Here is a 129,943-nt window from a genome sequence, read left to right as displayed (position 1 = left end):
CAATAAGAAATATAGCCGATGATAGAATGACTATTATAGTCAGGTTATTGCTCAATCAATAAGGAAGATGTACATATATAGAAATAGTAGCACAGCAGATTAATGTAGAAACATTTATCAAAACAGTAGCAGAGCACAACTTGACTGATATAATCATGTAATTTTATTTATGATCTCAACATGAACCATTTACAAACAAGTATGTAATTGAAGGACTTGAATAATATCAACCAGTAATCTAAGTCCATCACAGATTTATCATAAGATATAATATCACTGCGGATTGAATTTATTACGACACTTGAAGAAAGACTTTTAAAAACTGTCCTAACTTACAGAATTGTAGAGACTGATATGAACATCATCTAACCCTATTATTAATGAGTCGTGTAAGCTTAATATGAAGTGTGGATGTAAAACATTAACGTATTCAATAAATCCTTAGACCTTATGTAATTCCCTTTGCTCAAAACATGGATCCTATAATCAATTTAGCATGAAACATGTTTCTGTTACAAAACTCTAATTCTCAAAACCCACTCAAACACAATGACTACCTTTATTAATTTAAATGAAGAAAACAAGAATAAATCCTCATGATACAAATGTAGATATATGGGTGTTAATATATGGTTATGCTAACATATAAAGAAAGCTGGTTCAAATACAGTGCAAAATTCACTTATTTAAACCATGCATGTACAACATCTGATTCATGTCTATACCTTTTCCTGATATAAAATTATAGAAGAGTATATTCAGATGAAAGTCCTTAATCAGTGAACAGAATGGTAGCAAAAGCTAGAAATAATATCTATTCATGAACTCACACCATCAGTTTCAACAATACCATCATGCACACAATCACTGATCTCTAAGCAAGAATAATAAAGGACAACTGCCATTTGCTCTGAAAGTTTATACCTTGATCCCTCTGTTAAAATTGGTTTCAGCTTTTTATGTGATTAGCCATGGTATCTCTTCTCCATAAAATGAACATAAGGTGATTTAAAACGGGTTTAACACAATAAGAAAATAAACCACTGGTTTTGATTTCAGGTTTTGGCTTCTGGTTTCAAGTCCTTAGTATAGTCCAAGCCTACTATTTAAACTCTGTACTTTTACCACAAGTAAATAGATGTTCCGAAAGATGCAAGTAAATTGAACACCCACAGACGCTCGATCGGTTGGGACCACTCATCCTAGCCTCACACATCCTTTTAAACTATCATCGAATAAAGCTACTCACAGACATATTTGAGGTAGCATCAGTCATGATACCTCCTCACTCATATTCTCATTTACATCTACCTACAGATGTATACACTCATACACATTGCCATACCCATTCATTGGCATATATATTTATACACACAGCTATGGCTGAGCTGAAAATAAAAATAAAACAAAATGGATTAACTGGTTTTGGTTCATTTTAACCTCTTTCCTTGCCAAGGATAAACTAGGTATATGTGCGTACTTGAAACAGGATTAAAAATATTAAGACTTTACAAAAATAAAGAGTAAATCTTCCACACCAGTAGCAGAATTTAAGGATGGGTAGAATCTATGAATGGACATTACCCATAATCACTTACCATCTAAACAGAATAACCATCAACCGGTTAGCATCATTCGAAATCAACAGGCATGCTAATATCCACTCATATGGGTCACAAAATCATAGTATTTTATCAATAGTTCAGTTCTGATCACACTCCTTCAACTGAAAAAAAATTAGTATGCCACTTGACAGAGTTAGTGAGCACAAAGTACAAAATAAACATGGGATTATATTGACAATGCAATAAATCATTACTACTAACACCCATTCAATAAACTTTCCAAGTATTAAAGATTTCCAACAATATATTCAACAATTAGAAATCCAGGGCCATCAAACTATGCTGTTATTACTGTAGGATGACATCAATAATAATTTTTCCTAGCTGCTATAAATCAATAATGACTTTCATCAGATGTTCTTGTGAATGCGAGACAGAACATCCAAAAATTATACCATCTTTGCAATAAAATAGTGTAAATATCATCTTATTGACAAGATTTGCAACCATATTTGTAGCAAAATATGCTCCCCTGTTTCCTAGATAATCAGTTTTCAACTTCAAAATCATGCTATGACTCAATTCTAGGGAACATAGCTAGTTTACGAATCAATTTATTCTTATTAAAGAGAACCATTATACAACTCACACGACAATAAACCTCAATCATGCTCTTCCATAAACACATAAAAAAATAAAAAATAAAAATAAATACAAAATGCATCTTAACTATAATTCGACAGACATATCACAGCTAATACACAGGACAGTAGCCATATTCTACATCTATCACTTCATGACCAACCATAAGCAATAAAAATAAGGCACATAGTGAACTCCTCCTAAAACATGTGAGTTAAATGGGTAGAACAGAATCTGCTGAGAAGTGAGCCTTTGTGGCTGTTCTCTCATACAAAATTCCCTAACAAATCCCTAATAATAAAAATGATAATATTTTAGGAGGTCTGCATAAGTTCAAACTGGAATTTTATTTTCACAATGCCTTGATAAGGTAAGAATAACACTAGTCTACACTCATGCCTAAAATCCAAGGTCCACAGATCTTTCAGAGGCATTTCAACATACACACAACATGCGATTTCAAAATTTACACTACATTACTCTAATGACCTTAATATTCACGACACAAACAGATATCTAGCAATCTTTCACACAAATGACTCTTTCATAATTTCCTAAATATTTGAGATCTTGCAAGCACTCAGGTTCTCAACATAAACACAGAGCCTTGAAATCAAGGCCAACACAACAAGTTCCAAATCGATTAACATATTATTATTCTAAAAAATAAAATAAAGTTAAAATTACCCTAACCTTGGATGATCGAAGTTGTATATTGATGAGGACTTCTTATTTCCCTTTCTTCTACAGATCCAAGCAAAATTGCTTGCAAAGGAATGTAAAATGCCTTAAGAACTCATCTAATATATCAGATCTGAGAAATTTGAAAGGACAAAGGAGGATGAAATGAAGTCAAAGCTCGGATCTGAGCAGAGGAGGAAATGGCCGGAATCCAGCAAGATCTTAGTCGGAGGAGACGAGAAAATCCGAAACTCTAGCTGTCCCTCCCTATTTCTCTCAAAAATCTCTTAATGAAAAATGAGATCTCAATATTCTTTCATAGATCTCTTAATTTCTTTGTATATCTCCTTGAATTTTCAAACGAAAATAGAAATTAAGGTTTTATCTAAAATGTATGAAATAAAGGTGAAGGAAAACACAGATCTGATGTTTAGAAGAAAAATACTCTTCAAAAGATCAAAGAATCGGCCGGAATCTCAATCGGAACTTGCCGGAGATCAGCCGGAAAAAATGAAGAAGAAAATTTTCAATCGGAGAAGAAAGGAAAAGAATTAGGGCTTTAAGATCTAAGAAATTATTACAAACAGAAATTTGAGATTAAAATGAAACAGAAGAAGAGAAGAAAAACAAAGAAATTGATCGGAGAGGTTCAGATCAGATGGACGGAGCTCTGGTGACCGGAAGTTGCAGGGGAAATTGATCGGATTTTACCGGGGAAGAAGAAAAAGGTTTCCAAGGTTTGATGGAGATGAGAAGCTTTGGAATATCGCCGGAGAAGAAGATCTGATCGGAGAAAAGAGAAAATGGGCTAGGATTTGGGAAATCTGGGTTCTCTCTCTCTCTCTCTCTCTCTCTCTCTCTCTCTCTCTCTCTCTCTCTCGGAATTTTCTCAACGAAAAATGAACAGTTCTCCCCCCTTTTTCTCTGATTTTTTTATATATATGTAAATGATGGCTGGGATATTGGCACTCCTATAAATGATAAACGTACAGAATTTAATGGGCGCACAAATATTTGATGAGCGCTCGAAATCGGCTCTGGTCTGGACGGGATTATGCACTCCCCTTTTACATATAACTGATATATTTACCTCTTTTTTTTCATTGGACAACCCTCTTTTCAGATGAATTCACTCCCCTTTTTGGTCTGTACTGCACACATTCTCTCGGCTCGTTCACTGAGCAAACGCGCTCTGATCTCGACGAAATTTTACGGAGACCTATGGGAGGCCTTAAGCTACCCCAGGGTTCAATTTGGGACCCCAACTCACTGATTTGACGAGGCTTCGCACAAGCGATGCGAACTCGGGTCCGATCAAAATGGAGTGTCTACACAACCAAATCCCCGACGAAATTTGCACCCAATCCCTGATCGACACAAGCTCACTCTCTCGCTTGGTCGATTCCATTGGCCCTGGCTCACTCGCTCACCTGGTCCCGAGATCGCAAGATACGCTGATCAATTAACACCCCTTGTAAAATCCGATTGTGGTGATCCCCTGTCGTCCTGCGTAAACACGGAAAAAAACAGGCTCCCACAGATATGTGAGATCATTGCCAGAGGTGGTGTGGCTATAATGCTTTAGCGGAAATTGTTATTGATCCAATGAAAAAGGCTTTCATGCAGAATGTGTTTAATAAAAATCTAAAGGGCATGGGTCCTAGATACATGCATAACTGACTTTGAGTACAAGAGGGAGATTGTTAGCATGTATGCCCTAAAAGCGAGTGATTGTGTGTTAAACTCACTGTTGTGAATAGATAATTTCATTTCGATGTGATTATTTACTTTAGACACATGTTACCTTCTTAGGCGGCACCGCAGGAGTGGTAATGCCCATGGATAAGATACTAAGAGGCAAGGAGATATGCCATTCCAATTCTTTGCAAACGTTAAGAGATCCTGGTTGGGGCTGAGACTGGACATCTCTTTGTGGACATAACCAGCATCAAACCTACTTCCATAATGAGTTGGGGAGACTTATCTTTGTCACTTGGGCTATTGACCCAAGTAGGTAGAATGGGTGCAATGAAGGGTTCATGCACTGAACCGGATCATTCACGGAATAACCCATGCATAAGGACATGGATAAGGCTATATTGTTAGTCAGGATTATGTTTGTATGTCCTCAAACTTGAGGGGTCGTATTAGTCTATGGGGCCGCCTTATAGTTTCGGTCTATCTCAAAGTAGTTCCCCATTGGGTTCACTTACGGGTAGTACTGAATACAAACCCTGAGGAGGTCAATAGGGATGCCCAATAAGGAATCCTCCACCAATTGCAAGAGAAAATTCATTCACAGTTTCAATCTCATCTAAGCCTATTAAATATGATTGGCTTTGATAAAGTAAGGTTCTTTTGATAAAACAACAGTTCTTCAAAAGGATTTCCAAATTCATTTGTGGGCCCAAGTTGATTGATTGAAAGGTACACTATATGGTGGGCCCAGGGGTAATTAGTGTCCAGCCCCTATAGGACCCAACCCGGTAAATGTTGGATTAGAGGTGGGATATGCTCACATTGAATGTGATTTTGGGTATGTTGATCTAATGGTCATCTGCAGGGTGTCCTGGTGAGGACCTCTGGCCTAATGCAACCGTAGTAGGACTACATTGCGTAAGGTTGCAATTGGGCATATTTTGGGGCTCTGTAAGATTGGCCATTGGATCCATGCATCGATCCCACTCTTAACTCGCTTGACCCGTTGTGGACCCCGGACCGGAGGAGGCAGCGAGGAACGAGTCCCCCGTCGGTCCATTGAATCTCCACATGAAGGAGAGCTCTACCAAGGAACTCTCGAAACAGGTGCCATCCTCATAGCATAGCACGAGTGGCGATAAAAATGAGATACCTCTTGATCCGGAGCCAAGACTCGAAACCAAGACGTACATAAAATAACTCAGAGTCGCCATCCAGGGAAGTCAGCCCTAGAACCCAAAAACAAATCCTCTGTGCAATGGATAATCAGAAATATATATGGGCTCATACCTGATTACGGATAAGGAAGGTCCGAAGAGCATCTCAATCCGCCCAATTATTGATTTTGAGTTCTTTGGAATTGTAAATCAACATCGGATCCAAGAAAACTCAAGATCAACCCAAAGATTATTATTTCTAATTCATATTAATCAAAGTTCTTGATTCTTTTCTCTTTTCAAACCCTTGGTTTAGGATTTCTAATTATCCAAATCATTCATAGTTCATAGATCTTACCTGGATTCGCGGTTTCGACTCCGAATTCGCGATCTCCTTGCTCTTCTCTTTCTCTTTCTCCAATTTCTTTCTGTAGGGCTTAAACAAAACGTTTAGGGTTTTGGTTAGCCACAAAAGATGAATTTATAGGCTAAATTAGGAAGCCCTAATCTGAGATAAACATGAAAAGACAAAAATGCCCCTCTTTTAAAGAGGGGGACAAAAATTTAAGTGAGGGGTATTTTGGGTATTTACAGCTACTAGACAAGTGAAGATGGTTCTAAGAATCTTGCATGGAGGACGGTTACGTGTCAGTTGTAGTATGGGAGCACTTGGTCTCTTATGCCATTTTAATTAATTTTGAATAAATTTGGGCCAAAATCATTTTAAATGGAAACATTATTGTTAGAATCCAGGGGCATCAAATAGGTGCGTAAATAAAACAAGGGCTCACACATCACTTTCATCCCTGCATATATCATCTTGTTTTGTGGTTACTTTCCTATTGTGGTTTGTTGTGGATATGTTATCAGATGACCTATTCGAGATACTATGAGTAGGAGCCCATGAGGGTTATACCCGCCTTCTAGTGCCACCGCACCAGTAGTATACTCGGCACTTGGACACTTCGTGTGTAAAACGGATATAGTTCGTATGCTGGGCGATAGTCACGGCATACAGGTAACTATGCATCCGGCTAGGTGGACCTCAGCCTTACCCCCTCAATATATTACATTGTCCTTTTGTTTGCATATAGGGATGAACATGTGTTGCTACATAAATCATAAAAGAAAAAAGTAAAAGCAGTACCATTATCCAAGGTGGTAGTGCAACTATCAGTCACCTAAAAGAGATGACCTTACCGCAATCCTATTTTTACCATAGCACCAACTCATCTTGTATCCATTATTATAATCACCAAATGAATCTTTCACAAACGCATAAAAATAATTAAAAAAATATGAGGGCAAAAGAAAACAGTACTCATTTATATCTGCCATAACATTCAGTCAATAATCTACAGCTATCACTAGGTTTATTAATTATACCATATATCTTTAAAATGCTTATCTATTTGATATCACTACACTCATATAGAGTGACAAATGAACTAGACAAACTATGTATGCAACAAGACATCTTTATCTTGATAAAAACATTAACACCTGAAACAAAATTATGGCTTTTATTAATTAGTGCCATACTCATGAGAAATTCACAGCCCAATCAATGACATGAGATACTACAAAAATCTCAGCAATAAAAATAAAATAAAATAAAATAATAATAATAAAATTTCAAAGCATCACAATACATATCACCTACCTATATATAATATAACAAGGAATTATTTGGACTGAAAAATAGAATATGATCTGACCTTTCTAAACAGTCAAGTTCATCTCTATGATTTTAAAATAAGCATTCTAAATAATTCAGCTGACAAAGGAAATGCAAAAATCACCATTTTAGAATTCTGATTCAAGGAACTACCTGTGACGAATAAATTTCCATAGCTCACATACCATAGTAGTTGTACTGTCATATGCTCCATAATCCAAAAGAGTTTATATACTTATTTACGCAAGATAACACTAAAAACAACACCCGAGATTTTCTTTCTCAATACTATTATGAAATAATCCTTATTATCATTATTATACCTTTGAAAGGTTATATACTGATCCTATGGATTACACATTGTATAAATGAGTACCATTTAACCCTTGTACATCTCTATAGAGGCATTAACCGAAACTACCATATCATGTTGATATCAGCATCATAACCAGTTGAAGAAATATGATCATGGGGACACTAAAATGCTAATGTTAAAAGAAATAAAACATCAAAGTTTGGCAATTTCATCATCATTTCTGAAGATTTAGGAAAAGAATTTTTAAATGCTTGTAAGTATGATTTAGAAGCTGAAGTTAACATGTGATGCATTTCTCTAAGTTGTCATAAGATTATGAGAGTAAAATGAAGGAGCATAACTTATCTCTCATGTGAGACTCAATGAAATATTATCATCAATTTTCACCCATTACAAGACATTAGGCCTAGGAAAAACTCCAACAATTTCCAACCTAATAAGTCTCTCTTATGTATAGAAGCCAATCATAAAATTTCACTCATTGCTTTGGTCATTGAATTCAATCAACTAAAGAAATGCAACAAACATAGTATCCAAAAGACTCCATAGAGAATCAATGGTCTTTAGCAAGCAAACAACAACTAATGAATGCTCTCTTATCAGTTATGCCATTAGGTTACTATCCTCATAAACTACTAGGTAATGTATTTCTTTTATCAAAAGATAGATATCACGAATAAACTATGTACCATAAGAGCAAACAGAATAACATTAGTCAGAAAAGAAAAAAATAAACTTTGTATCATAACCAACATTTTGCCCAAAATATGTCTGTTCATAAAAAAAATATAAACCAGACATCTTATTGCCTTTAAGACCAATGTATAGCTAAATTGCATGCATATGCCCACTTTCAAACACAATAGGATAATAGTAAAAGAAAATTACAATGAGGGATCTCATGCTGGATAGAACTTGCTACACATGTAAGCATTTGGGTTTTCTGAAGAATTGAAAGATGATTTGCTACAAGCAGTTTGGGGTTCTAAACTGTTAACATAACTTGTTCTACACAGCATACTCCTCTTTTTTTAAAAAAAAAAAAAACTATATGAAGGTGAAGACATATTGAAAAGTTGAGGTTTATCATGCCCTATCTTGATGACTAACTTCTACCGATTTTTCTTTTTCAAATTTCATTGAACCTGTTACTATTCACAACTAAAAACTTGGACACTTGATGCATTTAAATAATATGCCCAACGAGCTATGGTTATGCTAATGAAACCTGTGTGTTAACTGCTATGAACATTACTATATTTCAACAACAAAATGAAAGCTGCTATGGGCATCACTATGTTTACAAATCAAAATGAGGGCTAGTGTTAAAAAACAGGAGCTGAAACATGGAGTCATACTATCCCATCATTTCTAATTGTCACAATTACACCTCAATCCCCTGATGAACAATAACCCGAGAGAAGTCATTATAATCTAATGCAACATAGAAAGCCAACAATTAAGAAAAAAAGAAAAAAAAAACTGAACTATGCATACTAATGGTGTCAACAGTTAAAAGAAAACTAAACTATGCAATTGGTTATGCAAACCTTTAGAAGAAAATTGAACTATACAGTTAATGGTGCAAACATTTTTTAAAGAAAAACTGGACTATAACCACCTGTAGTGCGAAAATTTCAAAGGAAAACTGAATCATATAGCTAATAATAATATAATGAAAACGGAATTTTATAGCTAGTAATGTAAATATTTTAAAGAAAAATTGAACCTTATAGCTAAGGTGCAAATATTTAAAAAAAAAAAAACTGAATCATACAAGTGGTAATGTAAGTATTTTAGAAGAAGATTAAACATGTACAACTATTACTGCATGTAGTGTTGGCAATGAGCAAAGTCTAGCTGTACTTGTTACTTCTTATGTTCAGTTCAAAGAGCTAACACAATCTATTCATATACTATTTTTCATCATTCATAAAATCTAGTTTCCTATGTGAGAAGGCTTCTAGATTGATCTTGAAGGATCTCCATTGTGTAATTTAGTATTGCTTAGCTTGCAAGAAACAAGGTTTAGAAATAAGTTCAATATGAAAATCGAAGAATGAGAAAGTCAAAGCACAAATTGGAAACTAATTAAACGTAGGAGTCCTCACATTGGAAACTTCTAAATCCAATCTAACCCTAACTTTTTCTATAAAAACAAAGCAAGCACAACTTTTGGCTCTCTAAAAATTTTCATCCCTCTCTCTTTCCTCCGTCTTGCAATTCGTTTCATTGTTTTGTGTACTTTGGTATTCATCTCTATCACTTGGTTCTATACAAAGTGCTTTCATATATTCAACATATTCAACATTGGAAGCTATTTGGGATTTTCTTTGCGATTAAAAGGGTAAGTCAAAGCATATATCCAAGGATTACTTTTCCTAGAGACAAGGAGAGCTAGCAAGGTTGGTCTTCCAAAACCCTCTTTCATGTAGTTTAAACTAGAAGTATGCTATGATTGAATTTGTGATTTTCTTTGAAAAGCTATGAAGATGAAATTGTTTCTATGTGAAATTTTGAGAAGATGAGATCAGGTTTAGGTTATTCCATAATCTAAATTTTTTCCTGAAAAATCTATTTTCTAATATTAAAATCTAATTTTTGAAATTAAGAGGGTTTAAATGCACTTTACAAAGCAACTTTAATAAGCCTTTAAAATTTCTTGAATTTTTTAATCTCTAAGCCTTTTGTGTATTAAAGAGCATAAAAATTTGAAATTTTCAGAAATTTTGACTTCATTTTGACCACGATTTGACCTTTTGAACTTTACCCTCAAAGGGGTAAGATTCCAAAGATCGAATTTAAAAAGATGTCAAAACAGATCAAAAATCAATGAAAATTTAAAGATAATATAATTTTAAGGTTTTGGAACACTACGAATTTTTTGAAGAATTTTGGATTTAATTCAAGGGGCTTAAAAATTTATTTAATCCTAAGGGGTATTTTTGGGAAAAACTAATTTTTGAAAAATATATAGAGTTTCCAGAGATGAAATTTAGATGGGAAGTAACTAAGACTTAATCTAATCTCCTGTGAATTTTTCAAGATTTTTGGTTGCTGTTAGATACTTGTTTATGATTTTTTTAAGCCAACTCAAGCATGCCATATTAAATCGAAAAAAATAGTAAATTGCAATGAAAAATTCTGAAAATATTTTATTGAGTTACTGCTGGAATTACATTGTTTCATGAAGTGTGGATTGATTTGGATCAGATTTACTATGTGCTTCTTTGTAAATTCATAATCTGGATAGATACTTTTAAAATAAAAAATTGATAGTAAATCATCTTTAAAATTCATGAAAGTTTTACAACAATCCTCTTTGGTCTAGAGAAATATACTATAAAAATTGAAACTTATTTAGATTAGATTTACTAGTTACTGTGTAAATTTATAATCGGGACAGAACTCTTCAACCATGAAAAACTGATAGCAAAATATATTTATAATCCATGAAAATTTTACAGTAATCTTCTCTGGTCAAGAGAAAGTTACTGTAAAAATTTCAGCTTAATCCGAATAGATTTACTATAAGTTGATGTGTAAATCTCTAATCTGAACTGAATTTCTTTAAAATACTTAAGAAAATCAAAATAAATTCGAATTATTATGAAAATTTCCCAAAAAAATTCTAATGCTCTATCATATATTCAATCTTTAAACTATTGAAATAGAAACTTTAGGAGTCATTGATTTCTTTTGCTAATTTGTAATGCTATGATAGTTTAATCGTCAAGATTGTGTTCATAATCGTATCTTAATTGCGATCAATCCTTAATAATTTGTGCATTTAAATTATAGTATGTTGTTGGCTCAGAGGTTCACTGTCAAAGGAAAAATCCAGAGAAATATGCTAGGCAATAATATACTATAACTTACGTGTTAAATTATGCAAGGGTGGAAAGCACGATTCCCTTTTATGAATGCAACTCAAGGCTGAAATTCGTCAAGCCCTAGAGCCTTTGGTATTCCTTAGATGTTAGGAATCGAAAATCTTTGAAAAATTGAAAATTATTAACTTAAGAAATTAAGATCATTTGATCCATGCTTTTGGAACCGTTGGATAACGGTATCTCTTCGTAAGGACCTTTAGAACCAATTAAGAATACTTACGTCATGTTCTAGGTTTTAGGATGTCATAAAGTTAGGGAGTTCAGTCTCATCACGACCGATTGCTATTATTAGCAATTGAGTCATAGATCTAGTTACACTAGTTACCCCTTTTTTTCATAGGACAAGCCTAGTTACCTAGGATGTACGTTCACCTGCATTAGTCTAAGAGATGTCTTGCACTTACATAAGACCATATAGCATATTAGATGGAGTCCTAGGATAATAAAATCTACTCAACTTGAATTAAATAATCTCTTTAAAACTGTTAAAATAGTCAATCCAGTCTAGATCGGTGTCCTAAATGTCTTAGGCATATAGCTTAGTTCAGGCACCGAACTACGTTCGACTCCGATTCCAGTAGGGCTGCAACTCGGGTCGGGCGGGTCGGGTTTTGAAGAACCCAACCCAACCCAAGAAATATCTCGGGTCGGTTTTTTTTCCGGAAAACCCACGAGACCCAAACCCGGCCCTACCCATGATAAATCTCGGGTCGGGTCGAGTTTTTTCACGTTGACGCAATTTTTTAAAGAAAACTCTTGTTTGGCAAGGCAACTTCCTTTCTAGAATGGGCAAGCAATCATTTTCACCAAAAGAAATTAAAAATTAAACAAGTACTAATCAAGGAAGATGGGCATGTATGGAATTTTCTGCATGTCAACCCACATAGCATCCTACAATCACCCCACTTTCGGCATTCAAGGATTGAAATGAATAATACTGTGATAGATGCAGATGATGGACGGTACAACAACAAGCAAATGAATGGAAAGTCAAGAGATATCCACTGTGGGGAAAAGTTAACAACAAAGAACATTTACTAGCAAACAAGGAATAAGCTAGCAATCTATACACAAAATTCAATTGCGGCACTATAATCCAATCAAAGTCAATCATTAAAAACAAAACATTTTTCCTGTCTTATTTAAATTAAATTAAAAAAGAAACACGCTCAAAGTCCCGACAAAACGGTCAAAATTTTGATTCAAGTATCCAACAAAAATAGTTCAACACAGAGATGACCCACATATCTAAACAAAGCAACCATGAGTAACCCAGAAACATGAAAAAGAAATTCCCAAACCAAACTAATCAGATGTAGAGTAGAAATAAATAACAATTTCTTAAACAACTATATGCCGGAAACATCATAAAACCCATACAAATTCAGTTCTTTTTATCGTTTCTAAGGAAATTCAATCCAAAAATTCCAAATAGGAACATCATAAAACCAAGGAAACACAGTTATTAGCAGTTCTAAATACAATTATGCACAAAAAGAAAAATCAAATTCCCTTAGATAATCAGCAAGGCCCTGTTTGGATTGCAAGAATTTTCTAGAAAAGTTTCTATATGAAAAATAGGGCGATGATATTTTCACCCCCAGCAGTACGCATAGACGTCAAAAAGCGTTAAAGTCGCCCACTGTTCACGTGCTCCATGTGAATCAAAAGGAAAGAAATACACAGTTAAAACTTAAAAGACATTCTTTCATCACCTGCATAGTTCCAGAAGAGAGCTGATCATGCATATACAACACTATCACTGCAGTGCCACTGAAGCAAAAAATAAATAACAAAGATGATATTGAATGCCATATGAAGAAACTTATCAAAACATAATTATCATATTAAGCACAAAGTTGCTCAAAACCACTATAATGTATTATTCCAGCCCACTGCAAACCAAGTTGTCCCCAGAAACTAAAGAAATGTAAAACATTGGAAAAACGAAGTTACTCAAAATTAAGTGCAAAAAGACAACATATGCCTAATAGACTTAAAAGCTAATGTAGTTGATTCCATTGTTAATGCTTCCACAGAGGGCTTCCTGCACCAAAAAGAATTCCAATAGGTTTCTGCATAAAAAAAAACACACGAAGTATGAGTGAATTTTTGCATTACAAAAGTTGAGTAGTATCCAAAGGAATTTATAGACAGCCATTATATAAAAGAATTTATGTATGAAGTTTACCTCATCTATGGCATAGCTCAAGATTGTTATCATATTATGGAATTTGTCGAGAATCAATGAGACCTTCAAAAAGAAAAGAAAATACATTAGAATTTTTAAAACATATTTATAATTATCTAAGCAAATGTGTAGTTACATTACCTGATTCAATGATTTCAATATCATTATCATGTTGATAAACTTCGATTTCTTCATCATTATCACCATCACATCTAACAGCTCGTAGCCAATCTTGAGTGCAAACCAATGCTTGCACAACCCCAGGACTCATTGAACTTCTGTATTTGTCAAGAACTCTACCACCGGTACTGAAAGCCGACTCTGAAGTAACTGTAGATACCGGAATCGACAAGATATCACGAGCCATTTGAGAAAGTATAGGATACTTTGAGCTGTTAATTTTCCACCAGCTCAAAATGTCGAATTTAGGATCATCTACATGATTCTCTTCTTTCAAATATCGTTCCAGCTCTGATGTCGGCCCAACATCATTCTTTTCAGCACTCATCTTGAAAAATTGTTTTTGTAAACTAGAAATCCTCCTCTCACCAAGAGGAGAAGTTCTATCGTCAACCTCTGAAAATCTTTCCACCGACTGTAAAACTCGCCTTCGCCTTGAACTATAGGCAGATACATACTCATCATAAATCTTAAAGGCCTCATACTTAACAAGTAAAACTTGTGATTCAGCTTCATCCGTAGCATAGATAAGATGGTACATAAAACTCAAATATTTAAGCTTATACCTAGGATCAAGGACAACTGCAATAGCAAGCATCACATTGCACTCCCTCCAAAATTTATCAAACTTACTTTGCATCTTAGTAGCCATTTGGTTAATAGATACATCTTCGTGTATAGCCATCCCAAGCAAGTGTTCTTGAATCGCAAAAACCTCATGAGAATACAAATTTGCAGTTGTATATTTATGCCCAGAGAAAAGCTTTGTAGCATCATAAAAGACTTGTAATAATCGGCAAATGACTTTAGCATTCTTCCAATCAACAACAGTAGGGGCTTCTCTTGCAAAGATGGCATCTCGTGTTTGTAAGCGAGTGAAGGCACTCTCAAACTGTAATGCAGACTCTAGCATAAGAAAGGTGGAGTTCCATCTTGTAGCCACATCTATACATAAGCCTCTCTTACTTGAAAGCCTCTCTTGCAAAATACATTATTCAAACAACTGTTTTCTTGCTTGTGAACCCCGAACATATTTAACACTTTCTCGAATAACATCAACCGATTCTTTAATCTCATTTAGCCCATCTTACACTATGAGATTGATGACATGTGCAGCACAACGAAAGTGAAAAAATCGACCTTCTTGTAGTAACATGCCTTTCCTTGAAAGAACTGGAACAAGTGTCCTAACAGCAACGGTGTTATTTGAGGCATTATCTAGGGTAATGGTACTTAACTTGCTTATATTCCAATCAATCAAGCACAATTCAATTGCATTCGCAATAACATCTCCCCCATGTGGAGCTGGAACCATACAAAAATTCAGAATCTTCTTATGTAACTTCCAATTATCACCAATGAAATGTGCTGTAAGACATAAATAACCTAAAGTCTGATTAGATGTCCACATGTCGGCAATTAAAGAAACCCGATGACATACACCAATCAATCTTTTCAGTTTAAGTTTCTCCTCTCCATATATATTCAACAACTCTTTCCTTATAGTTGTGCGTGATATAACTTTGAGTCGAGGTTGGATAACCATCATAAAATCTCTAAAGGCATCCTTGTCAACTATGTTAAATGGAAGTTCGAGCTTAATTATAAAAATAGCCAACTCTCTTCGGGCTCGATCTTGGTCAAACATCCAAGGCATAACACCCGCCCCTTCCTCCACATCATCTCCATCTCTAACGGATTTAAAAGACAATAACTTCTGGCTCTTATCTCGTGAGGTATAAGGGATGCATGTCTTATCCAAATGTCGTTTAAGACTACTAGTGCCACTGCTACTTGGGCAAGCAAATAATTTCTTGCAATACTTACACTTAGCCCTCTCATCTATCCCATCAGGTCCTTTCTCTTTGGTAAAATGATTCCATACAACATATTTAGTTGGATATGCTCTTTTTTTAGATGTTTGTGTCGAGGAGTCCCCAGGAGTGCTAACAATATTAGTAGCATTTTCAGAAGAATCCAAGACCTAAACAAATATCCACAAATTATCATTTCTTAAGTTTGGTGGAAATAAAATACAAAGTAAATCTTACAAGAATGAAATGAATGCATTGTTATAATAAACAAATAAGAAGCAATTCTCACCGAAATATCGTAGTTCTCGTCAATATCATCCTCTATCATCATTTAATAAGGGGACTCACTTCAAAAGAGGTGTAGTGTAATCACTAATCAGACGGGATCTTTTGAGGCTTTCGAACAAACCTGCAAGGGAATTGAAAAAAGAAAAAGAAAAAAGGTAATGACAAATGAGGAGAATGAGAAAAAAAGGTAATGAATCTTAAGGCCTAGCTTACATACATTTTCAATCTTCAAGTTACATACCAGACCTATGCCTTTTCCCCTTTTTTTTAATGAAAACAGTTCACACATGTAAATTTAGTCATGTCTTTTATGAAATCAAGGATCCAAACAGATTTTAAATGAAAACCGTGGAAATGCTGGAAAAGAGTGCAATGCACATAGAAGAGTGGAAATCAAGGATCCAAACAGATTTTAAATGAAAACAATGGATGAGTCGTATAACCTACTCCCTGTTACAATGGTAGATAGCACATAGTCGAAGCAATCCCATGGAAATATTAAATCTTACAGGATTCGGAGAACCATAATGACTACAAAAAAAAAAAAAGAGGCTACAACTTTAAAAATATGCATAGAAACTGTACAATTAGGAATTAGGAATCATTTCAATAAAAAAAAATAAAAAAAAATTATGAACTAGGACTTGTAAAAACAGCCGATAATATCGAGCAATTGTGGAGTCTCCAGATTGTAGTAACAAGTAATTTAATGAAAAAAAAAGATAGAAACAAATAATTTAAATCATATAGACAATGATGTGGGATGATTCTTTATCATTGTTTTAGTACAGGAACGCATTTTTAAAAATAAAAATGAATAGTGCGAGAAAGAGGAACAATGTTGCCAAAGCTTGCAGATCACAGCCCTACACACAAAGGTAAAGTGGCTACTTGGTGTCCATGTTGAATACATGATTTTTTCCCCCATCTACAGTAACATCTAGGCCCTGTACGTTTCATTTAAAACCATGGAAATCAAGGATCCAAACAAAGAAGAGTGGAAATGACCCCAACCTCAAAGAAAAGGAGGAAAAATCTAAGCAGGAGTGGAGGCAGTAAAACAGTCAACTCTAACACTACAAGAAAAGGAACCAATTGCAACAATGAAGACAGAAAGATGGATAGCAAAATTGACCACCTGCTGTGAAATAACCAAGGTGAATCCCTTTCTGAAAAATCGTGTAGGACCTTTTCTCAAACCTTGAAACCCCAACTCTTCTCTCCTCAAACCCTAGAAAGAGAAGTTTTCTTGTTTTCTCTTTTTCCAAACCCTTTTCAAAAGAGCTCTTCTTCTCTCTCAGCCCAAATCAAGTGAGAAAGTAGAGATCCAGAGAAGGAGAGATGGAGAATAGATCAAAGATAGAAAATTAGAAATGAAATCAAAGACACTAGATCAATGGTGGAGAAAATAAAATCATTGAGAGAAAAGAGATCAGAAACAAGGTGAAAGAAGAGTGAGGCTCGAACGTGTGAGGCTCGATCCTTGGTTCTCTACTTCTCTTGAAACAATGAAACCCTAGTACCAAAGGGGGAAAAGATAAAACAAAGATGGAAAGAGGCCCTGTTTTGGAAAGAGTCCCTGTTTTTTGCTTTTACATATTATAAAGCTTAAGTATCTCGGGTCGGGTCGGGTCGGGCCCCTTCAAACCCGGCTCGACCCGAGATTCATGCGGGCTTTTTTATTCTAAACCCGGCTCAACCAAAGACCCAAGAAACATCAACCCGACCCAGGCTATTTTCGGGTCGGGTCGATGCGGGTCGGGTAAAACCCGGCTCAAGTTGCAGCCCTAGATTCTAGTGAGGCTTGAATACGTAAGCAGCTTTGGATGCTTTGAATGGCATACCGAGCACGAGTCGGCCCATCACAAATGGTGGGGTTTTGTATATTAGTTTTCTGCTAAATTTTTAACTAAATTAATTAAAATATATTTGATTTCCATTAAATTAGAATTTTAGGAAAACATTCACTTAGATTGAATCCAAACGAATTAAGAAAATCAAGATACACATTAGGAACCACATCAAAATTAGATTTTAGAATGCATGTCACATAGTTCGCACATTAATATAGAGTTAAATGAGCCATTTAAAAGAAATTCAAGGGAGTTAACTTTTGTAATTAAAAACCAGATTATCGGGCAAGAATGATGCATGTGGTGGTTACTCCCCATACCTTCCGTTCTCGTAATCAGGTAACAAATTTAGATTTTTGGTCAATTATGGGCCTTAGATCTCTCATCTAGGTGGCGACTCTGTCATTCTCTTTTGCGTGAAATTCGGATTGCTTTAGTGATCCCAAGTTCACGGAAAAGATGAATTAAATCAATAATAAAAAGCACATGCCATTCGCTTGGGTACGAGAGACCAAGAGAGAGGGTCTGGCGAGTCGTGCCAGGCCCTGCTCACGGGATCGGGTGCCACACAGTGCTGGGTGATTGTGCCAAAGACAACTTAATATGGGTAGGAAACAGAGTACCACTGGTCTAGCATTCTGCATATTGAAGAGTCGCAGAACCTTTTTCACATAACTATTCTGAGTCAACCAGATCTTCCTATCCTTTCTTTCTCTACGTACCTTCATTTCAAGAATTTGATTTACAGCACCCAAATCGTTCATATCAAACTCCCCAGCCAAAGGAGCTTTAAGTGTCGAAATATGCTTCTTGTTATTACCTGCAACTATCATGTCATCAACATATAATAACAAGATACAAAATAACCATCACCACAATCACATAACTAAGCGCAATGGTAAGCTTCACATCTGTGAAAACCCAAGCTCACAATGAAGGAATCAAACCTCTTGTACCAACACCTTGGCGCCTGTTTCGAGCCATAAAGCGATTTGTTCAACCGACAAACCAAATTACTTTTGTTCTTCTCAACAAAGCCTTCAGGTTGTGCCATATAAATTTATTCCTTGAGTTCACCATGCAAGAATGTCATCTTCACATCCAACTGCTCTAACTCTAAGTCCAGAACAACTGTCATAGCAAGAACAACTCTAATAGTTGTTAGACGAATAACTGGAGAGAAAATTTCATCAAAATCAATACCTACCTTCTGAGCATACCCTTTTACCACCGAGCGAGCTTTGTACCTTTTTCCACATTGCCCTCTAAGTCCTTCTTCAACTTGTAAACCCATCTGCAACCAATTGCCTTACGCCCCACTGGCAACTCTATGAGCTCCCAAGTTTTATTTTTATACAAGGATTCCATCTCCTCCTCCATAGCACGTCTCTAATAACTAGCATTAGCAGAATCACATGCCTCTTGATAAGAATTAGGCTCATACTCTTCCGCTAGGCATGCATAAGCACAAGCACTATTACCTTGAGACCTGTTAGGCACAACGTAGTCATTGAATCTAGTTGGAGGCTTGATAGTCCTCTTAGGCTTACTTGAACTGGCTTGGGCTTCAAGAACTGGAATCTCATCTTGGTGCAAATCATGAACTTCTTCATCTACATGCTCACTGTCATATTCTTGGTCTTGATCTATCTCTTGTTGATCTTCATAAATATCTGGCTGGCCCTGATCCCATGCTCAATCTCAACTATCTTTGGCTCTAGCTCTTTTACGTCACCTTGCAAAGACTCTCCATTGAAAACATCTCGGCTAATAATAACCTTGCGGGTAGTAGGATACCACAATCTGTACCCCTTTGTTCCAATTTCTAGCCAAGAAAAATGCACTTTTTGGAATTCAAGTCTAACTTGGTGCGCTTCTCCTTATGAACTCAAGCATAAGCATCATAACCAAACACATGAAGAAAATAGTAATCTGTGGGTTTGCCTGTCCAAACCTCTCCAGGAGTTCTCATGTCAAGAGAAATCGTGGGTGATCCAAATACATTGCAGTATTCACAGCTTCAACCCAAAAGTATTTCTCTAGTTTTGCAGTGCTCAACATACTACGGGCACGCTCCATAAGTATACGGTTCATCCTCTCAGCAACACCATTCTGTTGAGGTGTACCAGGAACCGTCAAGTGCCTATTAATACTATGTTCATTGCAAAATTTCTTGAACTCATTTAAACAAAGCTCTCCTCCATTATCAGTTCTTAGACACTTAATTTTCAAACCATTTTGGTTCTCCACCAGTGCTTTAAAAGATTTAAAATTTTCAAGGGCATCTGATTTCCTCTTAAGCATAAAAACCCACACTTTGCGAGAAAAATCATCAATGAAAATGACAAAATATGAGCAACCTCCTATTGACTTTGTAGGTGCTTCCCATGTGTCAGCATGAATCAATTCAAGAAAATTCTTACTCCTACCGGTGGATAAATAAAAAGACAATCTACGTTGTTTTCCTTAGAAGCAATCTTCACAGAAATTTTAAAAAGCAGACTTTAAACTGGAAAAGAGATTTCGTTCATAAAGTACCTGAAGTCCACGCTCATTCATGTGACCCAAACGTTTGTGCCACAGCATAGTGCACTCTGACTTGACACTTGCAACAACTACTTCTCCCACCAAAGTCTCTCCAATATGTCTGTATAAGTTGCCAACTAGCTCTTCCTTTGCCACCACCAATACGCCTTGTACCAGTTTCAACTAATTATTCGCACCTGTAAATTTCATACCATACTCATCAAACTTTCCTAATGATAGAAGACTTTTCCGAAGACCTGGAACATGCCTAACATTATTTATAGTCTAAATGCATCCATCAAACATCTTAATTCTTACATCTCCAACTCCCACTACCTGGCACTCGCTGCTATCTCCCATGTAGACAATGCCACCACTACAGGTATTGTATGTGTGGAACCACTCCCTATGGGGTGTCATATGGAATGACAGACCAAAATCAAGAATCCAATGCTGTAACATATCCGTCCTCTCTAATGCAGACAAGGCATCTCTAATATAAAAAACATCAGAGTTACTACCCTCTACCAAATTTTCCTGGGAATTATTAGAACCGGGTTTAGAATCCTCACCACCGTTCTTCGATCTGCAATCTTTCTTCATATGTCCTGACTTACCACAACCCCAACACTTCACCTTCTTTTTGCCCCCTTTGGACTTTGACCCGGACTTCCCTTTGTAACTGTGTTCCCTCTCAATGGATCTACCCCTCGCGACATTGCATCGCCGGAAGAACCTTGATTGGATTTTCTCCTTACTTCTTCAGTTAGAAGCGATGCTACAACCGGATCCATTTCAAGAGACTTAGACTGGCTCAAGTTCATGACCAAAGTGTCCCATGATTCCGCCATTGAACAAAGAAGAATGCTGGCTTTTCCTTCATCATCGATTTTAACATCAAGTGTCATTAACTTGCTGATAAAGGTGTCGAATTCGTTAATGTGTTCCTGCAAAGATGCACCATGTTTCATCCTCAAATTGTACAATTGTTGCCGCAAAAAGATTTTGTTCGCCAACGATTTACCCCCGTACATGTTTTACAACTTGTTCCACAACCCCTTAGCGGTTGTCTCAGTTTCAACACTGAACAAAACCTTGTCATCCAAAGCAAGAAGAAGATCCGCCATAGCCATCTCGTTTTTCTCCTGAAACTCTCATCTTTCATCCCTGCTGGCTTCTTGTCTTTCCCCATGAGTGCAACTGCACAACCGTCCTTCACTAACACTGCATTCATCTTTAATTTTCACAGTGTAAAATTAGTCTCATCAAACGAGGGATTTCAAATTTAGTTGTGCCTTTTCCAGCCATCACGGGCATTTTTTCTCACCAAGCACAACCTTTCTCTACATAGATCTCTCAAAAAACCCTTTGCTATGATACCAATTGTTAAGAAAATAGCGGCGTGGAGAGGCTAACCGTATAAAAATAATAAAGCAAATCGGAAAGTCAAGCAGAAAAATAAAGAAGAAAAGAAGTGGGGAGAAAAAATAAATAAGAACAAACACACCGGATTTATGTGGTTCGGCAAAGCCTACGTCCACGGGCGACAATCTCTTTTTCTTCCTTTAATAATCAATGGTTGTCAACAATACAATACAATATGAGTAGCAAAGCCTCAACCTTTTCTTGTTTTTGGGGTTTCTTGTGCAAGCCACCAAAAGTGACAAAAAGCCAAAAGAAGAATAGGTTCTCACGTTTTTTGAGGCTGTCCAATATGTGAGAAACATAAAAAGGCAACTTCCTTTTCATTATTACCTTGCTTCACATACAAGCAAGCTAATAAAAGAACTTACTATTCTTGGACATGGCTTCGCCGTTTCAACATTTGTCCCTTAGATTTGACACGATGAGGGACCTATTTTGATGTTCTTTGACTTAAAATGGTTTTGAAAGGGTGTTGTAAAAAATCCTTTGAAAAAAGCAAAACCATTTGAAATGTGCAAACCATTTGAAAAGAGATCTCCAATACAATCTAAAAATATAAAAAAAGAATGTCTTCCCTTGATTGCATTGGCTTCATTTGTCTTCTCTTAAATATTGGCGTGTGCTTGTGAACTCCTTGGCTTGATTTGTGCTTGTAACTCCACCATCTCTTGAAAGACTCTACTTTGAGTTGATGTGTGGATCACCATCACGAGTTCATTTACAAATTCTGCCTCTTGGGCTTTAGGTACTTGTGCAAGTTGTGATATCCAATTGATTTATCTGTATAAAACTCATCATTTTCAAAGCACATACTTAATTAATTTGTGTTTGAGAATCATCAAAACATAGATAGTATGGATCCCTTGGGATAACATTTCTTCTTCTTCATTTGTGTAAAACTCTAGCTGGAACATTTAGGTTACTAAAATAACATGAGAGAACTTGATAAATCCATAGAAGATAAATTTTTGTTTTTTAATTTCACTTTTTTGAAAGAATGATTAAAAAGGAACATAACAACATTCATGAAATAATGGAACATAAGAAATGAAAAATGAAAAATAATAGAATCATCGGTATACCGGCACTAAAGTGGAGGGTACTTTTACTGGAGGTGCAATCTTGCTTGAACCTCCTATCAGCAATTTTCACTTCTTGGATTTGATACTTTTGCTTATTTTATTTTATTTTTACCCGTATTTTTTCTCTTAAATTTCACATGCCAAAGATGAAGGCAAGATGTGAATCTTTAGCTCACATGGTAGATCACTTGGGAAATTGGGTATGACTAGAAGTTTCTCAAGAGGACGTTAGTTTAAGTCCACCAAGATCCTTTAATTTTTTTTTTAAAAAAAAATCCATTGACATTTACCTTCAATACCCAAAAAGCAAAAATATGAAATCGCTACAACAACTCGGAGGCACTTGGAGGGCCCACAAATGCACACTGGTATTTTGTTCTATTAAAGGTGCCCACAAATGCTCACTCGCATTTTGATTTATTGGTGGGACATACAGACCCTTGAGATAATTGTAAAAACTGATATTAAACCTATATAACATCAAAGATAACTAATGTGAAATTTCATTGTCTGCGTGACTTTGAAAGTCCCTAATGAAGTACCTGTATGATGAGAGTCCACACATTCAAAGTTCAAGTAGTCAAACAGTCATTGGAATTCGAAATCCCTAATCTCTGACTATGTACAACATAAGTTGGGCTTAGGACACTCAGGCGATCCTGTTCGAAATAGATCTTGAACCACACTAAAAAAAATATGATTCGAAAAACAAAATGAAAATAAGATCTGATTGAGAGACATCGAATCGGATCCTGACCAAGACAATGTGAATCAGATCTGAAATGGATCCATTGACACCTCTATTCAAACAATGTAAAATAAGCGCCAAACCAAATGATAACTGTTCAAATTGCTAATGAATATGGTAATTCGATGGGAAGTGACATGTTAGCCCCCTTTTCTCTCATATGCCACCCCTATAGTGTACTTACGAGTTATGACCAAGGTTTTAAATTTTGACCGAAATCCGATTCAACTCCGAAACCGACATTAGATATACTCGAAACGTTACAATATTTGGTTCGAAATTTCGAATCACTGCTTTCCCGAAGTTTTCGCCCCAAATTTCGGCCGAAATGTTCTATGTAATAAAGTATACATTTATCTGGTTTCGTGGATTTCGCCCGAAATTTCAGAATTTTGTCCGAAAATTTCGGTTTCAACCAGGACAGAAGCGCTATCCGAAACCGAAATTTAAAACCTTGCTTATGACTCCTCGTTTTTACACTAGAAGGGCTAGCCAGGGAAAGAATAGGGTGTGAATAACTGAATATATATCATTTCCCAATTCAATCCATTGAAATGTGGGTCCCACAACCGATTTGAAACACAGCCCCACCAACCCTTGTGAGTTGACTTGTGACTGTGCTACTGTTCGCGTCTCACTTTACCACATTACACACAACGGATAAGTAGATAAGGTTCCTGATATCTCTCTTCCAGACATAGAAAAACCCAACCATTCGATCTCTCATTTCTCTGCAAACCAAAAATCTCTCCTCTCTGCTTCAGTTCCAACCTTCTCTATACCTTCATATAAACAAAAGAACTATTTCTTTCCCTTCATTCCATGGTCTCTCTTCCCTGTAACTCCACCTTCACCCACCTCCCCAAATTCCCTCTTCTCTTCAAAACCAACCCTCCAAACCATTTCAAAATCCTCCCCAAACCCACATGGAAATTTCAGACCCACTCTGTAAAAGGACTGGTAACAAACTCCGGCGATTCAGCCCAACCTCGGCCGCCTAGGACTCTGTTCCCTGGCGGATTCAAACGGCCCGAAATTCAGGTACCTACACTAGTTCTCCAGGTGAGTTCTGATGAGGTTTTGAAGAGGGAAAATGTACTAAATGTGATTGATAAGGGTGTATCTAAATGGGTTGGGATTGTTATGCTTGATTGTGGGGAGGCAAGTGGGGGGCGGTTGTACGAGGCGGCACGGGTTTTGAAGTCTGTGATTAAGGATCGGGCTTATCTTGTTATTGGAGAGCGTGTTGATATTGCTGCTGCAGTTGGGGCTAGTGGGGTAGTCCTCTCAGATCAAGGTTGGTGGGTTTGTCTTTTTATTTGGTGGGTAATGGTTTTTTTTTTGTTCCTTTTTAGGTTTTAAGGTTTGGTAGTTGTTGTTTGTTTATGATGATTCTTATATAAATAAATGGGTTATGAATTCCCATGAAGATTTGATGTTAGAATTTTTTAGTCTTGTAGATGCTTGTTGGGAGGTGTTATAAGATTTTTATGATTACAATAACTGTTTGAGCATGAAGTTTAAGCATTTTGTTTGACAATTGAAGGATTCTTATTTATTTCTTATTTTTTAGGGGGGAAGGGGGCGAGGGAAATTCAAAATTTAAAATTAGGAGGGAAATCACTATGAATCAACATGAATTTCGACTTGGGGGGGGGGGGGGGGGGTGCTTTGTTGAGAAAATCTGCCGGGCAAGGCCGTGCTGTCGAATCTTCCTATTTACCAATTGTCATTATTTAGGTGCCCTGTTTCTATTGCAAAGAAAATCGAATTGATCCAGCGGAGGTTTTTGTGGGGAGGTTCAAAAGATAAAAAGAGTGTATCTTTGGTTTCCTGGGAAGATGTTTGCAAGCCGGTACTCGGCGGAGGTTTGGGGATTCGTAAGATCAAACAGGTTAATGACGCTCTCCTAGGGAAATGGCTGTGGAGGTTTGGCGAAGAACAGTCTCAGTTATGGGCGAAAGTGATTGGTGGTAAATATGGCACAGGCGTGGGAAATTGGAGTTCTCTTAATCGATTCAACAAACCTGGAGTGACACTGTGGCGGGATATTATGCGTTTGAGTCCATGTTTCGACCGCGGCATAAGATATAGAGTATACTCGGGGGATAGAATTTCTTTTTGGAATATGGTATGGTGTTCCGTCATACCTCTAAAAGACTTGTTCCCTGATTTATATGTGGTGGCCAGGGACAAACAAGCTGTAGTCAAAGATTGCTTTGAGTTTCGGGCCAATAAGGTGATATGGAAGCCGTTGTTCCGCAGAAATTTCTTCGACAGGGAATTGGTATCGTTGGTTTCTTTCTTTCAGATATTGGAGGACAACTACATTAGTCCATCTGGGACGGATAAAAGGATCTGGGTGTGGGACACATCGGGTTATTTTTCGGTAAAATCTTTCCACAAAGGCCTGTATCCGAGTGCGGCAAATCGGTCTGTGGCAAAAGTGTGGAAGATGAAGGTTCCTCCTAGTATATGTTTTTTCGGGTGGAAGGTGATTCAAGGACGTATTCAAACGGTAGATTTTTTGAGGGCTAGGCATATGATCATAGTCAATCATTGTGCTATGTGTCTCGAAGCAGAAGAATCGGCGGAGCATTTATTTATCCATTGCAAAGTCGCTCGAGTGGTATGGGGACGGGTTTTGGGGAGATTCGGCATCGAGTGGGTGTTCCCTTCCCAAGTTAAGGATCTATTTGAGGGGTGGGCGTTTAATCCATGGAGGTCAAAAGGTAAAGTGTTGTGGTCGATTTCATTACTGGCTACGCTGTGGGTTTTATGGTCGGAAAGAAACAATCGGATCTTCGAGGGGCGTGCATCTTCTTCCTATTGTCTATATATCAAAGTAGTTGTCTTATCGATTTCTTGGGCCAGGTCTTTGCCCTTGTTCAAATTTGTTTCGGCCTTCGACTTGTGGGCGGGATGGACAGTGGTCTGCAACAGTCAAATACCCACCCATAGAATCGCTCAGCAATGGGTCAATCCTCCAGTAGGTTTTTCTAAGCTGAATTATGACGGATCAAGCTTGGGTAACCCGGGTCCAGCTGGGATCGGGGGCGTATTAAGGAATTCAGAGGGGAATGTTGTGCAGGCTTTTTCCGGGCCGATAGGAGTCGCCGATTCTACTGAAGCTGAAGTCAGAGCCGCTTATCAAGGAATCCTAATGTTAGGAAGAGAGAGGGTTGCAAACACTATCGTGGAAGGAGACTCTGTAAATGTCATTCGGTGGCTTAAGGGTTCGGTAAATCCTCCTTGGAGATTCCTTCATTTATTCGATGAAATAAAGGATATGTCGGTCGGATGTTCGGTGGATTTCCTTCATATTAGGAGATCTGCCAATGCAATCGCTGATAGTTTGGCTAAAGCGGGCGTGATAAAGCAGTCTCTGGAGCTTTATGACTTTCTTCCCCCTTAATTGCTTTTTGTAATGTTTTCTGTTTTCTTTTTGCTTTTCCTGTATGTAGTTCTGGCCTAGTGGGGAGGCGGGAGGTTTCCTTTCGGTCCTTCCCCTTTTATATATATCAGTTACCATTAAAAAAATAAAATAAAATTGGGTCCAATTGTGCCCAAATTAATGGGAAAGTAAAATAGACACAACAAGCCACAAGATGAACACCGAGATTTACGTGGTTCGGCCAAGATGCCTACATTTACGGGCGAAAACACGTTTTTTCACTATGAGAAAAGAAAATATAAGGATTACAAACAAACCTGCAATCCTTTCCTTGCGGACCTTGCCCTCTAAACCAAGACCGTACATATGAGAGACTCAACTCAACTCAACTAAGACTTAAAAAGGCGGCCTAGTGCACAAGGCTCCCGCCATTGCACTGGGCATACGAGAGAAACCGAGAAAAAACCCGAGAGATAAACCTGGGAAAAATCCTAAAGAAAAAAACCCGAAGAAGACCTTTTCTCCTTCTTTCTCTCTCTCTCTCTCTCTCTCTCTCTTCCTTTCTCTCTCTCTCTCTCTCTCTCTCTCAAGCCCATGCCTCTTCTCTTGCCGCAACTCCCCTTACGCAAGAGTGGAGACTATATATCTTGGCTTTTTCCAAAAGCCTAAAAAAACCAATTTCTATTTTTGCCTTCCACAAATAGGCAACTCTTGGGAAACAAGGCAACTTTCCCAACAGACTCGATAAATTTTTTGATGAACTGGAAGAGAATTCCTGTATTTTGCAGCTTGGAGAGGAACTTGCTGATATGTTATGGAGGACTTTGATAGATGTTAGAGTTGAATTCCTAGATTGGTTAGATCTACTCGCCAAACCCTTTTCCATTACCTAAACTCAACTCCAAATTCCTTTATTTTTTCTTTTCTATATTTTTTTGGCCTCGATGACCTTTCTCTTGATCTCCAAGGTGCACACCAAGTGTTTGATGAAATGTCTAAGAGGGGTTTTGTGGCTTGAAAGTCTTCTTTTCTTTTCAAGTTGAAGGTATTCGGTAGGGCTGCAAATGAACTGAGCCAGCTCGCGAACATGTTTGGGTTCGACTCGTTAAAAGCTCGGCTCGGGGTCGTTCGTTTACTAAACGAGCCGAACCCGAGCCCAAAAATTAGGCTCGCCAAATAAACGAGCCGAACTTGAGCTTTGTATAGTTCGGCTCGGAAAAGCTCGCGAGCTTTTTAGGCTCGGTTCATAAACGAGCCGAGCTTTAAAGCTTGTATGATATTTTTGCTTTCTATATTTAAAATAAAAGAATGTGGGTTGTTTATCACAAATGAAAGTTTGGCCGAGTGGTTAAGGCGCTGGATTTAGAGGGGGCTTGGGTTCAAATCCTACAGATGTACGTTTTTATCGTTCTTGAGACGAGCCGAGCTTAAGCTCGGTTCGTTCCACTTAACGAGCCGAGCCGAGCTTTCTCGAATATTTCACGAGCCGAGCCGAGCTTTTTTGAAAACTAAACGAGCCGAGCCGAGCTTTTTTGAAAACTAAACGAGCCGAGCCGAACACGAGCCTTCATAAAAACTAAACGAGCCGAGCCCGAACACCCCAAAGCTCGGCTCGGCTCGGCTCATTTGCAACCTAGTACTAGTCGACCTTCAACTCGGGGGGGGGGGGGGGGAGTGTTGTCTACTGTTGACTTATATTCTTTTCTTGTTGTTTTGTTGTTATTGCCCTGGTTGTCTTCTCTTGTCTTCTTGTCTTCTCCGGGCTCATGTAGTCTCGCCCGAGGAAGAGTATTGGCGGTTGGTTGGTGTTGTCCTTCCTCGTATGCCTTGTCACTTAAAGGGAATTGATGTTGTTCACCCTTCTATGGCTTGTTTCTTCCTCACATTGTTCGTCATTCGCACTGCTAGTTGCATCGTCGTTCTTCGCATTGTTCATTCTTTCCTCTTCATGTTCTTGGCATAGTTTTATGCATTATTGTCTGGCTATATACCCGGTCGTTAGCGTTGCTTTCGGCCTTATCTGCCCCGGGCAACATGCTTTCCGCCCTCGTTGGTCGGTGTCGATGTCTTGCCGTCGACCTTATCTCTCCAGACGAGGTGTCCCTCGTTGTTGGTTGGTTCCGATCATCTTTCCAATAGTTCTTCTTCTTCTCCAGGCGACGATGTCATGTCGTCGACCTTATCTATCGATACGACGGTGTCCCCCGTCGTTGGTTGGTTCTGATCACCTTTCTGGTGGTTCTTCTTATATAGGCGACGATGTCCTGCCGTCGCCCTAATCTCTCCAAATGACGGTGTCCCCCATTGTTGGTTGGTTCCGATCACCTTTCCGGTGGTTGTTCTTCTTCTACAGACGATGTGTTGCTCTGCTAATGTCTCAGCTCGTGGTACTTCGCCGTTGCTCGTGTGCGCACCTTTGGTGTTCCTATTTTTGCTCATCGGATCGCTGCTATTTCCCTGCCGAGGTGCCAACGTTCGATCCTTCGTGGTTTGCAGATTTATTTGCTGGGCTCTCATTCAAGGGGAGGCCCTGTTCTTATCGCTCTAGCCGTCATGCTGATTTAGAGGGAGCTGCTCGTTTTGATGGTTATTGATCTCGTTGCTGTACTCTTGTGCCCGTTGCTTTTATTATTATGCTTTTCATAATGTATTCACCACACCTACTTGAGGAGGAGTGTTGTACCAAGCTGTCTGTTTATAAGATTATTGTCTTTTTTGTAGTATGGTTATTTTTTAGTTGTTTGTTGTAGTGTCTTTGAAGCAATATGGAGTTTCATAATATATACACTCCAGCATGAGGGGGAGTGTTGATTAATGTAAGGGTAGTTTAGGCATTATATGTAGTTTAGAGGGTATTATAGTCATTGTACCATGATTGCCCTAGTCAGGCCTATATATACATCATTTACATGAGGAGCTCCCTCGATTGAGACTCTATCTTTCTACTCCTCTTCTTCCTCTCTCTAACCCTAGTCTCCATTTCTAACAGTTTCAATAAAAATTCAGTTTCTATCCATTTGTTTCTGTTCTTGACCGTCTTTCTTGCTTTTTTCATCAATTCTCAGCTCAATTTCTGCAGTTACTATTCATACCCTGTTTTTTTTACAGTAATTTGCTATTTTGGGACTGTTTTTGACCAAATTTGTCATTCCATTGATGTTATAAAATGTTGATTAAATTTACTATTCATACACCTTTTTTTTTTGTATTGGCAATATATTGAAAAAAGAGAACCGAGATGGTCCTCAAGGATTACATAGGGAAAAACAAAAAATTACAACAAAACAACGAAAACAACAGAAAAACATCTCACGGAGGAAGAAAGTCAAATCACTCCAGCCTCACTTTTTGAACCCCTGATCTAGCAAGGGTGTCAGCTTCACCATTAGCTGATCTCCTAACATGATTAAACACCAGAGACGAATCCGAGATGAGGTCAGAGATTTCCTCGAAGAAACTAAGGAATCTCCACGGAGGAACCACTCTCCCACAACTAATAACATTGGAAGAATCACCTTCCACAATCACCCTATCATAAATCTCTCTATTCAGATGCTTTATCTCATGATAAGCTTCTCTAACTTCTGCTTCAGATGAGTCACTTCTACCAATTAAACTCGAGAAAGCCCAAGACACCATCCCTAGAGAGTCTCTACAAAGACCTCCTACCCCAGTTGGACCCGGGTTACCCAAACTGGAGCCATCAAAATTGATCGTAAAAAATCCTTCAGGAGGTGCTTCCCATTTCTGAACAATCTTTTCTCTACTGACACCTTCAAAACACACAATGCGCCACCCCTCCTAAAGATCATAGGCTGAAACAAATCTAAACAGAGGGAGACTCTTCACCCAAAAAATAACCAAAGCGATAATTTTCATAAATAACCAGTAAGAGGACTTTGCCACTCCCACAAAGACTCGAGTTTCTTTCTTTCCATATAACCCACCACAAAGCTAACAGGCAAAACCTCCATAGCACCTTCCCCTTCTTTTTCCAAGGAACACCTTTATACAACAATCCATCCTTCAAACTGAACTTAGTAAGTTGTCTCCTTTTGAGTTTTCCAGTTCTACTTCGAATTTTTTTTTGAATGCCTCCAATTCTACTATGAGATAGTCATTATCATTATATAATTCCACGTACTCTGTATGGCACAATGGCTGAATCCGTAGTGCAACCAACAAACTAGAAACAACATGCTGCAGGGGTCTAGATAACATGTTTGCCAACTTTTTTTTTGGTCTGAAATGATGTTTGCCAACTTGTTCTTGCCCCTTTATTGTACTTGATCACCAAGGCTATGTTTGGTTGCGCGGGGGTGGCTCGGAGAGTAGTAGAATAAGAAGTTAAAAGGGAGGATACAAGCATTTGATTTGTCTAGAAGAATAGTGGAATTTGCACGGCAGTTCTCTCAGAGAGTAGTGGAAAAAGTAGGGATGTCATTACCAAAAAAAGATAGTGAAGAGAGAGATAGGGAAGAGAGAGAAAGGAAAGGCAAGACATTTCCACTATTCTTCTACCAAAAAATTAACTTTTTGATAGAATTTGGTTGGAAGATGAGTAGAGGTGACACTAGTGCCACATGAGCGCCAAGTGTGCACAAAAGCAATAATGATGTCTGAACGTGTTGGGGAGTAAAATGGAACTTCAATGTAATATTGGCAACCAAACATATAATCGGCATTTGAAATTCCAATGAGTGCCGAGCATTTGTGCAACCAAAGAGGGCCCAAGTTAAATTGTGAAGGACATCCACCTCATGTGTTGGTCTTGCTATAACTTCGATTGTATCTAAAGGAACTTAAGGGGTTTATGTACGGTGTGAATAGCAACCTCCTTACATAGTAGGTATGATTGCCAATTCTTCGCCTCTCGATGAAGGGCAAACGGCTCCTTGTCTTAGGTGGATAATTCACTATTGTTCCTGTTAGAATAAGCTTATGTATCTGCCCCCCCCGCTCCACCTTGTTCGGCACGCTGAGACGAAGCAGCAGGGCTGCGCGGCCCAATGAAACGCGTTCCTTGCAGGAACTCCGATTCGCCCCACGCTGGAAATTTTTTTCCGGATTCTGGATCTGCACCCCCCCAATTTTTCCTGGAAAATATTTTCTCCCCAGGCCAGAAATTTTTTTCCTGGACCCTGGATTTGCACCCCCTGAATTTTTTCCTTGAAAATATTTTCTGACCCCCCCACACAAAATCACTTTCTTGGGAAATTTTTTTCTAGGCTTCTGTTCTGCCCCCCCTCGCATATTATTATTTTTCCCTGCCCCTAATCCCTGGGTTCCCAGGTAAGCCTCCACCGATTTTTATTTTTTATTTTTTATTATTTTAGATTTCGGAATTGCTCCTCCCCACGCAAGGGGATTTCTGTCCTTTCCTGCCGGCTCTCATAACTTCGATTTCGGGGTGATGACTTGAGCTTTGCCTCTATGTTTCGTTGTATTTCCACAAGTATTGGGCTTCGTGCTTGTTCTTTCGGCGTTCTTCCTCCACTAGTTGTTTGTGGTTTTTCCCTCTGATTGTGTCTCCGTGGTGATTTGCTTGCCTATATTAGGCGGCCCTTTCTTTGGGTGTCTGTGATTGTTGTGGTGTGTGTTGTTCGGTCTGCTTCACCGACATCCTCTTTGAGTTTTGGTGTTTATTATGGCCTTGCCATCAGCTTCTTCCACCGGTTCGGTTCCGTTCCCGGTGACCTCTATGACATCCATTAAATTGGATGGTGCTAATTACTCTGCTTGGAGTCGTTCTGTTTCTCTCTATCTGCGAGGTCAGGGCAAGTTACGTTTCATCACTACAGATCCTCCGAATCCGAAAGATGCTGGGTATGATAAGTGGAGTCAGGAGGATGCCCAGCTCCAGTCTCTTCTCTGTCAGAGTATGGAACCAAAGATTGCGAGCCACATGCTATTTCTGGATACATCACGGGCAGTCTGGTTGCGTGCTGAGACACTATATTCCGGCACAACAATCTCACTCGGATTACTGATGTTTACAGTGAGTTCTTTCGTATCTCGCGTGGAGATAAGACCGTCGCTGAGTACTACTCGGACTTTGTTGGCCTCTATGAGCGGATTGATATTTATCATCCACCGACCACTGACCTTAAGGTCTTGGCTCAACAGAAGAATGAGCTCTGTACTACTCGTTTTTTGGATGGCTTAGGGCCTGAGTTTGTCCCTCTTCAGCAGCAGATCCTTGACTTAGGCACGCTCCCATCGTTGGATGAGATCTTTTGTCGCATTCAGCGCGCTCTACGTATCGATCCGGCTAGCTCTGTTGCTGGCGACCAGTCCGCAGTCTGGTTCTTTTCGGGGCACTCGTGGTTGAGGTCGCGGTCGTAGCGGACAGGGCCGTTGCTTTGGCCGAGATTCAGGGGGAGGTCGTATTGGGGGTCGTGGCTCACGTTATTGCACTCATTGTGACATGGAGGGTCACACTATTGATTTCTGTTACGATTTACATCCTGAGCTGCGTCCCACTCTAGCCGCCCACTTCGCTTCTGAGACACCTGCTGCACCTACTCCTGCTACCTCAGACACTTTGGTCGTCTCTCGGACCGAGTATGAGTCACTTTTGCCCCTACGGGAGAAAGGGAAACAACCGGGTGCTCAACTTGTCACAGAAGGTAGCAATCCATCTTGCTCCCTTAGCCACTCCGATTCCTGGCTCATTGATTCTGGTGCCTCTCACCATATGACCGGTAACAATACACTTCTTAATTCCTTTACTTCTTGTGCTCCTACTGAGATGGTCACTTTGGCCAATGGGACTCGCTGTCGTCCTATTTCAGGCACTGGGACTGTTACAGCCACATCCCACCTATCTTTATCTTGCGTACTCTGTGTTCCTACTTTTCCCTGGAATCTGCTTTCTGTTAGTCAGCTTACTAACTGCCTTAACTATTCAGTAACATTTTTTTTTTTTTTGAGACGGTAAAAGTAGAATATATTAAAAGGCGAACCGAGCTGGTTCAAAGCAAAATACAGGAGTGAGAGAAAGAAAATACAAAATCAAGGAGGGAGATAATCAAACCGCTCCAAGCTAGGCCTAAATACACTACTCCTTGCTAGGGAGTCAGCCTCTGAATTAGCTGATCTCCTCACATGCCTAAAGGTTATAGACGATAGAAGAACTAAATCATCTAGTTCCTCGAAGAAAGATAAAAAACGCCACGGAGGAGAGGCCGCACCCAGAGGCCAGAGAATAATATTAGATGAGTCCCCTTCCACTATCACCTTATCTAACACAGACAGATCCAAAGACTTGATCCCACAATGAACTGCTCTCACTTCCCCTTCATTCGAGTCCGCCACTCCAATGGGGCCCGAGAAAGCCCATAGAACATACCCCTTGGAATCTCTTCATAAACCCCCAATCCCTGCATCGCCAGGATTGCCAAGAGAGGATCCATCGAAATTCAGCTTTATCATTCCCTCAGGAGGAGGGAGCCAGGGTTGAATAATTTTGACTTTGCTAATCCCCTCCTTGCAAATAGTCTGCCAGCCTTCCCAAAGATCATACGCTGAGACGAAATGAAACAGAGGAAGGCTTCTAGCCCAAGAAATAACCGCTGAAATGATCTTGATAAATATTCAGTAACATCTTTCCTTCTTATTGTGTTTTTCAGGACCTTGCGTCTGGGAAGAAGATTGGCTCGGGGCATGAGAAGGCTAGCCTCTACTACCTGGATGATGCTATCACTCCCACGACGTTTAGTACCTCAGCAGATTCCTTTCTGTGGCACTGCCGACTCGGTCATCCTTCTTCTGAGCGTCTGCAGCGTTCTTCAGTTGTTTCTGGTGTTCTTAGTCCTTTTCATTGTGAGTCCTGTCAGTATGGAAAACACCATCGTGTTTCCTACCCGCCTCGTTCTGTTAGTCGTGTCAGTAGTCCTTTTGAGTTAAAGATGTTTGGGGTCCATGTCGTATTCCTTCTATGTTTGGTGGGAAATACTTTGTTATTTTTGTAGATGATTTTTCCAGGATGACCTGGCTTTATATAATAAAGGATCGTTTTGAGATGTTTTCTTCATTTTGTTTATTTTATGCTGAAATTACAAATCAATACTCATGTTCCCTTAAATGTTTACGTACTGATAATGCCCGTGAGTATTTTTCTGATTGGCACGGTTTTCAGGAGTTTCTTTCTAGTCGTGGAATTATTCATCAGTCGTCTTGTGCCCACACTTCACAACATAATGATGTTGCCGAGCTGAAAATGCGGTATCTTGTAGATATAGCTCGCTCCATTCTGTATTAGATGCATGTTCCCAAACATTTTTGGGGTTGATGCTATGCTTACAGCCTGCTTTCTGGCTAATCGTATACCCTCTTCAGTTCTTAGCAATCGGTCCCCTTTTTCGGTGTTACACCCTTCTGGGGATCCGTTTCCATTACCTCCGAAGGTGTTTGGGTGTGTTTGCTTTGTTCAGGACCTCACCCTAGGACTTGATAAATTGGCCCCAAGGGCAATCAAGTGTGTTTTCCTGGGTTATTCACGAACCCAGAAGGGTAACCGATGCTACAATCCCCAGCTTCGCCGCACATTTATTAGTGCTGATGTCTCCTTTTTTGAGGATACTCCTTATTTTCCTGCTTCCTCTTCTTTATCGGTATCTCCTCCTCCGATGCCATTGCTGGTTCTGGTTACAAGTTTGCCACCAGATCAGGTTCCGGTTCCACGTTTGCCATCGGATCAGGTCCAGCGTCCCGTACGGGTATATACTCGTAAGCACTCTACTACTTCAGTTGAGCCTTCATGACCTGCCATCTTCTCTCAGCAAGCAGGTCGGTCTTTACCCTCATCCTCTGATGATGCTGCTCAGGTTGATGACTCTCCTGATGCTGCTCAGGTTGATGACTCTCCTGATGCCCCCATTGCGAACCGTACCCGTTCTCGTACCACTCATCACCCGATTTCTGATGCGGTAAGTTATACCCGGTTATCTCCTTCGTATACCGCATTTATCTCATCTTTGTCATCAAATTATATTCCTCGCTCTGCTCGAGAGGCTATGCTTGATTCAGGATGGCGGGCAGCTATGGAGGCTGAGATGGATGCCTTGGCTAAAAATCAGACATGGGCCACATGGCTGTTGGTTTCCCTTCCTCCTGGTGCTCAGGTAGTCGGATGTAAGTGGGTGTTTACCGTCAAATACCTACTTGATGGCTCGGTTGAGAGGTTAAAAGCCCGTCTTGTTGCAAAGGGCTTTACTCAAACTTATGGGATTGATTATGTTGAGACATTCTCTCTAATGGCAAAGATTCCGTCCATCTGTGTCTTGATTTCTTTGGCCCTGAATCAGTTTTGGCCACCATATTAGTTGGATATCAAGAATGCGTTCCTCCATGGTGATTTGCAGGAGGAGGTGTATATGGAGCAACCACTAGGGTTTGTTGCTCAGGGGGAGTTGCAGGATACCGTCTGTAAGCTTAGAAAGGCGATTTATGGTCTAAAACAGTCTCCTCGTGCTTGGTTTGGGAGATTCAGTGAGGCCATCCTACGATTTGCTATGAAACAATGTGCTGTAGACCATTATGTGTTCAGCTCTCGAAGCAAGGATGGTCTGATTCTCCTGGTTGTATATGTTGATGCCATTGTTATTACAGATTTACAGGGAATGACAAAGCAGGAATACAACGCCTCAAAGATTTCCTTCAGAATGAATTCAGCACAAAAGACCTTGGTGTTCTAAGATACTTCTTAGGCATTGAAGTGGCATATTAAAAAAAAGGGGCTATCTTTGTCCCAAAGGAAATATGTTCTTGATATTTTGGAAGAAACAGGTCTTATGGGGGCAAAACCTGCACAGACTCCTATGAATCCAAATGTCAAGCTTTCACCTGATCAGGGGGAGTCACTTGAAGATCCTGGTCGATACAGACGGTTAGTTGGGCGGTTGATCTATCTCACAGTCACTCGTCCGGACATTGCATATGCTGTTGGTGTGGTTAGCCAGTATATGAATGCGCCTCAGACATCGCATTTGTCAGCAGTGATTCAGATAGTGAAGTATCTGAAGAAAGCTCCCAGGAGGAAAGGTCTTCTCTTTCGGAAGCATAACCATTTGAGAATTGAGGGATACTCTGATGCAGACTGGGCCGGATCTCCTGCTGACCGGCGATCTACTAATGGCTATTGTACTTTCATAGGTGGAAATCTAGTATCTTAGAAAAGTAAGAAACATGAAGTTGTATCACGATCCAGTGCAGAAGCAGAATACAAGGCTATGGCTTACACAAGCTGTGAATTAATTTGGCGACGATCGTTTATGTCAGAGATTGGATTTTCATACTCCTCACCTGCGTCCATCTACTGTGACAACAAGTCAGCCATTCACATAGCTATGAATCCGGTATTTCACGAACGAACTAAGCATATAGAAGCGGATTGTCACTTTATTTGTCAGAGGATTCAGACAGGCCAAATTCAAACCGAGTTCACTTAAACAAATGATCAGATTGTAGACATGTTTACCAAGCCGTTGAATGGAGTTCGATTGAGTGACTTATGTGACAAGCTGGGCATGTATGACATTCATACTCCAGCTTGAGGGGGAGTGTTAGAATAAGCTTATGTAGCCTAAGGGCACTATAGTCTTTTCATATTATTTTCATAATAAATATATATGTATGTGTTAGGGCAAAGAAGCTAACACATAACATTTCATTATGAAATCTCTTTGTTAACAGTTCCATTGAACATATCTGAATGATAGGCTACCGGCTTCCGATGCTACGCCAATACATTACCCTTAACATAGCTGGATGCACCTTCTTCTATCTCCAATGGTCTCTGTAGACATGGTTTTAAATTTTGATATTTCCACCATTGTCATTTTGTCTTAATCATGGTACAAAATATCGTTAGGCTGATGTGATATTCACCAATATTTGGTGACTTACTAGATATCACAGGGTAATCGGTTAAATATCAGTCATGCTGTCTGATACGGACAGTGAATCGTCCATATCGGCGGATACGGACCGATCTTGTAGTGGGCTCCAATCACATTCGACTTCTTCTGTAACTAAGTTCATCACAAGATTCTAACTGCCCTTTCTCCTTCTCTCTCCCATGCCCCACCTCCCTCTCTGTCCAAATCTCTCCTGCAATCCCTTTTCCCTGATCCTCACATTTGTATTTCTGCTCGAACCCATTTCTTCTACTGGCCTCTCACATGCAAGAAAAGTCCCTCTTAATCAAACGCTCCATGGACAATCGAGTTCGGCGGTTCAATATTGCTAAGAGGATGTACCAGTGGCATTTCACTTCCCATTTGTCGTTGGCAAGAAAAGTCCCTCTTAATCAAACGTTCCATGGATATTATCTCTTCCTTGGGCCCTCCTTAACCATTTTCTCCGTGGCTTCTTTGAAAACTTCCCACCAACCTCTTTCTCTTGCAGTATGGAATTTGACATTGCAGTTGAAACAACAGCAGACGGCTTAAAATTTCAGCTCTCTTGCACTCTCTCTCCATGAGAAATTGATGCAAGGCTTGGCATCATTTTCTTTCTCATCTCTAGTGTGTGGGCCATCCATGGCTAGTTTAGCAAACTACTTTGCATTTTTTTTGTTTTTTGGAGAATAAGACAATTTAGTGGCTTAAAAGGGGCCATTGGGCAATTGTCAACAGCATATGGGTATTCTTGGCATGGAATTTCACTTGGAAGTGGCTATAAAAGCCATTTCCATTCATTTTTTCAGGAACTGACGATTGTATTTTGAAATTGGGGATCTGTGATTTTGTTCTTGGAGGGAAACTCCATTTTTGGAGAGAAGCTCCTCGTTGAATCCTTGGGAAAAGAGTTAATGAACTGGTTCTCCCTCAGTTCCTTCTCCATCTCCCCATTGATATACCTTGAATTAGCAAGGTTCCTTCATATAACAGAGTCTGTGTGCCTCTTCGCTCAGATTCATTACTCTTCATCTCAGATCTACGAGCAATAAAGGTGAAAATCCATTTCCTGGTTGATTCATGTGTGCTATGGATGAAACTGTATGAGGAATTATGAAAGAATCATGTTCTAGGTCTCAAACTAGGTAAGTACTTGGATCTTGGTTCGGATCTGTTGTTATTTTGTGAGTAAAATTGTCAGTGCACATCTCAGATCATCTGCATGTATAAAAAGCTTTGTTGTTTTTGAAAAAGCTTCTGATGATTTGAAGTATTAGATCTGATTGTCCGAGTGAATTTCCAATTTGTTTTAGTGCTTGTTCGGTTTTCTGCAATAAAGAGATTTGATTAGCAATTGAGCCTCCCGAAGGTTAGTACAAACCGAGACAATTAGTTGCAAAAGTTTGTGTGAATGTTTGTCCAGAAACAATTAAAAATCAGACAGTTCCTTTTGGTTGATTTGAAGTAGCATGCTTAGTGTTTGATGAAATGCCTGTGAGAGTTTTAGAACTCTAAGGAACAATAGAACTGCTGGTTATCACACAAGTTGGAAATACATTGCGTTCGTGCTTCGGCCGTTTTATTTTCCCTGCATCAGAAGTAAAGCACAAGAAGGCAGAAACCTGCCTGCATTGCTTTGTATTACTTTTTTTTATTTTTTATTTTTTATCATGGGCTCTGCATAAATCTTTTTGCATCTTTTTTTTACTTGCCTGTTTGTAATATGTGTAGTTATGAATGACTGATATGCCCCTACCTTTCTATGTTGGCAGATGGATACAATTCCTTTTTAAGATGGCGACACCTTTTTTTAATTATAGACTAATTTTTTACGTTATGCATGAAGATGCTAAAGAGATAGGGCTTCCTTATGCTCCTTAACAGACACTTATTGGGCCCTGCTTGTGCTTTGTGTATGAGATCAGATGGCGACCATAATTCCTGCCGAAGGCCTTTGAGAATACCGTGATTGGATGTTCCTAGGCCCTTGATCCATCACGGCTCATTTATGGTTCCACCAATAAAAGCTAAACTGTTGTTTTTTATCGTCCTGTGTCTTATGCCTGGGTTGTCTGTTCAAGATGGTCTATGGACCAATTCTATATGAGGTGCCTCATGATGTTCTGCAACATCAAGAATCTTGATTCCCATACATGCCCCCTTGCGGGACTCAAAATCAATATACCATTGATCCCGACAGCGATTGTCTACCTAGTCATTCTTTTTTATTTGTTTTTGAATAGAAAGTCATCCTTTTTTATGCAATACAACATTGGGTCAAGGAAGGAGTGAACCTAATCTGGGCCTATTCATTTGACTCATCATGATCCACACCTTTCATTTGGTAAACCCTATTTGGATATCTATAAAGTCACAATGATAGGGAAGCTATAGTTGGTGCAGTTAGGAAAAAATTTGCAAATTCTACAACGACCGGTTAGAAATGTTTGAATTTTCACCCTCAAGTTGAGGGAACCTTAGATGAAGGCTAGAACATGATAGCCGATCGAAATCCTCGTCATCGTAATTTAATACAATTCTAATTGGGAAATGTTATCAGCACAACCATGTTTTGATATTCGCACAAACACATCTTATCTTCTACTATTTAAAGAGCTGTCAAAGGTCATTACCATTTCCAAAAAGCTCTGACAAGCCAATTTAAAAAGAAAAGATATGGTGCATTTGTGCAATTATAAAAGCATGGTTTTGCTGACAACATTTCCCTTCTAAGTTTCATGTTTAGACACTGACGTTGGTCCTAATTCTAAACGTGGCAATACATGCCTCTCTACCTCTTTCTGTGGTGCTATTAATTTTTCTTTCCTTTTCACAAATTGATATTTGTTTTCTTCTCTGCTATTTTTTCTGAAACAGCTTCCACAAACAGTCTATTACTTGTTTGTGTCAATAGAATAGTTTACCAAAAATCTGTTATAACATCCATCTTTTTAATCAGGTCTTCCCGCCATTGTTGCAAGGAATATGATGATGGAGTCCAAATCCGATTCTAAGTTTCTCCCATTAGTTGCAAGAACTGTGCAAACTCCACATTCTGCTCTTAGTGCATCTGGCTCTGAAGGTGCCGATTTTCTAGTATTAGGTATCGATGGGGAAAAATGTGCCGAGGTACTGGTGAAGTCTGTATGCCAACAAGTCAAGGTACCAGTATTTGCAATGATTGACCTTCTAGGTGAGCTCACAGATTTTACTGCCGCATCAAATTTACTCCATTCAGGTGCAAGTGGGCTAGTTATACGATTGAAATCTATGAAGATGTTTAGTGATGATATTCTTAGCAAGTTGTTTTATACTGTATTTGTGATGAATAAAAGAGCACAAGGTGAATTTCAAACCTCCAAAGAACGTGGAATAATGGATCTGGACAAAGAATTTTATGTAAGAAATGGGGTCACCAGGCTTACTAAATTGGAGGATAAAGAAAAAAAGTTGATAGAAGCACAAAGAGTCTTTTTGCTTGATGCAATTGCTGTCATCCGCAAAGCAGCACCACTGGTGATCCTCTAATGTTTAACATTTGGTAGTTGAATATGCCCTTCATATGATATTAATTATTACTTTAATTATCTCCTCTCGTTTTGGATGCTGAATATGTAAATATTGGCTTTGGATGGCAGATGGATGAGGTCTCACTTCTCGTGGATGCAGTTTCTCGACTTGATGACCCATTTTTGCTGGTTATAGTGGTAATTGTGTGCTGAACTTCAGCAAACTCTGGTTGCACGGATTATGCATTGGTATTAGCTCTAAATTTCATTTGAGTTATTTTTATTAAATCTACTATAAATTTGGCTTTGGGTAACATAAGAAAGTTCTGATTTGTGTGTTTTATTGTCATACTATGTAAGAAACTACTCTATGAAACCGTATGAAATCTTGTTATTTTTATTGGCTCCTTCCATTATTATTGTTTTGCACGGTTTTCTCTATATTGTACCACTTACTCTAATACTTGTAGATGATAAGTAATCCAGATTTACTGGTCATATGGTTGGAGGCTCCAGGGTCAATCAGCCAACAGCTAGAACTGCTGAGAAAGTAGGATGGGATGCTACCTTCCTTGGCGAGAGTGGCCGTAGGATGTATGCCTTTCTCCTTGGACCGCAAGAATGCATCATATTCAGCTCGGGAAACAACCAAAGTGTCAACAGGAGCTAAGGAGGATCTCTCTGGGGCAGCAACAGAGACATGATGAGCATATCGAGTGGGCCGTCACTTGGGATGTAAGTCATAACAATAGTCGACAGAATGGCCCTCGAATTCACAGTGAGTGCAAAACCGGGTTCCACGGCCACCGGAAACACGGCTCCCCCTGAATCCCAACTAGTGCTATGACCACGATAGCCACGACCTCAGCCGCCACCACCACGGCCATAACCTGAATGCACTGCCAGAGCAGAGCGCTCGACGAATGAATCAACCTGTATCTCAACCCGCATAGAACGCTACACTCGAGAGTAAACCTTGTCTAGGGAGGGAAGAGAGCAAAGTCCCACAATCTGCTGACGAATGGGGAGAAACTCATGGCCTAAGGAGTCCAAGAAATGTACAACCGCAGATCCTCTGGCGCTTGGCTAACACTGTATCTCAACCTGTATCTCAACCCACATTGAACGCTACACTCGAGAGTAAACCTTGTCTAGGGAGGGAAGAGAGCAAAGTCCCACAATCTGCTGACGAATGGGGAGAAACTCATGGCCTAAGGAGTCCAAGAAATGTACAACCCGCAGATCCTCTGGCGCTTGGCTAACACTGTAGCATCCATGGTAAAAGGCATGTATATATCGTGTTGCTTACACAACGTCACAAACTTGTAGTGATGTTCTGAAACAGGCTTATCACCACAGTGTAGATGGAGAAGTCCCGAAGAAACACCGCAGATTCGTGTGAGGTTGTTTACACCAGAATAAAGTGTTTCCGCAAGTTAACAAACATCCTTGGAAGAGTGAAGAAACATCATCGGCCCCGCAATCTTCGGCTCCATGCTGTTCCATAAGAGAATCTGAATATGCGTGATGGGGGTAAAAATAACGGCCCATTCGCAGATTGACACGCGGCAAAGGGTATCCACATAATCTTACCCAATTTGGAAAGTTCTAGACCAAGCCCTTGCCCTACCACAAGGCGAAACTTGTCCAGGGGCATTAAGGTAACCTCACACCTAACCCCTTTTTGGCTTCCAACTATAAATAGCCTTCTAAGGCTCAAAGGTAAGGGTTCTGATCCCAAAAACTTACTATTAACGTGGCAAAGGGTATCTACATAATCTTACCCAATTTGGAAAGTTCTAGACCAAGCCCTTGCCCAATCATAAGGAGACATCCAGGGGCATTAAGGTAATCTCACGCCTAACCCCTCTTTGGCTTCCAACTATAAATTGCCTTCTAAGGCTCAAAGGTAAGGGTTCTGATCCCAAAAACTTACTATTCACGTGGCTAAGGGTATCCACGTATTCTTACCCAATTTGGAAAATTCTAGACCAAGCCCTTGGCCAATTGCTAGGCAACACTTGTCCAGGGGCATTAAAGTAATCTCACGCCTAACCCCTCTTTGGCTTCCAACTATAAATAGCCTTATAAGGCTCAAACGTAAGGGTTCTGATCCCAAAAACTTATTATTCTAGTCTATCTTTCCATCATCTGTTGCAGTCACTGACTTAAGCATCGGAGGATCTTCCTGGAGTCAAAAACTTCGGGTTGGCCTTCTAACTGTTTGCTACGTGCATAGGCGGTTCGTAGTTCTTCCGACGCCACATCAGCAGGTCACCGATTTTGGCTGCAACAGATTAGCGCCATCCATGGGACGAACAAAAAGTCGTTAGTAGATCTTAGCATGGCTACTCGGAAGAGCGCGCGCACGAACCCAACTCAGCGCGCGAAGTCTGCTCCTAGAAACGATCGTCAGGGCGACACAGCTTCTCAAGTCGTTGTTCCCCCTCTACCTGAGGAACAACAACCTGCTCCACCAGAGCCTCAAATACATATAGCTCCACCTTTCAGAGAGCAGTTCAACGTGTTGGTGCACCAAGTTGCGACTTTGACTGATCAGGTCAGATATCGTGAAGAGCACCACTCTGTAGGAGCTTGGCCCGAGGGCAGGTCAGCACAGCAAGAGAGAGTGGCGATAGAATAAATACACGCACGCATGCATCACGGGCGCCATCTCGTGTCATCCAACCGATATCCCCAACGTACCTATGAGCGACAGGCATCCCCTAGTTACTGCCCACACCATCATAGAGAACGCTCAAGGTCGAGGGATTGCCATTCACGCTCCCGAAGAGGTCATCCGAGCCTAAGAGAGCGCCATCATTGAAGGAGAAGCCCTGAAAGCTACTCAGACTCAGCCTCGAGCCAACATCTGGCACGAATGGTTAGGAGGGCAGCGGCTTAGAAACAAGAGAGAGTAGATAAAAAAGCTGCTCACATGGAGCGCAAGCTCGAAGAGATAGACCATCGCATTGGGCTACTTTTGAAGGGGGCACCCTCGCCGGACAACAACAGTTTTCAAGCAAACCTCCCTTTTGAAGGAAGGCGGTCAAGAATATAATTTTTGTTTCTCTTTTCACGCTTTGAGGCCACTCAATTTTCTTATGCATTAATCTTTTTTTTTTTTTTTGATAAAAAGTTTCTTGCTGTGATTATATCTGTATAGTGTAACTATTGTGCAAGAAACATTTTATTCAGACTTAAAATTGCATTCATTTAAACTTGTTTTACTTCTTTAGATCGTATTCTTGACCGCCTTCATGGTTGGACTATTTTGGAGGAATTTTTCCAATGATGTTGTTAACTTGCCAACTTCTCCAAAAGCTTAAGCTGTTGGAGAAAGGCGTTATTTATCTTTTATACTTTAATACTCCCCCGCACGTGTGGCCCACTTGGCAAACACGTGGCACATGTGGTCCCACTTTGGGCCGACCATCGCATGCGGATTTTTGCTATCCGGGAGGTTTGAACTCGAGACCTTTGGCTCTGATACCATTTTAACTTACCAACTTCTCCAAAAGCTTAAGCTGTTGGAGAAAGGCATTATTTATCTTTTAGACTTTACGAGATGTGATATGTTGAGTTATGGGAGCTCAGAATGGGGATTGTTTTGGGGCCTTGGATTCCCACTCTGTGACAATGCACTCAAGAAAATAAGTATCCTTAAGTAAATGTTGACGAAATAAACAATTACTTCGGCTTCGAAAAAATTGTGCAGCCAAGACATTTTTTTATAAAACAAGTCTGTCTCTTCTTGACCAAAATAAATGAATATTGAGTAATAAAACCACCTGCAATCCTAATAACACGAGTGTCCAACGTATAACAAAGAAAGCATCGTCTTTCATGTGCATATATATGAAATATAATAGATGAGTGGAGTTGAAGTATGTAGGTGTTAACTTACCAACTTCTTCAAAAGCTTAAGGTGTTGGAGAAAGGCGTTATTTATCTTTCATACTTTAACACTCCCCCGCATGTGTGGCTCACTTAGCAAACATGTGGCACATGTGGTCCCACTTGGGCCGACCATTGCATGTGGATTTTTGCTATTCGGGAGGATTGAACTTGAGACCTTTGGCTCTGATACCATGTTTACTTACCAACTTCTCCAAAAGCTTAAGCTGTTGGAGAAAGGCGTTATTTATCTTTTATACTTTAACAGTAGGAAATAAGGGTTATTTGTTGTATGGGAATTAGATTGTATTTGTGGGGTATTTATGTCCTTTTTATGTCATGTATGGTTTTATCATTAATATATAGTGTTAGAATAAGTAGTCATTATAAGGAGATAATCGTCCATGTACTTTATTTCTTCTTTAATATAAATACATAAGTGAGGGGGAGTTCTCCCTACTCACGATTCTCTTCTCTCATTCTTCTCAACATGGTATCAGACCCCTAGCGTCCTTGATCCCTAGGGACCACCATCGAGGGTGAGAGGCTAGGACTAGGGCTAGGGCTAGGCCCTCACCCAAGCCCTAGCCTCTCACCCTCGCCCTAGCGCCTCACCAAACCCCGGTCCAACCCGCGGCCTTCCCTGACCCTCGCCCCAACCCGCGGCCCAACCCTGACCCCCGCAACCATCCCAGATCCCCCCCTCCTCCCCGCGGCCACCCCTTCCCCGACCCCCCTGCCAAAACCCGACCCTCGTCTGCCCCTACCCTAGCCTCGCCTCCCTTTCCGGGGCCTCTTCCCCCCTTGTGGCTCAACTTTCAAACCTTAACCCTAACCTACAACAAAAACCCTAAAACCAAAAAAAAATACGACAAAAAAACCCTAACCCTAGCTTATGTCCTAGATCCTCTATCTTTGATCCTCTCTTCTTGTTTGCTGCTTCGGTCTTCGGCATTTATGGCCATCTCTTTGTGCCCCCTCGTCATCAGAGCCGCAATATGATATATATATATATATATATATATATATATATATATATATATATATATTTTACTAGTTGGTTTCTCTATTGGTTTCATTCTTTGTCTTCCCTTTTTTTCTTTTTCCGATTGTCGTGGGTGATCTTCTCTCTTAGTCTTTTGTTGTCGTCATGGATCCACCTGTCATTGTGGATCCCTCTACCGGTTCGGCCACCGAGGTCTGTGCCACACACCCACCTTCGGCTTCTTCGTCTTCTACATACTTGTCTCCTGTGGAGGGTTCATTCTCCCAGATGACCACTGCTGAGCTAGATGGAACCAACTATTTGTCATTGAAGGTTGCTATTGAGACATATCTCCTTGCTAGGGGCAAGGTTAGTCTTATTCGTAAGGATCCTCCCTCTACTACGGATCCTACTTATGCTCGTTGGGAGCAGGAGGATGCTTTGATTCGCACGCTTCTTTAGCAGAGTATGACCCAGTCTATTGCTGCAATGATGATGCTTCTTCCCACCTCGAAGTAGATCTGAGATCATACTGCACTGCTGTACTCAGGGGTTGATAACCTCACATGTATTTGTGCCATGTACTCTGAGTGGATATGCCTCCGTTGTGGTGATATGTCTTGCTGCACATTATGGCCATTTCGTCTCTCTTTGCCAGCAGCTAGATATTTTTATGCCTCTTACCTCCGATATTATAGTTCTTTGCCGTCAGTGGGACTAGCTTCGTGTGGTCCACTATCTTGACAGTCTGGGCCCTTAGTTCACCCATTTTCGTCATTAGATCATTGGCTCTGGCTCTATTCCGTCCCTTACTGAGGTCTATTCACGTGCCCAGCAGCGTGTTGGCGAGACTTCACCTGTCATCCCTTCTGACAATTCTGCTTTGGCCGCCTATGACGGTGGTAGTCGATCTGTTCGTGGCGGTAGTTCCTTTGGCCGAGGTCAAGGACGTGGCGGTGGCTATCCTTATTGTACTCATTGTCAGCAAGAGGGCCACCATATTGATACATGTTACACTCTTCATCCCAAGCTTCGCCAGTCTCGCTCAGCGCACCTGACTACAGCTACCCCGTTCGAGCCACCTCTCACTTCATCCACTACAACTATTGTACCAGCTGATGATACATTCACCTTCTCCTGTGCCGGGTAGAGGAGCTACAACGACTTCGCTTGAGTGCTCGCCCTCCCATGCGGGCTTTGCACAGCCAAGTAGTTCACCAATTACCCTACTCTCTAGCTCCCGGTCCTGGATTATTGACTCGGGAGCCTCGAACCACATGACTGGTGACCCTTCTCAGCTTACCTCTTTTCGCTCATTTCCATCTAATTCTGAGTCCATTACTCTTGCTGATGGGTCCACTACACCCATCACTTGTGTTGGCACTATTTGTCCCTGTTCTACTCTTCCACTGTCTTATGTTTTGTGTTCCTAAGTCACCTTTTAGTTTGCTTTCTGTTAGTCAGATTACGCAATCTCTGAATTTCTCCATCTCATTTTATCCTTCTTATTGTTTGTTTCAGGATCTCTCGACTGGGAAGGCAATTGAATCAGGTCGTGAGGTGGATGGGCTCTACTGTCTCCACCGTCGACCACCGCCCGCTGCCTTACATAATTTTGTGGATGCTTTTCAGTGGCATTGTCGCCTTGGCCACCCTTCTCTTCAGCGGCTCCAGCATACGTCTCTTGTCCCTGTCTCAATTTCTTCTTTTCAGTGCAAGTCCTGTGAACATTGGAAGCACCATCGTGTATCTTTTCCTTCCTGATTCGTTAGTCGAGTCTCTAGTCATTTTCCTTTAGTTCATTCCGATGTATGGGGATCCTCTAGGGTCGCGTCAACTGCTGGTTTCAAGTATTTAATTGTTTTTATTGATGATTAATCACGTATGATATGGGTGTATTTGCTTAAAGAACGCTCCGAGGTCTTATCTGTGTTTCACTCTTTCCATGTTGAAATTAAGACTCAATATAATTGCAATCTAAAGTGCTTACGCACCGATAATTCTCGCGAGTATTTCTCCGGCTCTTATGGTTATCTGTCGACTCATGGTATTCTTCATCAGTCTTCTTGTGCCTACACCTCTCAAAATGGTGTTGCAGAAAGAAAACTGTGTAACTTACTTGAGGTGGCTGACACCTTAATGTTTCAGATGTGAGTCCCAAAGTCATATTGGGGTGATACTATTTTGACTTCATGTTTTTTGGCTAATCGCCTTCCATCGTCTGTGCTTCGTGGTGATTCACCATTTCTGGTTTTACATCCTCAGCATGACCCATTTCCTCTTACTCCTTGAGTCTTTGGGTGTGTGTGTTTTGTTCACCACTTAGGCCCTGGACGCGATAAACTTGATCCTCGTTCTGAGCGCTGTGTATTCTTGGGCTACTCTCGTACCCAGAAGGGCTATTGTTGTTACAGTCCTCGTCTTCGTCGCCGGTTTGTGTTTGCGGATGTTATGTTCTTTGGGTCTGAGCCGTTCTTTTGCCCAATGTTCGAGTCTATCACTAAGGTTATCGAATCGGTGGTTTCGGTTCCTCTTTCAGGCCTACCAGACTCAGTTATGGTACCACATTCGTCACTACCTGAGCCTCTGACTGTCCCTGCCGTGGATTCTCCTCCTGTTCCTTCTTCGGCACCACAGGTTCCTCATTTTCCTATGAAGCAATATTAGCGACTTCGGCGCATTGATGGTCCACCACTCACGCCTCTCGAGCAATCACTTGCAACCAGAGTGTAACGACCCAGATTTTTGAAAAGGGTCATTACGAGCAAGAACAAAACCTGTCCCAAACTTACCACTTATAACTACAATCATAATCATCTACCAATCTTATTCCATGACTTAAAAGGAGAATCCTATTACAATTATTTAATTTCAATGTCTACAATAAAGGCATAACTAGAAGTCCAGCAAACAAAACGCTCCTCCACTAGTAACTTAAAATGCAGAGATTGACGTGGCTTGTCATCTCCACTCTTTATTTAACTCCATTTCCTGTCCCATGAACTAGACATCCTCATTCGCAAATGCGCCTCATACGTTCTCTGACCCTGAGATGAAAATTGAGAGAGAACAACATGATCATATGGCCAGTCTCAACAGGTATTGGAAATCAATAAAAAGAGACAGGTTAATGAGAAATATCAATTTAAAAGACAAGTGTGGTAAGGAAAATTTTATGGAAACATCGAAGATAATCGAAATGTAGAGCGTAATGTAACAAACAAGAAAAAAAAATCTTATGATCAACTTATTTTAAGTATCAAAATTACCCAAGGCACTCCAACTCCCATTTGCCTGTTATCTTGGCCTACACGGTCGGTTCCGTGCGGATTTGTTACGGTAGATCCTACCTCCTAGAGACTCATGGTCTTCAGAGGATTCTGCTATTAACAGGGGTTGTGCCTGACTCCCATGTTGTCTGGTCGTTTATCGGGGATAGCTCCTGGCTTCCCATCACTCTTATTCATTTACGATTTTCATTTCTTATGTCTGTTCTTAATTACATGTATTTTCATGGTTGAAACCATTCGTCTCATATCGTAATATCATAAAAGCATTTCTTTAATTAAAACATCATGATGGCAGAAAACAATAACTCTTAAAGTTTCAGAACAAAATGAAATTAAACTTGCAGTAAAGTAAAACAACAGATATTTATCACGTTCCAATCACTTCAATTCATAACCATACGAGATGAGTCTAGCTATTACCTGCCTTAACTTACGAATGGGGAAGAATGGACGGCTTCTGATAGGTAGTGGAGTGTGATAGTTCTGGAGTCAAGTGATAGAACATAACAATGTCAATTTTTTTCTTATGTATAAGTTTTCAAAAATATGTACAGGTACTACGTTGAGGCTCTGTCTTAGGTGAAACCCATGCACATAGACGTACCATTACTGTCTTGTCTTTGGACAGGAAGATACATGCCCGAAGAAGACACTTACTGCCCTATTTTTGGGCAGCAAGAAGACACATAAAGGACACTATTGCTGTCCTGTTCTGGGGCGTAAAACTCATGCACAGAAAAGCCTACTACTGCCCTGTTTGAGGGCATGAACTCACACACAGAAACCCATGCTCGCTGCCCTGCTTGAGGGCATAAACTCACACACAAAAACACATGACTGCTACCCTGTTTGAGGGCATAAAACTCACACACGCAGAAAAACATCATTGCTGCCCTGTTTGAGGGCATAAAACACGCACACAAAAACACATGACTGCTGCCCTGTTTGAGGGCATAAAACTTGCACACAATATAGAACACTGCTGTCCCTTTTTTTTTTTTGGACGCAATCATATACAAACATAGGACACTACTGTCCCGTTTTTAGTATATAAAATACGCATATGAATGACGTAGAACCTGTCCAGTTTTAGCACACGAAAACATGCATATATCTGACTCTAAATCTTTCAAGTTTTGATACATAGAAACACGCATATAACGGTCTTTAAATCTGTTCAGTTTTAATCTAAAAAAATGCATATAACTGACCTTAAATCTTTCTAGTTTTGATACGTAAAAACACTTACCAACCGTACACAAATCTGGTCCGTTTTGGGACCAAGGAAACACATATCAACAGGGTACAAATCTGGTCCGTTTTGGGACCTATAAAACATACATATTATGAGGGTGTAAATCTGGTCCGTTTTTGGACCAATAAAACATACATTAAAAATGCATAAATCTGGTCTGTTTCAGGACCTAGAAAACACACCAAAACAGTGTTAAACCTGGTCCGTTTTGGGACCGAGAACGCTAAATTTGGTCCATTTTGGGTCCAAGAAGAACACACAAAAGCAGTGTTAAATCTGGTCCGATTTGGGACCAAGGAAACTACTCATTATAGAGTTAAATCTGGTCCGTTTTGGGACCAAGAAAAACACAAAAATAGTGTTAAATCTGGTCCGTTCAAGGAAGGTAGTAAGTGTACTTGTTTAATGATGACAAAAGTTAGAGAAAGTCAAGCCTCCCTTTAGCCTTCCACTCCTTTCCCTTTCTCTTTCTTTTCTCTTCCCTCACTTTTTTTTGTATGTGTGAATGATTTCCTAAAGGGAAAGGCCAAGCATATATAATTCTCTTAGGATTTTCATGTTTGACTTTCTTTAATTAAGGGATTTTAATGGTTAAGGAATAAACACTTTATGGATGGTTGCCTTTTAGGTTTCCCTCCAAGAATTTGGTTGTTCAAAAATTAAATATTCTTTCATAAATTAAAACTTGATTTATATATTTGCTATTTACTATCCAAACTTTCCATGAGGTTTTTCCTTCATTTAATTCAAATTTTGGAAATCAAATCTCTTGCCTAGTTAAAAGATATGCAAGCTAATTTTTCCTTAAAGAAAAAGTCAACCAATCTAAGAAATTTGGAAAATCTAATTCAAATCTCATGAGTTGGCAAATTTTCCTACATTGGGAAAATTTGTCCCTTCCATGGGGGAAATTTCATGGAAAATCTCTTGGGACATGTATTTCTTTTAAATTTTTAGGGATTGAATGAAAGTCTAAAAAAAAGTTTTAAATCACAAATCCTGTATTTGACCCATACCTTAATGGTAAATAGGTCATAACTTCATCAAATCGCGTCCAAATTGCGTGATCTTGGGCCCATTGGATGGGTAATCGAAAAACCCATCTAACGGGACCAAAATCAAGTCAAACGGACAAGATTTGATGTCCCATAATCAAGCTATAAATAAAATGACGGGAACACACGATAGGCTGTCGATTTCTGACAATCTCTTGATCTCTTGAAGATCAAGGGGGATCGATACTCAAGTGATGTGATATGTCATCCATTTGAGCTTGATCGAACGTCCGAGGGGTTCGGTAATCGATCCAATGGTTTGAAAGGCTCCAAATCACAGTTCTAGACCATTGATCTTCGATGGGAAAAATCTACGGTTAAGATTGAGTCAAATTTTACCAACTCTACCGACCCTTGGTAAGGTCGGGCATTACACGGAGATCCCAGTTTCTACCACTCAGGTATCCTCTCTACCTACTGCCATTGAGCCTTCTGATTCTCCCATTGCTTTGCGCACTTGTTCTCATTCTACTGCGCATCCTATCTTTCATTTTATTTCTTATGATAAACTAACTCCTTTCAAAAGCTGTCTATGCTTTGTCTTCTTTTGCGTTACCAAAGTCTATGGTAGAGGCTATTGCTCACCCGGGATGGCGTGTTGCCATGGATCTAGAGATAGGTGCTCTTCATGCGAACCAGACTTGAGATCTTGTTCTTCTTCCGTCTGGTGCTCGGCCAGTGGGTGTTCACGATCAAGTACTTGCCTGGTGGTACTGTTGAGCCGTTGAAAGCGTGCATGGTAACTAAAGGGTATACACAGACTTTTGGAGTTGATTATACAACGACCTTCTCCCCAGTTGCCAAGATTCCCTCTGTTCATGTGCTCCTCTCTCGCAGTTAATCAGTGTTGGATACTTCATCAGTTAGATGTGAAGAATGCCTTTCTTCATGGCGACCTCACTGAGACTTAACCCGTGAAACTTTCGTTTCAAGGTTGAGGTGTATATGGAGCAACCTCCAGGGTACGTTGCTCAGGGGGAGATGTCCTCCCCTGTTTGTCACCTGAGGAAATTACTCTATGGTTTGAAGCAGTCTTCGTGAGCATGGTTTGGGAGGTTCAGTGAGGTTGTCATGCATTTTGGCATGAAATAGTGCGCTATAGATCATTCAGTATTCAGTCATCAGTCCTCAGCTGGTTGTATTTTGTTGATTGTGTATGTTGATGACATCATCATCACTGGCAGTGATTCAGGGGGTATACCAATGTTGAAGACCTTCTTATAGAAAGAATTCTCCCCCAAGGATTTGAGACGCCTCAGATAGTTTCTTTGGATAGAGGTAGCATATTCTTCTCGAGGTCTATCTTTATCACAAAGAAAGTATGTTATCACAAAGGAAGTATGTTTTGGATTTATTGGATGAGACAGGAAACCTTGGAGTGAAGCCTGCATATGTATTCATGGACCCTAATGTGAAACGTGCTCCAGAAGAAGGAGAATTGTTGAAAGACCCTAGTTGATACAGGAGACTGGTTGGAAGCTTGTATATCTTACGGTTACTCGCCTAGACATATCGTATGCTGTAAGGGTAGTCAGCCAGTACACGAGTTCACCACATACCTCACACTGGGCGATAGTAGTTCTGATTCTTAAGTATTTGAAGGGCGCACCAGGAAGGGGTCTGTTGTTCAAGAGACATGGTCATATGAGGATTGAAGGATTTTCTGATGCTGATTGGGTTGGATCTCCAGCAAATAGGAGATCGACCACTGGGTACTGTACCTTTGTAGGAGGTAATTTAGTGTCATGGAGAAGTAAGAAACAAGATGTCATTGCTAAGTCAAGTGCTGAAGTCGAATACAGAGCGATGGCACATACGAGTACAGAGCTCATTTGACTACGATCACTTTTGTCTGAGATTGGTATCGTCTCATCTTCACCTTCATAGTTGCATTGTGATAACAAGGCCGCCATACATATTGCAACCAATCTAGTTTTCCATGAGCACACAAAACACATCGAGGTTGATTGTCATTTTATTCGTCAGAGGATCCAGAAGGGAGAAATATGTACCGTATTCACTCGTTCTGCAGATCAGTTAGCTGATATGTTCACAAAGTCATTGGGAAAAGATAGGTTGAGTGATATTTGTAACAAGCTAGGAATGTATGATATATACATTCCAGCTTGAGGGGGAGTGTTAGAATAAGTAGTCATTATCAGGGTATAATCGTCCATGTACTTTATTTCTTCTTTAATATAAATAAATAAGTGAGGGGGAGTTCTCCCTACTCACGATTCTCTTCTCTCATTCTTCTTCTCAACATATAGGAATAGCCCATAGTGGAAACTATTTTATTCACACCATCTCTTCTCTCTTTCTCTCCTCTCCCTCTACCACTCCAGCGTCCAATAACTTCAACAAGTACTTACTTTTAAAAAAAAAATCAATTAACCATTTAATCTATATTTACTATTCATTTACTTGGTCAGAATCAAGTTTTATTATCTACTGAGCCTCATATATTTTCTGTAATTTAGTAAAAATATCACTATTCATTTACTTGGTCAGAATCAAGTTTGATTATCTACTGAGCCTCATATATTTTCTGTAATTTAGTAAAAATAGCCACCCATGAATTTATACTTCACTCGAGTCTCTCTCATTTATTGGAATTCTGATAACAAAATTGACATCATTTGAGTAGTGATATATCTAACAGCATGACAGTAAACTGAAACTTGAACATATTTCATATTTATTTGTCTGATCCTTCTTCAGGTTGCCATTAAGAAAACAGGAAAAAAAAAATCCTTTACCAGGTTCACATTTCAACATTATATATTTTTCTATAGCTAGGTATTGATTGGATCTGTTGGTCATTAGGATTTAATGCGACTTATGGTGATACTGTATGACCATCTTTAGTAGATGTTTTTCTCACTTATCACTCTGAATTTTTTGTCATTAGGATTTAATGCACTTGGTGATGCTGTATGACCATCATTAGTAGATGTTTTTTTTTTTTTTTTCACTTTTCATTCTGAATTTTTTGAAAATATTTTCCTCTTCTCATGTACCTTTTATTTGGGTATGATTAGGGTGAATTTAACTCCGGAAAATCTACTGTCATCAATACCCTCCTTGGAAAAAGGTATCTCAAGGAAGGAGTTGTTCCTACAACTAATGAGATCACCCTTTTATGCTATTCTGAGATGGGTGTTAATGAGCAACAGCGCTGCGAAAGACACCCAGATGGTCAATTTATATGCTACTTACCGGCACCAATTCTGAAAGAAGTTAGTTCATCTTTTTCTTTTTTTTTGAAGATTAAAGAAGTTAGTTCACCTAGACTCCATAATTTGTATATTTTTGAGTTGCTATATTTTATCATTTAGTAGGACTGTAGGTAACTATCCTGGCCAATCCATTTTATTATATCCAACATGCCCTATTGCATGATTGGGCGCAAATTTATCTTCTATCATGCCCTTTCTATTTTATCTGCTTTATGCCATTTATTTCATGTTCTTCTATTCCATGGTTGACCTTATCCTAGTTCTTCATCTGCACCTACATGTGGAATTACAATTTATCAACGCTTCCTAGATGAGACTATTATGTTTTTTCCCCCTATTTTCTCTATCCATTCTGTTCATGAGCCACTGAGCCTTTTGATTCTATTTTAGGTGCTCAATGGCTGGACGCTAACTTTGTGTCATTGAGCCTATAGTTACAGCTGTTTATGATCATGTATCTTGTTATGTGCATGGCGTCATTATTTTCATTGAATCTTCCTTTTTGATAAAAACGTAGTTATCTGCCTTATTTTCTATTATTGAAGATACCTCTAGTTAGGAATTCAGTTTGACTAAAATCTTGGTTTATAAGATCAATACGGCATACATAGGAGCTCATAGAGGATATCTCATGCTTCTTTTTTTGACCGTTGGGCTTTTCATCTATCAAATACCTCAGTGGCCTTTACACTTAATGGATCACTTGGTGCGTGATTAGTAGTGCTTCTAGTTGAGGTTAGAATTTTCGGAAGGTTCCTACTTCTTGATCCGTACCTGGCATGCATTGATTACAGATACTTTGTACTATTTTCAATGTACATTATATGCGTGCTTGCCATCATTTGGTTGAAATTTCAAGGGAAATAAGCGAAGTTTCCTCTAAATTGGTTTTGTGTAGAAGAAAGGGGTCCACTTGATCAGGTGGATTCATTTCAACAGCCAAGTCTGACAGAGGTTTGGGACCATGAGCTTTAGGTCGCCATGGAAACATAAACGTTTTAATTTGGCTGGAAATTTCTTGGAATTCCTGTAAAATCATGGAAACATATGCAAATGATAGAATTTCAAGATGAGACTTCAAAAAATGACAGAATAAGCACAAACAAACAATTAGAAACCATCACATACATAAGAGAACCATCCATAATGATTTAATAACATCGAGGGATTGACCCTCTAGCTGAGTGGTTAGGGCTTTGTTCTTCAATCTGGAGGTCTGAGGTTCAATGCCAGCTAACCTACCAAAAAAAAAAGTTTTAATAGTGAAACTCTCTTCTATTGTTGACGTAATCACTTTGCCGAATCATGTAAATCTTGTGTTTTTTTATGCCATAGGGTATCCCCACCCCAATTTTTAGGGCGGGACTATTCCCTACGGATGTGCGGAATCGCTTGCAAACCACGCGCATCAGGTAAGCCCGGAGGGATTCGAACTCGCATCAATGGGGAGTGTTAGGCCTAAAATCGGTAACAAATACGGCAATGACGTAAGAGCTGAGCTGGAGGACCCGAGGAGCCGAAGTGAAGGAGCTGAGTCCTGCACAGGAGCAAACGAGGTCAGAAGACCAACCCAGAGTCGTTACTTCGGACAGGCCCTTCGTCACTCAAGTCAGTATGAGCAGGAGTGTAGAGCTTGTTTTTAAGAGTGGTGGGTGAGAAGTTATTCCCCTTTTGATCTGAGCCTTGAGAGGCCGTTTATAGGAGGAAACCTGGGGTGGTTGGATTACCTACCCCAGGACAGGTGTCGTCCTCTTACGGGTTTAAGCTTACCTACTCTTAGGTAATTACCAGACTACTCCTGGGCCGACGCTGGATTTGCGGTGGGCTATCCTGGGGCCACGTGTCGACAGCTAATTGGCTGCTGTTTTTCATACCCCATCAGTTGCCCCCCAGTTCTCCAAGTCATTGTAGTGATTTGGGGAAGTGTGGTAGGTTACATTCCTGCCCGGCTAAGCCGCCTGTCCGGCCTGGATATGTTCGGAAATTCTGTCTGTCCGACCTGGAAATCAGTCAGGAAATTGTGTCTGTCCGGCCTGGAAATCAGTCCGGAAATTGTGTCTGTCCGGCCCGGAAATCAGTCCAGAAATTGTGTCTGTCCGGCTTGGAAATCAGTCCGGAAATTGTGTATGTCCGGCCTGGAAATCAGTCCGGAAATTGTGTCTGTTCGGCCTGGAAATCAGTCCGAAAATTGTGTCTGTCCGGCCAAGAAATCAGTCCGGAAATTCTGTCTGTCCGGCTTGGAAATCAGTCCTGAAATTCTGTCTGTCCGGCTTGAAAATCAGTCCGGAAATTGTGTCTGTCCGGCCTGAAAATCAGTCCAGAAATTCTGTCTGTCCGGCCTTGAAATCAGTTTGGAAATTTTGTCTGTCCGGCTTGGAAATCAGTCCGGAAATTCTGTCCGGCAAAGTCGTCTGTCCGGCCCGGAAAATCTGTTCGGCCAAGCCGTCTGTCCGGCCTGGGGAATCTGTTCGGCCAAGCCGTCTGTCCGGCCCAGAAAATCTGTTCGGCCAAGCTGTCTATCCGGCCCGGAAAATCTGTTCGGCCAAGCCGTCTGTCTGGCCCGGAAAATCTGTTTGGCCAAGCCGTTTGTCCTGCCTGGGGAATCTGTTCGAAAAATCTGTCCGCCTTAGGAAATTTGATTTTTGTCGTCTAGTGGACGCGTCATATTTTGTCCGGCTTGAGCCGGACTGATTTTTGTCATCTAGCGGACGCGTCATATTCTGTCCGGCCAGGAAAATCTGTTCGGCCGAGCCGTCTGTCCGGCCCAGAAAAGCTGTTGGGCCAAGCCGTCTGTCCGGCCTGGGGAATCTGATTTTTGTCGTCTCGTGGACGCGTCATATTCTGTCCGGCTTGGGCCGAACTGATTTTTGTCATCTAGCGGACGCGTCATATTCTGTCCGGCCAAGCCGTCTGTCCGGCCCGGAAAATCTGTTCGGCCAAGCCGTCTGTCCTGAAAATCTGTCCGGCTAAGCCGTCTGTCCGGCTAAGCCGTCTGTCCGGTCTGGGGAATCTGATTTTTGTCGTCTAGTGGACGCGTCATAGTCTGTCCGGCTTGAGATGACCAGATTTTTGTCCTGTAGCGCATTGCGCTATATCCTGGTTGGCTGGGGCCGGACTGAATTTTGTCTTTAGCGAATCAAGCTATATCCTGGTCGGCTTGAGATGACAAGATTTTTGTCCTGTAGCGCATTGCGCTATATCCTGGTCGGTTTGAGATGACCAGAATTTTGTCCTGTAGCGAATCACGCCTAGTCCTGGTCGGCTTCAGATGACCAGAGTTTTGTCCTGTAGCGCATTGCGCTATATCCTGGTCGGCTTGAGGAACGGATGAACTGGAAACTGATTCTGGTCAGCCATTTCAGGTCGTCCATCTGAGGTCGGCTGAAAAACAGATGAGCTACAACTTACCCTTCTTCAGGTTAAGTTTTACCCACGCGTTATATCCAGTCTGGCTGGAGATGTTCTGAACGGCTTAGGATGACCAAGTTTTATTGAACTTGGGTTTTTGCAAGGGTTTGGTGTTCTGCCTGGGCCCGTTCGTGACTAGGAATGCGCTCCCAGTCTTTGTGGAGACGAGCCGAGGCGAACCAAGCAGCGACTACCCAAGTTTTAGTGAACTGGGTTTCTGAGACGGTTTGGTTTTTTTGCGCGGGCCCATTCCCGACCAGGAGTGCGCTCCCGGTCTTTGTGGAGACGAGCCGGGGCGAACTAAGCAGCGAGTAGCCAAGTTTTAGTGAACTGGGTTTCTGAGATGGGTTGGTTTTTTTGCGCGGGCCCGTTCCCGACCAGGAGTGCGCTCCCGGTCTTTGTGGAGACGAGCCGGGGCGAACCAAGCAGCGAGTACCCAAGTTTTAGTGAACTGGGTTTCTGAGATGGTTTGGTTTTTCTGCGCGGGCCCGTTCCCGACCAGGAGTGCGCTCCCGGTCTTTGTGGAGACGAGCCGGGGCGAACCAAGCAGCGAGTACCCAAGTTTTAGTGAACTGGGTTTCTGAGATGGTTTGGTTTTTCTGCGTGGGCCCGTTCCCGACCAGGAGTGCGCTCCTGGTCTTTGTGGAGACGAGCCGGGGCGAACCAAGCAGCGAGTACCCAAGTTTTAGTGAACTGGGTTTCTGAGATGGTTTGGTTTTTTTGCGCGGGCCCGTTCCCGACCAGGAGTGCGCTCCCGGTCTTTGCGGAGACGAGCCGGGGCGAACCAAGCAGCGGCATGATCTGAGGAACTCGGAACTTTGCAAAGAAGCAGTAGCCTTTTTTCATTATCCACACAAGCGTAAATACAATGGCATCCGCTTTTGTGTCGGGCGGCAGGCTATTGATAGTATTTTCTGAGGTCTTCGGCGGGTTCAGTCACCCGGGCTTCGTCTCTCAGATCAAGTAGGTCAATCGGCATAACACTTCCTGGACTGTTGTTGATCTCCTCTGACCTCTCCCATGCCGTTTGGCGTCATGAACTTCATTTTCTGGTGATACGCTGAAGCGACTGCGCGGATTAAGTTCTGGCCGGGTCGTCCCAAGATAGCGTTATAGACCGAAGTGGCCCTCACTACCAGGAAGTTGACCATTGTGAAAGCTTGACAGGGCGGCTTTCCGACGAGGACTTGAAGTTCAATATGCCGTTCCACTTTCACGATCTCCCCTGAGAAACCGAACAGATCGGAGTTTGCCGGCCTCAAACTGTCGTCACCTATCATCATTTTCTGGAAAGCATGATAGTACAGGATATCTGCTGAGCTCCCGTTGTCGACAAGGATTTTCTTTTCTTCCCAGTTTGCGACGAGCATAGTTAGGACCATGGCGTCGTCGTGTGGCAGTATCAGGTTGTCGAGGTCCGCAACTGAAAATGAGATCTCATTCTCCGTCTTCATCTTTTTGCTGCATGTGTGCATGACGTTGACTCGACGTGCATATGCTTTTCGAGCAGCAGATGATGTGCCCCCAGCGGCCGGTCCGCCCATAATCGTGCTGATGACCCCCTTTGGCTGGGATCGGCACGCCTCTGGCTATGAATTGGGTGGCAGAGGAGATTGATCCCGGCCCTGGGGACTCTTCTCTCTGCGCTGTCTTGTGTGGCCGTCACTTCGGACATACTTTTTCAAGTAGCCCCGGCCAATCAGCAGCTCGATTTCTTCCTTGAGCTGCCAGCATTCGTCGGTGTCGTGACCGTGGTCCCTGTGGAACTGACAGTATTTCGACTTGTCTCTCTTATTTCCCTTGGAGATCATTCTGGTCGGCCACCTTACGAACTCTTCTCCTCTGATAGCGGCAAGTATGTGTCTCCGGGAGGTGTTGAGAGGGGTGAAGTTCTCTTCCCTCCTCTGGGAGAACTTCTCTCTTCTGGGGGCCTTATCGTCCCTACGCTGCTTGGTAGGGTTTTTGTCCTCAGAGGTTCTCCTCCGATTCAAGTCTAGGGCCGCGAGTGTCTCTTCAACTGCTATATATTCCTCCGCTCCGGCCATCAGATCTGCCAGTGAGTGTGGATTTTGGCGAGCCACTGACCGGCGGAAATCATTAGATCTAGCGCCTGCGAGGAGCGCGTTCATGGCTGCTGAGGGATCCAGATTTGGCACTTGGAGTGCCTCCCTATTGAAACGGCTGACGAACACCTTTAGAGGCTCGTTGTCCTCCTGTCGCAAGGCCATCAAGGATGCTGTTGTTTTCCTTGGCCTACGGCTGCTCATGAAATGGCGGACCAGATCGTCCCCGAAGTCTTTGAAGTTGCTGATGGAGTTCGGTTTGATCTTGGAGTACCACTCCCGGGCCGCACCAGTCAGTGTGGTCGGGAATGCTCTGCAGAGGAAGCCATCGGACGCGCCGTGGAGGAGCATCATCGTTCTGAACGTTTCCAGGTGGTCCACAGGGTCAGAGGTCCCATCATATTGCGTGACGGTTGGCATTTTAAACTCCCTAGGTGCTGGGGCGTTCATAACATCGTCGGTGAACGACGTTCTGCTTGAGAACGCCCGCGGAGCAGGCCGGCTCTGATCTTTTGCCAGCTCTTCTATGCGGTGGTCCATTACCTCTATCCTTCGTAGCATCGGATCAGCTCTACGGTCTGGTCGGTTCAGCGACCTGTTTCTCTCCACTGACGGGCTCGCCGCAGAGCCGGACTGACTTTCCGGACTCATTCGACGAGGCCGGGATTTTTCTTGCGGTGCGTGGTCTTCATGGGCTCGGTGCTTTCATGCAGAGCGAGACCGCGACCTCCGGCGGTGGTGAGGCTCTGTATGGGCATGCCTGGCTCTGGAGTGATGGACTCGCCTTGAGTGGTGAGTCCGGTCTTCACCGTGGCGCGCTGACTCTCCCCTCTGGATATTCGACCTTTCCTGTACAGATCGTGGAGCTTCTGGAGGATGTTAGGGAGGATCTTGGAGTAGCTGTTGGTATTGACCGACAAGAGCCGTCATCTGTTGGAAAAGAGCTTGAACTTGATCCGGAGTGGGTGTGGGATTGAGGTGCTCCGAACGAGCTGGGCTCTGTTCTGCTGAAGCAGAAGTAGCCACCACCTGTGAGGCGATTCGCTCACTCCGGGTTCTGCGAGGTAGCACGGCTCGAGTAGTCCGTGCAGTTGGTACCCGAGCATTCCTCCGTCCTGCCATTTTGTAAGGGGATTTGAACAGCTTTTAGTTCGTGGTCTCACGGATGGCGCCAATCTGTTAGGCCTAAAATCGGTAACAGATACGACAGTGACGTAAGAGCTGAGTTGGAGGACCTGAGGAGCCGAAGTGAAGGAGCTGAGTCCTGCACAGGAGCAAACGAGGTCAGAAGACCAACCCGGAGTCGTTACTCCGGACAGGCCCTTCGACACTCAAGTCAGTATGAGCAGGAGTGCAGAGCTTGTTTTTAAGAGTGGTGGGTGAGAAGTTATTCCCCTTTTGATCTGACCCTTGAGAGGCCTTTTATAGGAGGAAACTTGGGGTGGTTGGATTACCTGCCCCAGGACAGGTGTCGGCCTCTTACGGGTTTAAGCTTACCTACTCTTAGGTAATTACTAGACTACCCCTAGGCCGACGCTGGATTTCCGGTGGGCCATCCTGGGGCCATGTGTCGACAGCTAATTGGCTGCTGTTTTTCATATCCCATCAGGGAGCATACCCATGACTTTAAGCCAATGAGCCACACCCGTACGGGTTTAAATCTTGTGTTTCTTCCATGTCATCTTGTTGTTGGTTACATATCGAGTGAGAGATTAGAGATCTCTCAGTTTTCAATACAATAAAGCTTGAGAATAGCTATTGGGAGGGGACTGAAGCAATTGATTTCCGTTGTCCTACATCCAATCAGTTATTCTGTTTCTTTGCATTTATTTGTGTTACATATAAATAATTCCTAGCTAAATGATCTTCAATCTATTTTTATTTTATATTTCTTCTCAGTCAGATATGCAATAATTGATTTCTATATCATGTATCATGACACTTTCATGGTAACTATGATGAGAAGCAGTACCACGACTTTTGTATTTCCCCTTCTGATCTTTATGGGATATTTCATTGTATTTTATTTAGATCTTGTTTTCGTGTTGCATTCTTACCTTCCCAAAAAGGACATTTTTTTTCAGGTTAAGAAAATTGAATCATACGTTAACCTTTTGAGTAAAAGAGTAAATGAATTATTCTAAATATGTGGAATTTCTTCAAATTTCTTATCTCATGCCATCAATCTACTTAAATACATGAATTGTACTTCATTTTGCCTGTACTTGCCAACATCATTTTTTGTTCTAAAACTTGATCATAATGTAACCCTCTTTTGATAATTTCTTCATTATGGTATTAAGTTATATACCATGTCTGGGTGAAACAGATGAACATTGTCGACACACCTGGAACCAATGTGATTCTCCAAAGGCAACAACGCCTCACTGAAGAGTTTGTGCCACGTGCAGATTTGCTTATTTTTGTTATTTCTGCAGATAGGCCATTAACTGAGAGCGAGGTATGATCAATTTCACTCTTGCACTCCTCAAAATGTCATATTATGTTATCCACTGCTGCTGTATTTATCAGTTTTGATTTTTTGGCAATTATTGCTTCTTTATTAATGAACGTGGCAATATAACTACGTTACCTTTAACCATCAATTTTTTAAGGATCTGCTCTCTAGAGATATTTGTTCCTCATTGCTCCTACGATGGGGTCCGTGATGGCATGCATCTCCTAGTGTATTAGCTCTTGTTTTGCCTGGTAACCAGAATGGTCTTTGCCTACTGGGCGGAATATGGAGTGTATATCATTAAGGCTGCCAAATATGATAGTCTGAATGTCTTTATGGTGATTTCTTTTTTAAAAATGGTAACCAAATATATTAATAAAAGAACCGAGATGGTCAAGGTACACTGAAAAATAGAAAGAACAGCAACAATAAAACATAAACAAAAGAAAAAGTAATGGCGGGAGAGTCAAAAAGCGCTAGAGAGTCTTTGGAAACTCCTTCTCTAGCCAAACGATCCACAACCTGATTAGCAGACCGACGAACATGATTGAACACAACCTCCAGGGGCCTGATCCAATCAAACATCTCATTGAAAAACCTATCAAATCTCCATGGAGGTTTATGAGACCCTTTTAGCCAACTGATGACATTAGAGGAATCTCCTTCAATCACTATATTATCAAGATTGTTCTTCTTCACCAACTCCAAACCTTGATAAGCTGCACAGTAGGCAGGTTTACGAGACCCTCAGCTTCCGAAGAGTCAGCCATCCCAATAGGCCCAGCAAAGGCCCAAAGCACATTTCCAGAGTCGGATCTGAAAACTCCCCCAATTCCTGCAGGACCAGGATTCCCCAAACTAGAACCATCAAAGTAAAGTATTAAGAAATCCGGAGGGGGCTTCCACTCTTGAAGAGGTTTCTGAATCCTTTCCTCACTGGAACAAATGTCCCCCCACCTTTCCCATAAGTCGTAGGCAGGCACAAATTTGAATAAGGGGAGCAATTTTACCCAAGAAATAGTTAAGGCAATCACTTTAATGAATAGATATGACGTGCTTTTGGATTTTCATTTGAACACCCTAGCATTGCTTTCCTTCCAAATGACCCATAAAGTAGCAAAGAAAGATACCAAAGAATTTTGCCTCTTTCTTTCCACCGGTTAAGCGTCCACATAGACAACAAATCAAGGAGAGTTTCATGAAAAGCCCCAGAAATACCAAATCTTATGAACAACTTTCACCAAATGTCTCTAGCGAACTTGCAATGAAGAAAAATGGTTAACGGATTCCACCCGCCTCTATACAAAGAGCGCTATGATCGATGGATTAACAAATCATGGAATGTCCTTCTCGTTGGAACTTTGTAAAATCACAGTGAGAGAATAATACCTTTGAAATTTCACCTTTATTTGGAAAAACTAACTGCCTGCTTTACCATTTCGAAAAAAATTAACTGTTTGCTTTTTGTTGAATAAATACACGTGTAAGGGCATATTAGTCATATATAACATAATATATATATTAGTCGTGCGTGTGGGAGAACCAATTTTTCTCTCTCTCTACTGATTCTCTCTCTCACCCTCTATCTCTTTTGTATCTCTCTCCCTTCCCACCGAAGTTAATATACCATGTAACTTTACATGGTATCAGAGCCATGGGTGAAGAAAGGTAGGTTTTCCTTCTTCTTTCCCTAAACCATAACCCTTCTTCTGAGTTGTGTTCGTTTCTTTTCTTCACCCACATCCTTCTGAGTTGTGTTCGTTCCTTTTCTCCACTCCCCACCCAACCTTCTTCTGTGTCGTGTTCGTTTCTTTTCTCCATCCACACCCTTCTGAGTTGTGTTCGTTCCTTTTCTCCACTCCCCAAAACTATAGCCGCACCTCCCCAACACACAAAACCCTAGCCGCAACCCCTATTCAAAACCCAAACCCTAGCCACACCTGTTCACACCCAAAACCCTAACTGCACCCTCTATTCCAACCTATACACTTTTCGGAGCCCTTCACCCTTCACCCAAACCCTATCCTCTCGTAATGTGAGTTGTTCCCTTCTAGTAGTTTATGTTATTGTTGATTCCGTCGCATATGGATTTTGTTGGTTGGTGCGTTGTTGGTTTCTTCTATGGGTTATCGTCGTTCGTTATTGGTGGTTGTTGTTGAAGGGGGTCGTTTGGTGATTCCTAGATGTTTTCTTTAGTGACTTTATACAGTTCATTGTTCGTTGTGGTAATTGTAGTGGTTGTGGGATTTGATTTATTCCCTAAGGTGTTGGTTGTTGTCTTTTTTGGTGATTGGTAGTGCTTTTTATGGCTTCTGAGGATCAAACCTCCCACTAAACTGCTGCCCCCCGACTTGATGAGGCCCATTCTTCGGTTTCTACGGGCCAATCAAGTTATTCGCATGTGGAGCCCCCCCTTCAGATGACATCCATCAAGTTAGATGTGACGAATTATCCACCGTGGAAGATGGCCGTATATACTTATCTCCTTGGACGTAGAAAAATCCGTTTTCTAGAATGTGTACCACGAGCTACTACTGATCTGCAGTATGATCAGTGGCGCGAAGATGATGCCGTTGTTAGATCATTTCTCTGGGGTTGTATGGAACCCCTATAGCCGCCTCCTTGATGTATCTTCAGTCGTCGAAGGAGGTTTGGGAGCAAACAACCACAATGTATTCTGGGGCAGATAATCTTACGCGTATTTGTGATCGTTTATCAGAATGGTTTAGCTTTCAGAGGGGAGACAAGTCGGTGAGTAGCCACTAACCACTACATGGACTATCTCGCACTCTGTCAGGAACTTGATCTATTGTAGCTGTTTACAACTGATCGAGTCGTTCTCAAGAAACGACAGGAGGAGTTGCGTGTTGTCCGTTTTCTTTACTTGTTGGGGCCTGACTATCTTCAACTCCGACAGCAAATTGTGACTTCCCCACCCATTCCCACCCTGGTAGATGTTTTTTCGAGGGTTCAGCGTATGCGGGTGACTCAGCATCCTGACCCAATAGTTGATGGTTCTGCTCATGTCACATATGTTGGAGATGACCGTAGCTGTGAGGGTGGCCGTGTTGGGTGAGGTCGCGAGGGTGGTGGTCGTGGCCATGACCGTGAGTCATGGGGAGGCCGAGATGGTGGAGGAAGGGGATGTGGGTCTCGCTATTGCACTCATTGCCGTATGGACGGCCACAACATTGACTACTGTTATGATTTGCATCCCGGGTTTCCTCCGTACAGACAAGCGAATGCCTCCGCTGCTGTTTATGAGAGTTCTTCATCCACTCATCCTCCATCTGTGACCTCTGACACTCTGTGGTCTCTCGTGCAGAATATGATGATCTCATCCGTCTACGGGACAAAGGAAAACAACCGTCTGCCACGTTTGCCCAACAAGGTAGCCCATCCTGTTTTTTGTCTGGTTCTTCTTGATCATGGCTCTTTGATTCTGGAGCATCTCACCATATGACTGGTAATCCTGCCCTACTTTCTTCTTTCCAATCCTTTTCATCTGAGGGCCCTAGTTCTATTACTTTAGCTGATGGGACTACAGTTTTTGTCTCTGGGGTTGGTGCAGTCACCACATCGACAGGCCTTCGTTTATCCTCTGTTCTTTTTGCCCCATCTTTTCCTGTTAGTTTGTTATCTGTCACCCGATTAACTAAGTCTCTTAATTGTTCTGTCTCATTTTTCCCAACTTATTGTGTCTTTCAGGATCTGAAGACTGGGACGAGGATTGGCTTGGGCCGTGAGATTGATGGCCTCTACTACTTAGATAATGTTGCTGCTGGTGTTGCTCTTCGTACCTCTGTGGATGCCTATCAATGGCACTGTCGTCTGGGTCACCCACCTATTGATAAGCTTAGGAAATCTTCTTTTCTGTCTAGTCCTATTCCCTCTTTTCAGTGTGAGTCTTGTGAGTTGGGGAAACACCATCGTGTGTCTTTCCCACCTCGTGTTAGTAATCGTGTCTCAAGGCCTTTTGAACTTGTTCACTCTGATGTATGGGGCCCCTCTAGAACTCCTTCATTACATGGCTTTAGATATTTTATCATCTTCGTGGATGATTATTCACGTACTACTTGGTTGTATTTGCGTAAAGATAGATCTGAAGTGTTTAATGCGTTTTAGAAATTTTATTTTGAGGTGGTTAATCAGTTTCAGTGTTCTATTAGTTGTTTGCGTACTGATAAGGCTAAGGAGTATTTTTCTGTGCCTAGTGGTTTTAATTCTTTCCTTGAATCTGATGGTATAATTCATCAATCGTCTTGTTCATATACGTCGCAGTAAAATGGAGTTGCGAAGAGGAAGCCTCAATACTTGCTTGATGACTCGCACGCTAATGTTTGAAATGAAAGTACCTAAAATATATTGGGGACCGCACACTGTGTGCTTCCTCAGAAATCATCTCCCATCGTTGGTTCTGTCTATCTCCCATCGTTGGTTTTGTCTGGGGAAACACCGTTTTCTATTCTCTACCCCGTTGGTAATCCATTTCCATTGTTACCTCGTGTTTTTGGGTGTATCTGTTTCGTTTGGAAATTAGGTCCCGGTCTGGACAAGCTAGATCCTAGATCAGAGAATTGTATCTTTTTGGGATACTCACGTACCCAAAAAGGTTACCAGTGTTATAGTCCGCGTATGCAGAAACTGTTTATCTCTGCAGATGTCACATTCTTTGAGGACGGACCGTTTCATTCCGATCCTCCACCCTTGTCGGCAGACATACCCACTTCGTCGTTGCCTGTTCTGGTTAGCCGTCCTCTACTAGCACCTGTCTCAACTCCAGATGTTCCCTTAGGACCCACTTGAGTTAGTAGTGAATCTGTGCCACTGACATATCTTCGGGGACCTAGGCAGGTTGTTTACCCCACCACCGAGGCATCATCTCAACCAGCTGACCCTTCTCCACAGTCGGACGACCCTCATTCAGGTAATTCTGATTCACTTGTTTCTGATTCGCTTGTTTCTGATTCTCCCATTGCGACACGTACTAGATCTCGTACTTCTGCTGACCCCATTTCATCGTTTGTTTGTTATGAGCATCTTTCACCAAAGTTTCGCTCGTTTGTTTCGAGCTTGTCGTCGATTACTCTACCTAAGTCGGTTGCAGAAGCTCTTAGTAATCCTGGATGGCATGCAGCCATGGACGCTGAAATAGCTGCGCTTCATTCCAATCAAACGTGGCAGTTGGTTCCTCTTCCATCTAGAGCTTGGACAATTGGATGTCGTTGGGTATTTGCTATAAAGTATTTTCCAGATGGAACAATTGAACGCCTAAAGGCCCGCCTTGTTGCAAAGGGGTATACACAGACTTTTGGTGTCGATTATCAGGAGACATTTTTTTGGTTTTTCCCAATGCCTCCAGCTCTGTCGTTTTGATAAACGAGCCCCCTTTATCGTGTGGAGATCAAGCGAGTGGGCCAAAAGCACTTCAAACAAATTTCTCTCCTCCAGCCTTTTCCCTTGGGCCTTCGTGCTGGGCTGACACGGAAGTCGATTTGGGCCCTGGCTGTCAGCCCCCCTTCCCATTAAGTTCTGAGGGGCTTTTTAACAAGTCTATCCCTTTCTATTTTGAGTGGAAATTGTTAGGTTGTTCTCCTGGACAACTCTCCATTCTCGAAATCTCAGGAAGTGTCAACCATGGATTCCTCTCTGCGTCCTTATGCAGCTACTCTCACTCTCAGGTAAGCTATCGCGATAAGATACTTGCGTGCGGGATCAGTGCCCGCTTGGTTTTTGAACAGGACCGGGCAAAGGAGAAGGTTTTTGAGGATGCTGAAGGGTTAAATGGTGCAAATTTGGTGAAAGGGGACTGGAAAGAAGTTTTGACTGAACAAGGAGATGCAGAGGAAATCGGTTCTTTGATTTCTAAGAAAGAATATTGTCTACCTTGGATCTGTGGTCGGAAGATTTTTTTGCTTGACCTCAGTGGGATGAGTGGCTTGGGGAATCGTTTTTTTAGCCTTCAAAGGGAGTCTCCTTTTCGATTCTTAGTTAAGTTTTCTGCTTCAGGAGCCAACTTTGAATTCAACCCAAGCTTCCGTTGGAGTTTCGACTCATCTTCTCTGGTGAGAATATCCTCATACTTTGAAGAGAATTGTGGGATGATCCCTGTGATGAATATTCGAAACGATCTGGTTGAGTATATGGTTGACCACACCTTGACCATTAGTAAGAAATTGGGTTTGGTCTATGCGGGCCCTGAGGATCAGTACCGAGATGCAATTCAGGTAGCAGAACAAAGGGATGAAGGTAGAAATCCTGTCTCTAACGGGTCTACAGTTTTCAGTTCGAGTCGATTGAAAAGGGAATTACTTCGCTTAAAGTCGAATATTAATTATGAATCGGGTTCTAGTGGGAAGAGCTTTCTCTCGAAGAAGAAAGGTAGAAATTCAGATGCTCGATTGGGGAAGATGCCTTCTATTTAAGTGATATTATGAAGATTCTATCTTGGAATATTAATGGTTTGGGATCCCAGGAGAAACGATTTCAGGTTAAAGAACTGCTAAAAGTGTGGAAGCCAGACGTAGTCTGCATTCAGGAAACTAAAGTGATCTCCCTTAGTCGTTTAGATTTCAAAAGGCTGGGTTTTAATAAGGAGTGGGATTTTGTTTTTTTAGCTTCTAAAGGGGCATCGGGAGGTTTACTGTTAGCATGGGATAGCATCTCTTGGTCTAGTCAGGAGGTGTGGTATGGAGACTTTTCCATTTCAGTTTCTCTCCAAAAGAAAGTGGATAAGTCTGATTGGCTCTTCTCTGGAGTCTATGGTCCATTCACATCTACCGAAAAAGGTCTTTTTTGGGAAGAATTGGTAAAGGTTAGAGAATGTTGCTCTCACCCATGGTGCATTGGGGGTGATTTCAATGAAATCCAGGCAGTAGGGGAGAGGTTGGGGTGTACTAGAATCACTAATAACATGAAGGTATTCTCCGATTTTATAGCAGATAATGAGTTAGTTGATCTTCCCTTGAGTGGTGCTTCTTTCTCTTGGGCCAGAGGGCAGTGTAGAAGTAGACTGGACAGATTCTTGATTTCTGGGAAATGGTTAGAACTCGTTCCCGAGGTTTCTCAGAAAGCGCTTCCTCATTTGGTGTCGGATCATTGTCCAATTCTTTTAGATCCTCGAATGGAATCATGGGGTCCATCTCCTTTTAGGTTTGAAATTGCTTGGTTGGAATTTCCCCAGATGGTGGAGAGGTTAGGGGGCTGGTGGTCTTCTTGTAAGATGGCAGGCCCGGCTGACAAAGTTATTGGAAACAAACTGAGAGTTGTTAAGGCAAACTTGAAGGAGTGGGTTAAGGAGAGAAAGCTATGTGATCACGGGCGAAAGCGGTGGCTGGAGAATAGAATGGTGGAATTAAATGCACTGGGGGAGTGTGGTCTTGATTCGGAAAAAGAGAGGGAGGAGCTGGGCAGGGTTAGTATCGAGCATAATCGTTTGCTGCTTCAGGAAGAAATAACCTGGCGTCAAAAATCTAGAGTTAAGTGGATCGTGGAGGGTGACAAAAACACTGCCTATTTCCACGCAATGGCTAGTGTTCATAGGAGAAAGAATAGAATTGAATCTTTGATTGTGGAGAGGGAAAGAGTTTCTAACAAAGAGGTGATTACAGAAGAAATTCTCAGATTCTTCAAGGATCTGTATTCTTCTGATGGTATCCTCCGCCCTATCCCGCAAGAGGTGCAGTTTGACAGCTTATGTTTGGGGGAAGCTGCATCTTTGGAAGTTCCTTTTACTGAAGAAGAAGTAAAGAAATGTTTATTTTCCTTGGCGAAAGATAAAGCTCCTGGCCCGGACGGATTCTGTTTGGCTTTCTTCCAAGTTTGTTGGGATTTTGTTAAATCGGATATGATGAGCTTTTTTCAAGAATTTTTTGACGGGATTGCTCTAGATAAAGGCACTGGGGCAACCTTCATTACCCTCATTCCCAAGATAGAAGGGGCTTCAAAGGTGGCGGATTTTCGTCCGATTAGCTTAGTCGGTTGTTTATATAAAGTATTGGCCAAAGTTTTGGCGGATCGTCTCAAATTAGTTCTTCCCTCCATAATATCAGATAGTCAAAGCGCTTTTGTTAATAAGCGTCAAATTTTGGATTGTTCCCTCATTGCAAACGAAGCTATTGACGCATACAGGCGTAGTGGTCAAGGAGGAGTCTTGTGCAAACTTGATATGGAAAAGGCTTATGATCGGGTCGAGTGGGAGTCTCTGGACTATAGTCTTGGAAAAATGGGTTTTGGGTCTCGGTGGAGAGGCTGGATTAGAGCCTGTGTATCCTCAGCTTGGTTTTCTGTCCTCATTAATGGTTCTTCCAAAGGCTTTTTCAAATCATCTAGGGGGTTAAGGCAAGGGGATCCTCTCTCCCCCTTTCTCTTTGTGATTGTTGCGGAGTCTCTTAGCCGGCTTTTGAGGAAAGGTAGTGAGTTAAGTCTTTTCGAAGGCTTTTTAATTGGGTCTAATAAAGTGGAGGTTTCGCTTCTTCAATTTGCAGATGATACGCTGCTATTCTGTGCCCCAGTGATCTCTCAGGTATTGAATCTTAAAGCCATCTTAAGGTGTTATGAGATGGTTTCAGGCCAAAGAACTAACTTCTCGAAGTCTGGGTTATATGTTTTAAATGTTTCTTCTTCCGAAGCTTCAGTTTTTGCTAGGATTCTGGGGTGCTCTTTGAAGCCTTTGCCCGCATCTTATCTCGGCCTTCCTTTGGGGGTGGGAAGACCGAATAAACTATTCTGGAACCCCATCATTCACAGAGTTGAGAGGCGTCTCGACTCCTGGAAGCGCAATCTCATTTCTAAAGGTGGGCGCTTAGTTCTTATCAAAGCAGTTCTATCATGCATCCCCATTTATTTTCTTTCCTTGTTCAAATGCCCAGTGAGTGTCGCCCTAAGAATTGAACAGATCCAAAGAAGGTTTTTGTGGGGGGGCTCTCTTTCCTCTGGTGGAATTCCCTTGGTTAAATGGAGTTCTGTATGCCTCCCTTTGAAAAATGGAGGGTTAGGGATTCGGAGAATAAGAGGCTTTAATATGGCTCTATTGGGTAAATGGCTGTGGAGGTTTGGGTCAGAACCGTCTGCTTTATGGGTAAGAGTAGTAGGAAGTAAATATGGGGTGAGGGAAGGAAATTGGTGCTCTGCGGATAACTATAAGTTCAAAGGTATCACTGTTTGGCGGGACATTTTGAAGGTTGAGGTTCCTTTCTCCAAAGGTATTCGATTTAAAGTCTATGTAGGGGATAGAATCCGATTCTGGTCAGATCCGTGGTGCTCAGCAGTTCCTCTCAAGGAAATGTTTCCTGATCTGTATCTAGTGTCTACTCAAAAGATAGGATGGGTGGCGGATTTTTTTGAAAGGCTGAACTCAGGAGTGGTTTGGCAGCCACAGTTCAGACGAAATTTTTTTGATCGGGAGTTGAATTCTGTTCTTGAACTAATGGCCTTGATAGAAGGGTGCTACATCAAGAGGAGTGGGAGTGATTCCCGTGTTTGGTTTCAGTGTACATCCGGACTTTTCTCTGTTAAATCTTTCTATCATCAGTTGGTGTATTGCGAAGCGGAGGCTCCTTTTGCGTCGATATGGAAGTCTCATTGCCCGCCGAGGATCTCATTTTTTGCTTGGGCTGTATGTTGTGGTCGAATCCAAACAATAGACTTCCTGCGGAAGAGAGGGATGATTATCGTCAACCATTGTCCTTTATGTTCTTCAGATGGTGAATCGATTGATCATCTTTTCATTCACTGTAAATTTGCCCGAGAAATATGGGGTTATATTCTATCTCGCTTTGGGGTATCTTGGGTTCTCTCAAACACCATCTCTGATTTCATTAAAAGCTGGGATTGGTGCCCCTGGAAAAGAAAGGGTAAGATGCTATGGAAGATGTGTATGGTGGCTTCTTGGTGGTTCATTTGGAAGGAAAGAAACTCCCGAGTTTTTTAAGGTGTGGCAAAATCGTCTTATAGGATTTTTATCAATATCATTTCCGAGGTGATATTTTGGGCTAGAAGCCTTTCTATGTTTCATTTCGTATCTGCGTATGATCTTTGGGAAGGTTGGGAGACTATTTGCAAGGAGGGGATTAGTAAAGTTAAAATATTACAACCCTGGATCCCTCCTCCTGAGGGAATGATAAAGTTAAACTTCGATGGCTCCTCTCTTGGTAATCCTGGTGACGCAGGGATTGGGGGTCTATGTAGAAATTCAAAGGGGGATGTTCTCTGGGCTTTCTCGGGCCCCATTGGAGTGGCGGATTCAAATGAAGCGGAAGTGAGAGCTGTTCATTGCGGGATTAAATCTTTGGATATGGCTGTGATAGATAAGGTGATAGTGGAAGGGGACTCTTCTAATGTTATTCTATGGCTTCAGGGTGCAGCCTCTCCTCCGTGGCGCTTTCTATCTCTCTTTGAGGAATTAGATGATTTAGTTTCTCTCTCGTCTATATCCGTTAGGCATGTAAGGAGATCAGCTAATTCAGAGGCTGATTCCCTAGCGCGGAGTGGTGTATTTAGGCCTAGTTTGGAGCGATTTGATTATCTCCCTCCTTGATTTTGTATTTTCTCTTTCTTCTTTTATGTAATTTGCTGTGAACTATCTCGGTTCTTAATATATTCCTTTTCTACCGTCTCAAAAAAAATTATCAGGAGACATTTTCCCCCGTGGCAAAGATACCTTCTGTTCGTATCCTGATCTCTTTCGCAGTTAATCGCGGTTGGCCTCTCTATCAGCTCGATGTTAAAAATGCCTTCTTACACGGTGATTTATCTGAGGAGGTTTATATGGAGCAACCTCCTGGGTATGTTGCTCAAGGGGAGACGTGCTCCTCAGTATGCCGTCTTCGTAAAGCCCTTTATGGTCTGAAGCAATTAGCGCTGATGTTTTACGTTTTGGGATGAAATAATGCGCTGTTGATCATTCTGTCTTCAATCACAAGTCCACTGCTAGGCATATCCTTCTGATAGTGTATGCTAATGATATTGTAATCACATGAGATGATAGATCTGGTATTCAGAGATTGAAGTCCTTTCTTCAAAAAGATTTCTCTACTAAAGATTTGGGTCTCTTAAGGTATTTTCTCGGTATTGAGGTAGCATATTCTCGCTATGGTCTTTCCTTGTCACAGAGGAAATATGTGTTGGACATTTTAGAAGAAACAGGTTCAATGGGAGTGAAACCTACAGCTACTCCTATGCACCCGAACGTTATACTTCTTCCAGATCAAGGGGAGTTGGTGAATGATCCTAGTAGGTACAGAAGACTAGTTGGTAAACTGATATATTTAACTGTTACTCACCTAGACATATCGTTTGCAGTTGGTATGGTTAGTCGCTTTATGAGCTCTCCACGCACTTCCCATTGGGCTGATGTTGTTCAGATTATCAGGTATTTGAAGGGTACATCGGGGAAAGGTTTGTGTTTCAAAAAACAGGGTCATGAGAAAGTAAAAGGATTCAGTGATGCGGACTGGGCAGGATCACCTGCAGACAGGAGGTCAACCACTAGATATTGCACATTTGTAGGAGGAAATTTGGTGTCATGGAGAAGCAAAAAGCAAGACGTTGTCTCCAAGTCAAGTGCAGAGGCGGAATATCGCGCTATGTCTTACATGAGTGGTGAACTGATCTAGATTCGCTCGTTCTTATCAGAGATTGGGTTCTCATCAATGTCTCCAACATATTTATACTGTGATAAGAAGTCCGCAATCCATATTGCGACAAATCCTGTGTTCCATGAACTCACCAAACATATTGAAGTAGATTGTCACTTCATTCGTAATCGGATTCAGAAAGGTGAAATTCACACAGTTTTTACTCGATATGCAGACCAGCTCGTAGATATGTTTACCAAATGTTGGGATCAGCAAAACTGAAAGATTCTTGTAACAAGCTTGGAATGTATGATATATACATTCAAGCTTGAGGGGGAGTGTTGAATAAATACACGTGTAAGGGCATATTAGTCATATATAACATAATATATATATTAGTCGTGCGGGAGGGAGAGAACTAATTTTTCTCTCCCACACGCACGCCTATTCTCTCTCTCTCTCGACTGGTTCTCTCTCTCACCCTCTTATCTCTTTTGTATCTCTCTCCCTTCCCACCAAAGTTAATATACCATGTAACTTTACACTTTCTATGTGTTCCTTGAAAGGCATTTGTGTCTTATTAAATCGTGGGTCATCTGAGTCGTTTTTGCACGTTTCTACATGTCCTTGAAGTCTTTTCTCTTCATACGCCATTGCGAGGACATTAAGTAACTTAGTTTATATTTTTTGTGTGCATGGTTATTATCCTAATTATGGTTGCTAATGAGTACGCAGAATCATCTCTTTCTTCCCTAAAACAGCTAATGTACTTTTCTGCATTTTCTTGGAATGTTAGGGTGGCTATTTTCTTTTATCCTCCCTATGTACTTTGATTTTTCTATTTGGATAAACATTTTTTCCTGACACGTTTGCTTTATCTTTTAGGTAAGCCAGTGCATTGCAAATTCTAGTTGTAGAGTGTATCCTCTTTCCTGGAAGCTAATACTAGGTTTTTCTCATAAAATTCCAGGTTGCCTTTCTTCGTTATATTCAACAGTGGAAGAAAAAGGTCGTGTTTGTTTTAAATAAATCCGATATCTATCAGAATGCCAGTGAGGTTTAATTCTACATTTATAACTATCTTGATTCTTTACATCTTTTAAGTGATTCTTTTCATTTTTAATTGTTATTTGTACTGATAGGCATGGTTTGAAATTTCAACCGAAATCCAAAATTTCGGATTTTGGCCATGGCCGACACCGAAAGTACATGAATCCAAAATTTTGGCCAAATTTCCGAACTTTCCACCGAAATCCAAGATTTCCACTGAAATTTTAAAAATTTCCACCAAAATCCAAGATTTCCACCTAAATTTTAAGATTTCCACCGAAACTGCCGAAATTACCGAAATTTTCTTCGAAATTTCCACCAAATTCTTGTAAAATACTGAAATTGTTTTCCGAAATTTTACATGATTTCAGCCGAAATTTCCGAGGAAACCAAACAATTTTGGTTTCGGTTGTGGCCGACATGTGAAACCTTGCTATTAGGAACAGGTTTTTTTTCCAGCCGAACAACTTTCTTCTGCATCTGACTTTCTAGCTGATTGCCTTTGTTGATTTTTCCCATTTCTCTGACCTGACTAGCTTGAGGAGGCGACAGCATTCATTAAAGACAATACACGGAAGCTTCTGAACACCGAACATGTGACACTGTACCCTGTATCGGCACGGTCTGCTCTTGAAGCAAAACTTTCAGCTTTGTCAGATGGTGCTCCAAATTATGAAGAATTGTTGTTGAATGATCCTCGTTGGAAGACTAGTAGCTTCTATGAACTTGAAAATTTCTTGTTTAGCTTTTTAGATAGTTCCACAGATATGGGAATTGAAAGAATGAAACTTAAGCTTGGAACACCAATCGGAATTGCGAACCGACTCATTACTGCCTGTGAAACACTTGTGAAACAAGAATGTGATAGTGCCAATCAGGATTTAATCTTAGTTGGGGAAATAGTTTCCAGTGTGAAAGAATTTGCAACAAAGATAGAAAGCGATAGCATTTCATGGAAAAAACAGAGCCAGTCATTGGTATGTTTCTACTTTCTATTCAAATCAATCATTTAGGCCCTGTTTGGATTGCAAGAAAAACATTTCTGATGGAAAAGGGATTTTTTTTCTTTCCATGATTTAGAGGGAAATGATATGATTAAATTAATTTGGCCGTATATTAGCATAAATTATAAGCCCCTCTAAATAAAATCGAATAGAGTCGGTTCCAATTATCTTGTTTGTGTGTAAAAAAAGAAGGAAATTTTAGACATTTTTCCTTTCCAAACTTTTCCACAATTCTTGCCATCCAAACAGGGCCTAGGAAATGAAATTTCTTTCACTAGCATGTAAAAGAGCTAATTTATGTCGTTTCCCTTCCCTTTGTTTTGTAGTTCTTACTTATGTGGGAACATCCCTTTTTATTAATGTAACCTCGAATTTGTTTATGTGAAAACATCTGCATCCGTAACTTGCAGATTGATATAGCAAAAGCTCGTGCAGTGAAGCTCACAGAATCTACTCTTAAATTGTCAAATCTTGAACTTGTTGTCTCGTCCTTCCTCCAAGGAGATAAATCTGGTTCAGTGACTGCTGGATCAAGTGTTCAAAATGATATTATCACTCCTGCACTTTCTGATGCACAAGTAAGTGCGATTAGTATAAGCCCTTGAATTACTTCCTGTTTGCTCTGCATGCTTATTTACAGTCGACAATATTTGGTTTGAAACAGCTATCTAATTTATTTTTTATTATGGTTTTATGATCAACTTTCATTCTTATACACACCTTTTGATTATTACTATTACTAGATATTGGGACCATAGTTAGCAAAACTCTGTCATTAACGGCGTTTTTTGAAAAATAAAAACCGCGTTTTATTGCTTTGCCGTTTAATACTCTGTTTAAAACTCTTATAGTAAAAAAAAAACTCTGATTTTTCGAGGTAAACTTTTTAAACACGTTTAAAACAAGTAAAAAAAAAATCTCTGATTTTTTGAGGTAAACTTTTTAAACACGTTTAAAACACAGTTTATGTTTATTAAACACGTTTTTTTGCCAACTTTCCTACTTTACCCCTACTATATTTTGTAAATTACAAAATTTTAAATGCATTGCTTTTTGTTTTTCCATTTTTTTTACTATTTTTTTCAAACCAATACCGTATTAAACTCGATTTTTTCCCGTCCCCTTTTTTTGCCGAATCACGTTTTGCTAACTATGATTGGAACTCCTAGAAGTGTACTGTTAAAACTAGAAATTCAAAAGCAGGACCAGTACAAGTTCTTAGAAAAGAAACATCTCCAACCTCTAAAGAAAGTTTGATGAGTTGAAAACATGATGTGGTGTTACACATCAGTTTTAGACTTGCTAATCCATGAGGCTTCCTGATTAATTCTATGAAAAGACACCGACATGAGATTATTTGCAGATAATGCTTGTGCGCATTGTTTCTACTGTTATCTCATGCCATTGATAGTCTTATTCCAGTATCATTTATTACTTATTGAAGTTATTGCAAAGTTCCTTATAATGCAACCAAAACCTTTTTTTGTTCATTCCATACCCTAGGAATGCGGCAGTGTATTGAATGATTATCTTGGGTGCTCATTTTCTGGTGTTTTTCCTGTCCTTTTAACTTTATACTACATTACTACCATTTCTCACTTGTATTTTTCATTTACCTCATGTTTCTATATTCTATTTTCCCATCTTTCCTATGCCATTGCTGTTCATCATGTTTTTCGTGTGGACTATTCTCTTTGTATTCTTGGGATTGATACCTTTGGCCATTATTCTTTATCTAATCTATTTTATGTACCCTTTGCAAGGTCTCACCAAGTCATCTTCTTCGGCTGTCATACCTTTGGCCCTAACTTGTATTAGATCCAAGTGCCATACTTGTGGGCCCCACCAAGTCATAATACGTGTCCGCCATGTCATACAAACTTCTCCACCTTATCCCAGCTAGCGATTTCGATTTTCAAAAATCCTGCTCGAAGACCTAGAGCTATTGTGCGCCCCTAAACGTGCACGATGGTCATTTCTTCTAAGTACGCCATGCCATCTTCTTCGGCTGCATTTTCAGATAGATAGATAGATAGAGAGAGAGAGTGTAGTCTTCTTCGCTAACTATCCCCGCCGGCCACCACTTCTCCACGATCACCACTTCCAGCCCTTCTACAGCTCTTCCACAAAAACCATCCATCTCCACCTCTTAAACCGAGCCACCACCATCTTCTTCAGGATCTAAACCCACTTCTACCGCAGCCCATTTTCCTCATCCCATTCTGTCATTTTCAGATCAATAACCCATCTTCACCACGCGTTCCCTGGCGGACTTCATCTCTTACCACCACCAAGCCCCAGCGGACCCCCATTAAGTTCGGCCTCAATGGCCTCCCGATGGCCTCCTCAGCCTCCAAATCCGGCCTCCACAGCCTCGCTTCTCTCCACAGCCTCCAAACCACAACCTCCCACGACCTTCCAGATCCAGCCTAAAAGGGCCTAATGACGGACTCCAGAACGCCTCCATAGCCTCCCGACGGCTAGATCCTGCCTCAATGGCCTCCTCCCGGCCTCCACAAACCATATCCGTCCTTAATGGCCTCCTCAATGGCCTCCGAACACAACGGTGACAGAATCACAACCTTGAGATGACGGCTAGACTCTTTCAAATGGTGGCCGGAATCTTGCCGGAGAAGAAAGGAGGTGGAGGCGCAAGACGGAAGTAATTTGGAGAAGCGGCGATGGCCAAATTCCTCCTTCGTTGGCAAACCCTAGCACCACAGAAATCTCTTCTCCTAAAAGCTAGCCTTTAGAGAATTTAACCGGGTAGAACCCACCCCTAACAGCTAGCTGTTAGAGAGAGGGTGCCCATCCCCATCCACTTCACTTATCCGATGTGGGACTATTTGCTTTTGAGTGGGAATTTAACAATTATAAGAAACAATTATATGAGCCAAATATTTAATACATAAAAATATTTAAATCATTCAAAAAAAATAAAAAATAAACCAAATATTTAAGGTTGTAATGATCCAACATTTATTCAAAGATAAATCACTGCCAACCGAAATGCTTGGGTTGACGAGTGCTTGACTAGATGAAAAAATTTTAGAGACCAAATTATGAGATTTTTTATCGTACTTTTGGGATTTAACAATGTTTGGACATGATAGATTTTATGAATAGTACTGGGTTCAAAACTCCTTGATATTAAAAATCCATGTCTAATGGCCAACCCAAAAGAGGGGCCACATGTGCCACATGTAGGCCAGCCTCTCCAGCGGCTTAAGCTTTTTGGAGCAATTGGTTTTCATCTTTGTTTAGTGAAATATATAATTATAATATGGTCATATTCTATCTAATGGGTCGAAATCATTTCATGACTTTTATTTCAACTAGTTTCAGCATTTTAACTCATTGTCTTTTTAACCCATTAGTATTTCGATGAGGCTCTCTTTGAAAGTTGACTTTTTATCCTTTTAGAAGTTTGTCTTGAAACTATTTTTAATAAATCCAAATGGGGGGTATTCCCCTATTTATATGTAAATATTAAGCAAATGTCTTTTAAAGACATTTACTAAATGACTTTACATGTAAATTCCCAATTCCCTGTACCCACAATGACTTCACATGCAAATACATAGTTCCCTGTACCGACCTAGAAAATAGAAACGCGATTCCCCAATTTTTGAAACGCGATTCTCACGCTTCGGGTACATGCTTCTCCTTTTTTGGGGAATCGTCCCGTCTACCAAGACGACAGTGCCACTGAAAGCCCTCGACGGATGTATGCAGGACTGTAGGAGAACGACTGCAGTCAAGGCGGTAGAGACTATCCACCTTACGACCCGATCCAATTGTCTTTCCAGTCGAAAGATCCTGAAAAACACAATACGATGGATAAAATGAGATTGAGCACTGGAGATTTTTCGTTAATTGGCTAACAGACAATAAGCTAAAAGGAGATTTTGGAACACATAAAACAGATGATAAAGAAATATTAGGTGAAGGGCAAATTGTGCCAATACCAGTGATGGGAGAAGTGGACCATCAGCAAGAGTAATGATCTGAGTTCCTGTCGGAATGGAATGAAAAGAAGCAAGCTGAGAAGAGTTACCAGTAATGTGATTGGAGGCTCCCGAGTCAATAATCCAGGACCTGGAGCTAGAAAGTAAGGTCGTGGGTGAGCTACCTGGCTGAGCAAACTCAGCAGTATGATGAGAGGCATTCTGTCTGAACCGCTGCAGCTCCTCATATTTGGATCTCGTGAATGTGAAAGGTTCACCAGCAGAAATAGAGACAGGCAAAGAGGTCACACTGTCAGACGGACCGGCACAGTGAGATGAGCTGACCGGCCTGTGCGAAGCTCTGGATGTAGTGTGTAGCATGTCTCAATCTGGTGGCCATCCCTATGACAATGAGTATAATAAGGACGACCACGGCCAGCACCAACACCGCCACGGCCACGGCCACGAGCCCGAGTAGATTAGCCACCTCCTCTAGGTGGTCGAGACCCACCAGAACTGTCATAAGAAACTAGAGCTGCAGACGGAAGGCTGGGAGATGGATCATTAAGACACTGCTGTGCTCGTAAATAAGTCTCCCGTAAGGAGGGAATAGTGCCCGAGCCAAGGACCTGCTGACGGAAGGAAGCAAACTCAGGGCCTAAGCTCTCAAGATAGTGAACAACCCGGATCTGTTCACGTTGGCGGCGAAGAACGTTGAGATCAGACGTGAGGGATATGTAGATGTCAAGCTGCTGACATAAGGATAGAAACTGGCCATAATGTGTCTCCAGGGACAGATCACCACGACGAAGACGCATCCACTCAGAGTAAGTAGAGCAAATACGTCGGAGATTCTCAACCCCAGAGTAAGTGTCAGCGGTATGATCCCAAATCTCCTTCGCAGTGGGAAGGAGAATCATCGTGGATGAAATGGCAGGCGTCATGCTTTGCCATAGAAGACTACGAATCAAGGCATCTTCCATTTCCCAACGGGTGAAGGACGGGTCCGTACGTGGAGGGGGGTCCTGACAAAGAAAACTGACCTTACCTCTCCCAAGGAGATAGGTCTCAATTGCAACTTTCCAGGGAAGGTAGTTAGTTCCATCAAACTTGGCAATATTCAACTGTGGATATGAACCCTCCACAGGTGCCAAGGAAGAGGGAGACGATGAAGAAGAAACCGACGGTGTGGTAGAAGCACGAGTCTCAGTGGTCATGCCAAGAGATGGATCAACGATGACAAGAGGATCCATCAAGACAACAAAGATCAAGAAACAAAGAAACCACAACCAAGCGCTCCAACGGGGAGACGTAGAGAAGATGAAGAAGAACTAACTAAGCCACCAGGATGGTCATAGAAAAAGCGCCCAAGAAAGGACCAAGTGCATAGAGAGACCCATATAGAGACTAGGAAGATGCCGAAGACGGAGTAAGAAGAGAGAAATCTAACAAATCAAAGAAAGATGGAAAGAAATAAGGCTTTTAACAAAGAAATCCAAACACGGCTTGGGTTTTCAGGGGGGGCGCGAGTGGGTTTCAGGGGGCGTGAGTGGGCTTCAAGGGGGGCAAACACGAACTGTTTGGGTTTTCAGGGGGCGCGCGAGTGGGTTTGAGGGGGGCAAAAAGATGAAACCTGTTTTGGATATGGGGAAGGTTAGGGCTAGGTTTAGGGCTTGGGAGAGATGAAGATGAGAATGAGGAAGGGGTTAGGGAGAGATAAAGAGGAGGATGAGGAAAGGGGTTAGGGTTAGGGTTTAGGAATGGAGAAGATGGAGGCTAAGGGGTTTCCCTAGGGATAAAAAACCTTAGGGCTCTAATACCAGTTGAGAGAAAGAAAAAGAGAAGTAAAGTGAGTTAGAGAGATGATCTCCACCTCACTAATATATTTATTAATAATGGAGAAGCATAATTACATCTATGCCCTCAGGCTTATTACATATATCCAACTATATCCAACATTCCTAATTTATTTGTATGAGTGTTTACTTATATATATATATATATATATATATATATATATATAAAGTGTTAAATTGACCATTGATTTCAAGGTCTCTACCATATATATATATATTGAACGTAAACATCTTAAATAAATAAAATCATTTGATATTAAAAACGTCAAGATAGAAAAATCTACTTTTGTTTATTTAAATTTTACCTTATACCAAAACATTGACCCAAATAAGAATATACGAAATTTCCTTAACTAATATGAAAGCACTGATTTAAAATTTTTGAATTATGGGACACCTATCTATATATATATATATATATTAACAAAATTTAAGATACTTTGTACATACGGTAGTACTGTCATAAAGGTAATATAAAATTTGTTTGAAAATTTGTACTTGATAATAGACAATATACTTAAAAAAAATACAATAATGTTCATAGTATGGTACTGACATGGATAACTTAAAGTTTCTATGTACTTATTTCCTACACAATAGTACTGCCATGTAGAGAAATTCACAATTTCTATGTATATAATATATTACTATTACTGACGAGATGGATCAATAATACAATCTCACACTACATGCATATTTATATAGATATAGTGCTGACGTATTTCATAAAGTCACTTGATTTACATAAAGTACAGTTGAAAGGAAGAATACTAAAAAAATGATCAGTTGAAAGAATAATAATAAGAAAATATCAGTTAAATAAAATTTTGTTTGGCATAAAAATATCGATTAAATAAATAAATCACGAATTTATTTTATATTGGCAAGGTACTAACTTGATGATTAAAATCTTTTGCTTACACCTATATATATATATATATATATATATGGGGTAATAACTTAAATAAAAATACAAATTCTCTTGAATACTTTTATTTGCCATATATCTATATAAGGTACTGATTCGAAAAATATTCATAACTCTATGAAATATCATAATTATATTAGGTATTGGCTTTGTAAGAAAATTTTAGAAATTCAATCCCTTTTACCCAATTCGAGTTCCAAAAAGAATAACACACACTTATTCGAATGAAAAACAAGAAGTAATTTATTCGGGCACTTACTTGAAGATAAAAATCAAATCGAACCGAAGTCCCCAACTTCTCTTCTCTTTTTCTTCCCTTTCTTCTTTTTCTTTCTTTTCTTTTATCTCTCTCTCTCTCTCTCTCTCTCTCTCTCTCTCTCACACACACACACACACACACACAATCGTATGGAAATTTGAGCTCTCTCTCTTTTTCTCAATCGTATGGAAATTTGAGAAAGGGAGAAGGGCATCCCGCATATATAAAGTGTAGAAGTTGGTTTCCAACTTTGAGTGAAATTCTTTCCTCCAATCAAAGCTTTCCCTAATCTTTTCTTTCCTATTTATTTTACTTTTATTTTATCTCTTTCCTAGATCTAAAGATCCTATTGGTTACTAAAAGTAATTATGATGTGGCGAGGATTCCTAAATAAGAGAAATACTAATCTTAATCAAAGAGCGGTTCAAAGTGTGCCTCACTTTTCTAAAAAAAAATATCCTGATAATATTAATCCCGTAATTAACCCAGACCCATATCATAAATGGGCCATAACTTCCTCAAATCACGTCCGAAGCGCGAAATTTTGGGCCCGTTGGATAGATAATCGAAAAACCCATCCAATGAGACCAAAATCAAGTCAAATGGACAAGATTTGATGCCCGAAAACTTAGCTATAATTAAAGTGACGAAAATAAGAGTAAAATCGAATAATATTTTCCTCCTACTTTTCCTCACGGTCATATCTCATCTCCTATCGGTCGAAATCTCTCTCAGATTTTTTTTTTGTCAATTAAAGCCATATAATAAATCAAATTAAACACAATAACGTACGGGTGATCGACGCTCGGATGATACAATCTTGCTTCCATTCGGGCCCGATTGAAGATCCAAGGGGCCCAATGGTTGATCCGACAGTCCGAAAGGTTCCGATTTCAGTTCTAATTCATGCGACCATCGATCAAGAGGGATCTACTCAGTGTTAAAAAACTCCTTGACTCGGCAAGGAACTCGCCTGAGTCGACTCCTTTTTACCTCGGCCGCATTCCGCGTTTCACCACATCCGCGTTCCGCGTTTTGCCTTACAGAGTCAATAAACTCCTTTGACTCTCCCGAGTTATGACCTTGTCAACCGTGTTAACCGCGTTCTTGGCCGCGTCCGCGCCGAGTCAACAAGGATTTTTCTTGGCCGCGTTCCGCGTCAAATCCGTGTTTTTAAACACTGGATCTACTAACAAAATTAATAAATAGTTGAACATCTAAATGGACCCTGGAAGGGTCGGTCTTTACAATTAAGGTCTACAATTACAATATGAATCAGAAGGGCCCACCTTGTAATACAAAAATTGCATATTACTGCAATGAAAAAAATCCATGATAAATAAAATTCCATCCACTAATCCATGAGCAAATGCATCAAATCAACAATTAGTTGATTCATTTGGATCTTAATCTTAAAAACAAGAAAAAAAACTCAAATTAAAGTATTAAACACATTTCGCAAGGATTTCGAAAACCTAAGGTTTTTAATAGGCTTCATTTCTGACATCGACATGTTGACCAAAATCTATAACTTACAATACTATTTTGGTAATGTTTCTTTCGACATGACTGAAACGACACTGTAACCCCCACTGACATGACCAAAACTCCGGTCAAAATTTTGTAACAATTCCACTTCCATTGTATTTCTTTTAAAGGAAAACACACTACCGGAATTCGTTAATGTATACTTGTTACATTAAATTACTCTAAGAAGTATCATTTAAGTCATCATTCAAAAAAAAAAAAAACATTTGAGAATCATTGTACGTTAATGAGTTACGAGATTGGTTTGTTTGATTCCTAGGAATTTATGGCTAATTTTAGTGCTGTTTTTGTTGTTTCTGATAGTCACTTTATAAACTGTCTTCCAAATTGTACTTTTAATGTCAGCCACACAGTCATTGACTTCTCGAGGAATATTTTGAGTTGGAATTGATTTAAAGCTACTTTGTTGTCAACTTCTTGAGGAATATTTTGAGTTAGAATTGCTTTAAAGCTACCTTTTTATTTATTTATTTATTTCAGAGACTACTTTCAGAATATTTGACGTGGCTACGATCTAGTTATGCCCGTCAAGGGAAGAGATACAGGGAATCATTTGCAAAAAGATGGCCTGTTCATGTCAACCGAGAAGGGCCGATGCCTCCAGAAAGTCATGAATTGCTGGTGAAACGGGAGGATTTCTGCTTGCAAGTAATTGATAATTTTAGTGCGAGTGCTGCTGGACAAGTTTTTGACCAGGAAATACGTGAAGTGGTGAGTAACGTGTGTTCAATGTTCATTATAAAGTTGAAAATATTTTTTCTTAACAGACAATGAGCACCCTTAAAAGGTTTCGTCTTCTACTCGATGTTTTCTAGTTTTCTCTTGTTCTCTTTTCAATGAATTTGTCATACTTTTATTCTTCTGTTTGTTTGTTATTATTGTTAAAATATAAAATCTAAAAAATGCCTTTCTCCAACAGCTTAAGCTTTTGGAGAAGTTGGTAAGTTAACATCACTTCTCGCATTCGCTTCCCTACTCTGACAACTATGCTTCAAACACTCCCGTTCCAGCTGGAGTATGCAAATGGAGAATCCCCAAACATTTCCTTGATAGCAATGCAACTCTTTAACAACTTCAAACAGCCATTCTTGCTGGAGTGTGCAAATGAAGAATCCCCAAACATTTCTTTGATAGCTTGGTAAAGATATCCACCACTGAATTTCCCCTCCAATATAAGGCCTTATGATCCCACCCTAGGCTACTTTATCCAATTATGACAACTAACCCATCCGCTTGATCTTTCCTGGAATACATGATTGTTTTGGAACTTGCCATTTTGATGTAGACTGCTGGATAAACTTTGAACTTCATGATCAAAACTGGAATTCCTCTTGCAAATGTGTAGAAATTCATGAAAGTATGACCAGACTTGGAGATTTTCATCAAAATGTGCATGGATTCAAGAAAATGTGCAGAAAATTCAAGAAAGCTCAGCTCTGATACCAAATTTGATGTTGATTTTTTATAGATCAGGCTGGAAATTTAAATTTTGGAGCAAGAGACAACCAAGGACAACAAAAACAAGAAAGAACACCGGAAATTGAGCAGGAACAATCCTAAAACAGTCAATTATTGTTCAAAACATAGTTTGAACAGTCATTTTAAAAAAAAAACAGAATATGAACAGTAATGTACTGTAACTGAGCTCAAATTCAATAGAAAAACAAGAGAAGAATGGATAGAAACTGAGATTTTATTGAAATTTTTGATAGGAAATAGAAAGAAGATAATTAGCTTGGTGATGACCTCATGCGAAGAAGAAGAAGAGATGGAAGGCCTTCAAATCTCAGGATTTCCCCTCTAACTTCCTTCAAAGATCTTCTTACAAGTTGGAATTTCTTCCTCCCCAAGCTAGGGTATACAAATTCTCTTCAAAATCATCAAAAGTCATCTGAAAAATTCCCAAATGAGAGAGACTCTCCCCTATTTGTAGAGAATTCCCTCCCTTCATTCAAATCTCCCTACAAAGCCCTTCAAACCCTCAAATACTACAAGTATACCCTACATAAATATAATATACTAAAAGAAGAAATTAGAAGCAATGCCACTTAGGGCTTATTGCATTTGTTTCCCTACACTACTACTAGAGTAGGCACCTTTAAAACTTTGGCCGGGGCCCGGTCCTCACCACCTTCTCGCTGGGAAATGATGGCATCAGCTGCATGGCCGCTGATCTCACCCATTTGGTTGTACTATGATGATGGTGTTGTAGAGATCAAATGTGTGAATAAGATCTAGGGTTATGATTTATCATACATCATGTGTGTGTGTGTCTTTTGACAAGAATAATTTTTTGGGGAATTGTTGAGCTTTCCACATCCCTCATTACATAAAACCAAGGTTTTAAATTTCGACCGAAATCTCGACCGAAACCGAATTTGGGTAAAGTCGAAACGTTACTAAATTTTGTCCGAAATTTCCAAATTTCGTTTCCCCCGAAATTTAAGGAATATCTCCAAAAAAATCAGCCTTTGATTCATTATTTAATATTATCCCGAAATTTCAGCCGAAATTACCGAAATTTTGGCCATTTCGTCGAAACTTGGTACCGGATAAAATATTATTTATTTAATTTCTATTGATTTCGCCGAAATTTCGGAAATTCCGGCTGAAATTTCGGTTTCGGTGAGGACTGAAATGCATTCCGAAACTGAAATTTAAAACCTTGCATAAAACCCTAAACCGAAAACTTTTAAGGGCTTGAATATTTATTAAATTATTTGCTTACATTATTAATGCTGCACACAATGCTGAATTTGTTAATGCTTGTCACCTTCAAGATAACTTTTAAAATTGATCTTACACCATCGGAGAACTTCCTCTCCCAAAACATAGCTATAGAAATTTCCGTACAATCCATATCAATTTCTTTTCACTCCTAGTATGTGATGACAAATTTAACTTGGTGTACTTTCGGTGTTTGTGTTTACTACTTGATGAACCTGAGAACAAACTGGAGAGCCACATATTTTTATTTTGCTCATATTCATTTTCCAATGTTGTTTCAGGTTATGGGAAGTTTTGGAGGCCTGGGAGCAGCGGGGTTATCTGCTTCACTTCTAACATCTGTCCTGCCAACCACGGTGGAAGATCTTCTTGCTCTTGGGATCTGTTCGGCTGGCGGGTACAATTTTTCTACTTTACGTTTCATACGATCTTTTTTGTTCCCTAAAAAATTGCTAATTGTTTAAAATTAGTCTTGTGAGTGCATGACCATGAATTTGGAGTCTACTAATTGCTATGTTCTTAAAAGTTACCACTCTAAGTGAATCCTGTTACGCAGCTATGAATGATTCTTAGTTACCTCTTTGATCAGAAACTCTTTCATTTGCGAAAAATTCTGTAGGATATCACCATGTGATATTAGTTAATTCCATTTTCATTTTGATATCATGTGTATTACACAAATATTTCCATCATTATTTCTGTTCTATGTTAGTAAATTTTTGGACTTCTCAACTCCTGCTGGATTATACTCTAATAAGTTAATTTCCACCTTGGGTCACACAAGCAGATTTGAATGCATTATTTATTAAGTAGTCTTTAATTCCTCATTGTTGATTTTAATTTTCTATGTACTTTGTTTTCTACTGTTGTAGTAGTCTTACCCAAGGTTCAAAATATCGGTATTGGTCAGCATATCGGCTGGAGGTTGAAACGATACTCATCAACCATGAAAATAGACTAGGCAACCTAAGACCGGGGGGGGGGGGGGGGGGGGGGGGGGGTGTTGAATTAGGTATTATAAAAATTTGTTGCTTTGAAAACCTTGTTTTAAGAAATTCTTCCAATTACTTAAAAGCTATCTAGCATGCACTTGTAAAGAAGAAGGTTTAAGATATTAGTATATTACCAAGCGAGTTGAGAGATGAGAGAGATAGTAGAAGGCACACCACAATGAACACAGAGATTTATAGTGATTCGGTCTTCTCAAAAGACCTACTCCACTCTTCCAAGTTTGTCGTCATTGGGTTTCTTTACCACCACACCACGGCCGTGTCCGAGGCCTCCTTACAAACACCTAGTCTTTAACTCTCCAAGGGTCACAACCCTTCTTTACAATGGTAGAATGAAGTAAAAGCACACTGGCCTCTTGTTTAGGCAAATACAAAGGTAAAAGCTTAAGCAATAACTCTTGTCTCACTCAAAATACAAACCCTAATGAATCTCTCTTGGGAGAATGAAAGTAATGGCACTCAAGAGAAATAAATGTATGTTATTCTCACAATAAATGGCAAGAAGAAGGTAGGTGAGAGTTAGGGTTTTCAAATGGTGGCTAATAACTTTTCAAGAGCTCAAGAGATGTCTTAGGGTTTTTCAAAAAGACATTTATAGGTCCACGGACATCCGTAACATTCCCGGACGACCGCAATATTCTCAGTTATTTTAACTCGAACCTTTAGGTTTCAGACGGACGTCCGCCAATATCCCGGACGACCGCAATATTCTCAGTTATTTTAACTCGAACCTTCAGGTTTCAGACGGACGTCTGCCAAAGTCCCGGACATCCGCAATTCCCTCAGTTATCCAGTTTCAAATGTTAAGGTTTCAGACGGACGTCCGCCATATACCCCGGACGTCCGTAATTCCCCTGTACACTTAATTTCATTATTGTTGAGGGAATTTTCTACGGACTTGAGCCTACTTTAGGGAGTGTGATTCCTAGAGATGTCTAAGTTTATTTTAAACCTCCCTAAGTGCCAAGAACACTCAAAACACCCAAGAGAGACTCTACATTCTAAAATACACATATAACATCTTCTCTTCTGGGCTTCTTGAGACTTCAATCTTCGGTTAGCTTCTATTGACCTTAGATTTGTGTGCGCCAAGGTTCCACGGATTACCTGTAGTGTCCAAGTCGTCTTGCTTGAATGCGATGTACTGTACCTGTTCATTTCATAGGCAATCGACATTGGCATGATCAATCAATATGGGTTTGGTTTCAATCAAAACGTTGGTGATCGATAGCCTTCGACATTGCACTCAAAACCATTGGACTTTGAGAAATATTCCCTGGCATTATCAGTGCGAAGGCATTTAAGATTGCAATTAAATTGGTTAGTAATTTATGAATGAAAAGTACGAAAAACAGAGAATACTTCTGAGCGATCTTTCAGTAAATAAAGCCAACTCATACGTGAATAATCATCAATAAAATAACAAAATAACAATGTCCAAAAACAGAGGGAGTCCGCGCGGGACCCCATACATCGGAATGCACTAAATCAGAAGGGTACGAGGCCCGACTAACAGGCCTAGACAGGAAGGACACCCTATGGTGTTTCCCAAGTTCACAGGCCTTGCACGTAAAGGGGGTAACAGAAGAAGAAACTATAGATGTCCCTCGCAAACGATCAAGGCTGGGATGTCCAAGGCGGCAGTGCCACTGATATGCGTCGCTGGAACTGTGTAAAATGGTACGGGAGGGGATACAGCCCATCTATCTCACGGCCCGAGCCAATCGTCCTCCCAATCAAGAGATCCTGAAACAAACAGTAAGAGGGATAAAATGAGATAGAACAGTTGAGATTTTTAGTAAGTTGACTAACTAAGAGTAAATTAAAGGGTGACTTAGGTACACATAGAACAGAGGATAATGTAAGTCCAACACGAGGAGAAATAACACCAACACCAGAGATAGGAGTGGAGCTCCCATCAGCCAGTGTGATGGACTGATAAGAAAAAGGACGAAATAAACGAAGTGTGGAAGAAGTACCTGTCATATGATTGGAGGCTCCAGAATCAATGATCCAGGAGTTGGAGCTAGTAAGAAGAGATGCAGGGGAGCTACCTGGCTGAGCAAAAGTTGCAGTCGAGGGATGGCTGGTAGACCTGAGATGCTGTAACTCATCATAGTCAGCACGAGACATAAAAAACACCATCAGCTTGAGGCCCAATGCTGGTAAGAACGGAAGCAGAAGAGGGCTCAGAAGAATCTGGTGCAGCGAGATGGGCTGAGCGGCCAAAACGAGTCTCAGAGGAAGGACGAAGCTCAGGGTCCAAAACATAGCAAGTCTCCATATAGTGTCCCTCACGACAACAATGCGAGCAATATGGACGTGGTCGACCACCACGCCCTGAAGAAAGATCACGTCCACCGCCAAGACCACCATGGCTAGAGTCACGGCCACGGCCACGACGAAAGGTGCCACCACCTCGAGAAGCCCGGTCATCTACGCCAAAGGCAGCAGTAGTAGTAATATCAACCAAAGGAGCCGACACAGAGTCACCAAGAGTACACTGCTGGGCACGCAAGTAAACCTCCTGAAGAGAGGGCATCGTGCTAGATCCAAATATCTACTGAAGGAGATGCATGTACTCAGGACCCAAAGTGTCGAGAAACTGAATAACATATATTTGATCACGCTGCTGCGCGGCTATAGTCAAATCAGTGGTAAGAGGCATAAGCACATCTAACTGCTGGCAATGGGAAACAAACTGACTGTAGTAGGTCGAGAGAGGAGTATCTCCGCGGCGAAGGTTCATCCACTGAGAATAAGTGGAACAAATTCGAGAGAGGTTGCGTTTCCCGGAGAAGATAGTAGCAGTATGATCCCAAACCTGGCGAGCACTGGGAAGGTGTATCATGGTCCCGGAAATCTCAGGGGACATACTCTGCCAGAGGAGAGTACAGATAAGGGCTTTATCCTGCTCCCACTTATCATAAGTGGGATCACTAGAAGGAGGCGGGTCACGACGAAGAATATAAATCTTCCCCTAGCAATAAGATAGGTCTCCACAGCCACTTTCCAATTCAGGTAATTGGAACCATCAATTCTGACTTTGGTCATGGGAGGAAAGGAATCATCCATCGAAGAGGACGAGGGAGTATAGGAGGAAGATGAAGGGCGAGTCGGAGGAGCAGAAGCCACAAAGGGCTGCACGCGAGCGGAATCCTCAATCACTGGGCTATCCATGAGTAAACAATCGAAGAGAGAAAAATGAACTGAGGAAGAAGTGTGATGCCTCACGTAGATTAGAGAAATTAATAATAGAGATCGTGGCTCCGGAGAGAGAGAAATGATAAATGGAGCATGAAAGAAACCCTTGATCACATGAAGAAGACAACGAATATAGAGATAGGAGATTGGAGCAGCGGAGAGAAAATTAAGAGGAGAATATGGTTAGAGATTTAGGCCATTTGGGAAGGGATGGGGGTTAGGGTTTTCAAGAAATAAACATATAGGTAAAAAAAAAAGGTTTAGAGTAAACAAGTTGAGCGATGAGATGGGGACGGGGTGCGGGAGAGAGAGTTGGGGCTGGGAAAAGGGGTTGGGGATATGGAGGACGAGGGGGGGGGGTCGCCGAGGGAGGCAGGAGGGGGTGGGGGGTTGCTGGAAGGGGGCGGGGAGAGGGTTTGGGCGGGAGATAGAGAGAGTTGGGGGGGGGGGGGGGGGGGTTAGGGTTAGGTTAAGGTAGGGGTGGATGAGAGGAAGAAGGAGGGTTTGGTTTCAATGGGGTCCCTAGGGATTCAAAACTCTAGGGCTCTGATACCATGTTTAGGAAGAGAATGAGAGAAAGAGATTGTGAGTTAGGGAGACTCCCCCTCACTTATGCATTTATATATAATGAGAAATGTACAAAAGACGGATATGCCCATAGCCATATACATACACTAACATTTACAATACTATATGTAAGTACAACATAGGAGAAGAAGAGAAAAAAGAAAAAAGAATAGAAAACAGATGTCAAAATTTGCAGATCCTAATCGCATTTCATACCACTATCATTCTAACATGATTGGGCTGTGTATATCCAGTATGTTTCTAACCAAAAAAGTGTAAGACCGCCAACTCATCTCTCCAACTCTTCTCTCTCAAATGAAAAAAAGTGTATGTCCACTCATCTCTCTTCCCAGTCTCTCTTCTCAGCATGTGCATAAGTGAGTGTAGCGGAGATGCGAATGCTTAGATGGGTGTGCGGCCACACAAGGTTAGATCGAATTAAAAATGAAGACATCCGTAAAAAGGTGAGGGTGGCACCAATTGAGGAGAAGATGAGAGAGTACCGCTTAAGATGGTTTGGGCATATCCCACGTAGGCCTTTGGATGCTCCAGTGAGAAGAAGTGACTCGTGCCAAGTTGATGGAGTAAAAAGAGGTAGGGGTAGACCAAAAACAACTTGGGTAGAAACAGGGAGGAAAGACTCGAGGGCTAGGAACATAACAGAGAACATGACCTTGGATAGGATAGAATGGAAGAAAATGATCCATGTAGACGAACCCAACTAGTGTCAGGATTAGACTTAGTCAATTTGAGCCGGGTAGATTCTTTCACCTTCTTCATGAAAATTTTCTAAAGGATTCATTAGCCGACCCCAACTAGTTTGGGAAAAAGGCTTAGTTGAGTTGAGTTGAGTTGAGACTTGTTTCTAGTACATAGTATGCTCTAATATTTTATATAAAAAGATGCCACCAGGAATATAAATTATAAGAGCGCCAAGTGTAGCTCTTTAAAAGTAGGAAAATAGTCTGGTACATATGTGGATCTTGCTCATAACATAGCATGTAGATATAGCTCCATAACAATTAAAAAGTAGTGTATGTTTAATACAATAAAAAATAAAAATAAAATATTTAAATAATAAATAATATAAGTATAATTATAAAACAAGGAGAGCTTTATAAATCTAGCCTAATATCTGCAAAACTCCAACAATACATTACACATGTAATCTATAATTAAGAAATGAAATATTACGGAAAAAGAGAAAAAAAAACCTGCATAAATAATACCCAAATCTCTTCAAATATTGTCGGAAACATGCATATCAAATGAATCACAAATGATTTTGATGTGTTACGACTAATCTCTAATTAAAAAAGAGAGGAAAAATAGGGATTTTACCTCAAATGAAGTATCACAATTTTTTTTCTTAAATTCAACCTCAATCTATCAATTTGTGCTTCAAATCTTGTTTTTCGTGGTTGAATCTAGTATATTTATGTTGATTAGGCCAGACAGTCTTAAATCTTGAAAAATGCCATTCAAAATGACAAGATATAAAAAAATAAAGTTCAGGGTATTCACGTGAACATGGCATGATACCAAAGCCTGCTTCGGGCCCATATCATTCATATTGGCCTTGTCGGTCATATCTTTCGATACTCGCATATCAATCATATAAGTAGATACACTTGCGATCCACCACATGTGACCATATCTTATCGAACCCCGTTGATAAGGATACACATATAGGCCGATGTGCGTGCGTGCGTTTTTGTGTGTGTCTGTGTGTGTTTGTGTCTCTGTGTCAGTGTCAGTGTCTTCGCAATTTTTCGAATGGGGAATATCTTTTGCCAACTATCATACATATAGCTAGTGGCAGCTTAGTATGGCCATCCTCTTGAATGGTTATTGGATAGGGCATAGAAGAAGTTATAATCCTCTTGAGTGGTTGTTGGATAGGGCACAAAAGAAGTTATAAAGAAGAAGAAGAAGAAGAAGAAGAAGAAGAAGTGAGGGAAAAGATGGAGTCTCCTTGAGAGAGCTCCCATGTAAAGTGATATATCTATATACTATATAACAGAAGAGAAAAGGAGAGAATTATTTGAATTTCTCCCAAAATTCTATGAGAATTACACATCACTTTTTTTAACAAAGGCACCCATTCAACCCAAATATTTTCAATCCTACCCCCTCCTCTATGCTTTTTAACAAAGGCACCCATTAAAGCCACATAATTTCAATCTTACCCCCCTCCTTTATGTTTTTTTAATAAAAAATCTATAGGGTGATCTTAACCATCCGATTTAAGGGGAACAACATATTATGGAAACCTCTATAAATTGGAGGGCTAGATCAGCCTATAGAAATGATTTTTGGGGCACAACCTATTTATGTTGTGTTCCATCACATGGACGGTTTGGATCAACCTATGATGTGGTCCATACAGTTCTTTGTTGGCCCGTTCATCGCACGGGGTTTTTACTAGTATATATATATAGAGAGAGAGAGAGAGGGAGAAAACATTTCCTACACACTTGTGTAGATAAGTTACCTACACACTAGCTTAAAATACAGTGGGGGCCCACATTGTTTGGGTGATCCAAACCATTCATTTGAATGGTCCTCACAGAGATAGGGTGTCCACAAAAAATCAGATCCATAGGATCATCCCAACCCTACGATTTGTGGAGGTAAAATGGACGTGTATAAACCTTCACAAATTAGTCCATTTTTTGCCTCCATAGTTTGAATGGTTGGGATGATCCTATGGATCTGATTTTTTGTGAACACCCTATCTATGTGAGGACCATTCAAATGAATGGTTTGGATCACCCAAACAATGTGGGCCCCCACTGTATTTTAAGCTAGTGTGTAGGTAACTTACCTACACAAGTGTGTAGGAAATGTTCTCTCATATATATATATATATATATATATATATATATATATATATATATATATATATATATATATATATAAAGAGAGAGAGAGAGACAGAGAGAGAGAGAGAGAGAACGGTTTCTACACAAGTGTAGATAAGTTATCTACTCACTAGCTTAAAATACAGTGGAGGCCCACATTGTTTGGGTGATCCAAACCATTCATTTGATTGGCCCTCACACAGGTAGGATGTCCACAAAAAATCAGCTCCATAGGATCATCCTAACCCTTCGAACCGTGGAGGCAAAAAATGGACAGATTTGTGAAGGTTTATACACGTCCATTTTACCTCCACAAATCGTAGGGTTAGGATGATCCTATGGAGCTGTTTTTTTGTGGACACCCTATCTATGTGAGGGCCAATCAGATGAATGGTTTGGATCACCCAAACAATATGCCCTCCACTTATTTTAAGCTAGTGTGTAGATAACTTATCTACACTTAGTGTGTAGAAACCGTTTTCTCATATGTATAAAGTGAGTATGAGTGGCCCCTCATATAAGCTTATATGAGGTGACGGTTAGAAACACGGTGGGCCCACATTTTCGGGGTGATCGAAACCATTCATTTGATCGGCCTGCCACATATAGGGTGTGCCCAAAAAATCAGCTCCATAGGATCATCCCAGCCCTTTGAACTGTGGAGGTGAAAAATGGGCAAATTTATACCCGCCCATTTTCACCTCCAAAGTTCCAAGGGTTGGGATGTTCCTATGGAGCTGATTTTTTGGGCACACCCTATCTATGTCAGGGCCTATCAAATGAATAGTTTGGATCACGCTGAAAATGTGGGCCCGTTGTGTTTCGAGCCGTCACCTCATATAAGCTTATATGAGGGGCCGCTCATAGTCACTTTTCCCTACACACAAGTGAATAGGGTTACATGTACAAAGACCAAAATGCCCTCTACACTCCCCCCTCAAGCTCGAGTGTATATGCCATACGACCCAACTTGTTACAAATATCTTTCAACTTGGATTTTGCCAATGATATACTGAACACATTGACCAATTGATCTGTAGACGTAGTGAAGATGGTACTAATCTCTCCACTCTGAAGCTTCTCACGAAAGAAGTGACTATCAACCTCAATATACGTCGTCCTCTCATGAAACACTGGATTAGAGGCGATATGAAGCGTTGTCCTAGTTTCTTACTACGCCAAGATACAAGATTTCCTCCCACAAATGTATAATAGCCTGTAGTGGATCTCCTATCTGCTGGAGATCTTGCGCAATCTGCATTCGTGAACCCCTCCAGTCTCATATGATTATGCTTCCTGAACAATAAACATTTTCCAGGAGCACTCTTCAAGTATCAACTGGCCAATGTGAAGTATGAGAACTCATAAATTGGCTCACTACACCCACTGCGTATGATATGTCGGGGCGAGTCACAGTCAAGTATATCAATTTGCGCACCAACCTCCTATACCTACCATAGTCCTCTAATAACTCCTTCTGATCCGGAAGAAGCTTCACGTTGAGATCCATAGGAACCTCAGTCATCTTTGTTCCTAAGGATCCCATCTCCTCTAATATATCAAGAACGTATTTCCTCTGGGACAAGGAAATACCACCATCTGAAGAAACTTCTCCAGTCTTTGAATACTTGATTCATCATCCCAGTAATCACAATGTCATCCACACACACAATCAAAAGTATATAGCCATCACCAGAATGAACACTGCATAGTGCATACAGTGTCATCAACAACACACTGTCTCAAACCAAACCGCCTAACAACCTCTCTGAATCTTCCAAACCAAGCTCGTGGAGACTGCTTCAGCTCATATAACGGCTTCTGAAGGCGACAAACAGAACCAATCACCTCCTGAGCAACTAACCCAGGAGGTTGCTCCATATACACCTCTTCAGAGAGGTCACCATGTAGGAAGGCGTTTTTAACATTGAATTGATAGGGAGGCCATCCACGGTTAAAAGCCAAAGAAATGAACACACGAATAGACGATATCTTTGCCACTGGGGAAAAGGTCTCCATATAATCCACACCAAAGTTTTGGGTATAGCCCTTAGCCACCAAACGGGCTTTCAACCTATCAACAATACCATCAGGAAGATATTTCACAGTAAACACCCAACGACAACCAGCAGCTTGGGCACCTTTAGGCAGTGGAACCAGCTCCCATTTACGGTTAGAGGCAAGAGCCTCTATAGCAGAGTGCCACTCTGCAACTGAATTAGGTAAAGTGTGAAGCAATAGTGCATGAATAGAAGCCATCATCTTTACGAACAAGTGGAAAGTATCATTGGACACAAATTACCAATTGAATCAGTGAAAATAGAATACATTAGAAACTTATGAATAGATTAGAAACATACGAAAGAAATGTTTGTATCAGTTTGTGTATAAATACCAGTTTTTTTAAATAGATTTCCACATCAGCTGTAGCGGAAATTACTGAACAATTTAAGAACCCAATTTGGGCTAAACAAAATAAATTTTCGCCATTTTCTGTTAGGGCCCGTTTGGATACCTCAAGCATTTGTATTTTGATTTGGATTTGAGTTTTGGATACAAAACAAATCAATCATCTTCATGATCATGTTTTAAGAAAGAGAGAGAGAGAGGGAGGGAGGGAGGGATGTCTCACTGCTGGCAGCAACGTCGAGGAGCAGCAATGGTGAAGGAAGTTGCCACAAATATTGATTTTCAATTAATGTCTCGCAGAACAGATTTGAAAATCGGAATTTTCTGCACTGTTGTAGCTTATTTGGAAATCTAAGGATCTGATCCAGTTCAAAATAGCAACTAAATCCAAATCTAAATCTTGTTGGTATCCAAACGTGGCCTTACAGAAATTACTGAACAATTTAAGAACCCAATTTGGGCTGACTTAATTGCCTTACGGAGCCTGAATCACTTGGTTTGTTGTAAATTTATTTTCTCACAGAGCCCCACTCATAAAAATATATGAATGAAATGTTTGTAGCAGATTGTGTATATTCTCCCATAAACACATGTAGCAGAAATAAGTTAATAGCTTTAGGAACCTAATTTAGACTGAGTAAATTTTCTCGATTGACCTGAATCGAGTGAATTCTTATAAATTTATTTTCTCAGAGCCTTGACCTAGGGGTGTAAACCGATCGAATTCGAAGTGGATATGGCTATATCCGAATTCGATTACAATTTACACTATCTGAATTCGGATTCGGATTCGAGGGATATTTAATATCTATTACCAAATTCGATTCCGGCGAGTATTGTTCAAATTCGGATGTTATCCGTTTATCCGGAAGATTCGAACATTTTATTGCAGCACTTTATCTTTCTTCTCCTACTTACTCCTCGAATGTTCCTTACGGAGCCTAAAACCAGACCTCTACCTTCTCTTCTCAAAATTAACTCTCAAACCCAAAAATATATGAGATCCTCTTCTTCCTTTTAAGACAAAGGCAGAGAGAGAGAGAGAGGCGGTGGGGATGGATGATGGTGTTGGTAGTAGTCTTTGGTTTTTGGTTTTTTTTTTTGCGTATATGATGGAATGGGTTTGGGCTATTTTGAACAAGGGAAGTGGGAGTGTTGATGGTGGAAGATGAAGTGAAATGAGGATGGAGATGAGGATTGGGTTAGAGATGGAGGTGATTGGTTGTGATACAACCCACATTTGTTGCTTCATAAAGAAGCCATGTCAAACTCCAAGAATGCCCTTAAAATGAGAGATTACTCCATTTCCCACCCAAAGCACTTTTTGTTTCTGTTTTTTTTTTCTAAAAAGAAAATTCACTTTTCTTTTAGAAACAAAAGATAGTGTCATTTCTAAAAATAAATATTAATGATATTATTAATAATAAATAAAAAGGATTTACTTCTCGGATTCGGATGTTAAACGGATCGGATATAACATTTACCAGTTTCGCATCCGCTAAGAGCCGGATATCTCATAAACGGTTTCGGATGATACCCGCTTGAAACAGATTCGGATAATATTCAATTTAAACGGATTCGGATGCGGACGGTAATCGAATTTTCGAATATCCATTTACACCATTACCTTGACCTCCCACTCATTTTGTTGAGGTGATTAATTTAAATTATCGCATCCTACATGTGGAAAAATTTCTTCCCATCCTTGCACAATTATAGCTGTTGGCCGTTAACCTCATGAGAAAGGTCTTTTAACATATAAGACATGTTACAGCAGTAAGTTATGACTATAACTTAATAATGAACTGAACCTTTAACACATTGACTTGAGAAGGGGAGCAGTACATTTGACATGTGGAACACATAAAACATGCTTTAGTCAAGATGTTTAGCAATTTCATTGTTCAAAGAACTGACAGCTTATCTTGATTAGTTTTTTAGCAATTTCAAATTTCCCTTCCCGTCGAAAGGAGGTGATAGATAAGGTGAAAAGGGTGGCAGATGCCTTGGCGCGTGAACTCGAAGAGGCCATGCAAAAGGATCTCATGCAAACCGTTGAAAATCTTGATCGCTTGGTCGAACTCATGAGCAGGCCTTATCAGGAGGCAGCGCAAAATAGACTAAACAGATTGTTAGAGATTCAGGAGGAGTTGTCAAAGGTTGAAAGACAAGTGCGGATTCTACAAACCGATATCCAAAATCTTCACATTTTTTCAAATTAATCGTTTTGTCCGCGTCGAATCCATTGCATTTACCTACGTCACTTTCATTGGGTTGTCTGTATTATTTCACAGTGCATTTTTTCCACTCAGTCAATATTGCTGATATAGATGTCATGGAAGCAGAATAAATTTGTGGATGATGCCAAGGCAGCTTATTGTATCATAAAAATATGTATGTATTCAACAGAAGCACCCAATTTTGTATGATTTTTTAGCGTTGATTAATATAGAATTGGAATGTACCCATCATTCAGTTCTGTTGTTTTCGTTAAAGATTTGTGAATTGATTGCATATGCAACTGTCATTCAATATCAGTTTTGTCAATGACACATGAGTTTCTATACTATATTTTTACATGTAACGCATTGTATGAAAGATCCAGTTTATCTGTTTTTATCAGATCAGGCTGTTACCCTCACGGTTCGCCTAGGCTTCATCCGTGTTAGAAATGAGATTAGGGTTAGATGAGAGGAAGAAGAAGAGGAGTAAAGGATGGAGAGTCTCCACTAGGGAGCTCCTATGTAAAATGATGTATATATAAGGCCCAACTAGGGCAACCAAGTACAATGACTACAATACCCTATCTCTAACAAGTAATGACTAAACTACCCCTAATACATGTTATTCAACACTCCCCCTCAAGCTGGAGTGTATATATACTATGAAGTTCTAGCTTGCTACCAGGCTACAAAGAACTACATCAAGAACTAAAAAAGTACAATAAGCTCATACACATCTAGCTTGGTATAACACTCGTCCTCAAGCTGGCCTGGTACATACATAATGAAAAGCATAAACAAAAGACAAAGGCCACCATGAACAGTATTGAGATCTTCGGCCATAAAAAAGAGCAGCTACCCCTGAGGTAGCACGACGGCGAGAGCAATCACAACCAGGTCTCCCCCTGAATGAGAACCCGACAATAAGTCTGGAACCATGAAAGATCGGACCGAGGCATCTCGACAGGGGAATAGCAACGATCCATCGAGCAAAAAAGAGGGCACACTAAAGGTGTGCACAACGAACATCGGCGAAGCAGCACAACGCCAAGTGAAGATGATAACAACCGATGGGGAAAACATCGGATACAAGGTCGACGGGAACACCGTCGCCTGGAGAGAAGGGAAGCGAGAGAGAGAGAGAGAGAGAGAGAGAGAGAACAAGGATAACCAACCAACGATGGAGAAACCATAGTCTGGAGACTAGGTCGATGCCATGAACATATTCGCCTGAAAAGATAAGAAGAAGAAAGGAAGAGGATAACCAACCAACGATGGGGAAATCATCGTCTTGTGACAAGGTCGACGGCATGAACATCGTCGCCCGAAGATAGGAAGAAAATGAAGGAAAAGATAACCAACCAACGATGGGGACACCATCGTCTGGAGACAAGGTCAACGGCATGAACATCATCGCCTGAAATAGAGCCGACCAACGATGGGGACACCATCGCCTGGAAAAGAGAGGTCGACGAGAAAAGACCATCGCCTGTAAGAGAGCCGACCAACGATGGGAATGGAAACCATCGCCCGGAAAAGAGAGGATAAGGCATAAAGCCGAAAAGAGAGGATAAGACATGAAAGAGAAGACACATGACGAAGGAGACGAAGAACATAATCACCAGCAATACTCCCCCTTGGGGGAGACTACATGAGCCCGGACATGACAAGGCAAGGAGGACAATATTAAGACAACATGAAGAGATAAGGCAACACTCCCACAAGAAGACGATACTAAGACCCCCTAAAGAAAAGATAACAAAGATGACAACAATCCCTCAAGAAAAGACGACTAAGAAGACAATCAAGGGAAAAAAAGAAGAACTCTCCCCCTAAAGAAAAGACACAAAGAACTACATGAGAACACTCCCCCTCAAGTTGAAGGTCTAATACCACCTTCAACTTGCAACGAAACGAAGACAACTAAGGCACCACACTTCTCTCGGATATTCCATCGAACACTTGTTGTGCGCCTTGAAGAATAAGACAAAGGAACGAAGACAAACAAGGCACTCCACCTTTCTTAGACATTTTATCAAACACTTGGTGTGCACCTTTGAAGAACAACATGAAAGACATAAGAAGACATAGAAGAAAACTCTAGACAATGTAAAGGAAGAGATGACATCAACACAAAAAACATACAAAACAATGGAAAGAAAGAGATGACAACACTAGACAACACTCCCCCTCAACTTGAAGCCAAGGGCCTTCAACTTGAAATGAAAGGAAGACGTCCAAGGCACCAAATCTCTTTCGGACATTTCACCGAACACTTGGTGGGCACCTTGAAGAACAACACAAAAGACATAAAAGACAACGAATCTAGAGGAGAAAGGACAAAGATTATGATAGAGATGGTGGGAGAAGAGACTCAAAACATGAAAGAAAGAAAAGATTTAAACATAAAGATGGGTGAAAGAAACTAGAAAGAACCCAATAAGGGTATGGACTTAGAGAAGAATGGGATTTTGGGATAAAGAACCAAAAAGAAGGGAAAGAGATATTTTTGAGAGATTTGGGGGAGAGATTTTAGAATATATATTTTTCTTTGTGATTTACGACAACTCCAAAAACAAGAAAATGGAAAAAAAAAAGATGTATGAGAGAGAGTTGCGAGGAAGAAAGAGAATACCGAGAGAGAAAGATTAGGGAGATTTGAGGAGAAATCTTCAGAAAACAAAAGACGAAACAACACCTTGCGTATAAAGGCAAAGAGAGAGAGAGAGAGAGAATGGTGTGGAGATACTCTTCTTTCCTTCTACCCCTTCTCAAAGGATCTTTGCTCTGATACCATGTTATAAATGAGATTGGGCTTTAGATGAGAGGAAGAAGAAGATGAGTGAGGGATGGAAAGTCTCCACTAGGGAACTCCCATGTAAAATGATGTATATATAAGGCCCAACTAGGGCAACCAAGTACAATGACTACAATACCCTCTCTCTAACAAGTAATGACTAAACTACCCCTAATACATGTTATTCAATAGTTTGGTTGCACGTAATTGCCTTATAGAATAGTGGTGAATTAGAACTGTAATCGCAAAATAGCAGTGTTTTTGGTTATCAACTGAAGTAGTTTCCTGGTGCGGAGTGTCATTACCAAAATAAGGTGGCAATAATGATATCATTACCAATATAAAGAGAGTAGAGAGAGAGAGAAGAGTGTACTAGATCCCAAGACTTTACTAGCAAAAAACTTTCTTTTTTTTAAATTGTTTGGAAGGGGACAAAAGTCATGCCACATAGGCAGACAAGGGAGACAAGGCAAGTGCAAGTAATCTCCTAGTAGTTTTAATAAAAAAATGCAACCAACAATCGCTCTTGGATGATGTGGCACCCCCAAATCAACCAAAACACCTAGTAAACCCCAGAAATTGTACAACCAAACGCACCTATAGAAGTACAAGGCCGTAGTATTAAGTATCAGCGGCATAGGCAAGTGGGTCAATTACCTAAACTAAATGGACCGAAAAGTGGTGAGCTTCTCGTTTTTTATTGATTCCAGCTGGGGTGATGGATGATAGGATATTTATTTTGTCATTTGTGTTAAATTTTGTGATTAGTTATGAGAATGGCCATTTGGTAGATGACATGTTTGCATGGTTATACGTGTGGGTGAGGGGTGACTTTTTCTCTTTTAGTAAACAAAGAAGGGAAATTGTGAGAGAAAAGGTTGCACTAACATGGTGAAAAAGAAGGGTGTATTCAATTTCAGTGCTTGTGTAAGCCATCAAAGTGGATTCCTTTTGTCTCAACAAGACTTAAAAGTATATGAAATAGAAAAATCATGGAGAGCTTTTAGGGCATGGTGAGAGAGACTTGAGTGAACAAAAATCTGACCTTGCTTAGTTAAGACACTTTACTTTTTTTTTTGGGGTTTTCCAACCAAAACAAAAGAAGATGATGGGTCTCAAATTTGATGGTTAGGGATTGAAGGAGTCGTCAAAGGCACATATTCTCGTCAGCCCACTATGGAAAAGGCCCTTTAGTTTGTTTTTGCTTGTTTTCTATATATTTTAGGCATAGGTTTTTGTATTTGTGGGCAAGTATTGTACTGCTAACCATGTTTGTTTAGAACCACCATGGTTAATGCCCCTCTTTTTCATGGTTTATGCTTTTGGACCACCTATTTCAACTTTCCCAAGTAACCTGTTTTGGGTTTCAAAACATACATGGTTTGTAGTATATGGTTAACAGAGGCACATGCAGCTATACCCACCTTTGCCTTCTGCCATTTGAGTGGAGAGTGAGCTTTTCATCCATGGCCATGGCTTTTAGGGCCTCTTTCGACGCCACCAAAATCGGTCCTTATTTGTAAGGATGATTATTTTAAGTTAATCATATTTGCAAATGGGACATTAACTATGTGCTTCTCTCTCTCTCTCTCTCTCTCTCTCTCTCTCTCTCTCTCAAGAGATGTAACTATGTTACCTGTAAATGGTTTTGAAGTTGAATATGAATGTTTGTAACGCGGTCTAATTGACCTATTCACATTTAACACTAAATTAAAAAATAAGATTATTAACAAATAAGGATCAACATTGGTGACATCCAATAGGCTCGATATCATTTCCAAAACGATTTTATCCATGGTTCAGTCACTGTTAGGATCGATGCTGATGATTAATTTTTGGTCCCACACAAGGATATGTGTGTCTAATCCAGACCAATCACCTCGTAGTATTTACTCAAATGGGCACATCATCCATATGATCAACGGTTTAATTTCTCTTGATGGAAATCTTAAACAAGTCTTAATGGATCAAGGACCTAGGATCATCTAGTCAAGGTATTCAGGTCACTCGTTATGTCAAATGGATGCGATCACAGGCCCAGAAAGGTACGAAGATGGCACTTTAACACTGAGGAAGCCCCTTCTATAGTGTAGACCCTTCGGGCATACACGTGAGAAGGGGGTTTTATTGGTTCTCAGCCCTTGGGCTAACCATTTTCCTTGCAAAATACTCACATTTAACTTCGAAATTATTTGAATGTGAAGATTATATTCAAACAATTTTTAGAGCTATCCAAAGAGGCCATTGAGTTTCTTGTATGTTGCTAACTTTATGATATATTAGGCTCAACTCCCTCAACTATATCCGTGCCTCACTTTGTTTTCATTTTCTTGGTAAGTAGTAACCTTTTTTGCATTTTTCAACTGACCCTTGGCTTCCTTTACATGTGATTAAAAATGCTATGTGGCAACATGGGTGAGAGAGAGAGAGAGTTTTTGGGAAAATTATTAATATTAAGAAAATGTGAACATTTGCTGAAATTATGAATCAAGGGCAGAGTTCTCAAAATCATGAGAAAGGGGTGTCAGGTACTGTCAGAGGTGTTTTAGGACAAGCATACCCTTCTCTTTCTTTTCCCTCCACCTTTTAGGAACGGATCTTAATGCAGTTCACCAACTCTTTTCACCTCTTTAACTTCTTCTTCCCACAGCATTGGTAAAACTCCATTGCCATTGCCATTAGAAAAAAAGCTCCATTGGTTCTCTTTATTTTGCTTTGGATAATAAACATATGCTCTGGTAGGTCCATTGTCTTCCATTTGCTTAGGTTTTACATGTTCTTTACATTTTTTTTTCTGTTTACAGGGATATAGTTTATTTTCATTCTCTTTAGAGTGCTCTCTTTGTTTGCTTACATGTTTGTTTTGACCTCTCTCTCTCTCTCTCTCTCTCTCTCTCTCTAGAGGAAAATCCGAATGGAACTCCTATCTATACAATCAGAACTACTACTTAAAAGGGCTCACAACCATTTTTTAAATCTCAAAACCACTATTTATACCTCGGCATCATTATTTATTCCTCGAAACCAATCAATAGTGGTTCCTAGAGTATACATAGTTGTGCTGAGTGTGTAAATACACTTATGACCCTATCTAATTAATAAGAGGCACTATTTAAACACTCAGAACATCTATTTATACACTTCGAACCTTTATTTAGACCTCAGAACCACTAAATTATGGTTCGAAGAGTGTAAATAGTGGTTCATACATTGTAATAGTATTTCAATGGTTCTAAACGTTGTCAAAAAATCAGATTCACTATTTAAACACTCAGATTATCCATGTATACACTTGGAACCTTTATTTAGACCTCAGAACCACAATTTAGTGGTTTCGATAGATTATATAGTGGTTCATACATTCCATTAGTATTTCATTGGTTCTAAAAGTGATCATGAGTGTATCAATAGTGGTTTAAACACTCATAATCACTATTTAAATACTTGGAACCACTATTTATACGTCAGACCACTAAATAATAGTTTTATTACACTAATTTAAACACTTGGAACCACTATTTTGATATTGTAACCACTAATTTAAACATAGGACCCACTATTTAATGGGATGCAAATTTTGGCTTTCGGATGTCCGAAGAAGTTCTTCGGACTTCCGATAGGATTCCCGTAGTTTTGTTAAAAACTCCTACACATTTGGGAGTCCGAAGGAAGCCATCGGACATTCGAACGTCCCCTTCGGACGTCCGATAGGATTCCAGTAGTTTTATTACAAACTCCTTCACATTCGGGACGTGCTTTCCAGTGAGAGAGATTTGCTTTTTGGCGATGCACGTTACTTTCCGGCGCAAGGAACATGCTTTCCCGCGCGAGGGAAGAAGAAGATAAAAATGTGAACAGGGTTAGCAGTGGAGAGAGACGTGCTTTCTGAGGGTTTATTACCCAAAGCAAAATAAAGAGAGCTGGAGTTTTTTTTTCTAATGCCAATGACAATGGCAATGGAGTTTTAGCAATGGCATGAGAAGAAGAAGATAAAAAGGTGAAAAGGGTTAATGAAGTGCATTGGGATCCATTCCTAAAAGGTGGAGGGAAAAGAAAGAGAAGGGTAATCTTGTCCTAAAACACCACTGACAGTACCTGACACCCCTTTCTTATGATTTTGAGAACTTTGCCCTTGACTCATAATTTCAGCAAATGTTCACATTTTTTTAATAATTTGCCCTTTTTCTTTTTTTCTTTTTTTATAATGGAGGGTAGGTCAGTAGTATAAGAAAGTTGGTCGGCGTGTGTTGGCCAATGGAGGCTAAAAGTAGAGAAATGGACTTTGTTTCTAAACTTGCTTTTTCTTTGTACCTTTCCCTTCTTAGCAAAATGAAAATTGAATAAAGAATAAAGGGTGGGAGTCTTGACTATAGAAGAAATAAATCCGAAAAAAAAAATAGAATAAAAAAACAACAAGCTTATTCATGTTGTCTCAATTGTCGGCTTGCTTTTGAACTTAACAAATTCATTAAAAAATTTCCAGCAAGAATTTATAAAAGCTACTAAGTTATTTTTATTACAGTGACACTTAAATAAAGTTATAAAGAATACAACTCTGTCTAATATAATATTTCCTTTGATATGTCATATTCTCCATGCAAACGTTCTCATACCGGGCAAACAAAGTGTCAACCACTAGGCTTTGAGAATTTCCAAGGTGAGCAAAACACCCATATCTAGTGGGCTTGTAAGCCAAGCCCAATGGATAAGGGAGGAGTTGAGATTTTGTCTTGTTTTCTAATTTGACTAGGAGTTAGATTAGGTTACTTTTAGGTTTACTAATTAGACTAGGGTAGTTTTACTAGGTTTAGGTACATAAGGTCCATTATAAGCCCGTGAGAGTACATAAGAATCTCAAGAGGAGAGAGAAAATACATAAGAAATCCTCACGAGTTATTGTTAAAAGGTTTCTCTTGGTTTTCGGAGGGGAGAGATTTCCAGAGAGAGAGAGATAGAGATAGAGATGGTTAAGGGTGACGGGATATGCATCTTCTTCTTCTTCCTTTTTTTGGTCTTCTTTGTAACAATTTACATCCATTTTTTAAATTAAGATAAGATCGGTCTTGTAAGGCTGAATCATTCCTTGATTATTAATTTGTTGGAATTGGGACAGTTATTCAGATTTTTCAAGTAATTTACATCAAATTTTATGAATTTGTGAAAAAAAATCATCCGATATTTGGACATTGTTGAGAAAATCCGCCAGGCAATCCAATCCGATTGTGCACAAATTAACGGAAAAGTAAAATAATAAATCAAGCCACAAGATGAACACCAAGATTTTACGTGGTTCGGTCAAGCCTACTCCACGGGCGAGAAACAGGATCTTCCACTATGAGAAAAACAATATACAAGAATTACAATGGATTAATCGCAAACCCACAAACCCACAACACTTTCCTTGCCTCTCAAACCCAAGATCGTACACAAGAGAAACCTGAAAGAAACCCACAAGAGAAAACCCAAGAAAAAAAACCCCAAGAGAAAGCTCCAAATGAATCCAAGAAAAAACCCACTTTCTTCTTCCCCTTCTCTCCCTCTCTCTCTCTCTCTCTCTCTCTCTCTCTCTCTCGCACGTTCTCACACACCAAAGAAGAAAACCAATAGCCTCTTTTTTTAACTAGGTTTTCTAAAAATCCTAAAAATAGACTTTCCTATTTTTCCTTTGCCTTCCCACCCAAATAACCCAACGTGGGTGGGAAATAAGGCAACTTTCCAACAATCTCCACCTTGGCTTATTTCCCAGCCACCTGAAGATTTTCCGTTAATGTCGTTACCGGTCCGCTATTACCGCAAACCACCATTGGCGTTTCAAAGTACCAGCTACACACCCTCGAATCACCTTGGTTCTGACTCCTCCCGATTCGATCAACATAGTCAATGCACATGTGTAGCTGCCAACCCGTTGACTCACCCAATCAACCTTGGAGAGGGATCTCGATCCATCCTCACCAACGCAAGTACTGTCATCCTCTTGCCATCGTCTGCAACCTGGAAACCCATCTCTGCACCAACTGCGAAAGAGACCCTACGTGTGCACGCGTTACCACTCTGTTTCCTACTAACCATCGAGATCTTAGGAACACTAGTCACCGTGTCCCCTACCAGACGATATAATCCACCACACTCCTCTCCTTTCATCAGAACCATACAGCCGCATGTGATTTTCATGGCTCCACCTGCAGCTGAAAACCTGCAATCCTTGGAGTCCAACCGGCCAAGTGATACTAGATTCTTCCTTATCTTTAGGACATACGTCACACCACCCAAAGTACGAACCACTACATCAAACATTTTGATCTTCACCGTTCCAACTCCCGTGATGTCACAAGTAGACCCGTCACCCAATGACACTACACCCGCCCTTGTCTTCTGGAACGTATCAAAATATTCCCTCCTGGAGCATACATGAACAGACCATCTTAAATCTAAAATCCACTCATCATGAGGAGAAGTGTGATTACCTGTGGAGACCGTGAGAACGTCTCCAAACCCTTTGCTCTGTTCATCCGTTACAGCCACCACGGTATTCATAGCACCATTGTCTATCTGGTCAGCTCGCTTTGGACAATCCCGCTTGGTATGACAATATTCCTTGCAATGGTAACATTGCACGCCCTTTCCGCCAACCCTGGATCTTAACTTGCCTTTTCGTGATCCCCTGTCAGACGACCTTCATCTTTGATTCCCGCCATGAACAACCAACCCTTGTTCTTCACTTACACCAAGAACAGGTTTCTTTCGCATCTCATTCGATAAAAGCGACGCCGTGACTTCCTCCAACTTTATCGTATCCTTACCATACAATAAAATCATCACCAGGTTGTCATACGAATCAGGAAGTAAAGTAAGAAGTAATAGGGCCTTATCTTCTTCTTTCAACTTTTCGTCAACCTTGTGGAGCTGATCCAAAAGCCCATTGAACATTGTAATGTGTTCCAGAAGATCCCTGCCTTCCTGCATCTTTAGCCCGTACAATTGCCGCTTCAGATACAATCGGTTGGCCAAGCTTTTTGACATATATAGCTTTTCCAATTTATCCAATAATTTAGGCACATCTTCTTCTTCCATAACGTTAAATATAATGCTATCTGCCAAGCATAGTCGAATCGTGCTGACCGCCTTCGACTCAATGTCTTCCCACTCGGCATCCGTCATCTTCTCCGCCTTCTCATCCTTTCCCTTCAACACCTTCTGTTGAACTAGGATGTCCTTCACCCTCATCTGCCATAGGGTGAAACTCCCCTTTTCGTCAAATCTGTCAATGTTGAATTGAGTAGAACTTGATTTTACCGTCATCTCATATTACTTCGCACTTCTCGGTGTAGCGTTCCACCTCGAACAAGAATCTTTCTTGGACAATCTTTCTACCCCAAAAATTGCTCTAACTCGATCCAACCACAACACCCACGATCACTCCACCCGGCTTCGACGATCGCTTCACCTGAGCTTTGATACCACTTGTTGAGAAAATTCGCCTGGCAATCCGATCCGATCGTGCACAAATTAATGGAATAACAAATCAAGCCACAAGATGAACACCAAGATTTTACGTGGTTCGGCCAAGCCTACTCCACAGGCGAGAAACACGATCTTTCACTATGAGAAAAACAATATACAAGGATTACAATGGATTAATCGCAAACCCGCAACCCTTTCCTTGCTTCTCAAACCCAAGATCGTACACAACAGAAACCCGAGAGAAACCCACAACATAAAACCCAAGAAAAAGAACCCCAAGAGAAAGCTCCAAAGGAATCCAAGAAAAAACCCACATTCTTCTTTCTATTCTGTCCCTCTTTTTCTTTCTTTCTCTCTCCTCTCTTTTCTCTCTCTCTCTATCTCTCTCTCTTGCACGTTCTCATACACCAAAGAAGAAAACCAATAGAAAACCTAAAAATAGACTAAAATATTTTCCCTTTGCCTTCCCACCCAAGGAACCCAACGTGGGTGGGAAATAAGGCAACTTTCCAACAGACATCTTAGAATCAAATATATGAGCTGATATCCTATGTGGGGGCACTGGTATGATATGTCTCCGAACCAAATATTATGAGCTGATATCCGATACGGAGCAAGGTCCCAATTTTAAAAATTACAAAAAATAAAGAGGAATGATAGAATGAAGGGCCCCTTGCAAAAATTAGCTTCAAGGGCGCCCCTACTGGCTGATTTCTGCAAAGCCAACAAGGTTTCCACTTTTTAAGGCGCCATCCACTTTTTTCTGGAGCTACCATAAGTGCACTTTGCATAAAATCAAACAAATGGGAGGCCTTGAAGGTGGTTTTTGCAAGGGCACCCTTCATTCTCCCATTGCTAAAAAATAAAATAAAAAATATTGGCCAATATATTGGACCAATAGCGGTATATCTGAAATCGCAATGGTAGGATACGGTCTAATCATTCTACTTTTAAAACCTGGCAACACGCATAAAATGCCAAATTTCGGGTGTAAGGGTATTTTAGTAATTTTAGCTTATAGCCGTCTAAATAGGTGGATTTCTAATCTAATTTTAACCTAAGAATGGGGTTAGGGGACTTAGCTATATAGGTTAGGTTTTTGACAAAAGTTTAAAGAGAGGAGTGATTGAAAATAGAAAGGGTGGTTCTCGTCTCAGTAGTCTGAATCTATTTAACCACTGGCTGCAAGTTGAAGGGAAAAGAGAGTAGGGTAAATCGCTCTCAAGAAAATATATTTGATTCATAGAATCCTCCTTGGTTCTATCATGCTTTTGTTGGTTTTCTCTGGGAAAAGGAGAAGTGAATAGGAAAACTTTTCCATCATCTATGGGACATGGATGTAATCAAATTATATTTCAGGAATGCTAGACTCAAGGGCACCCTTGCAAAATAGAGCTGAAAGGGCGCTCCCATTGGTCCACATCATAATCCTGGTTGAGTAATTAGGATGTTGACCAATGGGAAAGCCCCTTTATGCTCTATTTTGTGAGGGCGCCTTTGAGTCTACCATTCCTTAAATAATATTTATATTGCTAGATAATATACAGAAAAATCAAGAAGGGATTGTTAAGTGCATGTGTTTGCTCTATTAGGAAGTGTCTTTTTAATAATTTTGAATTTCCGAGGTGGTTTTTAAATAATAAATGAGAATGAATTATTCATGAAATCAGGTCATATTTGTCAAAATTATTCCATGGAATATTGGTGAGCACAATTGTGTGATTGGGGCAGAGGAGGGTCAGGGAGCATAAAAAATCACTAAAAAATAGTAAATTAAAAAAATGGTTTTTCATTTTCTTGACTTTTATGAGGTTTTCGTGCTCCAGCACTCCCAGCCTAAAAAAAAAACTAAGTTTTATTCGTTGTAAAAGTTTTAAATGGAGTTTTAAACAGCTCACCAATAAAATGCGTTTTTTTCAAAAAATGGCTTTTAAACGGAGTTCTGCTGACTATGATCTCAACTGGCTTTAAAATATTCCATGGAATAATTTTTCAAGGATGTCAAAATGGCCTTAGGGACGCACTTTAAAAATGAAATAGAACTGGTGATTTTGTATCATCAACTCAACAATTTTTAAATCCGGAAATGGAAATTTTGTAAGATCGAGTATCCTTCATTTTAATTAATGGTACTTCCGTCTCCCTTTTACAGTCTTGTAGTTAGTGGTAAAGGCTGTTAGAGTGCTATTGAAAGAAGTTTTTAGTAAATGTGGTGCCATTATCAAAACAATAACTACGGATATGATTTTACCTAAACAACAAGATAACATAATAATAAGAAAATTCTTTTTTTTTTGGATGACGAATAATAAGAAAATTCTCCATGCTGCTTTTCTCTCTTTCAATTTTTGATTTTAATGTGTGGAAGAATAGAGGTTCTATCGTTTTAGTGGCCTAAAGTCTCTCTCTCTCTCTCTCTCTCTCTCTCTCTCTCTCTCACACACACACACACACTTTTCTAGACTATAAATACACACCTTCCCCTTCACATGTCTCTCATCTCTTTGCCTCTTCTTGCTTCTCTCTATCTGTCTCTCCCTCTTCTTGCTTCTCTCTATCTGTCTCTCTCCCTTTAAGCCTAAGTCTTCCCTCTGGTATTTTCACTAAAGAGGACATGGGTCTTATTCAAATTCTCCATTTACTTGCCCCAGAACCAAAATCTCTTGCATTCTTTCTCTGCTAGTCAAAAACCCAATTCCTTTGTTCTCTCTTCCTCTCCTTCCCAATACCTCCAACCCTTTCCTCGTATTCCGATCTGAACTTTTAAAAGAAAAGAAAATAAAACCCTAGAACAATGTCTTCCACAGTCTGCCAAGGCCTCCAATCATGTCTCGAATCGAGGCTCGTGGAACAAAGAGCTCTCGTTCTAAAATTGGTTCCCCCTAGACCCCAGATTTTCAAAGAACCCAAAACTCCAACACCTAGAGACGAGGAGAAATGCAACCAGAATGACAAGCAAAATGATTCAGGTGCATCTCGCCATATCACGAAGATCAACGGTCAAGATCGTCAGAACCTTGATCGGGCTTCACCACTAAAGCAGTTTGCATCAAAAGAGGACCAAGTTAGTACTTGGAACTCCATCCAATCTCTAGGCACAAATCTTGAACCAAAACAAAGCCTCTACACCCCTTCGCTCTCCAACCGCTCTTCACTTACCCTCAACAATAAGAGCTTGGAATTGTGCACAGAGAATTTGGGTTGCGAGACGGGAACTGACATTACCCAAAGTAGCCCTTTCTCTTCTTCCTCTTCTTGTTCTTCGCTTTCTTCTTCTTCTTATAGTTGTGGCGAAGCTTTGGTGGGGGGAACAAGAGGAGAAAGAAGAGTAAGAAAGAAAGAACACCAAATTCCTATGTATAAGAGGGATAACAATAAATCATTTCCCCCCCCTTTGACATCACTTGCGGGTCAAGATTGCATCCATGTGAGGTCCCATAGGGAAAATGGGAGATTGGTTCTGAGAACAATCACCCTCCCCTCTTCTCAGACTTGTTTCAAAGCCGAAAGAAGCGAAGGCCGACTTACGCTTCGCTTTTCAAACCAATATTCTACTACTACTCATGAAGAAGAACAAGTATACAATGATGTGGATGTGGGTGAAAAAGAAAGAGAAGAACAAGAACAAGAACAAGAAGAGGAAGAACATGAAGAAGAAAAAGGGAATGATGATTTGGGGAGGGGGAGAGATGATGGAGAGGATATGAATGGGAATGAGATTAATGGTGGGGGTGAAATGGGGATTGAAAAGTTTCAAAGGCCAAGCAGATGCAAGGAAGGTGGGCAAAGAAATAAGGAGATTCTGATATGGGAGCCTTTGTGGGTGGCTAGTTCTTGAGCCTTCTTTTCCAATCTCTTTCTATACCCAACTTACCATTTTTACTTTTTTGGGACTGTTCTCTAATTCTCCTATGAAGTAAATGCTAATGTTAGTTATTATCGTTGTTGCACATGTGCTTGCCCCCCTCTATCTCTCAAGAAAAGGGGTGTGCCATTATCAAGACTAAGGAGTGCGGATATCAATTCCAGTGCTTTGAGAAGGATGCCAAGGACACTGTTACAATTCTGAAAAGTGTTGTACGCAGATCCAATAGATCACGTGCATTGGTTGATGTTATGTGATGAGTGATGACCCCACCACGTGTCTAATATCCTTTGTGTGTTATAATAACTGTAAAAGGGTACTTTGATTGCTAATGAAGAAAGTTCGGCTTACCAATGCTAATTTGTAGGGCTATTTTTGGGGGAAATAAGAAAAATAGGACTGTTTAACGTATGGTGGCATTATAATTAAAAGAAATGGATGCGAGTCTGAAGTAGAATAAATAGACGAGTACAAATTTCAGCTATAATATTGTTTGAGGTGAGTGTTGTGTGCACTCGAACCCTTGGCATTCCGCTAATATTCCTATTAGCAATTAAGGATTTGCTAGGTTTTGTGGCTGAAATCCGGACAAACTCCTTGAAGAAGACTTGTGCACACGAAGCCAATCGGAAAGAGTGCTCGACTCTGAGGGACTTTCCGATGCTTAAATCATGAGCAGCAACAACAAGAATAATAAGAGATGGGAGAGAATTAAATGGAAATGAGAATGAGTCTAGAATTGAATAAGTATGTTGGAGTTTGCCCCCTTCTATAGACTCCTTTTTAGGAGTCTTTTCTAATTGGCTTAAGCAGTTTCCTAAGGCAGATTGTGGTGTTTGGAATGGTTCGGGGTAGTGGAATTACCCTTTTGTCCTAACCTCCTTTGAGTTCCCTTCTGGTACCAAGTGAAAAATATCAAAACATGGTTGTGCTGATATCATATCATATCTCTCTCTCTCTCTCTCTCTCTCTCTCTCTCTCTCTCTCTATATATATATATATATATATATATATATATATATATATATATATATATAGAGAGAGAGAGAGAGAGAGAGAGTGAGTATGGTGAATGCCGACATAGATCGGTATTGGTGGTACAACATTAGTACCACCCATATTTAATCCAACAGCAGCATCTTAAAAAGTGTGTTGTTGTTGGATCAAATATCAAGAGAATACTCACATACATGCCCATTCACCATATATACATTTAAAATCACAGACACACAAGGCAATGATAAATATGCACTTCATGTAGGATAATCCGCACCCCTTTAGAAGAGGGTATGTGGCAGACTGTAACAATTTTTAACATTAATTCACGTTAAAGGGGTGTGGATTTATCATCACCCTATATATCATATTTATATATAGGCTAATGATATCCATACGATTATGTTTTTATAATGGGATGAATTAATTTGTTTTACACTGCTAAGAGACACTGGGAATAGTAATAGCGTTTGAGAACTGGATAAAAATTGTAAAACAATATGAGTTCATCTTATTATCAAAACGTGGTTGTGTGGTTATTAGTCACCTATATATGAGACAGATAGCTTATCTGAGCTCGAGCTCAGATAGCTTATCTGAGCTAGAGCGTCAAAAACTCATGTGGGCCCAAGTTTTTTGTGGGATCCAAAGCATTCATTTAAAAGGCTCTATCATGGATAGGGTGTGTACCAAAAATCAGGTCCATAGGATCATCCTAACCCTTCCATTTGTGGAGGGAAAATGGACAGATATTGTTTCTCCACAAATGGAGGGTTAGGATGATCCGATGGAGTTGATTTTTTGTAGACACCCTATCCATGGTAAGGGCTTCCAAATGAATGCTTTGGATCATATATATATATATATACACACACACACACACACACACTAGTAAAAAAAACCGTGCGATGCACGGGCCGACAAAGAACTGTACAGACCACATCATAGGTTGATCCAAACCGTCCATGTGATGGAACACAACATCAATAGGTTGTGCCAGTAAAATCATTTTCATAGGCTGATCCTAGCCCTCCAATCTATAGAGGTTTCCATATTCTGTTGCTCGTCTGAAGGTGCTCGGAATATGTAAATATTTTTACAGGTGTGCGGTATTTGTAATATCCTCAAAATATTAATAAGGAAAAGTAGTTTTTTCGTAATTGACATATTTTGATACCTGTTCTTTGTAGTTTTTCTGTAATTGTCATATCCAGGTACCCGTTGTCCGTAATTTCCCTCCCAAACTTTACTACGTAATGATTATTATTGCTAGCTTCTTTCTTTATGTATTATTGATAGCAACCTTTCAAGAAATAGTATTTCCGTGCATTTTTTCATCACATCTAATAAGACAAATCTCTGAATACATACAATTGCAAACGATGGGCGAGACACAGAGTTTGGAGAAGGTGGCTAGCAAATCAAGATTCAAAATTACCAGAGAGGTGTTAATGCCACAGATTTTGTAAATAATTTCGAACATTCATACATTTATACCTTTTTACCGTTACATAGATAGTATGTACAGATATGTGGGGAAGGCAAAAAAACGGTAAAAATCATCCACATTGACGTGTTAAATGGACAAAATTCTCTCCTTTTCTCTTTAGCTATATAGTAGTAGATATATAGAGAAAACGTTTCTGAGGTATCGTGCAGACTGAGCAGCCCTCTAAAATACACCATCTCCCATAGTTGTTTGACTCATCCAACCCATTCATTCTATAGGTTATGGTTAGGATTATGGTTATGATTATGGTTAGGATTATAGGTTATGGTTAGGGTTATGATTTGTGGAGGTTTAAAATGGATGGCTACAAAATGTGCTTCTATAGATTGAATGGTTAGGATTATGGTATGGAGATGGTTTCTTAGGAACACCCTATCTATGTGAGGTCCTATGGAATGAATGGGTTGGATGAGTGAAACAACATGGGAAATTGTGTATATTAGTGGCTTGCATTCATTTGATGGGCCCTTTCATGGGTAGGGTGTCCACAAAAATCAGCTCCATTGGATCACCTTAGGGTATCCATTTGTGGGGCAAAATATGGACAGATATTGTTTGTCGACAAATCTGTCCATTTTTTGACCCAACAAATGGACACCCATTGGTGACCCAATGGAGCTGATTTTTTGTAGGCCCCCCATCCATGATGGGGCCTTCCAAATGCATGGTTTGGATCACCCCCCCCATGCCCCCTCCTCCCTGTTTCCAGCACTCGAGCGCAGATAAGCTATTTGCGCTCGAGCGCAGGAACCCTCTCTCTCTCTCTCTCTCTCTCTCTCTCTCTATATATATATATATATATATATATATATATATATATATATATATATATATGGTTTGTGAGCAGCTGCTCAGATAAGCTTATCAGAGCAGAGCTCACCAACCATAGGGGGGCCACATTTTTTAGGGGATCCAAAGCATTCATTTGGAAGGTCCTTCAATGGATAGGGTGTGTACCAAAAATCAGTCCTATAGGATCATCCTAATCCAATCAAAGGTGGAGGGGGAAATGGGCAGACACTGTGTGTCCATGTTTCTGCCCATTTTTTCCCTCCACAAATGGCAGGGTTAGGATGATCCTATAGGGCTGATTTTTTGTACACACCCTATCCATGGAAGGGTCTTCCAAATGAATGCTTTGGATCCCTCAAAAAATGTTGCCCCCTGTGGACCCCGATCCCAAGGAAGCTGGCGGGATACGAGATCCACGTCAATCATCTGAGATCTCCACACGTAAAGGAGAGCTGTACCTAGGAACTCTCGAAACGAGTGTCTCTCACAGCATGAGTGGCGATGTATGTGAGATACCTCTTGATTCGGGGACAAGCCCGAAATCCGAGACGTACCTATTATAACTCAGAGTCGTCATCCAAGGAAGTAGGCCATGAATCCCATACTATACTCTGTCGCAACAGATAACCAGAGTTACAAAAGTCAGGGCCTGATGACGAATGGGGAAGGTGTTAGGTTCCCCCAATTCGCCCAAGTGTAAACACCCGGTCTCTTATGCCATTTATTTATTAATTTCGAATAATTTTGAGCGAAAATCATGTGAAATGGGAACGGATGTTCTTAAGAAGACGTTTACCTAAGCATGCATGTCTCTGGGAGGGATAAGAAAAGAAAAGACACAAGTCTTAAGAAGAGTTGATATCAGTGTCATCTGTCATTGGAATGAACACTAGAATCCAACGTCTCTTAGAGAAGCGTAAAAGACTAATGTTTATCCAATGTAAGACAACCCTGCTACCTATCTCCATACATCATGTCTAATATCCACGCCTAAAGAGAGTCAATACCAGTTTCATCTATTATCAGAATGAACACTAGAATTCACCGTCTTTCAGAAAGAGGCAGAGAAAACTATTGTCGATCTCATAATGGATAACCCTGTTACCAATCTCCATCAATCATATCTAATCCTAACACAATGCATCTAAGAAAGCGATAAACATACACATGCACATCTATATCTAAAAAGACGACGAATCTGCACAGTGAGCAAACGTTAGTAGATGATAGCAAAAGTAATAATCAGCAATAATAAAGGGTTACATCTATGCATGTGATCAAGAGACAGATAAATGCTACAGCTAAGCATATGAGCAAGCAATAGACTAAATAAAATAGAAATACAAATGCTACAGCTAAGCATGTGAATCATCTAAAGAAAGCAATCATTCAAGCATACAAACAAGTATCAGACCACAGACTCTTATGACTCTAAGACAATGAAACCCTAAGACTCTAATGTGATACTTGACTTGGACCAGGATGGCCATCCCGGTTGCTACGTATCCCGGCCTCGGGAAGAATCAGAGTCAACATAGTTCGGTGGCCTATTCTAAGCTACGATGCCTAACCATCTAGAACCGCTACCTAGAATCGATCAACTAGACTCGATTAGTTTTTAAAACTTCTTGTGCGATTGCTTATGTTCAAGCGAATTGTAATTCTTAGGACTCCCTATATGCCTTAACTAATGCAAGTTAGCCCTAAACTAATGCAGGTGAGCCCTACATCCTATGTGTAACTAGGATGTATGTCCTAAGGAAAACAATGGGCTAACTAAGTGCATCATGATCTAGCAATTGGCTCGACTAAGTGTCTAACCGACCACGGCTCGAGGCCTCCTAACTCTAGGGACACTCACACGAAACATGCAAAGCATCATCATACCAGGATAGACACCTAAATCTAAGACACCCCAAACATCTAGGACAAACTCCTAACTCTAGGGGAAGATCTTTTCGAAAATCGGGTGTAAAAAATTTATTGAAGAATTTTTGTGTTTTTGAATGATTTGAACATGTTTATTTTGAAAGGTTTGACTGAACTTGGGATAAGAATCCAAAGCTGCCTACTTACCTCGTGGAAGATGATCAAGCCAACGTAGTTCGGAAACAGACTCTCCTAATGACTCATGACTTTTGAGAATATTTTTGATTTCTGTTGTTTTTGAATTTTCATGTTTTCAAATGTTTTTGTTGTTTTTTACTCAAGATGACAGATTCCCCACATATCTGTACATATTAGCTATGTGAGGGTAAAAAGATGTATGAATGTTCAAAATTATTTGCAAAATCTATGGCATTAACACATTGCTGGTAATTTTGAATCTTACGTCTTGCTCATCATTTGCAATTGTATGTATTCAAAGATTTGTCTTATTAGATGTGATGAAAAATTGCACCGAAATACTATTTCTTGAAAGGTTGCTAGCAATAATACGTAAAGAAAGAAGCTAGCAATAATAATCATTACTTAGTAAAGTTTCGGAGAGGAATTACAGACAACAGGTATCTGGATATGACAATTACGGAAAAATCTACAAAGAAGAGATATCAAAATATGACAATTACAAAAAAACTACTTTGCCTTATTAATTTTTGGAAGATATTACGAATTCCGCACACCTTTAAAAATATTTATAAATTCCGGGCACCTCAGAGGAACAACAGATTATGGAAACCTTTATAGATTGGAGGGCTAGGATCAGCCTATGGAAATGATTTTATGGGCACAACCTATTGATGTGTTCCATCACATGGACGGTTTAGATCAACCTATGATGTGGTCCGTACAGTTCTTTGTCGGCCTGTGCATCGCACAGTTTGTTATAACGCCTCCCATTCGTGGGTCTCGTTAGGTCCTGCTAAAGCACACCAATGGGAGGCGATATAACAACTTAAGCGCACCAAAAAAATAGTGCGCTTAAGCACACCAACACTTTTCTCATATATATATATATATATATATATATACTAAAATTGGTGAATTAGTGAGAGATGATATTTTCACCCCAGTGCAGTATTAGCCCACTTAAAACGTAAACAGTAGGCAACTTTAATGCTTTTTGGACATCAAATCACGTTATCAAGGGGCGAATGCCTACTGGAGAGGGGTGAAAATATCATCACCGAACAAGAGAAAGAGGTAAAATGGCAGAGGGGAGCAGTATACGACTGTACGGTGATAAGGTGGTCAGCTATCAGTTGGGTGGGTCCACACATGCAACATGCAGTCTGACTTACTCATCACAATTGTGCGCTCTCTCTCTCTCTCTCTCTCTCTCTCCAATCTTTGTATTTTAACACGAAAGATCCCTCTTCCTTTTGGAACCTTCCCATAAAAATTTAAAAAAAAAAAAATTCTTTTCAAATTTCTCAAAATTACGTAGCTATATATTCTCTCTCATCCTTTTACTAGACAAGGTAAAAAGTTGATATCCACCTCCCTAAATTGATTGGCACACCAATATCTTTATTTGAGACAAGCCCACTTGATGTTATCTCGAGGGGTGTACGGTTGTATCTTCCAAAACAAGGGACGATTTTTCATTGGATGTTTTAAATGGTGAGCGGGCTCCATTTGTGAGTCTGCTGCTAAAAGATAAAGCTGTCTAAACATTCCTTAAAAGGTGGAGGGCAACATCTGATCGTGGAATCCTTATATCCATTCGTTTTAGATTTTTAGGGTTTAGAATGTGGGTGCCTTTTCTTCATTTTTGGCTTGCCCCCCCTCTCTCTCTCTCTCTCTCCAAAAGCTAATCATTTAGCCTTTACCCTCTATTCTTTGTTTTTTAAATGTCTCCTTTAATTTCTAATTATAGCTCCCTTTCTTATTTTTTTAATCCTTGAACTGGCTTAGTGTTGGGTTATTGAAAGCTGCATGCAAAAATAAAGTTGGACGGGATCCATACCAGATCAAGGCTAGCATTCACTCAACCCTAACCTAACCCAACCCAACTTGAGCCCCAGGTTGAGGATGGTCAACCCTGACCCAACCCGACTCTAAATCTCTCAACCATGACCCAACTTATCTAACCCGAAATAGGGTTGGGTTGGGTTCGGGTTCACCTAGGGCCAAACAGAAAAATACAATAACCTAAAGAAAATCAAGATAAAATTAGACGACGAAGGTCGGGTTCGGGTCAGGTTGCCAAGACCTCAACCCTAACCCAATCCAAAATAAAATCGGGTTGGCTTTTCCAGCCCTAATCCAACCCAACCAAACCCGATTACCAAAATCGGGTTGAACCCGTCTGGTTCGAGTTGAGCCCGACCCAAGTTGCACTCATAGACACTATGCACGTGTAAAACGCAATGGCTTTACTTAGGATGAAGGTCAGAGTGAGGGCGATAGGTCAAATTTGAGATGAATTAGATGGGAAAAAACAGCTACATTTGGCCAAGGTGCTGATACAGGATGACATGATTGATGCAAACAATGGGTCCCATCGCCTAAATTAGTCAAAATAGTGCATGATATTGGGTCTAGACATGTTCACCGGCACCGGTTATTTCGGCGCATGTCTGTGCATGACACACGGGTGGCCATATCATTTACCCAATAAGTTTCAAATGAATATCATTTCACCCAAAGATTCAGGGATATGAGAATCCCCCTTTTTCATATCAGTGTGTGTGTGTGAGAGAGAGAAAGAGAGGGTCAGATTTAAAATGATTTACTTTACTCGAGAGAAATTGATTTTTAGTTAAAATGATTTTCTTCACAAGAGAAATTATTATTTTTTATTTATGTAAATTCTTGAATGATAGACACAGGGGCGCCCTTGCACAAACAGCCTTAAAAGAGCCCTCGATTGGATCCACGTCATTAACTGGATACACGTCATTAACTGCATAAACAGCAGTAATGATGTGGATCCAATCAAGGGCCCTTTTCCAGCTGTTTATGCAAGGGTGCCCTTGCATCTATCAATCCTAGTAATTGACCTAATTAACTAATTAAGCTAACCATTTATCAAAACATTGAGTTTTAGGCCATGTTTGTCAACCAAGAAAATTATTCCATGAACTATTTGTGGGACGGCCCACTATAAAAAATGACCCGGGAAGGAGGGAGGGGATAGAATTGATGAGGCACAAGTGGAGAGAGCGCGCATACACAGTGCATGAGAAATCGCTTAAAAACAAAGAAAATAAGGACATGTTTGGCTACCATGAATTTGTTTTCATGATAAATGGGTTTCTCCAATTGGAGATGAGTGTGAAGTCGCTGAAAATCAGTAAACCAAATCCAGGAAACTAGTGTCTCTGGCGATTAGATGTCGCTAGAAGTCAGGAAACAAAACACTCTACTCAAAATCGGATCAACCTTTTCCCGATTTTAGCCACATCTAAATCGCAGGTGACACTAGTTTTCTGGATTTGGTTTCCTGATTTTTAGCGACTTCACCCTTACTTGCAATTGGAGAACCTGATTTATCATGAAAATAAATTCATGGTAGCCAAATGTGCCCTAATATTATACTTCTAATTGGCTTTCTTCCTTGCTTGCAGGGGCTTTTCATGCTCCATTCATTCCCATCCTCTCATGTATATCCCTCGATCTCCGTCCATCTCACAACTGGCCCTACTAATATTCCATGGAATATTCTTATGATTGCCAAACATGCCCTTTCAACTCTAGAAAATACTCACCAAAGGTTGATAGGAGTTTACTAGGTTCGTGAAGGGAACTTAGATAATTTATCATATAGTGAGTATAAAACAGTTGAGTTGGGGATCTTAATACATGCCTTCTCCCTGTACAGATGTTGTCACAACTTTAATGAAAATTTATAAATAACAACAGAGCTTGCTTTCATTGAAGTAGCATAGGTTACAAGTTGACTGTGATTACCAAATATGCCATCATAGCAAATACCAAATATGCCATCATAGCAAATATTCTCTCAATCAGAAAGGACCACAGCATTCTTGTCTGAAAATTATTCAGATCTAGTCTATCCTATCATGTGAATTTTGCTCATCCAATACTCGAGTTTGCTTAGAGTAATAACTAACTATAATGTGACTTTTAAGGACATGTCACGGTTTTGGGTCCCGGAAACAGCCTCTCAGCAGAGCAGGGGTAAGGCTGCCTACATCTAGCCCCGACCCCGCAATGGCGGAAGCCTCGTGCACTGGTCCACCCTTGGAAATAATGAAAAAATATTCCATGAAATATTAGTGGGGCCATTTTCAACAAATGAGCTGAGAGGGGGAGGCTTGAGAGAGTGGGAGTGAGGGGAGCATGAAAATAACTGATAAACTGGAAAAAATAGCCTAATTTGAGGCAGTGTATTTTTTTTTTCACTGCTTTTTAGGTTTTTTTTCATGCCCTCTCCACTCCTGCCTTCTCAAGTCTCTCCCCCTCCCTCCTTAGTTCCTCTTTCACAATTGGGCCAAAAATAAGTCCACACTCATCCATCCACACTCATGTACATAATGTGGTCGATCAAGATCACTAGAAGTCCACAATGAGGAGATAAATATGGAAACATATATTTACTTAGAAAATCTCAGAGCTGGAGAAAAGTCGCATATCCTTTAATAGGTTTTTCTAAGGACATGCTAGGACGAGTTGCAAATCAGCTTGCATGTCTATATCTGGCCTTCTCTTTCTCTTTATAAAACAGTGTTTTCTAGGGTAATTAAAACCGGATATACTGAATTTAATTTACCTGTAATTATCAAAATTTGTGAAAGACTGTTCAGCCATAAAATATTTCATTTTGAAATGTTGTAAAATAATCCATCCACAAATTTGTTTTTTGTAGGAAAACTCGGATTTAACCTCCGACCTCCATTGAGGTTGAGGATCATTCCCTGTAACGGTCCTGAGTGGGGGGCCACCTAGTTATGGTACTATGTGGGACCCAGCCTGGTATGAGACGTGTTTAAAGGGCCTTGCCTAACAAGTTCCATCAGCTCTAGAGCTTTCGACGTATTTATAAGGTACATAACATTTGGTATCAGAGCAATCATGTTCCGTATTTGAGTCATGGAAGGGGCGACCTGTGGGAAGCGCTACCTCAAAAAAAATGCCAGAGTGAAAGCCGTCACAGAGTGGGCCACCGAGGACGGGGGATTCAAAAGCGTGGTGGGATGTTATTATCCTGAGTGGAGCCTAGGTATGGGACTAGCTAGGTTGGACCCAGCCTGGTATAGACATGTTTAAAGGAGCCTGCCTAACATGTTCCATCAGCTATAGAGTTTTGGCGTATTCGTAAGGTACCTAACATTCCCATAGACAATAAACATGAAATTTGTTATCTAATCAATTAAAATCTAAGCAAAATTCAGTCAAGAGAATATAAGAAAAAGAAGGAAAAGCTTGTCAGTTTGGTCTACTAATCCAAGTCATAAAACAACAACCCATCAATTTTCATTGACCCCACCACCCTGTCCAGAAAAACTTGGACACAAATCATACCGAAAAAGACAAGAGAATTGATTGTTAATTTTCTTTTTAGATGTGGATAATACATGGTGAGATGGTTAGAATTGACCAACCCACGTCCAAAGAGAATCGAGCCACTTGGTCTGCTATATTTGTGAACATACACACAAATCGTTGTACTAAGGAGAACCGCAGTTACTTGTTGCATCGATACCCACAAATGTAGAGGAAACACAGCCTAGTCACGCCAACATGGCAACCAAATCCACCATTTCATGGTCATATGGTCACCTCCAAAGCACTCCACACGCAAACAAACCCCTCACTCCTTCCTTTCCTTCTTACCCATCCATGTCATTGTCACCCACATCATTCTATATCCTTATCACTACTCCTTGCTTAATTATAGTATTAATAACTAGGTTGGTACATAGTCTCCTTGTTATTATTATAATTAAGTACTGCGTGTTATTGACTACTTAGGACATATTTGACTACCATGAAAAAGAAAACTATGGAATTTTATGTTTATTGAGAGTGAGAGTAGTAGAGGGCTGAAAATCAGCCTGCCTCTCTCTCTGCGTGGATAAACATAATATTCCATGGTTTTTGTTTTCAATTGCCAAATGCTCTTTTTTTTTTTTTGAAGAGATGCCAAATGCTCTTAGTCAAGCATGTTTTGCAATCAAGAAAAAATATTCTATGGGTATGTATATCAATCATGAAAAAATATAATAGTCACAATTATTAATTCATTCAAATTATTAGTGGAACTTCATGGGCATGTTTGGCAATCACGAAAAACTATTCCTTAGAATAAGTTTTCATGGCTCCGGGAAATAAAGGGTGTGAATATATTTTGCTAGTTTTTATTGTGAGCCAAAAAAAAAATAGAGTACATTATAAGGAATTAATTGATCAGTTGGATAGAGAACTTATCTGGTGGCCGACCGTGAATATAAAGCTTGGAGAGAGAGAAAAACTCTCTCCCTTAGATTTTAAATCCAAGAGAAAGCCCTGTTTTGACTTTTCCTTGGTTCAAAAACCAAGGAAGAAAGTTTTGTCTCCTTCCGCCCTTTACGTTCTCACGGGGTCGGCCATCATATAATTTCTCCAGTTGGATATTCGGGAGCCAAAAACTCATTAATTTAAAGATATTTCATATGAATTTTTTGGTTTATTAGTCTTACATATGCAACTAGTCTATATCCCTGGACTAAAGCAAGTCTAGAGAGTCTAGGTTGAGGACAGTGGCAATCCTACCCTAACAAGTCGCTTGCTAACCAAGCCATATTGGCAAGCTCCTCCAGTTAGATTCTGATTCTTAACTTATTATTAGCTAAGCACTAAGAAGCTATTGGCCATATGCTTAACACATGCAAGTCTGACTATGTTTTCAATCAATCTGGTTCACCTAGCTATGGCCCTATCTAATCATACGTAGACCTTGCTCAGAACAGAACTTGGTTCACCTCTCTAATTAGGTATGTTAGTGTATTGTTTCTGCTCTTCTCGTAAAGAAAGGTGATCCTCCACCCAATAGAGCCTAGCCTGAGAGACGAGTTATCAAGTGTGAACCGAAATGGTCACGTGAGTTGAATTTTGATGAACCTGGTTTCGTTTTCAACAATTTATGGAACAATGAACTCTCTACTTTCTTTACTTGAGTTTTTTATTTATTTATGGTGTAAGCCCGTGTAGTCCACTATGTTTCAAAATGTATTGTTCGGTGACACCATAGGATGATCCAAACCATCCATTTGATGGGTCACAATGTAAATAGGTTGTGCCCCAAAAATCATTTCCATAGGATTGCGATCTATATAGGTTTCCATATACAGTTCCGGAGGGCTAGGATCATCCTATGGAAATGATATTTTGGGAACAACCTATTTACTTTGTGGCCCATCAACCGGACGATTTGGATCATCTGATTAGAAGCCGTACTGTACTTTTGAAGAATACTAAGATTATACCAGCTTACACCATATAAAATCTCTCTTTACTACATTACACCTGGTTTAAATTTTTGGTTTTTAGAGTGAAGAAAGGAATACGTTATTACCGCTCTTCCTATACTATTTTTTCACAGATGGAATGGTTTAGAACAAAAGTAACCTTATGGATTATTAAAATAGGGAAAATTACCAATGGGGTACATCAAAATATAAGAATTGCCAACAGGGGACACAATTTTGAAAAATTGTTAAAGATGGTTGATAACTCCCTTTTGAGAGTTTAATAACCTCATTTAGAGGGTTGATAACCCCATTTTAGAGATTGGTAGCGCCATTTCGTCCCTCTCTAACAATTTTTCAAAAGTGTGTCCCCCGTTGGCAATTCTCGTATTTTGATGTCCCCCATTGGGAATTTCTCCTTAAAATAGTGAGGGTATCCCAATATTGATACAGTTGCCAATATTAGAAAGGCTCGAGGATGATGTCGGATCTTGATTACAAGGATTTGAATTTTTATTTTTATTTTAATGGAACAGAATTTGACTTTTTATTTTTACTAAAAATGAATTTTCTATCAGAATTCTTTGGTAATTATTTCAGAGATATGCTTTTCAGAGGTAGTCTATTTGGTCAGACACAGCTGTTGAAAAACAGTTGAGAGTCATCAGACTGGTCTTACACAGTGGGGGGGCCCGGACACTGGTCTCATTGTACAGAGCCAACTGAGTGGGGATAATTATTCTCGGATAAGCTGTTTCTGTGATTGGCTATTCTGTTTGGATAAGTCTATCTTGAAGTTATCTTGTCAGCAATTTATCAATTTTCTATAGATAATATTTTACCCAAAAAGATAGTAAATGTAAGCGGAGAAAAACTTAACTCCCCGCTTCTTCTTCTTCTTCTTCTTCTTCCGAGTTGCAGCGATAGTCGTAGGAAGTGGTGAAGATGAAAAAACAAAAAAAAATTGAGAAGAAGAATAGGACATTTTGGTCCTTTTCTTCGTACTACTTCACTCTTCGGTGCAAACAATATATAATTCAAAAATATAATGCAATTTCTTCATAAATTACCCTTTACAATGATATCTCACTAAATTAGCTAAATTGTGCACACACAAAAACCCTTGAAAAAATTTTCTTCAAGAAATATTTTTCTTACAATCCAAACTAGGCCTAAATAAATAGACTAAGCCAAAGTGAGCCAAGATTCTCGACATCATCGGACATAACTTGTTTTTTTTGGGTCTATAGTCACCCTGACACCAGCCAAAAGACCCCTAAAAAGTAATCTTTTTATATCTCAGAATAGCTAGGCAATGAAACACTTAGACACTCACGAGACATCCCACATAATCTTAGTATGTATAATTGAGACCACTGATCTTGGAGAACATCATGAGGCAACCCACCGCCCATGCCGAAAGGATATCTCATGAGTGAGATAAAGGACTCCAAAATCAATGCTATATAGCTTTTCTAGTTGAAACACTAGGCCAGGTTTCATAGATCAATTTCATAGTTCAAGGGACAAGAATAATCTAATTATATAAGTAGCATTCTTATAATGGACTGATATAGGCACCCATAAAATCAGAAACTGAGGCATGAGAGGATTTCAGGTGTCCAATGTGTAAGAAAGTAAAAGTAAATCAAATAAGACAAACTCAGGTAGAAATGCCTTAAATACAAAGGTGTTAGATATAAAATTCCTTATCTTTTAACTCATTACCAAGTTCTATTTGGAAAACTACAATTTGCAAGCATATTATGAAAAGAAAAAAAAAAAAACTATACATTGTTGCCAAATTTAAAAAAAAAAATTCCTAACAAATTAACTTTAAGTGGGTAATAGATATTATTATCCTTTCTTCTTCGTGCTCATTTTATTTTATTTTTTTACTTTGCACAAGAGGTAGAAGAAGAAAATAGAATAAACACATAAAAGAATTCTAATGTATGTATTCTATTAAGAACAAACATGATGTATTACCCTATTAAGAGACATGCATTACCTAATTAGGAAAACAAGGTAATGTATGTATTCTATCAGTGTAATTTATATCTCCTATCTAGGGAATGTATCTGGGTCTGTTCAATTCTTTTCCCTGGTGCTGTTTTCCCTGAAAAACAGCCTTTTTTTTCCCTGACAAGACCTTGACAAGACAAAATTTTTGTGTTCACTTCTTTTCCAGGGAAAAATATTATCAGATGTGGAATTTCTTATTTAAAAGCTGAAAATGACTTTTTCCCTGTTACTCGAGATTTGGTTTCCGATTAAATATATCGGAAAGAGGCTTTCCAAGGAAAGAAAGGAGATCTGAAACCTTTTCCTTGACAGTTTCCCTGGATTCCTTTTCCTTCTGCCACGTCACCTAGAAAGGAAAGGAAAACGAAAACGAAATCCTTTCCTTCCTTTCCTTTCCAGGGAAAAGAAGTGAACAGAGCCTAAGTAGAAGGTTCCATAAGGAAATTAATAAGTGCTGCATGGAACTTTTAGTTCATCATTGAAGATTCCCCTAACAGGATAGATGAATTACTCTAGGATGCATGCATTATTATAGGATATCAAGAGGGTGTTGTATGTTTCCTATGAAGATAATGTTCATTTTTTATGATTTTTTTTCTCTTTTTGTTCTTGATCTTCAAACTTTTTAGGGATTTTTCTTCTTTTTTTCGTCCTTTTGTCCATCTTCTTCTTATTTCTTCTATCTTCTTCTTATTTCTTCTTTTTAATAAACTTGTTATGATTTTTATAATTTTTTTTATTTTTATTCCTCTTATTTTATTTCTTCATACCCGATTTCT

General features: G+C 40.2%; 3 protein-coding genes across 4 annotated transcripts; 2 read left to right on the top strand and 1 right to left on the bottom strand.

The window, feature by feature from the left end:
• Positions 1–13,523: 13,523 nt before the first annotated feature.
• LOC143889466 (zinc finger BED domain-containing protein RICESLEEPER 2-like) lies at positions 13,524–14,914 on the bottom strand. The gene is made up of 3 exons (XM_077393683.1): positions 13,963–14,914; positions 13,822–13,884; positions 13,524–13,705 (listed from the first exon to the last, which is right to left on the bottom strand). The coding sequence occupies exons 1-2, from the start codon at positions 14,912–14,914 to the stop codon at positions 13,856–13,858; spliced, it is 981 nt and encodes a 326-aa protein (XP_077249798.1). The 3' UTR covers positions 13,524–13,705; positions 13,822–13,855.
• A 9,502-nt stretch (positions 14,915–24,416) lies between these two features.
• Positions 24,417–100,611, top strand: FZL (FZO-like protein). 2 transcript variants are annotated; one of them, XM_077391376.1, is made up of 11 exons: positions 24,417–25,034; positions 40,992–41,548; positions 41,671–41,739; positions 55,065–55,262; positions 63,063–63,194; positions 75,738–75,776; positions 76,354–76,794; positions 77,232–77,399; positions 85,840–86,070; positions 88,368–88,483; positions 100,074–100,611. In XM_077391376.1, exons 1-11 carry the CDS (start codon positions 24,560–24,562, stop codon positions 100,360–100,362), a joined length of 2,715 nt encoding a protein of 904 aa, XP_077247491.1. In that variant the 5' UTR covers positions 24,417–24,559; the 3' UTR covers positions 100,363–100,611. The 2 variants fall into 2 exon arrangements, with proteins under 2 accessions (XP_077247491.1, XP_077247426.1); XM_077391311.1 differs by having other exon boundaries at positions 75,738–75,824.
• A 12,501-nt stretch (positions 100,612–113,112) lies between these two features.
• On the top strand, positions 113,113–114,835 carry LOC143887083 (protein FANTASTIC FOUR 3-like). Its single transcript, XM_077391220.1, has one exon. It carries the CDS (start codon positions 113,415–113,417, stop codon positions 114,456–114,458), a length of 1,044 nt encoding a protein of 347 aa, XP_077247335.1. The 5' UTR covers positions 113,113–113,414; the 3' UTR covers positions 114,459–114,835.
• The last annotated feature ends 15,108 nt before the right edge of the window (positions 114,836–129,943 follow it).

Source organism: Tasmannia lanceolata, unplaced genomic scaffold (genome assembly GCF_043159265.1).
Source record: "Tasmannia lanceolata isolate RefF3 unplaced genomic scaffold, GAP_Taslan_0.1 ptg000002l, whole genome shotgun sequence".
In the NCBI taxonomy this organism is placed as follows: domain Eukaryota; kingdom Viridiplantae; phylum Streptophyta; class Magnoliopsida; order Canellales; family Winteraceae; genus Tasmannia; species Tasmannia lanceolata.
The sequence above is the reverse complement of the archived record's forward strand: the minus strand, read 5'-3'. Positions and strand labels throughout refer to the sequence as shown.

Coding starts and splice junctions, on each gene's coding strand:
- LOC143889466 (XM_077393683.1), bottom strand. CDS start 14,914: ATGCTAGAGTCTGCATTACAGTTTGAGAGTGCCTTCACTCGCTTACAA. Junction 13,885..13,962: donor TATTGAAATCATTGAATCAG/GTAATGTAACTA, acceptor TTCTTTTTGAAG/GTCTCATTGATTCTCGACAA.
- LOC143887083 (XM_077391220.1), top strand. CDS start 113,415: ATGTCTTCCACAGTCTGCCAAGGCCTCCAATCATGTCTCGAATCGAGG.
- FZL (XM_077391311.1), top strand. CDS start 24,560: ATGGTCTCTCTTCCCTGTAACTCCACCTTCACCCACCTCCCCAAATTC. Junction 41,740..55,064: donor CATTTTTGCTGGTTATAGTG/GTAATTGTGTGC, acceptor GGGTATGATTAG/GGTGAATTTAACTCCGGAAA. Junction 76,795..77,231: donor AAAAACAGAGCCAGTCATTG/GTATGTTTCTAC, acceptor CGTAACTTGCAG/ATTGATATAGCAAAAGCTCG.